Raw genomic sequence first — 127905 nt, 5'->3', positions numbered from 1 at the left:
TCCAGCATCCCGGCGCAGCGGCAACCGCCGCTGGTGAGCCGCAGGCTGGGCTCTGGGGGGAAATCACAGGCATTAGGGGTTTTCCTTCCCTTCACAGCACTTTTTCCACCCAGCACTGGAAAAGCCCTTGCCGGGTTTGTGGCTGCAGCCAAGCGTGCCGCTCGGCACCAGCGTGCCCCACCACAGTGGCTGGGGCTTCTGGCAAAGTGGGGCAGGAAGGAAATGGAGTGTTGAGGAGTGCATGGGCAGACAAGGGGCTCCAGAGCTGCAGGCACCAAGGGGCTGAGCTGAGGGACTGTGCAACAGAGCCGGCTTCCCGGCTGGGACAGCTCCGGCAGCTGCCACGCTAATGAAGACGTGGCTGAGGAGCTGCTAACGAAGCCACGGCGCAGTCCTCACATGCTCACCTCCGAGGTTCGCGATGGCTCCTCCGTGGCCAGGGACGGCTGCAAGAGAGAGGGGGACAGGGGGTCAGTTCTGCTTCTCACCCTGGGGCGGGCAGAGACCCCCAGCCTAGGGCAGCGGCTTCCAGTTTTTGGCCCATCGCTGGCTATTTTGGGGGGAGAAAAGTCGTTCTGGGGACTCGGCTCAGCCTTTTGCCGAGGCAAAGATGATGCCGCTGGAAAAGGAGCCGGCGGTGGTGGCTGGCAGCTCCCCGGCCATGCCATGCTCTGTGCCCACCCGGCTGTAATGCTGACGGGGGGACACACCTCTGTCCCCAAAGCTCAGACGTGGGGACAGGCCACGTGCTTCCCCTGTGCCGGGGGGACCAGAGGAGGAGGTTGGGTCGTGCTGGCATCTTCCTTGGCAATAGAAGAGCATTTTCTGGCTTTGTCAGTGAATTTGCCCTCACTCCTCCTCCTCCTCACACCTTTTCCTTTAATTAAAATAAATAAATACAAACGACTTCATGCCATAGCGCTGCCTGCCTGGCTGCTGCTGGATAATTATGGCTGAAAAAAGACAGGCAAGGGCACCTGCTAATTACTCCTAACTAGCTAACATCACCGCTGATGGGATGCTACAGCCGAGCAGCCGCGGACGGTGCCACCATCATGGTGGTGAGCCGGAGCGGCATGGTGCCTGTGGCTGCCTGCTGTGCCGTATGAATCAAGGGGCTGCCAGGATCGAGGACAGGGGGATGGCTGGCTGTCCCGCCAGCACCCATAGGCTCAGTCCCAGGGTGTGACGAGCACCCTGGGGACCCTTGGAGCTGGGGGGACCTGGCCTGCATGGCGTGTCTGCGTTCTTCTCGCTGCCCGCATTTCAGTGAGGGCTCGCAGCCCCATCGCCAGTCACCAGCCCCTCTCCTTCCATGCCTGGCCCAAGCCCCCGCGCTTGGGGCTTGCCTAGGGTGGGCTCGTGGGACCCTTGGCACGGTGCTATGGGAGAGCTGAGACGGGCACCCCACTGAGCTCATGGCCAAGGGCATGGGGCTGAGCCCCCCGAAACCTGCCCGGCTGCGGGTAAGTCGGGGGGTTTCACCGTGGGATTTCAGAGACCCCGGGCTGTGGCATGGCTGGGTCCCCATGGGCGTCCCTGGCACCGGAGCTTCACCCCGGCAGTGGCAAAGTACCCACAGCCCCAGCGCCCCCTCCCACTGGGCTGAGCCCCCCACCATACTCACCCCACGTCCCCAGCAAGAGCAGCAGAACCAGGGCGGGTGACCGGGCTGCCATCGGCACAGTCGGCCACCTCCACTCTGGCTCTGGCGGCTGAGCGGGAAGCTGCCGGGGGCACCGCCACCTCTGCTACCCGGCCCGGGGAAAGCAGGCGAGGGGGGGGACGGGCAGGAACAAGCTGTTTTTCTTCCCTCTGTGGTTTTCTGCGTCACGTCTACACTCGCTTGAAGTCTCAGCCGCTCTAGCTACTGCCAAGCGGGAGAGCGAGAGAAACCCAGGGGGCTCGGCATCCACCACATCCCCATCCCGGGGTCCCCCCTGGCAGCCCCCTGTCTCTGCAGAGAACGTGAGCCCCGAGGGACGGTGAACATAACCAGCACCAGGGGGTCAGGAGGGACCCCAGCTCTCTCTTGGGCCCTGTAAAGGTACCATGGCTGGACAGCAGCGTGGCCAAGCCAGCACCCAGAGCCGGCACCCAAAGGAGAGCTGGGGGGGCATGAGCTGGGGGCTACAGGGGGGTTTCTGGGTGGCAGGAGCCAGTGGCATTCACCAGGGCAAATCCCGGCTCTGGCGGCAGCTCCCGGGATCACTGGATGGCTGGATTGTGGCAGGCAAAACCAGTGATGGCCACTAAACCCGACAGCCCAAGGTCCACCCGGCACCAGATCCCACCCTCACTGCTGCGGCGAGACCTGTGGCCGCTTTCATGGAACACTGGCCGCTGCCAAAAATAGGCTGCCCTCACCAGCGGCTGCTTCCCTCTTCCTCCTCCTCTTCGCTGGCTTGCTTTGGCTCTGCCCCGGCTGCACCACCACCCTCACCGCTGCTTGCGGTCACCGGTTGAGGTGAGTGGCACCGGGGCAGGAAACGCATCATGCCGCGCTCTGCCCATGCCACCGGCTCCAACAATGGAGCCAATGCACACCATGCCGCACCGTACCATGCCGAGCTGCCACATGCCGCTCAGGCCACAGCAACACCCGAAGCGCCATGATGGCCCCAGAGGATGAGGACTGGGGAGGTTTCATCCAGGCACACCCCTGTTTCTCCCAGTTGCTGACATCCCAGGCACACTGTGTATCCCTGCAGGGCACATGGGGCACAGGCAGTGATGGAGTGGGAAAGGGAGAGGCATTAATTGATTGTGCCCTAATTAATTCCTCCCAATCCAGGTCATGCATGCTAACAAAGGCAGCTGTTTTCCGTTGACCCAGTGGCATTTCTGCTGAAAGGAAAAAGCCCGGCTGGTGCCTGGGGAGTGATGCTGGGGAAATAGAGCTTCCCAGGTGGCTCAGTGAAGTGAGGGAGAGCTCCTGGAGCCGTGAGGTGCTCTGGTCCCTGACCCTGGATATTTTCCTGCCTCAAAACTCTCTCCAGGTTGACAATTTTCCATGAGTTGAGGGGCAGGTTGTTGGGGCATGGTGGGCAGCTGGTGGCTGTGGGCTGCCGGGTGCAGGCAGGGGCAGGCAGGGGCAGGCAGAGATGCTGGGGGAGATGGAGTGGAGATGCCAAGGCGATGCTAGCAGCACCAGTGCACCGTCTCCAGCCAGGCTCTGGCACCCCTGGAGGTAACCCAGCTCCGCAATCCCATCCTGGCTCCTTTGGCTTCTCATAGCCTTTGCATTCCCCTGGCCAGGCAGAGCGGGGTCCCTGCCTGACCCTGCCTGCCCTGGGCAGTGCTGAGCCCCATGTTCCCATCCCTCTCAGACATCCTGGGGTCCCGCTGACCCTCCCCCCACAAAACCAGGCTGGGGCTGTGATGGGAGCAAGTGCTGCCAGGGTGTCCCATGGGGCACTGGGGGTCCTGGTGCTGCCCCCCACCTGCCACGGGCTCAGGGCTGGCCTGGCTTTGGCAACGCACTGAAAAAGGGGTGCAACAGCCAGAGCCACTCCTGGGCCGCCCGTTCCCATGGGACTCAGCCAGGGGCTACACTATGGGACTGCAGGCAGGAGCTGAGCCCCCCTCACCCCAAATTGACCTGAGGTGGGCGATTCACCCTGAGCATCCCAGGATGCTTCGCCTCTAAGAAAGGTCCACTTTCCCTCTGGTTATCCAAAGGTCTCTGACCCCCAAGGATGTAGGGTGCCTGGGGTCCAGACCAAGCTGCAGCTGGAGGCCCTGAGATGCCGAGGACGGGATTGAGATCTGCGGCGGATGCTCAATCGGAGCATCCTGCTTGCTGCTGGCTCCACAAGTCAGCTCAGCGTCATCTGCACACTGTGACAGATCAGGATGGTTATAACATCTTTCCGGAGGCATCAGGGGAGAGTGCTGGGATGTGCTGACATGCTGCCTCTCCGTGAGAAGCCTTTTAAGAGGCAGGAGCTGCCTTTGGTGGGAGCAGGACAGGGCTCATCGGCTGTTGGCATGCTGCTCTTACCCTAGCGGTGGAGGAAGTGGCGGTTCCTGGTGTCCGGCACAGCGTGTGGGAGCAACAGCGCTGATAAACGGGTGGTGTTGATGTATCTGTCCTGGGGCTGGAGGTGACATATGGACCCAGTGGGAACTGGGCCATCGGTTCCCCTCCTAGGGCATCAGTACCCCCCCAAGGACATCAGTACCCCCAGGGCACTGGTACCCATTGGAGCACCAGTACCCTCCTGGGCATCGGTACCCCCCAGAGCATCAGCACCCTCTGGGCATCAGTATCCTCCCAGGGCATTGGTACCCCTGGAGCATCTGTACACTCCCAGGGCATTGATACCACCCCAGCCACCAGCATCCCCCAGGTCACTGCCTGGCCGCGCCACGGTCCAAGCGTTCCCAACAGCCGCCCTCGCCAAGATGATCTCATCCCCAGCCTGGCCACCTCAGCCCAGGGAGGTGCAAGCATGGCTAGGAGCACCCCCTGCACCCCCGCTTCTGTCCCAGCTCCGCTGGCAGCAGCTCCACGCTCTCGCCTCGCTCCTCTCCCCTTTGTCTGGGGCTTTGTTGCTATTTTCGTGCTTCCTCCGTTGTTGCGGCGCGGCCCCTTTGTTCGGAGCCGCCGGAGCCTCTCGCCTCAGTAAACAGCTGAAGGATGTGGCGGGGGGGCAAATTTTCCACGGGGGTGGGTCTGAACCCCAACCTCCGCCCAAGCTCCACCTCAGTAAGATGGAAACACACCAGCAGGTGCCGGGGTGGGAGATGCACCATGGGGGTTTGGTTTGCCGGTGGAAAAAGCCATGCGAGATGTAGAGAAGCCTCCTCCCTGGGACAGGGGGGCAGAGAGGTCCCAGCCCTGGGGGTGCTGCCCCCAGCTGGGCTTGATCCAGTCCCCTGAGCCCACCAGTGTCCCTGTCCCCAAGGTGTGCCTGACATGGGGTGACGCTGCGTTGCTCGGGCGTCCCGCTGGGGCCCGGGGTGCTGCAGCTTTCGCCCCAGCACGGGGGATGCTGGAGGGGGGGATACCCCTCCATTGGGGTCGTACCCCACCCCCGAGCTCTAGGTGAGAGGGACAAACCTGCCCCGGGCTGGGAGATGGTCATGTCCCACCTCCCACCTGGGTATCTGGCGCATAGCCCCAGGGTGGGGTGGGAAGGGTCCAGGACCCCCTGGCGCTGCTGTACAGCACCATCCAGCAGAGCCTGGGACAGGAACTCAGCGCCTTCCCCACCAGCATCCCTCGAGCCTCCTGGCCAGGGTTTAGGGGCATGGTGGCCAGCATATCCCTGGGATGGGGACAACTGTGGCCTGGTGGGGTGCAGAGAAACTTGGTGTGGGGTGGGGGCTCTGTATCCATCACTGTGTTGCCACAGGGTGTCAGCAGCCGGGACCTTCGGCCAGTGCGAGTGATGCCACTCACAGTGACTGTGACCAGGGGACTGCAGGAAGGAACATCTTTGGGTCACTTATCCCTTGCTGGGATCGGGGAGCACTTGGTGACCCAACCTCACTGCAAGGACTGGTGACCAGCCACCCCCATGGCCGAGGGACACAGCGACCCTCTGGGAAAAGCTTTTAATGGCAGCACCAGCACAGTTTGCCTGTGCCGAGCACCCCCTGGGTGCCACTGGCACCAGCGCCTGGACCCCAGCACAGATGAGATGGATGGAGAAGTCCAGAGGAGATGCTGGTGAGGGAATGGCAAGTCCCCGGCTGCACGAAGCGCCGGGACCTCCCACCGTATCCATGGCGGGGGGTCTGGCAGCCTCCTTAGGCTGAGCCCTGGATGTCATCGTAGTCACTGCCCTCAGAGGAGTTGGGGTCCTGTGCGTGTCCCCTCGAGGGACAGTGTGGAGCTGACCAGCCTGTGAGGGAGAGATGCCGTCAGGCAGAGCTGGGCAGGGAGCGGGAGGAGGATGCTGTGGAGGCAAAGGAGCCCTGCACCCCTCCATGCCACCTCACTCCTGCCCTGCCAGCACAGGGAGGGGTCCTCACCAGGATTTGGGGACAGGTCCCCGAGCGGCTCTGTGCCCTGCACGTTCTCATACCACTCCCCCGAAGAGGTGCTGGAGCTGTCGGCGGGATTGGGGTCTGCCGGAGACCCAGGTGCCCAGGGGTGGGAGGGCACTGGGACAGTCACACTGGGCGCTGCTGGGAGGGCTGGGGGAAACAGGGTCTCTTACTGGCACCTTCCATCCCTGCTCCCATCCTTGGGGCTCCCCCACCCTCATTCCCTTCCCCGGGGGCTGTCCCCATCCCTGCTCCCATCCTTGGGGTCCCCTTACCCCCGTTCCCATCCACGGGGGCTGTCCCCATCCCTGCTCCCATCCTTTGGGGTTCCCCCACCCCCATTCCCATCCCTGGAGGCTGTCCCCATCTCTGGGCCCACACAACATGCTGGCGGTGCCCACCTGTGCCAGGGCAGTCAGTGTAGTCATGGGTGGTGGGTGCTGTTTGCCAATGGGTGTCATGGGTGGTGGACGGTGGGCAGACCCAGGCGTGCAGGGGGGCCATGCCGTCATTGCAATAGGGCTCAGTTGAGGAGGATGAAGAGGATGAGGATGAGGAGGAGCTGCTCGCCCTGCCAAGGGATGGGGGGCCCAGGCTGGCCGGCACTGCAGGGCACAGGGCTCATGTCAGCTGCTCGCCCACCCGCGGGCAAGACGGGCAGACAGACGGTGCCACAGGATGGAGGGACGTGGCATCATACCCTCCACAGGGAATGGCTCCATCCCCTCCTGGCTGGGCATCAACGGGAGCAGCTGCTCCCCGGGCTGCCGGCGCAGTGAGTCTGCGGAGAGGGGACATCAGTGGGGACACCTTGGGGCACCCCTGGGCAGGGTGGTGGGAGTCCCAGGGGTAGGGCAATGAGAGTCCTGGGGTAGGGTGATGAGGGTCCTGGGTAGGATGCTCACTGTAGAAGGTGGAGAGGGCCACGGGCGGCTTGCTGCTGAAGTCGTAGTGTTCGTAGTCAGAGTCAGAGTCGGAATCCTTGGCAGCGGGAAGGGCTGGGACTGGTGGGTCTAGGGGGTGAGATGGGGATGGGGCGGCCGTGGCCACCTGGGACCTTCTGCCCCACAGCCCCTGGGACAGGGCAGTGACCTACCAGACCTACCTGGTCCTTTGGGAAGGCTGAGGGGCATCTCCCTGTAATCGTTGAAAGTCCCAGAGGGCATGTTGGGGCTCTGGGTGCTGTGGGTCACCAGCACCGGCGTGGCTAGCCCGAGGGACGACACAGCGTGGGCTGCAGAGACAAGGGGGGATGTGCCCGCTCAGCTGCTCTGTGGCACAGTCGAGCCCAAGAAGTGGGGTGGCCCTGACTGGGCTGGCAGTGTCACCTCTCTCTGTGGCCGGAGCCTGCTGTGCCCCCCCCCACCCCATCACGGGGACTCCTTACCGCTCATCTTTCTCACCCTCAGCAGGGCGGTGGCGAAGGCCAGCACAGTGAGCAGAAGCAGCGCTGCCAGCACCAGGCAGAGGATGAAGAGGGCCATGTGCAGGGGTGACTGTGCCCCCGTGGCCAGGGACCCCTCTTCAGCTGAGACAGAGAACAGACACAGCTTGTGACAACTGGGACATCCTCTCTCCAGGTAACAGGGGGTGAGCTGGGTGCTCCCTGCAGCCCCTCACCCCACCCCCAGACCCAGGTCATGGCTGAGGCTCTGCAGGACACTCACTGCTCTGGAGTGTGACGTTGCTTGGTGTCACTGTGGCCATCGGGATGGGTGTCTGCAAGCCCTGGGAGCCTGGCAGGAGCGGGTACAGGGGCGGAGGGGGGGAGACAGAAGAATCTGTGCTACAGCTCATCTGCAGGGGACCCCGATGGCCACAAACAGACTGTCAGCCCTCCCAACACCCGCAGGGTCGCATACCATTGCAGATCACGCCGGCAGCCCGGGACTGGTGGCAAGGAGCTGATTTGTTGTAGGTCCACTGGCAGTGGGCCAGCGACGGCTGCTGGCTCCCACACTGATAGAGCATCCTACTGGGCAGTGTGTGACCGAAGGAGAGTTGCCGAAGGGGTTCCCCGCAGCCCAACGTGCGGCAGAGCACACTGGACTCCAGCTTGTACCACGAGCTGTCACACACCGTGCTCCATGTGCCGCGGAAGTAGACCTCCACCCGACCGGCACAGCCATCCCGGCCCCCAGAGAGCCGCCATTCCTGGTGTTCTGTGGGAAGAGAACAGAGCTGAGGATGCGCTGCCTGCACCCTGCCTGCTACCCCTGTCCTTGACAGGTGCCAGACGTGGCACGTGCTGGACCCACCTGAGCACACCACGCCAGCATCTTCTTTGTGGCTGCAGTCGTGCTCCAGTGCTGCTGGACAGTCCCAGAGATGCTCCTCATGCCCCTCGCAGCCCACCTCATCCCGGAGGATGGGTCCGCTGCCCCGGCCAAAGGCGGCACTGCCATGGATGCGCACGGCACGGCCGCATTGCAGCTGCCGGCACACGACGTCAGCGTCGGCCAGGTCCCAGGCATCATCACACACTGTGCCCCAGGAACCCGCCTGCTCCATCTCCACCCGGCCCTCGCACCGGCTCCGGCCACCGGCCAGCCGCAGCGCACCAGGGCCTGGGCGAGACGCAAGGGAAGGTGGTAGAGGTGGCCCTGGCACTGTCCTCCATGCCACCACCGGCTCTGTGTGGTGGCAGCAGCAGGACGGGATGCCGCCGCACCCGGGCTCCCACCGAAATGCAGGTGCAAGGAGGACCCTGACCCTCCCGCGCTCACCTGGTGCCACCGAGGCGTTCTCCGCCATGCTGCCTGCTGGGGTGCCAGGAGGTGCTGTCGGCTCCACGGGGGCTGCAAGGAGGAAGGGGCAGGGAGGATGAGGGGCTGAACCCACTGGGACCCTCTGTCTGCGATCCAACGGCCCCTCTGAGCACGGCAGGTGGCAACGCAGTCGGAGGACGATGCTGATGGCTGCAGGATAGACAGATGTGCCGCTGGCAGACATGCAGCCAGAGCCCAGTGAGAGCCGGTGGTGTCCGAGGCGAAAGCCGGAGCGAGGTCAGTGGGTATCGGGGAACCAACAACCCCTTTTTTGGCTCATCCCCGGCTCTCCTGGGGGGATGCAAGCGCTGGAGGCGAAGCAGGCACCTCCTCGTTCCCTTGCCGGCTGCCGGGTGCTCGGCAGCTCGCCAATGGCAAACCGGAGGGACTGGGCTCTGCCGCTGCCTCGGCACGCATCCGTGGGGAGGGTGGGGGGCAGACAGTGAGGCTGCACCCCAGAGGAACGTGCACCCCAGCTCCCCGGAAAGCACCGCCGCTCCGGGGAAGGACGGCCAAAATGGCATCCCCAGGCTGCCACAAAATGGGTGACACAGTGGGGACCCCCTGCCTCGAGCCCTGGCCGCCTGTGCGCGGCTCTCTCACACCCCTAAAAGCCAAACCCCGTGTCCTGGCATCAGCCCTCAGCAGGGACGTGGCCTGGGGCCAAATCTTGGCATGGGGTCTGCCAGTGGGATGGGGAAGGCAGAATCTGGCCCTAAATATGGCGACACAAGGTGCGACTCACCGGTGGGAGCGCCAAAACGTGGGGTGCCATCACGCGCCCGGCTTGCCGCTGTCACTGCCGCTGCCGCCTGCCGGCTCGCCACCTCTGCCAACAGAGAGGGTCTTGTCCGCTGCCTGTAGCCCCCTGCCCGCCCCCCCCCAAAATGGCACCTTTCCGTTTACCTCAACCGCACGCAGGAGGCCATAACTCAATAATCGCAATAATCCATTCCAAATAAAAAAAAAAAAGGGGGATGTTTTTGCAACCGCTCTGCCAGCCCACCGTGCTGGCAGAGCCCGCTCCCACCTCTGCCCATCCATGGCTGCGAGAGGCATCCATGGCCGTCTGGGGAGGGGGCTGGTGGGGTGCAGGGGGTGGGCTCCACAAGGAACCACCACCTTAGCTGGTGGTCTTTGGCTTGGCTTAATGTTTTTAAATATTGAAATTATTTGCTTAATATAGTTAAATATTTAAATTATTAGCCTAATATTTTTAAACATTGAAGGCAAAGGTGTGGGATGAGCTCCAGAGCGGCACATTGGCAAAGATGCGGGAAGGAGCAATTAGGGGAAATGAAAGCGATGGCAACTGTTCCCCTGTTGATCGGAGGCGTCGAGACTGCTTCTGGCAGCCATTTCGGGTGCGAAACCACCCTAAACCCTGCTGGGCTGGGGAGAGGGAGTGGGTGGCATCGTCCCCAAAAACCGTGCCGGGACGATGCTGGTGACCAAGCAGATAGGTTGGATTTTGGCTCGTGCCTGCCAAAACCAGGAGAGCATCATCCTGTCCCTGCAGGGCCAGGATTTAGCCCGGAAAGCCCTTTTAGGGTCCCCAGAGTCACCCCCCACCTCGATCACGGACCCCCTCAAGGGGTGTGGAGGAGGGGCGGTGGTCAGACTGGCCATGCTGAGCGCCATGGGAAGGAGAAGAGCTCGATGCCGCCAAGATGCAGAGCATCCTCTCCCAGCGCCAACCCACTGCTGGCAACGTCCATGACACCCCCCGCCCTACCAGGTTGCCCACCCCCAGGGTGGGGACAGCGGGGACCCAGCTTCCAGATCAGCAGAGCTGTCACCCCGGGGGTCCCAGCACCTAGAGAGGGATGAGAAGGGAGAAGCTGGGGACATCAACATACCTTGTCCCGGCACGGCGGCGGAGAGAGCCGCCAGGAGAAGGCAGAGCCCCTTCATCCTGCTCAGCGGCTGTGGGGCAGCCCCATGGCGGTGGGGGAGCTGGGGGGTAAGGGGGTGTCGAGTGGTCCCGTCTTCCCTCCTCCGCTCTCCGCGACTGAGGGCCACGGTTTGGATGCAGCCCTCCGTGCTTCTTGCCGCTTCTACCGCGCTCTCCGCTCCCAGCTTGCGGTTGAGGGCTGCAGGAAGCCAGCTCAGCACCGTGGGGCGGAGGAGCACGATGGGGTGGCCCCATCCTGTGCAGTGGCAAGGGGGGGATGACAAGCGAGGGGTCAGATGGAGGTGGGCTCCGCTCGGGGATCAAGCCACTAGCCTTAGGGGTCCCCTGGAGCTGCGGGGACCTGACGGTCCCACCTAGGGGTACGCCGATCTTGCTGGAGCCATGATTCTGCAGCTCCTCATGTGCCACCGTGTCGCAGGCTTGGGACAACGTCAGTGGGGGGACGCCGGGTCCCCCAAACTCTGCGACTTCCATGGGGGGATGGAGCTGAGAATGGGGGTCCCTCCTTCTCCCAGGGCTGGGACACTCGTCACTGTGTACAGTGGAGCTGCCTGATGCCCGGAGGAATGTGAGAGCCATCAGAGATGCCGGGAGCCATGGCTGCGGGCTGGTGAACGCTGCTTTGGGGGGGCTTTTCCCCTGCCTCTGGGGATCTGGAGGGGCTTGTTTGGGCAGGAGCGCTCAGAGGGGTGCTGGAGGGTGATGGGGGGGCTGGAAATTCAGGTGGTGCAGGTGCGAGTTTGGGGTGTGAAGGGCTGGGAAGGTGGCTGGCTTGTTCACTGGCTCCTCTGGGCTTCCTGTCTTTCTCAGCTACTGATTTTTTATTTTTTATTATTATTTTTTTATTTTTTAAACTCATGGAAACCCACGAGCTCTGCACTGGCCATCTCGCCACTGAGGCTGGTGGAAAATATCAGCATGCAGGAGGCAAACAGGCACACATAGCACGCCCGACACCCCACAGCCCCATTTCCTTAGGAAATCAGGCTGCAAAAATAAACCCCATTGCGCTTGGAGGTCAGAGATTTTGGCGGGGAGTGGGGGGGGATATGTGCATACCGGGGTTGAAGAGAAGCCAGCGTGTTGGCCCTGAGCTCGGCTCAGCCTGGCGTTGCACCCACCCTGGGCCGCTCCAGTGGGTGCTGGTGGGTGTGCGACACACCCCGGCACATGGGATCCCCCATGGCAGGGGGAGACCCCAGCCCCAGCTTTGGTGACCAGGACCTGGTGAAGCTGTGCTTTGGAGTGGGTGGCTGGGTGTGAGCGAAGCCCCCACCCGAGGGTGGGAGCATGGGGGAAGTCCCCAGGACCAAGCGAGGATGCACTGCTCCCGCATCCTGGGTGACAGGGCTGGATGGATGGAGGAAGAGGAGGGTGGCAGCTCCTTCCCCATGGCAGGACAGGGATGAAGCAGGTCCCTTGGCCCAAGGTCACCCAGTCTGGGCCATGGCCAGGACTGGCCCCCCCACCATGACCAGCTCCCACGTTTGTCCTCACGTAGAGCCAACATCAAGGGCACACACTCGTCCCCGGGAGCCCGGCAGGCTTGGTTGTGCCTGGCAGAGCCAGTTCCTGCTAGCAGCACCACGACTGTGCCCCCATCCCCACTGTCCCCTGCCCCAGGACGGTGGTAGGATGCGATTGGCCAGTATTTTTTTTTTTAATATTTTAATTTTTGTTAACAACGTCGGAATTAAAAATCTCCCATAAATAACCAGCCCCTCGTGGCGTGACGGGGACAAAACGTCAGTTGTACAAAATGGATGCGTGGCCGGGGTGAAGGTGGGGAAAGGCACGTGGTCCCCTCCTCCCCACGGTGTGGGTGGGGCGGGGGCTCCACACAGGACCCTCCCCGACATCAGACCACAGGACTCGTCATCATCATCACTATGAACACAATGTCACAATGAGACCCAAAGCAGTAAGGGCACCCCGGCTTCCTCCCTGATGCCACTGAGAGTGGGGGGGCTGCTGCGGACCCCAAGGACGCTCTGAGCTGGGTGGAGACCCCACACCACACCTGGAGCTGGTCCCCTGAGTGGCCCCACTGGGGGTCAGGCCACCGGGGAGGGACAAGCAGTGGTCCCCAGGAACAGGAAGGGGTGGTGTGGAGAGGAGGCGAGTCCCTTACTGGTTTGCCCGGGGCTGGGGGGGCTGGGGGCTGCCCTTCCCCGGGGTCAGGAGCTGCCCCGAATCCTCTCCATGTAGCTCCTGAGCTCCTCGGGGTCCCGCAGCCCCATGTCCTCGCACACCCAGCGAATGTCATCCTCGCTGGCCACCAGGATGGACTGGACATTGGGGGCAGGCTGGGGGGGCTCCTCGGGGACCTTGGGGGCCGCAAAGGTGACAAATTCCACCCGCTTCCTCCGGCCGCCCCCTGGCGTAACCCCTTCTTTGCGGGGCAGGGGAGTGCCAGGAGTTGGGGCGCCGGGGGGATCCACGGCTTCGGAGGAGGACACGGTGGCCGGGGACACCCCACAGCTGCAGCGCCCAGCCTCAGTGCCCGCCTGGAGGGCCGGGGGCTCAGGCTGCCGGCGGTCCAGCTGCCGGCTCAGCTCCTCCTGGTTGGTGCCCAGCCAGACCCAGTTGTGGGGTTGGGGGGCCGAGGGGGTCGTGGCGGCGTCTGGCAGCTCCTTCTGCTGGTACCGCAGGACAAAGAAGATGCAGTTGACGAGGAAGATGAAGATGGCCAGGCAGAAGACACCCAGCAGGACGTACATGCCGATCTCCAGGTCGGTCACGCGCTCGGGAGCCTTCACCATCTCATCCTCCTCCTCTTCCTCCCCACCAGCACGGCCACGGCCGTAGCCTTCCTCCTCTTCCTCCGAGGAAGACCCCAAACCCTGGAGCTTGGTGGAGGCAGGTCCCACGCCAGCAGGGTCCCTCCGCCGCGGCTCACTGGCCGCTGTCACCGCCTCGCCTGACATGGCCCCCTCAGCCCGTGGGAAGGGTGAGCTGGGCCGGGGGCGGCCGCCGCGGGGCCGGGGGCTGCCGGGAGTGGGGGCTCGCCGGCCGCTCCCCACCTCGAGCCAAGCAGTGCCAGTGGCTAATGCGGCTGCCCGGTGCCGGCCACGGCGACAGGCATCCGGGGGGTGCAGGTTGAGCTGTAGCAGAGCCCCCCGACCCGGTCCCTCCGCCAACACCCACGGGCGGGCAGCGGGGCCACTGGGTGAGCCACCGACGGTGGCCACAGAGGAGTCCAGCGAGGTGACGGTCAACACTGCGTCCTGCCAGCCGTACAGCTCCAGCGGGGCCAGCGTGCGGTCGGAGAAGGACAGCCAGACCGACAGCGTCGCCTCCTGTCAGGGACGCCGGGTGGGATGGCATCGGGGGGAACACACCAGGCACCCCGGCACCGAGCATCCAGGATCAGTTCCCCCCCTGTCCCTCTCACCTGCTTGGGGGCTCGCAGGGTGGCTGTCCCTTGGGCGGTGACAGTGACCACGCCGGGGTGTCCTGGCTCTGCCCGCGCCGTCACTGACAGCCCTGACACCACCTGGGCGTGCACCTCCGTCACCGTCACCTTCTCCTCCGACACCACCAGCGTCTGCTCCCCCAGGATGGAGTCTGAGAGTGGGGAGCGGACCTGGGGGTATGGGGGGTGGGGAGGGCACCAGGGAGGACCTCGTGAGTCCCTAGATTTCACAGCCCCCCTTTTCCTTCTCTCCAGCCCCCACATCCCTCAGCTCCCTGTGGGACCTCTTCCAGCACCACCTCCTCCTCACTCCCTCCAGCCCTTGCAACCCCCAGGTCCCGTGTTCCCCCAGGACCCTCTCCAGCTCCCCATCTCCCACCCACTTTCCCCAGTACCCCCTCCAGCCCTCCATCTCCATCCCACCACCCTCCTGCACTCCCCAGCTTCCCTCTGCCCCCAGGACCCCTCCCTCCAGCCCCTACATCCACCCCTCCCCAAAAGGCGAGTCCCCAAGCTTACCTCCACAGAGGTGACCCCAGGCTCTCGGCCAACCACCACGGTGTTCCCCTCCAGTGAGGCCACACGAGGGTCCTGCACCCGGGTGTGAGCGGCCACCAGGTGGGTGACATCCAGGAGCCAGTCCGGTCCGGGCAGGTAGGCGAGGTGACGGCCACCGTTGAGCGGGTGGGCCACGAAGTGTGCCAGGACCCTCATCGCTGTCCGCTGGTACTGGGGCCGGCACCCCCGCGCCCGCCGCTCAGCCTCCTCGCTGGGCTCCTCTGCCTCCGCCGGGACGCTGGGGGTGATGGGGACACCAGTGTCACCAGCCCTGCAGGTCTGCTGGGCTGTGTGCCACGACAGGACGTGCCACAAGTGCGCAGGGGCTCAGCGGGGCAGGCGTGAACAGTGCCATGGGGCTCAGCAGGCAGGGACATGTGTCATGAGTGCGTGGGGGCTCAGCAGGGCATGGGCTCATCTCCACAGGGTTCAGTGGGGCAAGGACACGTGTCACGAGTGTTGCAGAGCTCAGCAACGCAGTGACATATGTCACGAGTGCCACGGGGCTCAGTAGGGCAGGGGTACATGTCACAAGCGCAGCGCGGCTCAGCACCCCCTCCCGCTCCCGGCTCCCTCCCTGCCCACCACCGCAGTGGCGGGGTGCAGTGGCAGGATCCCCTCCCTGGTCACCGGGCTCACCTGTCAGGGCCCCCGGGCAGCCGCCAGCCCCGCACTTGCTCCAGCGCGGTGTCACCCAGCTGGACACGCAGGGGCAGCAGCGGTGCCCAGATGGTGAAGCGCAGCGAGGCGTGCAGGCGCCGGGACCAGAAGTCCACCCGCGCCCCCCGGGCACCCCGACTCTCCTTGCCCCTCACGAATACCGTGTCGCAGGCGTCCGAGACCTGGGAGGGGGGGCATGTAGAGGGGCAGGGAGAGCGAGGCAGCCCCCGGGCAGGGTGGGGGGACATTCGGGGGACGCTGCTCACCTGCAGCACCTGCTTGTCAGACGACTCGCAACCTGGTGGCTCGGTGAGCTCGGCCACGCCGCCCCCCGCCTCCACCGCCACCAGCTTCACCGGCACGGCACGGGGGACCCCCGTCAGTGGGGCTGTGTTCAGGATCTCTAGCTCCTATGCGGCAAAGCGGGGCTGAGCGTGCGGCACCACAGGGATGGGGTGGGGAAAGAGGGGGGGCACCCACCTGTACCAAGGGGACGAGGGCGCGGACGTCCCGCTCCGACACCTGGATCTCCCACACCAGTTTGTCCTTCTGGGCCTCGGGGTCCTGGCCGGGGTACTCCACCTGCCAGGTGAGGGGCCGTGCCGGCGCCAGCCCCCCTGTCCCATTCTCCACCGCCAGGTCCAGGTGCAGGAACGCGGCAGAATCGGCCACCCTGCATCACCGCACGTGGGTCGGGGCTGGCCCATGCCCCCCAGCCCCCGCACCGGGCCATAGTCGTGTGACCCACAGGTCCCCACGATCCCACCAGCTCCCACCAGGATGGGGGCAGTGCCATGCACAGGTCCCCTTTGTTCCGAATGGGCACTACTGGGCTCCACTGGTCCCCCACCTAGAATCCCCCTCCCACACTGGGGGTCCCCAAGGGCCGGGGTGCTGCGCTGCTCCCTACCTCCAGCCACTGTGGGCGTCCCCGCTGCGCCGGCATGTCACCACGGCCGTTGAGTGCTTGGGGCCCCGGCTGCGCTCCAGCTGGGCGGTCCACACGGTGGGGGTCCCGGTGCGGGCGGCCAGAACCTGCAGCCCCTTCTTTGCCTTGATCCTGCCAGCGGACACCCCATCCCATCACACAATGTCCCCCTCCCAGCACCTGCCACCTTCCATGGGGGTCCCGTGCCCACCCAGGGGGTCTCACCGGAGCGTCAGTTGGTCAGCGGTGAAGTTGTGCTGCAGGGCGAGGGTTGCGGTGAAGCGCTGGCCCGGGCGCAGCGTGGCATCAGGCACCCGCAGCAGCACCTTGTCGTCCAGCCGTACCTCCTGCCGCCCCGCAGGCTCAGCCGCCCGCAGCTCCAGAGAACCCAGGTACCGCAGCGTCTCCCCACTGCGGCTCCGCTCCCGGCCCCCGGCACGGCCACACTCCCCTGGCCCCACCACGCCGTAGCGCAGCTCGGCCGGTTCAGGGGGCTCGGGGTGCGCAGAGGGCTCAGCAGCACGGCGGCGGCTGTGCGGGGAGGGAGGTGCCAGGGAGAACCAGCGCGGGGGGATCTCCAGCTCCACCACACAGACTCCCAGGGGTGCCTGGAGGGGAGAGTGAGGCCTCGGTTAAGGGTGGGGGTGAGTGGGGTGAACCCCCCAGGCAGGGCTCCAGCCCCGGTGGGTGGCACTGACCTGCAAGCGGCATGTCCCGCGGGCCACCCGGCCCCGGTGGTGTGCATGGAGGGTGACGCAGGGCAGGTCCCGCTCCCCAAGGTGGTCTTGCTCCCCGGGGTGGTCCTGCTGCCCAGGCATCCAGTCGGGACCATGTAGGTGGAAGAGGACGCGGGCAAAGGGCTCAGCCGGGGACACAGTGCTCTCAAGGGAGACAGCGCGGATGGCCCATGCATCTCGCCCTGGGGGGCTCTCGGTGGGCACCTCCTGCAAAGAGGGATAGCAATGGGGGGGGCCCAGCTGCCCCGGGGTGGCGAGGGCAGCGGGGGCCATTTTACCTGCCGGGTGCTGAAGGGTGGGTAGGTGGCCTGGATGAGGGGCTGTGTGGCGGAGCTGTGCTGCAGCAGCAGGTAGGTCTCGGTGCGGGCGTGCAGGGAGGCGTTGGCAGGCAGGTCCTGGTCTGCCCGCTGCAGTCGGTAGTATTCAGGCACGCCAAGCACCTCCAGCTCAGCTGGCAGGTACACGGGGTCGGGGGGATCCCTGTCACCCCTCCCTGTGAGGACAATGGCCATGTCAACAGCCTCGAGGGCCACGGAGGGAAAGGGGTGGCAAGCGGGGGTCTCTGTGCCCACCTCCATGGCTGGTGGCACCATGCAGCCCTCCGGCCATGCCAGCGCCCTCGGGGACAGGGTCATCTCGTGTCCCCGAAGGCTGTCCCTCGTGTGACGCTGCACCGGCGCAGTCCCCTGTGTCCCCCGGGAGCAGGTGCTGGAGGGTGGTGTGGCACCCCACTGGTGCCAGGGTCAGCGTTTGGGGGGGCCAGCGCAGTTCCCCCCAGGCCTGGCCGTTCCCCATTCTCTCAGCACCGTGGCAACCCACTCTCCCGGCGAGGAGAGGGATGGTTCTGAGTCCCGCAGGGTGGGATCCACGGTCAGGGCACCCAGCTCACCGGGATCCTCGTGCGCACGGAACAGATCCCACCGAGATGGCCGGGTAGGGCTTAAAGGGACAGATCCCACCCGATCCACAGCTTCCCGCGGGGAATGGGAGGAGGTAGCTCCACGGGTAGATCACGAGGGATCCAGGGAGGGTGGAAGAGGATCGAGGCGGATCACGGGTTCCCGTGGGTCGGGGGAAGCGGATCCCCTCGGGCTGCAAGGATCTCGTGTGGATCGCCACCCTCCCCGAGATCGCAGTGGATCCCACGTTCCTTGGGGGATCCCCTCCGGATCTCAAGGGATCCCCCGCGGTGGAGGGGGAGCGGCTCCCCTCGGGCTTGGGGATCGAGGGAGAGGATCCCGGTGATCCCGAACGCGAGGGGCGGGGGGCAGGACGTCCCGGATCGTGGGATCCCGGCAGGAGCGGATCCACGCGGCATGGCGGGGATCCTCCGCGATCGGGTGCGGAGCCCGGCTCGGGGCTGCCGCCGGTGCCGGTGCCACCGCACTCACCTGAGGCGCAGAGCAGGGCGACGGCCAGCAGCGCCAGCCGAGTGCCCGGTGCCGGTGCGGGAGCCATGGCCGGGCGGGCTCCGCGGCGCGTCCGTGCGAGCGGCAGCCGCCGCTCCCGTCCCTCCGCCTCCGCGCCCAGACAATGGGGCCGGGGCGGGACCGGCACCGGCGCCGCCTCGTCCCGTCGGGTCCTAAACACCGACCTTGCCCACCCTGCGCAGCGCCGGGCACCGCTCCAGCCCCATCCCTGCTCCCCAGCCCCACATCCCATCCCCGCTCCCCATCCCCATCCTGCTTCCCAAACCTATTCCTGCTCCCTAACCCCATCCCCACATCCCATCCCTGCTCCCCATTCTCACTCCCCATCCCCATGCTATTCCCCAACCCCATCCCTGCTCCCCATCCTCACTCCCCATCCCCATGCTATTCCCCAACCCCATCCCTGCTCCCCATCCTCACTTCCCATCCCCATCCTGTTCCCCAACCCCACCCCTGCTCCCCAGCCCCACACCCCACCCCTGCTCCCATCTCCGCACCTCATCCCCATCCTGCTACCTAAATCCATGCTTACTCTCCATCCGCACTCCCCATTCCCCATTTCCGCTCCCCATCCCCATCCCAGCACCCCATCCCTGCACCCCATCCCTGCACCCCATCCCCACTCCCCATCCCTGATCCCCATCCCCACCCCCACTCCAGGGCACCACGCTAGGCACGACGGGCCATGTGGAGAGACCCCCTCCCCCGAGCAGGGGAGGGGGTTCTCACAGCAACTAGTGTCCGTCCCTCCTTCCCTGTCCCATCCCAATCAAGGCGACTGGGGGGATACTGGGAGGGACTGGGGACATGGGAGGGACTGGAGGCCAGACGTGGCCGGGGACACAGAGCCAGTGGGAGAGAGGCACAGCAGCCAGCCCAGGGCAGCGGGGACGGCTGAAGGGCGATGGGGACATGGAGAAGGCGCCGGATACTGGCATGGATAAACCCCCCCTCTCCTTCCTCCTCCTCCACGCTCAGCACCAGCCTCGGAAAACGGAGGGAAGGCCACCCCCGCACCCCAGAAACAAGCCACCCGTGCCCTCCACGTCTGCCCACCTCGGGGTGGGGGGGGGGGGGGGCTGGGCAGCCGCTGAGGGGAGCCCCCACACTCCTGGCTCGTCGCTTCCCGTGCCCCTTCCCCGCGGGGAGAGCAGCCGAGGCAGGCCGGGATGATAACCGCGTGTCCTGGGTTGGGCTGGGAAAGGGTTAACTTTTTTTTCGCGGGAAGCTGAATGGGACACGGATCAGGCAGCTGACCCAGCCTGGCCAATGGCTATTCAATACCGTGTGGCGTCATGCTCGGAGTGTATATTGGGGGAGCAGCCGGGGAGGGGGTTCGCTTGGGTGATCGGGAGCGGGCTGTGCGTCGCGTTTCGCGTGCCGTCGGTTCGTATTGTTTTCGCGTTTGTACTGATACCTGAAAAGGAAACTGAACTTTCCAAGACTCGTTTTGGAGTTTTAGAAACTAACAGTCATAATTATGAATCCATAAGCGACACCAACCTGTCATTCCTAGAAAAGTTCGAAGTTCCTTTACCGTAGATGGTTCTGGAGTCTTGCAGATGGCCTCCTTCCTTTCCTTTCCGAGCTGTTGTTGTCCTTTGGAAATCAGGTATCCCAAGTAGATCACTTCCTTCTGCAGGATTTGGGCTTTCTGTACTGACACTCGATAACCACTTAATCCAAGGAAGTTCAATAAACTCACAGTCCATTCTTTATACTCTTCTCTCTTTTCTGTAGCTATCGAAATATCATCCACATATTGTAAAAGAATGCCATTGCCTGGAGGCCTTTCCCAAAGTTCCAATTCCCTTGCTAATTGGTTTCCAAAAATTGTAGGGCTGTTTTTAAATCCTTGAGGTAACACTGTTCAAGCGGGAGTTACGGCTTTCAGGGGCCAAGGTGAGGCACGAGAATGCATCTTTTAAATCCAGAACTGTGAACCATTCATACGTTTCTTTCAGGCTAGTTAATAAGGTGTACGGGTTTGCTACTACTGGATACAGATCCTCCACAATTCTGTTTATTGCCCTTAAATCTTGTACTATTCTGTATTTCCCATCTGGTTTCTTTACTGGTAAAATTGGGTTATTATATTCTGATTCACATTCAATCAGTAACCCAAACTTTTGGAATTTTTCAATTGTTTCTTTTATGCCCCTTCAGTCTTCCAACCTTAAAGGATATTGTTTTATTCTAGCCGTACCAGAACCAGGTTTTACTTCCACCTTTATCAGTACAGCGTTCTTTGCTTTACCTGGAATCTCAGAAGCCCATACCCCTGGATACACTTGATCTGGGATTTCTTCAATCTTTGAGGTACCTTCAGTTTGTTTTTCAATTTGGATCATAGCCAAACTTAAGACTTCAATTAATTGATCATCTTTTACTTTGAATTCTACTTTACCCTTTTCAAAAATTATTTGTGCCTCCAATTGCTCTAATAGGTCCCATCCAAGTAAAGGTTTCAGAGATTCTGGTAAATAAAGGAATTGGTGAATCCCTATTTGTTTTCCAATCTAAAATTTAATTGGCTGTAGAAAGAAAGCCTTTTTCTTCTGGCCAGTGGCTCTTATTACAGTTACAAAATCATGATCTACAGGTGTTAGTTCTTGATTTAATACAGAATACGAGGCACCCGTAGCTATTAAAAATTCTACCTCCTCATTCTGGTTCCCTAGCTTTAATTTAACCAGGGTAGATTCCCCCATCATTTAGCTTCAGCAACCACCTCGGGCTTTAATTTAGGGCATTGCTTTCTCCAATACCCTCGTTTTCCACAGTAGGCACACTGAATGTTGTTTGGAAACCCCCTCGAGATCCCCGAGGAGGCCCTCCTCTGCCTCTGCCTCCAGGGGGTCCTTGGGGTCCTGCACTTCATTGTTCTAATGCCGAGATTGTTGCTGTGGCTATTGTTCTACCTAATTTTCTCCTTTCATTGCTTTCTCTGTTCCTGTACACCCTCTGTGCTTCTTCAATTAATTTTTCTAAATCCCGTACTTCAGGCTCTTTTAGTTTTTGGAGTTTTCTTCTAATATCTTCTGATGACTGGCCCAAAAACAACGATACCAATTGTTGCTACCCTACATCAGATGAGGGGTCTAAGGTGGTACATTTAGGCATCGCCAATCGTAATCTGTCTAAGAATTCCGTGGGGGTTTCGGTTTGCCCTTGCTTTACAGCATAGAGTGCTGACCAATTTACAGCCCTTGAGATCGTGTTCTCTAACCCAAATTTTATCCAATTTTGATATCGCTTTAACGTGCCATAGTCTGTCTTATCATTCGGATCCCAATGTGGGTCGGTCAGGGGAACACATTGATCGACTCCCCCTGCCAGCGTTCCGGCTGTAATTTGAGCCTGCACATGAGTTCGGACTGTTCTTAGAATTAACTGTTTCTCAGTTTCAGTCATTGCATTTAACATTATGTCTGTATCTTTCTAGTCCGGGTCTTAAGTATTAATTTAAACCAATGCCAAAACAAGAGGGGGGGGGGGGGGGAGGGCTGCAAATTTATAGCACATTCCTTTTGCCAGTCAGGATGATTTCTTAAAGTGAAAAAAATATCAGCATATACCACCTCATCCCATTTATAATTACTTCTGAGAAACAGCATCAATTGCAATAAAGTATTACAATTCCATTATAAGTATTATAAGCATTATAGTTATACTATAAGTATTATAATATATGTTATATATATTAGTAGTATATATTATAAATATTATTATTCAGCCATTTTTCCTCATCTTCCAATTTATGTAACAGCCACCACCAATTACAGTATTTGACTAAAGTTTTCTAATTTATGTTTCCTCCCGGGGGACCCCCAATATCTTTCCAAGACACATCCTAACGGACTCTTTTTTAAAATTTCCCCGCTCTGTTGGTTACCCATTATTTACTGGATTATTATTATCCCAATCCTGTTGTTACCAAACAAACAACTAAAATTAAAATCACGCCTCCTAGATATAACCAATTGTCATTAAAATAACTCATTCGCTCTTATTTTCAATCGCTTCGTCCATCTCCGGCTGTTTCCCTCACGGGAGGACAGAACCGTGGATCAAGACTCCACACTCGCTTCGTACTAAAAGTACATCTCAATCACACACACACAAACAGGACAAAAACAAGTTTTACAACTACAACCACAAAAACATCCAAACATGCAAACAATTAATACAATTCGTAGAATCACACAAACAATCACACAGGATTCAATCATTAATATTTCAGCTTCCAGATGGTTTCCGGTGGGACTGGAACCCACAATTGTAATCGCTTTCTTCCAGATGATTTCCAGTGGGACTGGAAGAACACCAAAACAGCCAACAGGTGAATCAGGCTGCTAGGATTAAAGTTGCTCAGGTGGATCTGGACTGGCAGCATAAAGGTGAAAAATTTTTAGCTCGGTGGGCCCATGATACCTCAGGCCATCAAGGAAGGGATGCCACATACAAATGGACTCGCGACCAAGAGGTGGATTTAACCATGGACACTATTGCGCAGGTTATCCACGAATGTGAGACATGCGCTGCGATCAAGCAGGCTAGGCAGTTAGAGCCTTTTTGGTACGGAGTCCGATGGTCAAAGTCCAAGTATGGGGAGGCCTGGCAGATTGATTATATCACACTCCCACAAACTTGCCAAGGTAAGCGCCATGCGCTCACAATGGTGGAAGCAACAACTGGCTGGCTGGAGACCTACGCTGTGCCCCATGCCACTGCCCGGAACACTATCCTGGGCCTCGAGAAACAAGTCCTGTGGCGACATGGCACCCCAGAAAGAATCGAGTCGGACAACGGGACTCACTTCCGTAATAATCTCATAGACACTTGGGCCAAGGAACATGGCATCGAGTGGGTATACCACATCCCCTATCACGCACCAGCCTCTGGGAAAATTGAGCGATACAATGGGCTGCTAAAAACAACACTAAAAGCAATGGGTGGTGGAACTTTCAAACACTGGGACACTCATTTAGCAAAGGCCACTCGGCTAGTTAACACTAGAGGTTCTGCCAGTCGACCCAGTCCTGCCCAGTCGAAACTCCCATGTGTTGTAGATGGGGACAAGGTCCCCGTAGTGCATGTAAGGAATATGTTGGGGAAGACGGTCTGGGTTAGGCCCGCCTCAGGCAAAGGCAAATCCATTCGTGGGGTTGCTTTTGCCCAACGACCTGGGTGCACTTGGTGGGTGATGCAGAAGGATGGGGAAGTCCAATGTGTATCCCAGGGGGATTTGATTCTGGGAGAAAATAGCCAATGAATTAAATTGTATTACATTAATGTCACACGCCGGTCATAGACCAGAGCGTGGTTCCTTTTTTGTTCATATTCCCAGGAACAGAATTCAGACTCGGAGTCAAGTGCCAAACAACTTTATTGGAAAGAGAGAAAAGAAAGATGCAGAGAAGAGAAGAGCTGGAGGAGAGCTGCCACCACGGAATTGCGGCGTCCCAACAGTCCGACTCCTCAAGTGGGTGGATGCAAAGTCCCCAGTCCTGCTTGGCTCCACCGACTACCTGGCGGTGGTGCGCATGCCCAGTGCTCTCCCTTGGGGCACCTCCAGGGGTCTTCGATGGTCTCCAGGCCCCTCTGTTTTCAGACCCCGGGGTCTGGGCGCATGCTGGGTTTCCTGGGTTCCACTCTCAGGTCCATGGGAGGGCAGGAGATCTTTGGCACAACCGGTGGTCTTCCTTCCTGACAATGTTCGGACGAACATCCGCAACTGGTGTTTCTTCAAAAACGGTTCTCCGTGGTGGCACAAGTGATGGAGGTAGAGAAAGAAAGAAGAAAGGAGATGGCGCGTAACAACAATTTTCAATGTGGAAACAGAGACTTAACAATTTTAACACCTGATTAACACTGAACCAATGAACAATGATAGCTAACAACAGTTTTCGACGTCGGAACAGAGACTTAACAACTTTAACATTGAATTAACAAGGACTAGTAACAACATTTGATGGCTCTGACGCCTCAGGAGCAGGCTGCAGGGATGGCCTACATGGACAGCGACAACAACAAAAATGCTCCCGGGGAAACAACCATGTCATCACAAACGCTACAATTAGAAGTAAGGTCAGGCAATAAATTGGGAAGAACATCGGCATAAATTTCATCATTTTTCTCATGGTTTTTGAAGATACGACACAACACAACTCTGCCCTCGCGATCCACACAGCCTGCTGCCCTGGTCTGTTGGATTCTGGGATAGCATGCACAGCAGAAAATTCATTTCCACATCCCCTGTCCAGAGCGCATGAGTGGTTTGGAGTTAGAACGAGTGTTCGGCAATTGACATCCAGTGACTTTTCCTGAGATGGACATCTCCGATTCACAGTCATGGATCGTGCCGGACACACCAGCCACGAGCTCCAGATGCAGTGTGCAACAACCTGACACTGCACACCACCTCACCTGACCTGAAGGACTGTTGGGATAAATGGGCCCAGAAATCGTGGACTAAATGAACTCAACGGACATGTTAGAGGGATGACCCACAAATTAAGGGGATTAATTGGAAGATGGATGTTCTGAGCATGATGCAGATGGTATAGAATAAGGGGTGGATAATGTCCTGGGTTGGGCTGGGAAACGGTTAACTTTTTTTTCGCGGGAAGCTGAATGGGACAGGTTCAGGCAGCTGACCCAGCCTGGCCAATGGCTATTCAATACCGTGTGGCGTCATGCTCGGAGTATATACTGGGGGAGCAGCCAGGGAGGGGGTTCGCTCGGGTGATCGGGAGCGGATGGTGCTTCGCATTTCGTGTGCGGTCGGTTCGTATTGTTTTCGCATTTGTACGTTCATAGTTGTTTACCCTGTTCTTTCCTTTTGCTGATACTGTTCTATTAAGTTATCCTTATCCCAACCTACTGGTCTCGCCCCTCTCGTTCTGATTTTTCTCCTCCCACCCCGCCTGAGGGAGGAGTTGAGCGAGCAGCAGCGTGGTAGCTCAGCCGTCCCACGACACCATGTTTATTCAGAACCACATATCGAAACCGTTTAAAGAGCAACTTAAAACCCAAGGACCGAGAGCACGGGGCCCGGCAGCTGGCCCCGAGGGGGAACTGCTGTCCCCCCCGTGCAAACAGACACCCCATTTTGGGCTGTGGAGATGCCCGGGGTGGGCAATGGGTTCCCTTCTGCTTGCCAAGCCGCTGCTGGAGCCGGCAGGATGGGCACAACAGCCACCCACGATGCTGGGTGTGCAGGGATCAGGATGCGATCCAGCCCACCATGGTGTGGCTGGATTTGGGGCTGGGGGGGGGCATAGGGGGTTGCCAGGGCTGCAGCAGGACCCCCTCCCCAGTGGAAGGCACTCTTGGCTCGTGCGAAGGCACTGCGGCATGTCCCCGGCTTTGGGGGTGCTGCACTGAGGGGGGACCCTCAGCAGGACAGGGGGAACTCCCAGGCTGGTGTCCACGCCAGGGCAGGGGGCTAACAGGACAGAGCCCCCCGGGAGAACCAGGGCAGAGGAAGGGGTGCGGGGTCTCAGCAGGGAGGACACATGCTTGGGAGTACAGAGCCAAGCCGACGGGGCGCACTGGTGATGGTGCAGCAGGGCGGGCTGTCCCCCCAGCAGGGGCTCAATCCTCCCAGTTACGGGGACCCCTCAACTCCTGCCGCAGCGCCTCCACCTTCCGCTCCAGGCTGCGGATGGTGGCATCCAGCTGGGTGTTGGATCTGGAGGACCCTACCAGGTGGCCCAGGAGGGTGTAGAGCACCCACAGCCCCAGCAGCATCCCCGCCTGCGCCGTAGGGCTCTGCTGGGAGGTCGCAACGTGGAAGAAGGCAGCCAGGAAGAGGCAGAGCTTCACCCAGCGGAGCATGGGCACCAGCAGCCCCCGTAACCGCGACAGCAGCCAGGAAACCAGCAGGGATGCCAGCCCCCACAGCAGCACCCGTTGCACCTCGCCAGGGCCCAGCGCCGCCGAACGCACCAGCCAGTCTCCTGGGAGGGAGGCGGGTGTCACCAGCTGTGGCACTGGGGCTGGCTGGGTGCCAAACCCATCCCGCAGCCGGGCTGCCGGTTCCCCCCGCTTAGGCTCACCGCTGATGCCAGACGCGGCCAGGAGATCTCCCAGAATCCTGCAGAGCATGGTTAATGCTGCCGAGATCCCCAAGGACATGATCCAGAGGGTGGCAGATAGGTTCTGCCAGGAGAGACAGGGCTAGGGGGAGTGGTGCCCGGGAAGCCTCGGGGAAAAAGGGGTGGTGGAGGGTGGGCAGGACGCAGCCCCCGCTCTGTGTCCCTGCCCGGGCTCCCTCGTGCACTGCGGGGCCAGGACCTCACCTCTGCCACCAGTCGCAGGGGCTGGGGGCCCACCCAGCTCTCCAGGGCCTCCCAGGTGGCTCGGCCCAGCCGCAACAGCAGGTCATCGGCAGCAGCGGCGCGGCCGGGAAAGCCGTCCTGGTCCCCCGGCACCTGGTCCCCTGCCGTCACCCCGAGGGAGAAGGCCCACAGCAGCACCACCAGCAGGGCCTGGCGCCCCATGCCGCCCTCCGTTTTGGGTCCTGCCTCCGACCTGGCGTCTCTGTGGGGAGAGGGAGAGTGGGATGGGAGGGGGGTGGGACCCCACTGCCCCCTAAACCACTGACGCCTTCCTCCCTCCATGCCGGGGCCACCTCTGCCACCTGTAAGCGGCAGCGCTGGCATCATCCCAGAACCGTCTCTAGGGGCTGGAGGCAGCGGGTTACCCCCTCCCCCAGCTTTTGGGCACCCCCGGGCGGGAGGCGAGAGTTGCGGCCCTGCATCCGCCCCCCTCGGGCTGAGCTCCCCGGCGCAGGCCCGGCCACCCCGGCTATCTTTAGGACATGCGTCAGCAGGACACGGCACCTGCCCTGCCCAAGGACACGGGCCTGGTCCAGGGCGGGGGGGACCCCGGCACCCCCTGCTCCGCAGGAGGGAGTGGGGTGCTCCAGGATGGGGTGCAGCCATCGCTGTCCTCCCCCCCGCCAAGAGACCCCGCGCTCCCCCGGCACCCCACTTCTCCTTGCCCCCGCCTTGCGCCCCATCCCACCCGGGTCACCGGGCGCCCTGTCCCTCTCCGGTCCCTGGCTGCCCCGTTCGTGCCCCCTATTCACCCCATCTCGCTATCCCCACCCCTCAGACCCTCGGGCAGGGGCGTACCCCTTCCCCCCCCAGATGAAGCGCCCCGAGTCCTCAGGACCCCCATCCCTCCTCGCGGCCCTGTGTGCCCCCACCTCGTCCTCCAGGATACCCCCGATCCCCCCGGGACCCCCGACTCCCGGGTCCCCCCAACCCGGGCTATTCCTCCCAGGCTCCCCCATCCCCGGGCCCACCGCCCTGCCCGTGACCTCCCGGGTCCCCCCACTCGGTCTCACCCCGGGGTATCCCCCCCGGGTCCCTCCCGCCCCATCCTCGGGGGGCAGCTCTCACCGCCGCCGCTCGGGGGCGCTGCGGAGGCCGCCCGCCACCGCGGGGCACGACGGGAGCTGTAGTCCGGAGCTGCCGCGCCCCGTTGCACGCCGGGACTCGGTCGCTATCACAACGGCCTCCTCCCAGCGGTGGGGGGGCAGCGGCCCCGTGGCGGCGCGCGGGGAATGCCGGGAGACGTCGGTCCCCGCGGGGAAAGGGGAGAAGTGTGTGTCGCGCGCTGGCGCGGTGTAGGCCGGGAGCGCTTCCGTTTCCGGCGGCGCCCGCGTGAGTCGTTGGGAACGTCGCGGCGGCCGCGCGCGCCGCCCGGAACCGGAACCAGAACCAGAACCGGAGCCGCGATCGGAACCGGAGCGGACCGCAGTCGGAGCTCCGCGGCTGCTCGGCGTCCGCCATGGCCCTCATCTGCTCCAGTGAGTGCGGAGGCTGCGGAGAAGGCCCCGCGGGGGGCGGGGACGCTTACCGGGCGGGAAGGGGTTCCGGACTGTGGGTTCACCGGTGCTCGGCGGGGAGGCGGCGGCCGGCCGGGCCGTAACTCCCGCTCCCCTCTCTCCGCGCCGCAGTTTCCAACGAGGTGCCCGAGCACCCCTGTGTTTCCCCGGTCTCCAACCATGTCTACGAGCGGCGGCTGATCGAGAAGTACATCGCGGAGAACGGCACCGACCCGGTCAACAACCAGCCCCTCTCCGAAGAGCAGCTCATCGACATCAAAGGTAGCTGAGGGGAAGGTGTAGACGATTGTGCCGCTTCTCCCGAGGAAAGCACCAGGGACGTCGCTGTGTGAGGAGTGGGGGTGCAGGCGGGAGGTGCACGAGTTGTTTTGGGTGCGGAAGCAGCGATGGTGGGGAGGGGAAGGCCTGGGCAGACGCCAAATTTATCCACTGTGTCTGGTGTAGGGAGAGCTGTGGGTCCCCAGGGGGTTGCTGGCACCCCAAGAGAGGATTTCCCGAGGGATTGGTCAGCAGTGCTCTACCTGATAGCTGGGGGGGAGGCAAACCGTCAGCCTGGCGTAGCTGGAAAGCTGAGCTGAAGGATTCAGGTTGCTGGGGGGGTGTAGAGACAGCGATGCGGTTGTATAAAGAGATTGACAGGAGCTTTAAGGACAAGGTTGATGTGTTCACACTGTCTCTTTAACAGTCGCCCACCCAATCCGGCCCAAGCCTCCGTCTGCCACGAGCATCCCAGCTATCCTGAAAGCCCTCCAGGATGAGTGGGTGAGTGCTGGGTCATGGCAGGGAACAGAGCTGAGCGTCGACAGCTGCCTGTGCTGGAGCTAATGCCTTTCCCTGCCTGCCTGACTGTCTTGTCCTGTTAGGATGCTGTCATGCTGCACAGCTTCACCCTCCGCCAGCAGCTCCAGACTACGCGCCAGGAACTGTCCCACGCGCTCTACCAGCATGATGCTGCCTGCCGTGTCATTGCTCGACTCACCAAGGAGGTCACTGCCGCCAGAGAAGGTGACGTGTGGAGTGACATGGGGTGGGGGCTGTGGGGTTCAGGGAGCGGGGAGGTGGGGAGGAGCGAGCAGCGTGTGGCCCAGCAGCAGGTAGTCTTGTTAGCGATTGCCGTGCCGGATGCTGTCTCCTTTCCCCTTCAAGCATGTGTTAAACTCACAGCCTTTCTCTGCCTCTGCAGCTTTGGCGACCCTGAAGCCACAGGCTGGCCTCATCATGCCCCAGGCAGTGCCGTCCTCCCAGCCAAACGTGGCGGTGAGTCCCCGCTGCCCATCTCAGCCCTTTTCCCCTCGGTCCCCTGTTGCCAATTTCCAATCGTTTCCCCTGTGTTCTCCCCTCGGAGTGTAATCAGCCCCCTTTTCTGTCATGTGCAGGGAGCTGGGGAGTCCATGGATCTGGGAGAGCTTGCAGGCATGACCCCCGAGATCATCCAGAAGGTAAAGGGTCTTCTACTGGCACCGCTGCAGCTTTTGGCGCTGGCTGTTCTCCAGCCTTCCACCGTGGGAGCCCCAGTCACTGACTGTCTGTGACCACCCTTTTCTTGTTCTGCAGCTTCAAGACAAGGCTACGGTACTGACCACGGAGCGCAAGAAGGTAAGCGGCCCTGTTTCACTCCGAAGATGCCACAGTAGCCAGAATGTGCCGTGCCCTGAGAGAGGCCGATGTTTATCTCCGTGCCATTTTCCTTTTGCAGAGAGGCAAGACGGTTCCAGAGGAGCTGGTGAAGCCGGAGGAGCTCAGCAAGTACCGGCAGGTTGCCTCGCATGTGGTGAGTGCCATGATGCGGGCAGGGGCTCAAAGACTCCCCTGTACAGCTGGGCATCTTCTTTGCTGCTTCTCATAGTCAATAAGTGACAGATCTCCTGCTGGGACTCTCTGTGCCGCAGCCAGCAGGGACCTGTGCTGGAGTAGGTTGTGGCACAGGTTCCCACTGTCAGAACGAAACACCCCTGAGCTCCCTCAGGGGCCTCTCAGTTCCCTTTGGGGGCGTTTTCTTGCTTGCGGCATTAATCTGGCATCCTCCTACCTCGCACAGGGGCTGCACAGCGCTAGCATCCCAGGGATCCTTGCCTTGGACCTTTGTCCTTCTGATACCAACAAGATCCTCACCGGTAAGGGAGCCAGCTCTGCTTGCTGGGAACTGCGTGGTGGTAGCTACGAGCCTGCGGCTGCCTGGGAGCAGGTCCCTTTCTCTGGGCTTTTAGGGGATAGAGGTGGGGCAAGGGACATGAGGGATTCTCTTGGGTCATGGCAAAGGTTCTCAGGATGATGGCCTCCAGGAAAGGCAGGTGGACTTGGACTTGGTTGGCCACAGACTCCGGTTTCTCACCGCTCCCTGCTTTGATTTCTAGGCGGGGCTGATAAAAACGTCATCGTCTTTGACAAGAGCTCGGAGCAGATCCTGGCGACACTCAAGGGGCACTCCAAGAAGGTTACCAGTGTTGTCTTCCACCCATCTCAGGTGCGCTCAGGCCAGCGTTTGGGCTTTTCCATCACAACCAGATGGCCCTGTATCAGGCTTTTTGGGCCCTCTTCTGGTGCTCTGTTCTGGTGGGGTCTCCCCCTCATGGAGACTGATGATGGTGGCCAGTTCTTGCCTGTGGAAAGCTCTCTCAGATATTGGAGAGGTGCAAGTCTTTTGGTGTTAACTTTCCTGCCGTGGCCCTGTCTAGGACTTGGTGTTCTCGGCTTCTCCTGATGCTACTATCCGTATCTGGTCTGTGCCCAACGCCTCGTGCGTGCAAGTCGTCCGTGCCCATGAGGCCTCTGTGACGGGGCTGAGCCTCCACGCGACAGGCGACTACCTCCTCAGCTCTTCTGATGACCAGGTGAGACCCAGCCCCAGGCCACAGATTCCCCCCTTGCTGCTTCTCATCTCTCTGTCCTCAATGCGCTGTTCCTCTCTTCCAGTACTGGGCTTTCTCAGATATCCAGACAGGCCGTGTCCTCACCAAGGTGACAGATGAGAGCTCTGGCTGTGGTAAGGCTTACGGCTGAGTATCCCCACCCCGGGGGGCTGTTGCGAGCCTGGAGAGAAGGGATTTTTCTTCCTGTGAGTCTCTGGGCTCCTGGAGCTCAGAAGATCTCTGGAGGGGACCCTCCTAACAAAGTCAGAGGGTCTCCTCAACTGTCTAAATCTGCCCCTGTGTCTCTGCAGCTCTCACCTGTGCCCAGTTCCACCCGGATGGGCTCATTTTTGGAACAGGGACGATGGACTCTCAGATCAAGATCTGGGATCTGAAGGTAGGGCTGGCCCTGGGTGTGCCGGGCGGGGATGCCAGGGAGGCAGCGTGGTGGGAGTGTGCTCGGTTTGGTGCCCAGCAGTGTGTTCAGTCCAAGCTGCGGCACTTTTATCTGCTGGAGTGGGACTTCAGGGAATCTCTTCTGAGGTTTTCCCCAAAAATGCAAAGTTTCAGCTCAGGAGTGGCCACTTCTGGTGCCATAGCTGGTGATCAGGGGGGTTGTCTTGTGACAGGGAGGTGTTGGTGTTTGCTGTGTCCCCAAGAGAATTGTGAGGAACAGGAGGGTTTGCAGGCAGACTGCCTCGCTCCGCTGCAGGACGAGCCTGCGCTGGGTGTGTGTGGGCTGTGAATTTGTCAGCGCAGCCCCACGTTAGTGATGGGCTGTAGCTCCAGCGCAGGAGCAGCTCCGGCGGTTGGCAGGTCAGCTTCATAGTCCCACGTCGGCCTGTCGAGCCATAGTTAGGCGACAAAGAGCTCACGGAAGCGGCACGGTCTCTGTTCACCTGCCTGTGTGTTTTGACTCTGAAGCAAAGCAATGACACCGAGCCGAGCTGCGGTTACAAGGATCTGCTCTCTTGATCCGGCCGTGAGGGAGGGTGCTGTGGTTCCCTGCCTGTCTCTAACTGCCTTATCCCCAGGAACGCACCAACGTGGCCAACTTCCCGGGCCACTCGGGCCCCATCACCAGCATCGCCTTCTCTGAGAATGGCTACTACCTGGCCACAGCAGCGGACGACTCCTCCGTCAAGCTCTGGGACTTACGTAAGCTCAAGAACTTCAAGACGTTGCAGCTGGACAATAACTTTGAGGTGTGTGACCATCCCCTTTTTTCCCTCCGATGGCTGGGCTGGCAAACTCCTCTCCCAGTATCCTCCATCCCAGGCCTGCTCCCAACTGTGCTTCTCTGCTTTGAGGGAGCCTGATGTCAAGTTGCTGTCCCACCCTGAACCCTGAGAGGGTGTTTGGAGCTTCCTGGGCCTGGTCTGAAGCCTCGTTCTCCTTCTCCTCTGCAGGTCAAGTCTCTCATCTTTGACCAGAGCGGCACCTACCTGGCCCTGGGCGGGACGGATGTCCAGATCTACATCTGCAAGCAATGGACGGAAATCCTCCACTTCACAGGTGAGGGGCTGGGGGCGGACAGAGGCGGGAGGGGAGACATGCAAGTTCCCTCCTGGGGAGAAGAAACACTCTCCTGCATCTGCAGAATGAGCTGTAGGGTGCAAAATGCTACCCACCCCGTCAGCACCTCTGCCTGCAGTGAGACTCTCCCGTGGCTGCGTGGAGGTGGCTTGGCGTCAGCAGGGAGCGGGCGGGGGGCTCACTCTGCTCGGTGCCGCTAACCACGGGCTGTCTTCCCTCCCCAGAGCACAGCGGCCTCACCACAGGGGTGGCTTTTGGCCACCATGCCAAGTTCATTGCCTCAACGGGCATGGACCGGAGCCTGAAGTTCTACAGCCTGTAGCCCCGGATGTGGGGCCGAGGTCTGGGGTTTGAGGCTGGGGGGGTGGGAGGGAGTACTGGGGTTGGGGGGGGGGGGGCGGGCAGCGGGGCAGGAGACAAGCGGTTCATTACTTCTCCGGGCTCCCCTGCTGTAGGTTTTGGCAGAGGGGAAGCTGGATGTTGCCTTCCCCGTGCTTCATGGATTTGTTGTTTTAGTTTTCTTCTTTTCCAGTTTCGTGTGTGTATTTTCTGGCTTTAGATTTTGTTCTGTGGTTGTAACTGATGCGACAAAAAAGGCTCCGACCCTGGCGCTGGTGGATGTTTGTGGCCAGGATCGTGGTGGGAACATGTGGAGGGAGGGAGGGAGGGGAGGACTGCGCAGGTTTTGTAAGCAGTTATCTAGTTTCATTATGGAAATAAAGAACTATTCACCATAGTGGTGCGTGCCAGCCTGCTGTCCCAGGGTAAGGAAGGCTCCTGTGAGGGGCCAGGTTGCAGCACAGAGGAGAGGATGCTCCGACAGAGCGGGCAGAAGTGTGAGGTGAGATGAGGGGCATTGCAGACACCTGCCAGCGGGGCTGAGGGGGCAGCTGGGAGGAGGTGTGGATGCTGCCAGCTCTGGGACGAGGACAAGGGACCGTCCTGTTCCCTCCTGTTCCCCAGGGACAAACCACCACCGCAGCCTCTGGCTTGAGCCCTACTATGCACTGGTTTTATTTTTCCAGCTTGCCTGGAGATGTCGGGTGATGTCTGGCTGGAAGCAGCAGCTGCACAGGAGGAAGAGAAGGAAGAGAGTGAGTTGGAGCTGGGATGAAGGAGCAGTTAGGGAGTGGAGGGGTGCTCACCCAGCGCCTTCAGCCTCAGCCTCTCCGCGGCTTGGGGACCTTCGAGAAAACAATGCATCCCTGGGAGGTGACCGTATCTATGGCTTCACCTGTCCTGTCCTCCAGAGACCTACGTGCTCCTGGCGAAGGGCAGGGGGTTGGTGTGGAAAGCCTGGGGCAGGGCAGCTGCTGAGGAAGCAGGTGGGAGCTGGTGGCACTCAGACTTACGTGAGGGCACTCCCAGGTGGCAGGAGGGCCGGCAGGGCTCGGGCTGCGCGAGGTGGCACACAGAAGCGCTGCATGAGATGTACACCTGGAAGCCACGGGTGGGCCAGCGTTAGTGGCTGATGGTGCTGGGAGCACCAGAGAAGGTGCTTCCAAAGCCCCAAGGAAACTGCCCCCCCCAACTCCCCCCCAAAAGCAGCATGGGCCCCCTGCTGACATTGCAGGACTGCGGCCAAGGAGCAGAGCAGCCACGCTGTGACGCACCCTCTGCACTGTGAGGTTTGCTCCAGAAAGGTGGTGGGGTGGGGTTTTGGGAGGTGCTGGGATGGGGGTGCCTCTGGAGGCCATGACCAGCCCCCTGGGGGCCTGCCCCCCCTCACCTCTCCCTCCAGCACTGCCATGGAGGGGGGCTCCACGAAGGTGAAGGTGGAGATGACGAAGCGCTGGTAGTGGCTGGGGAAGGGGAGCTGCGGCGAGGCCGGTCCCACGGGCACGAGCTGCGTCCTGTAGTTGTCCCCTGTGAAGGGGCACCTGGGCATGCAAGAGGGACCTTCCCTTAGTGCAGGTGAGCCCTCCACCTCCGCTCCATCCTCCTGTATCCCTCTCTCCTGCTCACCCATCCACCAGGATGGGCCACTGGGGCTCGGCTGTGCTGTCAGTGCTGGGGGATGCCCAGCAGTGGTGCAGGACCAGCACCAGGTTGGGATCCGTCTTCTGCAGGAGTCGAACCTCCACGTAGATGGGGTCCCGGAGGACCCTCACCAAGGGGTAGTCACCGTCGGGGTGGTAGGAGCTGTAGCTCTCGTCTGCAGGAAGGGTGAGAGGTTGAGCGGATGGTTGAGTTGGCCGGGGGGAGTGGTGCAGATGGGCTGCTCACCAGTGGCGATACGCAGCTGGAGCCTGAGCGGCCCTGGCATGGCCAAGGGGATGGCAGTGGGGGGCACGGCCACCTCCATGCGGAGCGGCAGGAGGTCGCTGGCGTTGTAGATGCAGCGAGCTTGGAGGCTGGGGGAAGTAAAGCAGATCTGGGTGTCCCCGAGCCCTCCAGCCCCCGTGGCACCAGCTCCCCCAGCAACCCACAGAGGAGGGGTGGGCACCGCTGAGGTCCCTGGTCCAGGCACCAAGTACCATCGGGGGCAAGGAGAGGGGGAGCTGGTCCAGGAGATGCTGTAGGCAGAGAGGGAGCTGGATGGGCTTTGCCGAGGTGGGGGTGGGGGGGGTCCTGGCTTTGCCCACCCTCCCCTTACATGTAAATGCTGTCTCGTGTGATGGAGCCGTGGGGGGACCCCTGGACATCGATGGTGGAGATCAGCTGATTCTCATAGATCAGCCGGTCCTCGATCACCTGGGGGGCAGACATGCACACGGGGTCAGGATCCTCACTCGTGCCCTGTGGGGGGGTCTCAGGGCTGGGGAGGGTATCACGTCCTACCTGGACAGTGGTACCGCACTGCGTAACGGGGAAGCGGAACATCACGAAGGTCTCTGTCACATGGAGGGGCTCACAGCCAGCCTGGGTGCCGGCAAGGCGCACGCTGTCCAGGTTGTAGGGCTGGGTGGCAAGGCCCCGTGGCACCACCACAACAAAGTGCCCGTCCAGCAGACACTGCACGGTGGCTGCAGCATGAGGGAGCGACTCCATCAGCCGGAACACACCTCCTTCCCCACCCCAGCAGGTACTGGCCAAGGCATTTGGCGATGGAGCGTCCCTGGGACCCCTCTGAGCGTCCTACCCGTGTTGCCGTAATAGCAGGGTGTGATGCGGTCCATGTCATCGTAGCAGCAGCCCGCCTGCAGACATGCCTCCCGGCCCTGGGGGGCCACACACGCCATCCTCCCCACCGCCACCTGGCACTGCTCCCGTGTCACCTGGGTCCCTGTAGTGCCAGAGGGGACGCCCTGAGCGTCTCCCTGACCTGCCCACCCAAGCATCCCCCTGCCCAAAGTGTCCTCCTGACTGTCCCAAGCATCCCCTCGGGGCTGCAACCTCCTGCCGCTCCAGGGACCGGGAGGACCCAGCCCCAGCTGAACCCCTCCATCCTGCCGCATTGCCTTACCTGCCCCTGGTGAGGGGTAGAAGAGAGCTGTGGATTGCAGCAGACTGGGCTGAGATTGAAGCCCAGGACGCAGCAAACCAGGCTGGGCTTGGGGCTGTAGTCCTGGACGTGCCAGACCTGGCTGGGGCTGAACCTGAAGTCCAGGACGTACCAAACCCGGTCGGGACTGGAGTCCTGGACGCGCCAGACCCGGTCGGGAATGGCCAGGATGTACCAGCCCAGCTTGGCTTTGGAGCCCAGGGCGGAGGAGACCAGCTTGGGAATGAGTCTGAAGGTTGGGGCGAACTAAGCCCGGCGGGCTTTGGGGCTGAGCTCCTGGGCGTACGAAGCCGGCTTGAGTTTGAGCACCAGCATGAATTAAGCCAGACTGGACACTGGAATGCACCAACCCAGGCTGGTTTCGGGGCACGAGCCCTGGACGAAGGAGACCTGGTTGGGTTTGAGCCCCAGGGTGCACCAACCCTGGCTGGTTTTGAGTCTGAATTCCTGGACGAAGGAGACCTGGTTGGGTTTGAGCTCCAGGGCGCACCAGCCCAGGCTGGTTTTGAGTCTGAACCCCTGGATGAAGAAGTCCTGGTTGGCTTTGAGCACCAGGGTGCACCAGCCCGGGCTGGTTTTGTGTCTGAAGCCCGGAGTGAAGAAGACCTGGTTGGGTTTGGGCTCCAGGGTGCACCAGCCCAGGCTGGTTTTGGGTCTGAAGCCCGGAGTGAAGAAGACCTGGTTGGGTTTGGGCTCCAGGGTGCACCAGCCCAGGCTGGTTTTGGGTCTGAAGCCCTGGGCGAAGGAGCCCTGGCTGGGCTGGGGGCTGCATGCCCGGGCGTGTTAAACCCCGCTGGGGTTGGGAGATGGGGCGAACCATGGCTGGCTGGGCCTGAAGCCCCGGGCGAGCCAGGCTGGGCTGGGGTTGGGGCTGCAGCCCGGGGTGCACCAGGACTGGCTGGGTCCGAGCCACAGGGTGAACCGGCTCCGAGTGGGCTTGGGGAGAGAGCTGGGGTCCCGAGAGGGTAAGGGAGGACTGGGACACGTGGTGCAGGAGGCCAGGCTGGGAAAGGGGGACGAGAACATCAGCCTGGGTCTGGTGGACATTGTTGCCCCGGCCGGCCCGTTGCTCGGTGCGCGTGTTGCCGTCGGTGTGGATCTCGTAGTCCTGCGGGCAGGTCATGTTGACTTCATAGGAGGCAGCCAGGACCCCACTGAGCAGCACCTCTTCCAGCTGCACCCTCAGGACGTAGCGGTCCTCCTGCGGTGGGGCAGGAGGGACAGTCACCTCCCAGTTTACCGATGCCAGCAGTGCCACAAGTGGGATAGGAGCCTCACCTTCACCAGGACATGACAGCCCTCATAGCCAGAGGAGAAGATGATGGCACCATCTGCCCCGGCATTGAGCCAGTGGAGGCAGATGGAGCAGTTGGCCACGTCAAAGCGGGTGCCGAACTCATCTGCGGGGACACCGTGGGCACAAGGTGGGGAGTGAGGCGGCACAACCGGATGCCATGATGCTCCCTGGGAACACGAGCACACAGAAACCCTCCCCAGCAGCATGACCCCTCATGGAAATCCATTGGGCTCATCCCATCAGGGCACCAGCACCCTGGGGCGCTCGGGTTTTGGGGTAACCCCGGTGCAATCCAACACACGCCACCCCAAGGAGAAGCCGGAGGGGGCTCGTGCCCACCTGCCCCCCGCACTCACCCATGACTTTGAAGCGGACGGTGCGGCCACGGGTGGGGTACACCAGCAGCTGCATGCTGTAGTCCCCGCAGTCGTAGCGGTATCGCAGGAGTGAGAAGGCGGCTCCCGGCATCAGGGACAAGAGGAGCAGCAGCAAGAGGAAGGAGCAGCTCTGTCCCATGGTGGCGAGCGAGGCTGGAGCACGGGTTTCTCCGTGGGTTGGCACTGGGGCCACAGATTTATACCCGGCTGGCTGGAACGCGGTGCGGATCAGATGACCGATGGGGCCGTGCCAGGACGGTGCCTCTTGCCGCGTGGCGAGGGGATGAGCTCTGCCCAGGGCTCCTCGCTCCCCTGCCACCAGCGACCTCGCTTGCCCCCAGCACCGCGGTCACCTCCTGTGGCCGTGCCAGGGTGACCGGGGAGGAGCCCAAAGCTAGTCAAAGAAACGCTTTGTCCTGTGGCGGGAGAGATTATCCGTGTAAATGGGGAATGGAGACGCACTAGCCGGATGCCCAACTGAACATGAAGGGGGCTACTGGGTGCCCACCTTCCTCCTTGGCACACAGCCTTGGGGTTTGCCACAAGCCAGTGGGGACAGTGGTGGCAACCGAATGTCCTTCAAAGAGCACGGAGCTGAGGAGTTGGGAGAAACTCTTCCTGCAAATGGGGAACCAAGACCACTGCCCTAAGCACGGCGCTGGGTCGGGGGTCCCCAGGCCACCCCTCAGCCTCGCCGTCACCTTCCTCTTGCTCTGAGGTGCTCCCCAGCACCCCACTCTTGTGTCTGGCTGTGTGCTGCACTCATCCTACAGCAAGGATGGTTGTGGTCCCGCCAGCTGTGCCAGGCACCCCCCAGCCCTGGGATGCTCGTCTCGCCGGGGTCCCCACAGGAAGGCGAACGGGGAACGATGGGCTGACAGCAAAGGGGTGCACAGTGCCAGGCAGTTTGCACCCCAGCCCCCCTCCCCCCCAAAAAAAAAACCTTAACAGCCTCATTAAAAGGTGATATCAGCTATGGTGATGCCTGCATGCACCCCCCCCAAAGCCATGGCCATACCTATATATGCATCGGAGGCCTCCCATGGGATGGTGACCGGGTGCCCCCATCCCATGAGCATAGGCAGGAGCAGGCAGCGCTGGCTGGCACAGTGCACTTTATTGTGGGTGGAGGAGCCCGGGGGCAGCCCCTTGCCCCCCCCACCCCACAGCCATCACAGCTTTGCAGTGGCAGCGAGACCCAGGTGGAGCTCCAGGAACTGAACAATCTCCTTCCATGAGTGCTCCTGGGCTTTGGCGTGGGCTTGGGCTTCACCACCCCACATCACCAGCCGGGGGCTGACGCGGATGCTGGAGATGCTGCAGAGGGGTGAGCTGGGGGGCTCAATCAAATGCCCGGCCCCAGGGTAGGAGAGGAGGCGGCAGCTCTTCGGTGGCATCCGTGCCATGGCCAGCTCGGCGAAGAGCTTGCTGTTGAAGTTGCGGTCAGCCTCCCCCACCACGAAGAGGACCTTCCCCCGGATCTTCTCGGCCGGGATGGCCGAGGTGCTGTACGCGGGGTCCCGGGGGTCGGTGAAGAGGGCCGAGTTGTCCATGGCCCCCAACTCTGTGAAGACCAAGCGCTCAGCGGAGTAAGGGATTGGGGGGATGTGGAGGTCCTTGTAGACCAATGCATTGCCGTAGATGGAAGCCGTGCCGTTGATCCACACCGTGGCCACCACTTGGGGCAGGAGGCTGGCCATGGCCAGGGCCACCTCTGCTCCTTTGGAGACACCGATGACGCCCAAGCCGGGGCCTCGCACCTGCAACGGGAGGAAACGGAGCCAGCTGGTGGCACCACTCGCCAGGACTTTGCCGGGATGTCCCCAGTTACTAAGACAACTTGCTCACTGGGACATCCCTGGTCGCCAGGACGTCCTGCTTACCAGCACGTCCCCAGTCACCAGGACATCTTGCTTATCAGGACGTCCCTGGTCCCCAGGACATTCCACTCCCCAGGATGTCCCCAGGACACCCCTGCTCAGCAGGACGTTCCCACTCAGGGGTGCCGCAGAGCTCACCTTGGGGTGCCGGAGGAGTAGCTCAGCCGCCTCCTCGAAATACTCCAGGTCGAGCTGGTCGAGGAAGTGGGGCAGGTCGTCGTAGGCGAAGAAGGCCAGAGCCAGCACCGCAAAGCCCCGGCTGGCCAACAGCCCTGCTCGAAACTCAATGAGGCCGCCCGCACCCCCAAACAGGTCTATCACCCCTGGGAAGGATCCCGGTCCTGCGGGCAGCCAGAGAAACTGTCACCGATGGAGAGAGAGGAGCCCCCCGGTGCCATTTCACGCCCCAAATGTCCCGGGGTGTCCCCGGTGGGGGCGAGGGGCAATGCCGGGCATCCCGGGGATTCCCACGCCCCGTTTCTCACCGGGCGGCAAGAAGAGGGCCCCACGGACCCTGCCCTCCCGGATGGGCACCCGCTGCACACCGGGACCCACGTACCACCGCTCGGCCTCGCAGGAGGCCAGTGGCTGGTCTTGGGGCTCGGTGGCCACGCAGAGGCCATCGAAGACTTCCAGGTGGATGAGGAAGGGGCTACCAGCCACATCCCGCTTGATCAGCCGTCGGAAGAGGGTGTCGGGCTGCAGGGACCAGAAGAGCCCCATGGGCCAGACGCCAGTGTAGTTGCCACCAAGGGCAGCGTGCCGCCCGGGGTCTACCTCGCCTGCCCCGTCAGCGTGGAAGAAGGCGCGAGCCTGGAAGCGCTCGCCCTGCTCGTCTGTCAGCCATGAGCGCAGAGTGACCAGCTGGGAGGGGGACAGCCCCCGCACCCGCACCTGCACCGGCCGGTCAGCCAGTGAGGACTGCGGCGTCACCGTCACCTCCACCATGGTGCACCTGGGGACGGAGATGAGCATCACCCCTGAGAACTCCGCTCAGTCCCCCCATCCAGGGAGGGGGCTGCTGGGACCGTCCCTGGGGACCCTAATGAGGGGCCGCAGGACTCGACCATTGCACGACAGGGTTTGCAGATCAACCGGTCCGCTGGCATTCCTCCTTCCCCAGTCCCTGTCCCCGCCCCTCCCCAGCACCTCCCACCCTCCTCTGGCAGCCCCCCAGACCTGCTCAGCCGCAGGGACCCCTCTCAGACACCCCTTTTTGCTTCTTTCTCCAGCTCCGGCGTCCCCAGCACCCACCATTCCCTCTGACCTTCCTCCTCTGCACCCCAGGGCCACACCAGGGTAGGGGGTTGGGAGGGTACAAGCTACAGGGCCCCCCCAATCCTATGGACACAGTTTTCCTTCTACACGACCGAGCAACCAGGCAGGCTGCGGCAGCAGGCAGGGAGCCCGGCAAGCCGCTGGCCCCAGCCCAACCCTGGGGAGAGACGCCATGTTCACCCACATATGCCCCACCAGGAAACCAGCTCCCCCCCACTCCCTGCCACCAACTCTGAAAGCCCTGGGTGCCTGCAAGGCCTGAAGCCACGAGGATGGGCTCCGTGGCCCCTTCTTACCCGGCTAGGGCGAAGGTTGGCTGGTGCTCAGGCTCTGGGAAGGGAGTGGGTGGGAGAAGCAGGGCTCTGCCTGCCCCACGCTTGCTCCTACTGGCCCGGCAATGATTAATCTGGAAAGCCACGAGGTCAAAGCCCTCCTGCCTGATGACCCGCACCAGTCTGGCAGCTGCCTGCATCGGGTTTGCGTGGCAAGGTTCTGGTAGCCAGGTTGGGGGGCGTGGGCTATTGGTAGGGGGCTTCTGTGAGACGCTGCTCAAAGCCTTCCCGATGTCGGATACAGGCAGGGAAGGGGTGGGGAGAAGGTGGTTTAAGATTTAGTTTCTATTTTTCATTATCCTACTCCAATTTGATCGGTGATTAGTTTAATTTATAAACTAATTTCCTCCAGTCAAGTGTTTTTCCCGTGACAGTAATGGGTAAGCGATCTCTCCCTGTCCTTATCTCAACCCACGAGCCTTTCCTTATATTTCCTCTCCCCTGTCCAGCTGAGGAGGGGAAGTGATAAGAGGGGCTTCGGTGAGCACCTGGTGTCCAGCCAGGATCAACCCACACCACCCCAGAGCTCCTGTCAAGCCCCTCACTCCTCAACTGGTGCTGTCCTGGGCATGGGTGGCAGGCCCCCCCCCTCCAATTCCTACTCAGTGGGGACAACAGGGCAGCTCTGCCTGCCCCATTGGGGTCCCTGTGATGTCCCCAGCCCAGTGATTAACCCACCCCCATGCTTTGCTTTGCCTCGGGGAGGGGGGCACAGGGCTGCTGGTCTGGCTTACAACAAGAAGACACAGCCCTCACCAGGCTGTGAGAAGAGGAGGCTCAGGGGGTACCTTACCAGTCTCTACAATTACCTGAAAGGAAGTTGTAGGGAGATGGGGGTCAGTCTCTTCTCCCATGTTATGAATGACAGGACAAGAGGGAATGGCCTCAAGTTACACCAGGGGAAATTTAGGTTAGATATCAGGAAAAATTCTTTACAGAGAGGGCTGTGAAGTATTGGAACAGGCTGCCCAGGGAAGTGGTAGAGTCCCCATCCCTGGAGGTGTTTAAAAACCGTGTGGATTTGGTGTTGAGGAACATGGTTTAGGGACCCTGACAGTGCAGGGTGAATGGCTGGACTCGATGATCTTGAGGGTCTCTTCCAACCAGATGATTCTGATTCTATGATTCACCAGGAATGCAGAAATGGGCATTTACATGGCAAGAAAAACCAGAAAGGTAAGAGATTTTTGCAGGTTTCCCACCCCAAGCCTCTTTTTTCCAGCACTACCCCCAGGCGTGCTGCCCCCGAGAAGGGTGACAAGAGGCTGTGCTGCACTCTGCTCCCACCTCTGCAGCGCAGCACATATGCCCTCTCCCTTCGTGACGGGCTCTAGGGCTCATTCTCAGGGGGACGAGACCCCCTCCTCAAGGAAGCAAAGCCTCAAGGGGTGAGAGGCCACTGTGCTCTAATCTGAGGCAGGCTGAAGGAGATCTGCCTCACCAGAGGGAAGGCTCTGAGCTGGAGCCACCAGCCCCCCACTCCAAGCCATTGGAGGCGAGTCTGGGTCAGTTCCAACTCATTTTTATAAAGAAATAGTAGATTTGGGAAAGTGAAGCAGCTCTCCTTCCAGCCCCCAGCAACGCCCCGACTTCACAGGGCAGGGGGAGGATCCAAAAGCTGGTTCCTGCAGGTCATGGTGCCACGTAACCCGCTCCAGCTCTGTCCTGTTGTCTGTCCAACACCGAGGGCCTGGGCAATGACTTCTGCCCACTGAACCGAGGAAGCGTCCCTGAAGAGGAGCAGAACCCGCAAAAACCCTGGCTGCCCAGGCCAGGCATCGCCGTGCCCTGTCTCCCATCTCACTCCGCGGCTGCTTTGTGCCGCACGGGTGTCTTCTGGAGCAGGGCCAGTGTGTCCCGCTTCTCCACCCGCCGCAGCTGCTTCTTCTTCGCCCGCTTGAGCTTCAGTGGGTTCCGGATCTGGGAGGAAGGAGAGTGGGGAGAGGGGGAAGAAGGGACTTTCAGGCACAGAGATCACACCGGAGGGGAGACAGGCAGGATGGGCACAGCGGAATTCACAGCCTCCCACCCCTGCGGCACAGCCCATCAGAGCCAGGCCCCTCCACACAGAGCTGCAGGACGGCATCTTCTTCCTCCAGCTGCCAAAACAGCAGATGTAGCAATGACGAAAGTCTGTACATGGAGCCATCTGGCTCTTGACCAGATTCATCCTAAAACTCTGCACTGGGAATGTCTCCAAGTTGCCCCAGCTTGTGTCAGGGAGAACAGGCAATAACCCCTCCCACACTCCCACCGCACAGCTATGCAGGTCTTCACCGCACCCACCTCAAGCTCCGAGGTCTCTTCCAGACAGAAAAGCTTTGACTTTGCCATATGAAAGTCCAATGTGCTTGGATCCAAATCAGTGCCAAGTTCCCTTGCTCTATCACCCCATGTGCCAGCAATCCCCCCTCCCTGGTTTTCTCAAGCTTGAAAGAGAAGTTGTCCCCCACACACACACCCACAGGACACCAGCTGCCTGTTTGGCAGGGGAGACACCTTCCTGGTACAGCTAGGTTCGTCTGGATTCCCCCAGTCCTCCCAGTGCTGCTCACAGCATCCTTCAAAGGAGGAGCCACGGAGAGGAACTGGAGTAAACTGGAGCCCAGGTCCTGGGGTCTGGAGGCTGCCAGCGCTGCCAGACCACCACGGTGCCCCCAGCCATGAGCAGGGCTGTGACTCACCACTTGGACAATCTCCGCCTTCCGCTCATTTTCCAGGCGTCGCTTCAGGTTCTCCTCCCGCCGCCGCTTCTTCTCCTGTAGAAGTAGCACCAAAACATTCCTTGCAGGTCCGTTCCTCCCTCTGAGCTTAAACCCAAACCAGCATCAACCCGTGGCTGATGCAGACGCTGGTCAGGGAGCTGCACAGCTACAACCAACACCTGCCCAAGAATGAAATCTGCTGCACAAAGCCGAGCCAGCTGCGCTCTTCCCCACCCCAAGGCTTGAACTGACTGAGCGAGTTTATTCCGAGTCAGGGACTTGCGGCATGTGACCGTCGCAGCCTGGATTTGGCAGGACGACAGGGAATTCATCATCCCAGCTGCCCTTCTCATGGAGTTCGTGCTCGTTGCGGGGCAGGTGCTCCGTAGGGCTCTGTCACAATAACGTGACGGCTCCGAATCCCGGGATGCGGGCAGCAACACAGGGCTGGGTAAGGGGAAAGGTGGAAAGCATCTGGTCGAGGCCTGGCTCTGCAATATGGCCCCAAGCTCGTCTTGGCAAAGAGAGCAGTGTGACAAGCAGTCACTGCACATGGAGACAGAAGGCATAGAGGGGCTGGGTGATGCTGCCTGCAGGGTCAGCTCCCCAGACCCATTACCTCTCGCTCTCTCTGCTTCTGCTCCTGAAGTTGCCGTGCCAGGTCCTGGACAAGCTTCCTCTCCTGCCGCTCCTTCATCTTCCGTGCCCAGGAGGTGCGAAGGGCCTTGTCCTGGATCATGTGTGAAAACCTGAGCAGGCAGATGGGCCGTGTCAGCAGCCAGAGGCGGCAGAGCTCACAGAAACCCTACGCAGCCTGGCCCCTCTGCGCCCTCTCCAGAAATCTGTGAAACTCCTCCAGCTCAGAACCTCCCACAGCAGACTCGGCCCCTGGACATCCCCCCCCCAAACCTTCTCCCAGCTCAGAACTCCCCCAAAACAGCCTTGTCCTCTCCATGTCCTCCCTAAAGTCTCTGGACAGTTCCGGAATCCCTCTAGGAACCACCCCAGCGGCCCTATCAAAGCAGCCCTGCCCGCCCCACATCCCTCCTGGGCCCACCCACGCCCAAAACGGCCCCGTCCTCCCCAGAGTCTCCCCCGAAGCTCCCGCAGAGCCTCTTCCCAACTCAAGAACCCCTGAACAGCCCTGTCTCCACCACAGCCTCCCCCCCACAAAGCGCAACCTCCCTGGCCCTGGAGACACCCCCCCCCCAAAGAGGCCTGACCCACCCCCCCCGCCCACCTCTTCTTGCCAGGGTCCTTCCACACCCGCCCCGACTTGGGCCTGCCCCGCGGAATCACCGCCACCGCCGCTTCCTTTCGCTTCTTGGCGGCTTTCCGACGCCGCCGGGCCGTGGTCGGGGCCGGGGCTGAGGCTGAGGCTGAGGCTGAAGCCGAAGCCGGGGCAGCGGTGGCCCCGCCGGGTTCCGCCGGGGCCGCCCCACCCTCCCCTTCCATTCTCCACACGGCCCCTGTCCCGGCGGCGCCGTGCAATGACGTCAAAGACGCGCCGCACCACCGCAGCCGCCGCGCATGCTCAGAGCAGAAGAGCGGCAGCTCCGCGCTCCCGACCGCCATTTTAATATCGGGCAACATCTCCTGCTTCCTCAACGGCGCCGGGTGGAGGGGAGGCCGCCATGTTTGTGCCGGGCAAACGCGAACCGGTGGCCATCATCCCGTCGTCGCGGCGGCCTGTGCCCTGTGCCCACCACCCCCCTATTTCCACCCGGTGCGAGAGCCTGGCGAGCCCCCCCTCTCCTACCCCCTTAGCGAGCCACGAAGAGACGCGTGTCCTGGGCTGGGGGAAAAGGCCTTTATTGGGGGCCGGACCCACCGAGGGGAGCGGCCTCCTTCCCGGGGCCAGGCCCAGGGCTGAGGCGGAGGCCCGGAGGGGTCTCGGGCTCCGGGCAGCTCCACCGTCAGGCACCAGGGAGGCTCCCCCGGCCGCCGGCAGCTCGGCTGCAGCGGGGCTGGGGTGTGCGGTGGTTCTTAGCAGGGGATGGCTGTACGCTTGGCCCTGGCTACAGGTCCTGGGAGAGAAAAAAGGGGGAAATTATGCTTTTGGTGTCGTGCAGAGAAACCCCTGTGGGCCATCGGACTGGAGCAGCTCCTCAGAAGGAAGAAGGGCGTGGGTGATGCTGCCCCGCTCCCACCGAAATGCCAGGGCTGGTGCCTCAGGTCTCCCCAGGGCCCTGCGATGGACCCAGCCCCGGCCCCCCTCACCATGGGTGTGTAGTTGTGCTGCTTGACGGCATTGTAGCCAAAGGACAGGGCTGCCACTGCCACGCAGAACTCGAGGAGGCAGAAGATGACGAATATGGAATCCAGCCCGTCGCTCAGGCTCTGTGAGGAGGAGAGCAGAAGGGTGCTGCAGGTCCTGCTCACTGGCAGCACCCCTTGTTTCCCTCCCCTGCATGGCGATCGCCCTGTTTGCTCATCCTGCACAGCAGCAGGAGGCTCAGACCCACAGCCTGAGCAGGACTGGAATTCTCTACCTTGTTCTCAGCATCAAAGCACCACTCGGCTTTCAGCTGGTACAGTGTGTTAGTCTCACAGCCAGGGATGTTGTGAGTGATGGCCGTGGTGTGGACAAGGGTGGCCACCAACGTGCTCAGGATGACCCCCATGTTGACGATGCAGCAGATCTTCACCTGTGTAGGTCACCTTGCATCACCCATCAGCAGCTCTATCCCTTCTGGTCCCACCAAGAGCACAGGAGCTGTGCGGGTGGCAGCATGATGCCCACCGGGCCAGAGATCCCTGCGAGGTGCCACAGAGCCAAGGAAGAGGCCTCTTGGGGCTTTCTGTTTGAGCTGTCTGAGCAGAGGCACCTCTAAGCTGGATTATTCAACTCAGGTCAAATATACTCCTGGAGAAGCCACCCATGTCAGCCAACCTCCATGACACCTTTTCTCCCCATCACCCGAGAGTGACTCCACAAGGCCCTAAGCATCTCATGGAGGCCCTGAAACGTGAAGGATTGCCCAGACTCTGCTCAACAGGGAGAGAGCTGGGCACCTCCCGTGGGTGAGACAGGCCTTAGGTGCCTCACTGTAGATCTTGCAGGGTGAAACCAAGCTGCTGGAAGGGACAGAAGTCACAAAAGCAATGGGGGAATGCTTTGTACCTCCCAGCCTGCCCACGGGGACTCTCTTACCAGCAAGATGTTATCTCTTTTTTCACTTTCCACCAGCAAAGAGCCTGAGACCAAGAGCTGCTCAGAAAACAGAGGAAGGAGGGCATCAGCAGCAAGGCACCCCTCTGTGTCACCCATCCCACATGTCCTGGGCGCCCCTCTGGCTGTGAATGGGTGTTCAGGGCTGCTCACACACCCTCTCCAGCCCCAGAGGGAGCAGCTAGAAGATGCCAGTGTAAGAGGAGGCCCTGATGACAAGAGGATCTGGCCCCTGATCCACTGAGATCCCCCTGTCATCGTCAGACAGCAAGGAGGTGAAGGCCAGGCGTGTCCCTGCTTACCAGAAGCCCGAGCCAGAAGAAGACCCCGCTAGCCACTGGGAGAGAAGGGCTCTCGTGCTCTGACACCATCAGGATGATCCCGAAGCAGATGTGGATGATCCCAGTGAAGATGTGGATGGTCTGGGGAGGGACGAGGGAGAGGGATCCCCCTGGTCACTCTTGGCCCAAAGTGCTGCCTGTCTGCCAGCACCAGCAAAGGATGGATATCACCATTGCTGTTAGTCATATCCCACCCTGATCCCGCTGTCACGCCACGTCCTGGCTGTGCCCTGTGGTGCCAAGAAGGGACTCAGGACAGCTGGGTGTGCTGGCACTTGGCACAGCGTCATGAGCCAGCAAAGGCAGCTGGTCCCAAACGTCACCTCCACCGCAGCCAAGGAGAACCTCAAGCAGAACAGTCTCTGGGGATACTCAGTCCCCGCTTTGCTCCTGAGGTGCCCCATCTCCCTGGGACTCCATGTCTCACCCCCAGGGCCTTGGGCTGAGCCCTTCTGAAGCCTCTGACTTGAAATGATGTCATGGTGGGTGCAGGCAGCCCGGAGCTGGAGGTCAGCTGGGCTGCTCGGGGGTCTGTGGCTGGGATGACCTCCGTGATGATCCTCACGCCTCCGGAGTCAGTCACCGTGGTGGCTGCCATCGCCTGTGGGCAGAGCAGGGCTGAAGAGCCGAGGCAGGTGAGGAAGATGAAGGATCAGGCTGGCTCCCACCCTGCCCGGGGACCAGCACATGGGACCTGTCCATGTGAGTGGTAACACAAGAAGCACTGACATCCTCTGACAAGGATGTCCCACACCCCATTTTGCACCCCACACCTCACACCCCACTCAGGTACCTCCTTCAACCTGGGCTTGTCCTCCTCTTCCTCGCCACCGCCACTGTTAGCGGTCCCTTCGCTGTCCGAACCTCCCTGGCAGGTGATGATGGGGCAGGGACGCGGTCCTGCTGCCCTTTGCTCCCTGCAGGAAGTTTGTTCATGGAAATCTCGTCAGGCCCCTCTTGCTCAACGAGGGGAGAGAGGCTGGCAAAAACCCCGCATGCATCCACCTACACACACGAGGTGGAAGGAGAGGGAGGCAGGGACGGAGCAGGGCTTTGCAATCCCGAGGTGGACACCCCCTCTGAGGGCTTCGCTGCAGCCTGGGGAAGGGGTTGGACGCTTGTCCCTTGGGATGCTCCAAGGAGGACCCCCCCCTGCCCAGTCATGGAGGAGTCCTGTCTGTCCCCAGTTGCAAGTGCTTTGCTCAGGCATCATCTCTGCAATTAGCCATGTGCCTGGCAAGGTCCTAACGAGGTGCTCGGAGATTCATTTGTCTGCCTTCATTACGGTCGCTACGAGACGGCCAGCCCTGGCAGTTTCCTTTACAGGAGAAAAAAAAGGAGTGAAACAGGACACGACACAAACGTTATAACCCCCGTTAATCTGTAAAGGTCCCGAGGAAGCGCCTTTATTGCCTTTTTATTTTCTTTGGGTTCTTCTTCCTTCACGAGCACCTCGACCCTGTGGGTCTGTCGCCGCTGGGGACAGCCCACCCACAGGAGCAAGCTGGGTAGGGGGGAGACGTGCAGCAGTGCCGGATGGCTCCGGCGGGAGCCAAAGGGAAAGGAGATGGGATTATTTCCGATAGGAAATGAGAGCTCAGCCTGGGAACGGAGCCACTGCACATGGCGAGGAGCTCCCGAGGGACAAGTTCGGAGGCCCCTTCTTCCCTCTGCCGGCCACCAGCCTCCAGGTCTGCCAGAAAACAGCAATATTTCCTTCATGGCCGCCATCCCCATCTGCTCGCCAGGAGGGCTGGGGTCCTCCACGCTGGCCTGCGAGGACGCTCTGTGTTTCCTGGACCTTCAACGGGTGTGGGGCAGGATGCTGGGTGCTGGTCCGTCCTCTTTTATCCTCATCCTCCCCTGTGCTGGGTAAAGTCCCCAGTGCTGGGTGCTGCAGAGATGCTCCAGCTCTGGGACCGCACAAGGGAATGGAGCCCCTCGTTCCTAAAGCAGCTCCTGTGCTGGAGAAAGGGACAAGGAACAAACGGGACGAGGTTTGACTCAAGCTCCATCCGTGAGACTGGACATGAGAGCTGATTCAGGGAGCGGAGGAGAGAGCGCGGGGCTGGCGAATGTGGCTCCGAGACCCCGCTTTGGGCTTTTTCCTGCATTGGAGGCTGCCAATGTCTGACCGCTGCCTGAGCTGTTTCTTGGTGAAACAGGAATATTTAGGTACAGAGCTCTGGTGTCTCTGAGCTTGGCCGCAGGCAGCTAGGCCTGGCATGGGCATCACCAGCGTTAGGGACCCCAACACCCCTGTCTCTGCTAGAAGAGACCACAGCCCGGTTCCAGCTGATTTTAGGAGCAGGTGGAGCAACTTGTGAAAGTGCCGTTTCCTTTCCTTTGGCCCTAGAGGGAGCTGAGACGCCTGGTTTAGAGGCACCTCGCTTCCAGAGCTCGGCAGAGGCTTCCAGCTCCAGGGCGTGATCCCCAGCCAGGGGTGAGCAGCAGCAGCCCCACCATCCTGGGCAGCCCTTGGGGAAACCAGGGGATCAGTAGTACCAAACCTGGGTGCAGGCTGGAGCTCATGGAAAGCGGCCACGCTTCGGTGTGTCCCGGGAAAGCGGAGGGACCAGCGGCACGGCCATGTCCTTGGCTCTTGAGTTTGCAGAGACACTGGAACGAAGCTGTCTGGCCACATCCCTGTGTTTCTCTAGGGACTTTTCCGAAGGCTGAAAACCAGGGAACTGACCAGTGGCTGACTGGGGTGATGGCCACTACCCCAGGAGCAGGACAGTGCTGCAGAGAACACCAGACAAGCCTCAGCAGCTGAGCTGGGGCTACAGGGGAGTCTCAGCTCTCCCCTGTCCTGTTTTGGGTCCTTAGAGCCAAACCATCTCCCAAGGTCCTTGTCCATTAGCTAACAAGAAGGAGCGCAGTCAGTCTGTGCCCTCCCCATGCTCCCACGCTCCAGGGAATGGGAAGATTTTGGAACAGCAGCAGGAATTGTTGAGCTGGTAAACCCAGAGCACGGCTGAGCACCAACCCCAAAAAGATTTGCCAGTCACTGGCTAGGGGACCGTGACGCCCACCAAACCAGCCTAAAGCAGGTCTCAGAAAAGAGCTGGTAGGACTCAAGACAGCTGGGTGTGCTGGCACTTGGCACAGTGGCATGAGCCAGCAAAGGGAGCTGGCTAGCAACCGGCAACGACCGACTTGCATCTCCACACCGGCACCTGGGAGAAGAAGAGAGGGCAGGGGGCTCGCCAGGCACCGCAGCCCACCTGCATCCCCATCCCAGGGGTAAAAAAGTGCCGGCCCGGGGAGGAGCCACCAATGGCATTTTCCCACATCCCGCTGATGGCATTCCTCCATCCTGCAGCCCCAGCGGGAGAGAGAGTACTTGGCCTCGTAAAGGGCTGCAACTGGCGGCACGGCTTTCCAGGAAAAACACGGAGATGGATGAGATTCAACCATGCCTGTTCGTCGCGCTCCCAATGCCTTTTAGCCTTTAATTCCTGCCGGTAACTCGTCAACGCGTCTCTCCAGGGGGAAAACCTCTCTCAACACCCTGATGCTAACAAGTTCGGCGCTGGCTGAGATCTTATTCCAGCTCCGGCAGCACCCGAGGGGTAAGGAACTCTTTAGCATCCGTGGAAATGCTCGGATCCCCTCTTTAGCCTTTACACAGGCAGGGTGTCCTCCAGCATAAGTGACGGCTTGTGTTCCCAGCCGAAACCGCCTGCTACGGTGGATTTCCTCCCAAATCTGCCTTTTCAGATTCCTAAAGCATTCCTGAAGTTTCAGCCTGTCAGCCAAAACCAGGCATGACTGCCCTCGGCCCCGGCAGCCGGGCTCAGCGAAGCGGCTGAGTGAAACTGCTTTCCAAGCAAGGTATCCGTGGAGAAAGTGCTTTTCCCTTTCTAAAATCAGGCCAAGTCCAGCTGGGGATGGCAGGAGCCCAAGGTAGGATGTTAGGATTTATTTTGGAAACAGATGCCAGAGGAGGTGAAACTTTTATACGTCTGGCTGAGCAGATGTGGGGAAGTGGCAAGCCCCATCGGTGGAGCCATCCAGCCCTTTATTTGCAGGAATTTCTGGCTTTGCTGATATATACAACACATTCCTTGAATTTTTTAAATTATTTTTTATTTTTTTAGGTAGAATTTTGCTCTCCCAACAGCTGGAATTCTTTTCTTCTGCTGCTTCGTCTTCCTTTTCAATATCCAGGAGCTGCTCATGCATGGGCTGAGTGCCGGTGCCAGGCAAGACGTCTGCCCCACGAGCGTGGCTTTCGGCACGACTGGAGGAGCGTGGATAAACCTGGTCTGGCAGCTGGCGAGTCCCACGGCAGTGCCTTTAGCACAACGCTCCGGTGGCCCTTAGCATGTCACAGGATGGATGGGAGGGAAGCCTGGCTGGGTGCTCAGGCTCAGGACGGGGTGGGGGGTTCAGCGAGAGCTCCCCCAGCACCCCCTCCCACCAGCGCAGGATAAGTTTACGAGCCTAGTGGAACTGAAAGTCCTTTTCCAACCTGAAAAGCCCTGCTTTTTTTTTCCCAAACAAAACAGATTGTGATGGAGAAATGCTTTTCACAGAAAGTTGCTGCTTCCTGTGAAAAACTTTATATCCCAATAAAAATACCAAAAAGTCAATGTTTTCTTCACCTCCAAATGTTTGTGGTTCTCACAGGGCTGTTATGATACTGGTTCCAGAATGAGAAAGCCACGTTTTCTGGGACAGGTTTCAGGGTTTGGTTTTTGGTGTTTTTTGGGGTTTTTTTAATTAAAAAAAGTCAAAAAGCAGCTGTTTTTTATCTGCGCCGTATTCCGTGGGAGGCACAGCCATTCCTGGGCGGTGATGGTGCCAACCCTTCTATTTTCACTGCAGACAAACGCTCTGCTCTGTAATCCCGTGGTCTGTGGTATCCCCACTCTGTGTCCCAAAAAACTGTGGGGCGAACCTCTTCCGAGGGTGTTAGACACCAGGAATCCATCCCAGCTTTGGGAAGTCTGGAGCCAGGAGCAGACAGGGAGGCTGGGGGAACTGGGGTGGTCCTTAGCCTTTTTCGTGGCACAGGGCTGATCAAGGTGGCTGCTCCAGCACTGGTGAGGCATTTCTTCTCTTTGACACCATCGGGAATTCTGCTGCCCTGAGGACATGCAATGGAAAGGGAAAGGCATTGTGAGAACGGGAGCTCAAACCCCAACTGGAGACAAACCTTTGGAGCAGGGACTGCAGTGCGGAAAACCTCTCAAACAAGGGGCTGTGCCACGTGGCACGCGCCAGCTCTCCGCGAAATCCCCACCCAGCCGCCCTGAAGGTTTTTGGGTTTTATTAATTACTGTAAAAGCCTGAGCACCCCCCAAAAAAAAGGGCAGTGCACCCTCCCAGGCAGCCAAAGGGCTGCGTGATGCCGTGTGCATTGGGTGGGGGTTGCGCTGTCGTTCGGGTGTCACTCCTAAAGCTTGTCCCAGACACGTCTGTCATCACCTTCCCACTTTGTTCCAGCCTTTGCTCTGTTCACTTCCCAGTAAAACTCCTGATGCTGCGGGAAAGCTTCAGCATGTCTCTGAGGCTTCACCGCCACGTCGCAGCGTTTCAGCGGGGCGAGGAACCTCTGCGCTGGGAAGGTCCCTCCTGTCCCATCTGTGATGCCGTGGGACAGAGGAGTTCCATCCCTGCCTGAGCCAGATGGGAACTGGGCCCAGGCATCCTCTGAGGCTCCCCATCGATGTCTGAGGCTGATTAACCGCAGCTGGTAACTGTATGAGCCTGAGCCCCCCCATCACCCATCCCAGCACTTTGCACAAACCAGAGCTCCCAAGGGTCTTACCAGACACCAGCGAATCCCCCAAAGCCACTGGGACACAGCCTCCCTCCCCATTTAGCCCATCACAGGACCAAGGGGGTGGTGACATGCCCGGGGCACGTGTCCGGAGCCCCTTCCCACCCTGATCGTTTCCCAGGGTGTGGAGCCCATGGACAAGGCAGAGCTGCATCTTCCATCCACCCCCTACTTTACTGGGGATGCTGCAAGGGGATGCGATACACAGGGTCCAGCCGGGAGTACCCCCACGCAGTTCAGCCCCAGGTGTGCAGTCAGGATGTGGCCAGGAGCCCACAAGACGATTGTGGGGTCCCTCTGGCTCCGCGCCAGCTCTCCACGGTGTCTGCAGAAGGTGAAAGGACGGCAGTGCTGGCATGGCAGGCGTCTCATCTCCGCTGCTGCCTGGCCGGGCTCCATGCCACATGGCATTGAGGAGCATAGCCATCCTTGCCGTAGGCTGGGGGAGTTACGGGCAGATCCACAGGGTCCCTGCCAATGGTGTAGGACATGGGAAAAGGAGCCTGCGAAGCAGAAAGGTCAGCCCCATCATCACACAGACCTGACGTGTCGCCCTCCTGTGTCACTCATCGGGAGCCAGGGCTGGGGTGTGGATGGGGACACACATGGGGACTTCATCATCTCAGGGACATTGCGGATGCCTCTGCTGATTTGTCCCAGCCTCATACCAAGCCCCACTCTGCCTGACCCTGGCTCGTGCCATCACACTCATGCATGGGAGAGGGTGGCTGGGCACTACTCATGGGCTGGGGCGGGCAGCCGGGCACCCTGGGCAGCAGAGCGGGGCAGAGATGGTGAGACACAAGAGAAGAGGTGAAGAGCACCATGCCCCAGAGCTGGGATCATCCCCCATACACCCCCCATCTCGCAGCTGCCATCCTCAGTTCCCCCATCCCGGGCATCGCCTGCGCCACGCTCAACACGCCACCCCTTGTCCCCACCACGGTGGCTGCACTGTGGGATGGGAGGCACCGAGTTATCACCCCCACCCAGTTGGATTTACTTCCCGGCAGACCTTGGCACTGCCCCCACCCCTCCCACCATCCTCCGCACGCTTATCCTGAGACACCTGCCAAAGTCCTCTCACACCGGTGCTTCCGCCTGCTGCGGCGGTGGCACCCAGAGAAGGGGGGACTCTCCACCAGCACCCCAGTCCCAGTGTCCGCCTGGGATTCCTGGGGCCACCAGCAATGGGACACATCCCTGAATGACCTGCTCAGAGCCAGGGTTGGCACAAAGACCCCCCAGGGCACTGCCAACCAGGACAGCACGGCGGTTTTCAGCTCTCCTTAAGCATCTCCCCTGCCTTAAGCCCAGCCTGGTCGTGGAGAGCTCATGAGACCAGTCTGCGAGCAGCTCTCAGCCTTTATTAGCACAGCCAGCCCCAGGGAGGGACGCGGGGCCACACCGGCTGGGGAACACCACACCACGTCTCCATGTCCGACATGAGGAAAGCCACAACGCAGCCAACGCGCTCAGCGGAGAGCGGGAGAAGCCAGGTCTGGTGATGGGCAGAGCCCCCAGAACCCCCTGCTCTCCGCAAAGCCGCTACAGAGCCCGTCTGTCCACAGCCACGAACACCTCGTGGTAGGGTGGTGGAGGTGGCAGTGTTGCTGGCGGCGGCACGAAGCTCGGCGTGAAGACTGCAGCCTGACCAGGGACAAAACCCTGCGGAGGCAAAGGCATCGAGGTTGTGCTTTCCCTCTATGGGGGTTTTGGGGTAGCTCATCCAGAGCAACGAAACCCCTGTGGGGCTGGAATCCCTGGCACCCCTCTTCCCAGCCCAGGACCCCTCTTCCCCCTCATTCCCGGAGGCAGAAAGACCCCTGCACACCCACCCCTGCAAGGATCCCTGGTGCGGATGCAACCAGCCTGGTTTTCCAGCCAAAGTAGATGGAGAAGAGGGTGATGCAGGTCTCCAGCACGACAAAGGTCAGCAGGACGCCCAGAAGTGCCTGCATCATGTGCTGTCAAGGAGAGAGGGGCTGAGACTGCATACCATCTCCCCCTGCGCTTTGGATTCCTGGCAGCATCGTGTCCCCCGCATGTGTCCCACAGCCGGTGGGATGTGGGACCCTCACCACCACCCTGCACCCTCACCAGCTCCGGCTGGGGCCTGAAGAAGCGATCATGCTGAAAGCTGAGATCCCAGAGCACCATGATGACGCCCACCGCCGAGGCCAGCAGGCTGGTGACGTTGAGAGCCAGGCAGCCATTCACCTGTGACAGGGACAGAGCCAGGCAGATGTCCACCTCTCATCCCAGGTGGGCCACCATGGGTGCCTTCTCCCCCTCAAAACTCATCCCCGAGCCCTCACAGGGGTCTGGCAGGTGAGCCCCCCCCAGCTCTGAAGACAGCCCAGCATCCCATGTGCCAGAGGGGGACAAGGGTCCTCTGCAGCAAGGTGCCAAAACCAGCCCCCATCCCCAGCAAGCACCCACACCTGGGACATTTTGGAACTCGGAGGAGCTGGGATGGCAGGAGCCAGCACTGCTGCACCCCAGCAAAACTCCGAGAGCAGGAGACATGTCCCCTTACCACCTGGACACGCCGTTTCTTCTCTGCCACCATGCAGCTGGAACCGGAGAGGAGCAACTGTTGGGAGAGGAGGAGGAGGAGGAGGAAGAAGTGAAGAAGCGAGTGCTGCCACAAAACCAAGAGGACCCCACCAGCTTGGGGAGGACCCCACCAGCTTGGGGAAGATCCCTTACCAGGATTCCTCCCCAGATGCCATAGTAGGACCTGGCGGTCAGCATCCGCAGGAACTCCGGGATGAAGGAAACAAGGAATGCCCCGCAGACTATGTGGAGGATGCCCAGGAGGACCTGGATGCCCTGGGGAGCAGAGGGCACAGGGTAGCCCCCATGGTGGCTGCCGCCCCAGGACGGGGGCACGGGCACACGGGCGCTTGTCCTTACCCCCTGCACACCCAGCTCCGCTTTCAGGGGGGGCACTGACACCCGCCTGCAGCAGATGGCCCCCCCCCCAGCCCCAGTATCCCTTGGTGGGGTGTAGGGGGGAATGGAGACAAAAGGGGGCACCCTCGCCAGCGCTGCTGCAGCATCCTGGGCACTGCAAGGGAGAGCACACACGGCCGGCCCATCTGCACCATCCCCAGGGTGATGCGTCAGTGCCCCCCAGCCCCATTTCAGCCCCATGTCTCCCCGTTTTGCTTGGCCTGGGGTCCAGAGACCCCTCCCACAGCCCCAGCTCAGCCCCCCCAACAGCCACCACATGCTCTCCCAACCCTCCTCTCCATCCCAAAGACCCCTTGCCCGCTCGGCCCCCCCAGGCATCCCCCTTCCCCTTTCCCAGACCCTCTGCAGGGTCTCCAGCATCTTTCTGGATGCAGGACCCAGACCTCGTGTTTGGAGTGCAGGTGCACCCCAGCTTCACCCAGGGGAGCAGCCCCACTCCAGCCCCAAATCATCGGCATTTCACATGCCCCCAAGGTCGCTGTCCAACATGGGGCTGCCCTGTCCTCCGCCACCCCACGCCTTGTCCCCTATGTCTCCCCTTTCCCTCTAAGAGAAGGGAGAGGCTGCCAAGAGAAGCCCCATGGTCCTTCAGCCCGTGCCCACCCCCCCAGAGCAGGCACAGGAACATCTTCAAGCATGATGGCACGCACACATGCCGGGCAGGGAGCAGGTACGCACGGGAGGTCAGTCCTCTGCCCAATGGCGGGCTCCAGCATGGGGGTCTCCCCAGGGAACATTCACAGCTCCCAAAAGCGGTTGAAGAGAGCCAAGAGCTTTCCAAGAGGCTCCAGTAATGCCGTGCAAGAGGGGATGGTTACAGCTGCGGCAGACACCATAAACAAGAGCTGCTCCAGGATGCTGAGCACCAAGCCCAGCAGGAGCCAGGACTAGGGGGTCCCCACATCTTTCCCACCCTGGACACGCCACCGGTGACCGCTGGGCATGGAAGTATCCTCACAGGGGTCCCCACCCCATCACCCCCCAGCCCTCTGCCACCCTCTCCATCGTGGCAGAGAGGTGGCACCAGGGCGCACAGCATCTGCCTCTGGCCGTGGGGCACTCACCGTGCCGTCCCTCACCATACCCGGCTCCCAGCAGGCCCCGTCCTCACCGGCACGGGACAGCGGCTGCTGCCGGCCTTTGCCCCGGTGTTTCTCCTACCTGCGTTGCCACCCTTTTTATGGCCCTTTGGTCGCCGCCACCTTCCTGGCTCGCCAGCACCATGTGTCACTGAGCGGGTCCCTCCCCATGGCCAGGTACTGAGACCCACTCTGGTCCCCACCACCCGCTGTCCCCAGCCCTGGCGGGGGACCAGCTCCTCCCCAGGATGTTTCAGGGCTGCAAATGTGTAGAAATACCCAAATAGAAAAGAAACACGTTTCTGCGGAGCCTTAAAACACTCATTCCTGAACTTCCAGAGAAAGCTGCACCTAATGCAGTGAAGCAGAGGAAAAACCTTGAAAGCCCATGGAAGGATAATCGGAGTTTAAAGATGGAAGAGAGGAGGTATGGGAGGCACCAGAGCCAGAGCCGTAATGGACCATAAAGACAGGGAGAGCAGAGACAGCCTGTTCATCCCGCTCCTTGAATCTCTGGGGCTTTTCCTACCGAACCGGCTCATTATTTTTTCAGAGCTGGGAACAGAAATAACTGACAGCGAGTGAATAATCCATGAGGCTTCAGCTGAGCAGCGTGAGCACAGTCAGGGCTGGGGAGGGGCTGTCAAAAGAAGAAAGAAAAACGTTGAAGTCAACCCAAAACTCCTTTTGGAATGGTCCGAACAGGCGTTCCCTGCTCCTGCTTTGGGGCTGGAGGCAAGGTTTGGGGACAGGCGCTGTCCCCAAACAGAGGGGGGAGTGCAGACAGGGATCCCCCTTGGAGGCACCAACAACCTACCTGGGTGCTCCCACCCCTCCAAAAATCAGTGCTTGGTACCCCCTCCTCACCTCCATCCCAAGCTCTCCATGAGCTGGGGCTGCTCCTTAAATAACCCCCCTCCAGGGGCAGCTCCTCGCTTGGTGTAAGAACCTAGACCTGCTGCCATTACCGTCATCGCCGCCGGCTGACCGGCTGCTCCAGCAGCGCTAAATATAGCCACGCTGCTACGTATATAAGGCCGGGGAGGAGCATTTAGGGCGGCGGATTTCCTTAGTGGGGGAGCAGGGACCGGGGGGGATCATCATGTCTCGCCATCTCCAGCAGAAACAGATGAGGGTGATAGGCACAGGAGACCCCTGAAGCCGGGTGGGATGAGCCCCTTGGCTGTCAGCTCTGGCAGGGATAGATATTCGCAGCTCCCACACTGAGAAATCCCCAAAACAAGGAGATATAGGCCCAACATGTTTATTTTTAAGATAAAATAAAGCCAACACAGTACAAGCCGAGGTAGATGGTCCAGCTACCCGCGCGGCTCCTGCCGTATGTCGGGGTCTCTATACGCTACCTGCTATGTGGCCATCAGACCTCAAGGAGGTTCTCAACCCTGACAGTCAACTGGGTATTTACGGGAAGAAACATCCTGTGAAGCCCCAAGATGCACCGCAACAGAGAAGCCCCTTCTCCAAAGCAAGCAAAGAGCCCCTCTTTGAGACCTAGTGCGGGAGGCAGGAGTGAACAAGGAGGGGGTAAATTCGGGGTGCTGGCTGGCTTTTGCGAAGGGGGACCAGTGCGTTGGGAAGAGGATGCTGTAAGCCCTGGCAGGGAGCCAACTGGGGATAGTTTCGGGAGCATGGAGGCAGGACCCTGTGCCGACATCCTCGGGGACAGCACCTTGCTAGACTTCGGGAGGCAGCCAACTGCACAGAAACCCAAGAGCTGCTGCTTCTGAGAGGGTGAACAGGACAAGGCTTGGGGTGTTCCCCCCCCAGCATCCATCGGCCCGTGGGTTCTCCGGCCTCTCCTCCACCCCCTGTGCCCACACATGCCTGGAGCAGCACCCGGTACAGCATGGCGGAAGTGCCAGGGTGCTCCCCAGGAATGAGGGTGGCGGTGGGGGTGGGCAGTCTGTCATGCGGGCAGGCGTCAGATGCTGCTCCTGGGAGCTGGCTCGGACCCGGCACCTCTTCTAGCTGGGCAGTTCTTCGGGGTTGTAGATCACCTCGGTGTAGCTGGGTGGCTGCGGCAGCTCAGCCGGTGGCACCGCCAGGTCCACTCGCGTGGCGCTGGGCACGATCAGCATGGCCTGGGGGAGAGCAGATGGGGGGGACACAGTGCTGGGGGTCCAGCCGGGGCTCAGCCCTGCTGCCCCTTTCTCCCCCCACAGCCCCTTGCCCTACCTCGTTTGAGCTGAGGCGGGTGGCCCGGCACCAGAAATTGGTGGTGGCCACAGCGATGCAGAACTCCAGGATGGTGAAGATGAGCAGCACGATGGAAATCCCGTTCCCTGCAAGCTCCAGGATGGGGAAAACCCCCATGAGCAGCACCCAGGAAGAGGAAAATCTGGGCTCAGCCCCACAGGGTGAACCCCACCCCACATTTTGGGACTCCCCTCCTTCATGTCCCACCAATCTTAAGCCTGGGGGTGCCCAGGTCTCGCACGGAGTCCTCCGCGTCGTCACTTTTCAGGAGAGAAACAGACACTTCTACAGCGTGAGTCATCTCCCAAGGTATCAGCCTAAAATAGGTCAGGCGCACGGCGCCACGCCGGCAGACAGTCCCGCGGTTGGGGTGCCACCGGCTGCAGGCTCCCCGTTCCCCAATGGCGACAGGGTTGAACCCCACAGAAGAGCCTGGCAAAGTCCCCCGGCACCCCCGGAAGGGCTCAGGCAGCACCCAGGGGGGACGGAGAAGGGGACAGGAGATGTCCCCAAATGGCTTAGCCCTGTCTGGAGATGCAGGAATCCCCAGGCACTGCTGCCCTGAAAGCAGAGGCTGGGGGAAGTGGCTATGCCCCTGCTTACCAGGACGAGATCGCTGTAGTAGCCGAAGCTGGAGCGATAGAGCCCATTCAGGTTGAGGTCTACAATGAAGGCGACAATGCCCAGCAGAGCGAAGATGGCACTGATGACGTTCATGGTCTGGCTGCCCTTCACCTGCAGGTGCGGAGAGGCTTTGGGGATGGCTTTGGGGCAGGTGTCAGACCTCAAAGCCCATGGGAACCCCCCCATCCTGTGAGACCATCTGTGGGTAACAGCTCAGGCTGCCCTTGGGGTTTTTTTTCTTCCCTCCTTCCCAGTGCTTGTTTACAGAAATAACCCTGGCACAAGCTTCAGACGTGGCTTTACCCCGGTGGGTTTCACCCAGGATTGAGCTGCTCCCATCCATGTTCCCCCCTCCTCCAGCAAACGGGGCAGCGGTAGGGATTCCCGGGGACACTCACCGCACACTCCGTGGGGCTCTTCTCCGCCCCGATGGAGAGGCAGCCCGAGATGATGAACTACATCGGGAGAGAAAGGGACAGTCAGCCACCACTGAGGTCACCCCAAGGCCCCCTCCAAACTCACGCAACCACAAGCCACTGAACACCCACCCGGCATTAACAAGCTGCCCACGGGCACGGCCCCCGCGGCTCGTGGGGGCATGGTGATCCTCCCTGGTGCGATGTCACTCCTTGAGTTTTATAGCTGCTGAACCAGCACCCCCTGTCCCCAGGACCCCCATGGGCATCCTTCCATGTGGACATCCCTAGTCCATGGGCGTCCCTTCCCTGCAGGCATCCCTTCTCCATGGGCATCCCTCCACTGTGGGCATCCCTCCACTGCGGGCATCCCCCCCGGCCCCACGCCACGCACAGACACGCCGCCCAGGAAGGGGATCTCTCCGATGACGAAGACAGAGGTGTAGACTTTAGTGAGCGTCGTCAGGACGATCCCGAAGCCGATGTGCATGAAGCCGGTCATGATCTGGATGGTCTGCGGCACGGGGGAGGGAACAGTGGGGCCAACTCCACACACACCACCATCGCCCCCCCCCGCCCCAGAGATGGCGGTACCCCCCTCCCCGAGCTGCAGCATCCCCAAGGATTCACCAGAAGGGGCAAAAACCTCCAGGGATGGGGCGGGTGAGGGGGGGGGCGGAATTTTCCAGGGATGTCAGCCCCCCCCCCCAAGCCCCCATCCCCCGGGACTCACCCCCATCACTCGGTTCTTGCCCTTGGGCAGGGTCTCGGCCGTGTACATGACGGCGCGGGTGCCCAGCCGCAGGCTCCCCATCCCCTGCATGGGGGCAGCGGGGGGGGGCAGCGGGACACCCCCCCCGCCCCTCTCCGCTCCCGGGAGCCTTCCCCGCCCCACCCCGCCCCGCCCCGCGCTCATTGGCGCCGCGCGGGTGACGTCAGAGGCTGCGGCATCCCCGGGCCACCGCCCGACCCACGCGCGGCCCTGGCCCCGCACGTGCGCGGGTGGCCGAGGGACACGGAGCAGATGGGAGACGGGGAAGCGGGGGGGAAGAAGGAGGCAGCTCCCCCAAAACCACCCCACTCATGGGTACAGCCCCAGTGGGGAAGAGGATAGTGGGGCATCCAAGCTGCGTGGGGCAGGGAGGGGAAGCTGCTCCATGTTGCCACCCCCCTCGCCCCGAATTCAGGGAAGGGGTCCAGGGCACCGCAGGGAAAAGATGCTCAGAGCCCCCCAACCCCGAGAAAGGGGAGATGAGGAAAGCTGGGTGCTGGGGGAAAGCAAAATTGCCCCAAAAAAGCCCCCCAGCTGTGCGTGTTCAAAAAAACTGAGCTAAAGCCCTGCTAAGAGCTGCCCCCGGCCCCAGTTGCAGCCCCACCATCCCCCCACCCCAGCACAGGGAGGTGGTTACAGGAGCTCAGAAATTTAAAAAAAAAAAAACAAAAACAAAACAACACAAAAAACAACAAACCACAAAAACAAACCACACACAACAATCTCTCCACAGCCAGTTCATGGAGGAAAGATCCATCAAGGGCCATTAGGCACAAAACGCCTCCTCCCTGCAGAGCTGGGGGTGCAGAAAGCGTCACGGGGACACAGGTATGGGCACTGCCCGGGCAGCATCCCCCCTCCCCAGGGTCACAGGGACCAGACCTCCTTGTCCCCCCCTTGCCCAGACAGGGATGGTCCCAGGCTGGAGCAGCCTCTGTCATCATCGTGTGTGTGTGTCCCCAGGCTCCCACCACAGCCAGCGACTCTTCACCATGGTGGCTTTGCACCAGGGCACTGGCCCACGGCTTCAGGGTGTCCAGTTGACGTAGGGAAACAGACTCCACAACTCGGAAAGTTGTAAAGTAGGTACGTTTATTGCAGCACTGGGTGCACGGGGGATCGCTCCACCACAAACGTGCACCCCCGCCGTAGCAGTTTTCTTGTATTTATACAGACATGCTCATAACCCCCTTCCCCAAAAGGGCAGCCTCTCCCAGGAGATCATTTCCGTAGCCCCCGCCTCAGGATCCGCCTCGACACACCTCCTGGTGGTCGTGGGCAGGGGTCTTCAGGATGAAGACCATAGGTCTTCCTCACTGTGTATTTTTCACTTCTTCCCTAGAATTCCTGTTTTGGCTGAGCTTGCAAAGCCAAACCGGTTCCCAGCCTGGCCTGTCCTTGAGTCGACATCTGCTTGTCTCCTACTTGTCATTGTTTGAAGACAAATGTTAGTTCTTGTCAGTCCTTATCTCTCCTCTTTGTCTTTTCTTTCTCCCTACGGGTCACGAGTTACAACCTTGCTAGCATTTATTTTGTCTCTCTTACTGGCCTTCTTTCCGGGTAGTTAGTGTTTCAAAGCAGGGATTAGTATTTGATAACTTTTCACAGAGCTAATATAGTCTTATGCCTATTCTTATACCTATCCATAGAAATAACAGCTAATATAGTTTTATATGGTCTTATGCCTACTCCTATATCTATCCCCCTATCAGTCCCCCCTTTTCTATTAAATCAAGTGAATTATTTTAATTGCCTAAGTTTCCCGATTGACATAACGCTTTCTGCATTGAAGAGACCCTTTTAAACATGCGCCAAACCCTTATGTACAGCAGTGTTAGTAACAACATCAAAGCAGCTGTAGCTATTAACAGTATATAACAGGATGTAGTAGAAGGTGACTATCCAAAAGTGCTTCTCACCATTTATGTTCTCCGTCCTTTTCTACTCTTTTTACAATTTTCTTATCTCATTTGCATCATAATGAACTGTCACCAGAGTTTTCTGTCCACTATTTCTAATTTCTCCAGTATTCACATTAAACCAGAATGCTGCAGCAATTTCTTTGTCAGAGTTAAATTTGTTTCTATAGGTGTGGGTAATACTTGAGAATTTGATGGGATGTGATGGGAGCAGAATAATGGAAGTCACATCCCATGATCTGAGTGAAATTACAGATGCAGAAGTTTGAAGGATTTTTAGTTTCTACTTCTGTCCCTTCTACAAACATGGAGCCACATTTTGTTCGTAGACATGCACAACCTTTCCCTGCATATATTATGATTGTCTTTGAGCCAACATCAGGGCGAATTTCAAAATTACACACCTCTTGATCAGTATCAAGAGAGATATCTTGTGCTCGTAGGGTAGTACCTTCACATAAAAATCCTTGTTCTCACACAATGCAGGATTCTAGATCTACTGTTTGCTATCTGTCTCTTACCTCTTGGGCCCATGTTCTATGTTCGAAAGGATAAAGCAGGGTTCTGTCATGGTATATCCCTAAAACTATGATGGGATGGATCACAGTTATTAGAGCATTAGGAATGGTTAGTACAAAGGCCGTAACTGTGTGCGTGGTGGAGTTAAGTAAAATTTAGCATATTCCACCAGGATTGAAGCTCTCTTTCTTTACTTGTGGCACCATCCCAGACTACCTCTTTTTAGTGGGAAATATCCCTTCTTCTCCTTCTCTTATAATAGAAGTGGTTACCAATTGCATCCATAGTTGGGCCTGAACATAACTCAGGGCTAGCAAGACATTGGCTTGTAGCCCATCAATCACATCTACAATTATGTTGTGATCTCTTATGTTTGTTTGTTCCCAGTCTGATAAGATTTGTGATGCTAACCACTGGTGAGCTCTTAAAGTCAATAACGAGGATTGTAAGGGCTGTTGCAGTTTTGACAGAACTGTAGTGACAGGGGCCAGCTTGTTCATTATTACTTTTGAGTTTATGGTATTCAGAACTCCCAACCCTGTTCCTAACAGCCCCGTCAGGTCTCTTGGTTTTTGTCTTTGAGAAATACCCTTCCTCTTTCTTTGCCAAGTAGTCCATCCTTCACAAGAGGTTCATAAGAAAGGAGAACACAACAGTTGGATTTCTGAAATGTTAATTTGCATTGATAACAACCCTTTTGAGAGACCATTCTGGGTTGAATAACACTCGCTGCTGTCCTGTGTTTCTTATTACATACAGACCAATTTCATAAATTTTGGGTTTGAGCTTAGGTGCTGGCACAGGTCATGTGATGGATATATCTTTTTTATGATGTGTAACTATTGCAGCGGGCATTGTTGTTTAAATTTGAATGAGAGTCCCATAGTACTATGGGCCCAGAGATAAACCGCTTCAGTGGTTTGTACTAGTGTGAAACTATGCCAACAATCTAATTCTTTAGAAGCACAGATCTTTGCGCTTTTATTTGTGGGAGTAATTGAAATAGTAATTTGGGATGCCTTTTTATGGGTGGGGCCATTAATCATTCAGCATCCTATTTTGATTCCCCCCCCCCCCCCCCAACATTTCCTTGAAGTTGGTAAATTCCCTTTGTATGCTTACTCCATTCTTGTTTTAAATATTCTTGATTTCCATACATAACCACAGTAGATAGATTTAAACCTTCTCAAGCAGAGTATTTCCCCATGAATCCAGTATACCTAATATAGGCTTGAGACCAAGGCCACTCAGTATCATTCTGGCTATAAGGGCTTTCCCACCCCTGAATTATAATTATGACTGTGAGAAAAGTAATTTCCCTGGTTGGACTTGTGTGACCTTCCATGGAGATCTATGGGCTTTCTTTACTCTGGTGTGATGAATCCAGGCATTCTGCTCCTTGATCTTGATTGCTGTGTAGGAGGTGAGAAGTACTTGGAATGGTCCTTCCCACTGTGGTTTCAAAGTTCTTTCTGCAAGAGACTTTACGTATACAAAATCTCCAAGTTGTATATTATGTATAGGTCCATCTAGACCTCTGCTTCAAGTTCCAGATACATGTTTTTCAATTTTTCTGAGTTATTTGCTCAATGCCACCATATAGGAAGTCATAATTTCTTCACCAATTTGTGAAAACACCCCCTTTTGTACTCCATAAGGCCGCTCATATAAAATCTCAAATGGGCTCAGCCCTTCTTTTGCTCTGGGTCTAGTTTGTATTTGTAAAATTGCCAGAGGCAGAGATTGGGGCCAAGCCAAACTAGTTTCCTGTCCCAATTTTACAATTTGTTGTTTAATCAAATGATTCATTTTTCTCTACTTGACTGCTCGATTGTGGCCGATATGGAGTATGTAATTGCCAATCTATTCCTACATGGTGACTAATTTGTTGCACTGCCTTAAAGATGAAGTGTGGTCCTCTGTCTGAGGATATTACTGCTGGGACTCCAAGCCTGGGTATTATTTCTTGGAGTAATGCTTTGGTTACTTCTCAAGCTTTAGCTGTTCTACACAGAAAGGTTTCTGGCCAGCCTGAAAAGGTATCAGTTAGTACAAGCAAATATTGATACCCCCTTTTCTAGGAAGTTCCGAGAAATCAATTTGCCAATGTTGTCCCGGACCATTCCCTTTCCCAATTTGGCGCATTTCTGGCTTGGCAATGTTCTTTGGATTAGTCTGGAGGCAGAGATCACACATCACATTGCTGAGTTATTTGTCTAACAGTGGTATACAGATTTCGAGCCACTATACTTTTGATAAGATATTTGTATAATGCTTTCACCCCCAATGGCCTTTCTTGTGTTCTTCTCAGACTAATGGCCAAACCATATAAGAAGGAACTATAAGTTTTCTGTGTGGTGTCATGGCCCACCCATCCTCATTATATGATCCTTCTAGATCTGTAATGAGTTTACAGTCCTCCTTTGTATGTTCTGGCTTACCTTCTAAAGATATGCATCCGTTGAGGATTAATGCCCCTTCTACCTTTATCTCTTTTCTAGCAGCCTGTTTTGCCTCTCTATCCGCCAGTTCATTTCCTCTTTCCAATTCTGTGCTCACCTTCTGGTGTGCCCTGATGTGCATAATTGCCACTCTTTCAGGAAGTTGTACTGCATTTAAAAGTTTTAAAATCTCTTCTGCATGCTTGATAGCTTTTCCTTGGGAATTTAGCAGTCCCCTCTCTTTCCATAATGCTCTGTGGGCGTGTACAACTCCAAAGGCATATTTAGAATCAGTCCAAATATTCACAGCTTTTCCTTGAGCTCTTTCTAGAGCTCAATTCAGGGCTATGATTTCAGCTCTCTGTGCTGAGGTGTCAGCTGGTAACAGTCCCGATTCTATTACCTTTTCAGAAGTGGCAATGGCGTATCCCGAATGTTGCTTTCCACTCATAACATAAGTGCTTCCGTCGGTGAACCAGTATTCTAGCCCCTCCATGGGGGCATCTTTGAAGTCAGCGTGGCTGGAGTACGTAGCCTCAATTGTTTCGAGACAGTCATGATTCACTGGTTCTCCAGTGTTCCCACTGAGAAATGAAGCTGGGTTAACAATGTTAGTAGTTATAATTTCAACATATCCTGTTCGGCCATGATGGCTTGATACCTCAAGAACCTCTGCGGGGAGAGCCAATGTCCCCCTTTTGCTTCAAGGACCGCAGACACTGTGTGGGACATGAAAACAGTCATTTTCTGGCCTAAGGTAAACTTCCAGGCCTCTTGGATATTCAGGATGACTGCTGCCACTGCTCTCAGGCAACTGGGCCATCCTTTTGTGGCAGTATCCAGTTGTTTGGAAAAGTACGCCACAGCTCGTCTGTATGGTCCCAGGTCCTGTGCCAGTATCCCTAATGCTATTCTCTGCTTCTCGTGGGAAAATAAGAAAAATGGTTTACTCACATCAGGGAGTCCCAATGCTGGCCCTGACATCAGGGCCTTTTTCAGCTGGTGGAATGCCCGGTTTGACTCCATATCCCACTGGAGGTATTTTTGGCTGGATGTTACTAAAGAATACAGCAGTTTAACAAGCAAGCCATAGTTGTATATCCAGAGCCAACACCACCCCATCATTCCTAAGAAAGTTCGTAGCTCTTTCACAGTCTGTGGTTGGGGGGTCTGGCATATGGCTTCTTTCCGGGCTTGTCCCAGGAAACGCAGACCAGCACTCATTTCATAACCAAGATATGTAACTTGTTGCAATGTTACTTGTGCCTTTCTCTGAGACACCCAGTACCCCTGGAGCCCAAGAAAATTTAGTAAACTCACAGTCCAGATGACACGGGATTCTCTGGTCTTGGTCCCGATAAGGAGGTCGTCTACATATTGTAATACTTCTCCTTCCTCTTGTGGTGGTTCCCATGACTCTAGGTCTTTTGCTGGTTGGTTCCTGAAGATCGTAGGGCTGTTCTTAAAACCTTGTGGCAACACCGTCCAGGTGAGCTGGGTCTTTCAACTACTCTTGGGATTTTCCCATTCAAAAGCAAAGATTTTCTGACTGTCTTCATGGAGAGGGAGGCAAAAGAAGGCATCTTTTAAATCTTAAACTGTAAACCAAGTCAAATCAGGAGTCAGGGTGGTTAACAGGGTATATGGATTAGCAACCACAGGGTATTGATCTTCCGTTATTTTGTTAATGGCTCCCAGATCTTGAACTATCCTATAGGTGCCATCTGGTTTTCGAACTGGGAGAACAGGAGTATTAAACTCTGATTCGCATTCTCTTAATAAACCAAACTCTAGGAATTGTTCTATGATTGGATGAATCCCTTCCCTATGTTTCTTTTTTAGTGGGTATTGTTTAATTCTTACCACTCTGTCCATTTTTCAAATTTATTACCACTGGCTGGGCATTTTTGGCACGTCCCAGAACATCAGTTGCCCAAATCCTAGGATATACCTGGTAGGTGATTTCTGCATCAATTTTTCCTTCTGTGGGAACATTAACTAAAAGCAAGCTCATTATTTGTACATACTGATGATCATTTACCTCCAGAGTAATTTCACCTTTTTTTTAAATTTTATCGTGGCTCCCAGTTGTTCTAATAGTTCTCTTCCCAAAAGGGCTTTTGGCAAGTTTGGCACATACAAGAATTTATGAATGCCCACTTGCTTACCCAGTTTATATTTTAAAGTAAGCCTTTTCACTCTGGCTAGTTGCTCCTTTTACTACAATGTAATCATTTCCTAAAGGCATCAAGGCCTGATTTAAAACTGAATACGTTGCCACCGTATCTAGTAAAAATTCCATTTCCTTTTGTTCCTCCCCTAGCCTCATAGTGATCTTTTGCAAGATCACCGACAGTTTTTATGACTAATTGTTTCTTTGTCTCAGTTAAACATTCTAACAATAATTGCATATCATTCCAATCACGGTTGTGCTGCTTTATTATGAATCTAAGATTTTGGGTGGTGCTTCCTGGATCGCTGCAATATTCCTGAGCAGCTGTCTTCCATTCCCTTAAATCATTATAGGAAAATGGTACCTTAATTCTTATTGTCCCACTGTCCGGTCCTACTGCTTCCCAGAGGGGTGCCTGCAGAATTGTTGCTGTTGGCTGCTCTGCTGCCGCCAGCTGGGAGGATATCAGGCTGTCTGGAGGAGTAGGGGTATCATTTGAACCCTCATTCCGCTCCTGAGACCGAGGGGGGAGGCTTGAAAATATCGGTTAGAACTTGTTCTGAGTCCTGGCATGTTTTACTTATTCTAGTACACCTCTGTTGAATGCTGCAGGCTGAGCAGCATCTTTTTGATTTATTTTTGTTCTCCCTCTTGTTTTCTTATTCTAATGAGAGGACTATAGGATCGCGTTGAGGCATTAGTCCACAATCTCCCTGTCATTCAGGGTTATTTCGGAGAACAAAGAACATATCTGCATATTTAATTTCATCCCATTTTTCTTCCCTTCTTAGGATCAACATTAATTGTAAAAGCGTGTCATAATTTAGTGTTACACCCTCACTGGGCCATTTAGCTTCATTTTCTAGCTTATAAAGTGGCCACCATTGGTTACAATATTTGATTAGTTTCTTTGTATTCTCCATACCTCCTTGTCCCACTAAATCTTTCCAGTGTGTTAATATACATCCCAAAGGGGATTTTTCATAAAGTTTACTTTTTCCTCCCCCCATTTCACTTACTTTCCCCTTTACTCCGTTTCTCCCTTTTAACTGCACCTAAACATTCTGCCTGATGCTCGTGTGCGTAATAATACAGTTTCTAAGTTTGTCACTCGCTTTGTCCGTCCCCGGCTGTTTCCCTCACGGGAGAACAGAACCGCGGATTCAGACTCCACACTTGCCTCATGTGCAATTGCACATCTCGCTCGCTCACACGTAGATTTTTACATTATCGTGCACTTCATTCGTTTCCAGCCGCTCTCCTCGCGGAGAACACGGAACCATGGATCAGAACTTCACACTCGCTCCGCAGCCAGGCTGCATCTCACTCACTTAGTGATTAATCACACAATCACACATTTCAGGGCTGGCCCAGCAAACTTAAACATTAAAAGGCCTTATTACATGCGCTGATGTTAGATGGTATAAACTTTGAATGGTATAAACTTTACGAAACACACGGTACCAGATTTTACAATAGATAGCAGTATATAGAGATTTCAGATCGTCCCCCTTGCTTTCTGACACCTCTCACCCTTTCCAGGGTGTAGGGCCAGGTCAGCTGGAATGAAATGTCCTCTCTTGTTACTTACACAAAACATGGAACAACAGGAACAACAGAATATTTACACAGCAGATAACAGACAATTACCAATCCAGCTATTACCCCTCCTGCAGCTGCTAATATTACATAAGTCATGACTGTGAGGTTGCACTACTTACCCACCCCCCTATGTCGGACTCAGTGTTTAGGCGCCCAAGTGAAACGGCAAAACGGCTCCTCACCCTTTAGGGAAGCAGCAACAGCCTCTGAGTTTGCTCGATCTGCTCGCAAGATCGCTAGCGGCCTGCCAGTCTCTGGTTCTCGCTGGCACAGATTCCAGCTCACCAGTCTCTGATCCTCTAAGGCAGCAAACTCCCCAGGGCCCTCCTTACCGCAGGGCACCCTGCCCTGCCTGGGGACAATGCTGCACGACGGACATCTCCGCGTGTTTTACCAGCAGCCCCACACGCAGACGTCTCCGTATGTTTCTTAACCGAACATACCGTTTGTCCGCAGCTCAGGAAGTCCTTGTCTGCCTCTGGGTAATCGGCTGAGGAGAGGAGGCTCCTCCGAGGAAAGTTCTCGGGGCGCACCGAGGGGCATCCGCTCCGCAGCCGGTTCCACAGTTGAGCAGAGAGACTCCTGCCTGGCTCACCAAAACTGACGTGTGGAAACAGACTCCACAACTCGGAAAGTTGTAAAGTAGGTACGTTTATTGCAGCACTGGGTGCACGGGGGATCGCTCCACCACAAATGTGCACCCCCGCCGTAGCAGTTTTCTTGTATTTATACAGACATGCTCATAACCCCCTTCCCCAAAAGGGCAGCCTCTCCCAGGAGATCATTTCCATAGGCCCCGCCTCAGGATCCACCTCGACACGCCTCCTGGTAGTCGTGGGCAGGGGTCTTCAGGATGAAGGCCATAGGTCTTCCTCACTGTGTATTTTTCACTTCTTCCCTAGAATTCCTGTTTTGGCTGAGCTTGCAAAGCCAAACCGGTTCCCAGCCTGGCCTGTCCTTGAGTCAACATTTGGTTGTCTCCTACTTGTTATTGTTTGAAGACAAATGTTAGTTCTTGTCAGTCCTTATCTCTCCTCTTTGTCTTTTCTTTCTCCCTACGGGTCACGAGTTACAACCTTGCTAGCATTTATTTTGTCTCTCTTACTGGCCTTCTTTCCGGGTAGTTAGTGTTTCAAAGCAGGGATTAGTATTTGATAACTTCTAACATTTCACAGAGCTAATACAGTCTTATGCCTATTGTTAAACCTATCCATAGAAATAACAGCTAATATAGTTTTATATGGTCTTATGCCTACTCCTATACCTATCCCCCTATCGCAGTCAAGGGCAGAAGCCAAGAACTCCAGGTAGGGGAGAAAAAAAAAAAATCAGTAAATAATTCAAATCCTGTGGATGAAGGGGAGGGAGCACGAGGGTCACCACAGCTCAGTGGTGTCCATGGCATAGCTCACCAGCAGCCGAGGACAGGCATGGCTTGCTTCCCCCCAGCCTCTCACCCTGCAGGAAAGAGGCACGAGGACCCTCTGAGCCGTGTTCCCCCCCACCCCAGGGACTTGGCCTCCACTCATGGGCAAGCAGCAAGACCCCTTCAGCCCATCTCCCTCTCTCCCCAGCAGCCTAAGGCCACACGGCCCCATGCCCACAAGCTCCCAGACGGGACACTAAAGTTTTCCCCCAAAGCAGCTCTGCTCTTGCTCCCCCTTCTCCGCATGCCACCCCAGCTCCCGGCACCCACAACACATCCCCAGGGTGGAGGGCTGCAGTCATGGTGCTAGGTAGGGGGCTGTAGGCTGGGGTGTAGAGTGGCCACCGGGGACATGTCACATCTCCCCCCACTCACTCACCTTGAGCACCAGCCCTGTCTCCACACCAACCCAGCACAGCCTTTCTGGCACAGGTTTATTTCTAAACCAAGGAGGCTCACACGACAGCAGGGTCTACAGGAGCAGGGGGGTTCCCAGGGGTGGCCTGGGCAATGCCGGCTGCCGTGGGGGCCATGGCCACAGCACAGGGCTCCTCTGGGGCTGCCTCGGGGTCCCCTGCCTGGTTCCCACTCCGGTGACGCTGCACTGAGCAGTAGCAGCCAGCCACACTCACAGCAGCGAGGATGGAGCCCATGGCCACCATGGCCAGCATGGCACCAGGGACAGGGAGAGCCGGCCCTGTGGGGAGAGGCAGCAGGGTGAGGGGGACAGCAGGATCACCCCAGCCACCCCCCAGCACCATGGGGCAGCTCGCACTCACCTGAGTCCCTCTTCTCCCCCCGCACTACAGGGACTGATGGGTGGCGAGGCGGTGCCGTGGTGGGCTCCAGTGCCACGGGGAGCGGGGACAAGCTGGGCAGAGCTGAGAGCAGCCTCAGGGGACCAAGGCGGACGCTGGCTTCACCCAGGAGCCCTGCAAAGAGAAGCCCATCAGGCACCACTGGGCAAAGACATCCCCCGTAAGGCTCATGGATCCCACTGAAGGGCTTCTCTTACCCCCGCTGTCAGCCATCCGGCGCTGCCGCCGGCCCCCACAGCCGGCTGGAGAGCCACAACATGAACAATCAGCCCCATCTGGGGAGCGCCAGGTGGCTGCCACATGGTCGTAGGAACAGGCTTTGGCGGAGGTGCCACCAGCCCCCTGTGCCACAGCCTTCAGGTGACAGCGGAGGTAGATCTGCAGGGACAAGCATCCTATTACCACACCACCTGAGCCACCCCATGGCTCTCCGTCCATCACCACCAGCACGGGTGGGTGGGTGTAACCACACACCCCCACACCCCGCTGGCACAGACCTGGCTGCCAGAGGTGTTCGGGAAGAGGAAAGTGTCCAGCTGGAAGCGGAGGAAGCCGTCTCCACGCTGGGGGAGGAAGCGAGAACGACCAAGCTGCCCATCCAGTAGGCACCTGTTGGGATGGGAGATGGGGTGAGACGGGCACTATCACCCCCTTGGGACCAGTCAGGCTCTGCCATTGCCCACAGGGTCCCAGCGAGGAGGGAAAAGCAGGAATTTGGGGCAGCAGCCACCAACTTGCACCCAGCTCCGGTGCTCACCCGTTGTCAGCAATGACCTCATATTTCAGCTGCGCCACCACGCTCGGGCTGGCCACACACTCGTCCACAAAGACCCTCAAAGGCAGGTGGGGGTCAGTGCTCACCGACGCCTCGATGTTGATCAGCTCCCCCAGGGAATAAGTGGGCTGGAGCAGGCGGGAGGACCAGGTACCTGGAAGGCACATGGCTGTGGCTGCCCCGAGCATTGCCCCAGGGCCCTGGCCAGGCGGGGGGGGGGGGTCTCATCCCTGCCACACACAAACACAGGGGGTCTGGAGTTCCCCCACTCACTGTCATATACATCCAGGGCGAAGCGCAAGCGTCTCCGGTGAGCGACGGTGGAGCTGAAAGGGACCCAGGTGGGCTGGATAGCTCCGGACGAAACACTACCCATCCTGCACCACAGAGCATCCCTGAGCTGGGTGACAGGCTGCCGGGAGCCGGCAGGGCACTCCTGCCTGCACACCGCACCCCTCCCATCCCCCCTGCACCCTCCCTGCCCAGGACCAGGGGGTCTCATCATGGATCACACCCTGGGAGTGTGGGCACACAGGGCTCCCTGCTTACCGGGGGTAGGAACAGCTCACAGGGAGGGAGAAGGGTCTGACACGAGCCACTGTCCCCCTGGTCGAGGGGCGGTAGCGGAGGACGTTGCTGTAGCGGATGCTGTCCGGGAGGAGCTGGGGGAATGAGCAGACACAGGGCTGAAGGTGTCACCCAGCTCAGAGCAGGTGTCCCCTCCCTGTCCCCAGCACCTCGGGAATGGTGCTGAACACCCAGGAGCTAAGAAAGCTCCTCGGTACACGGTGGGAGCCTGGTTTCAGGTCATTGGTAATGGCCCCACTTGCTTTAACTGGTGCTCCCACCCTCGCACAAAGGGTGGTTGTCCCAGTGGGTGCTGCCCTCTCCCTGGGGACCATGCCAGAGGAACAGCAGGACACAGGGGTCCAGCCCCGGAGCTGATCCAACACATAGGTGTGGTGACAACGATGGCACAAGCATCCCAGGGAGATGGGTGGTTGTGGAAGACCCACCTTGCCCATCCCGCATGGTTTCCTTCCCAACCACAGCCAAGGATGCCCTGATGTTATCCCTTCCCTGTGGGACATGGCCCCCTCCCTTCCACTCTACACCAGCCCCGAGGAGGACCATGCTGCCGCAGCACTTCCATCAGAAACGCACAGTCACCCCAGCTCCTCACCTCCAGGGTGGTCCTGCAGCCCACAAGTGGGTGCTTCAGCTGGTACACGTTCACATTGGCAGCAGTAACCCCACAGCCAGATCCCAGCATCAGCTCCCCATCAGCCACATGGCTTCCCAGGAGGCCAGCCGGCACCACCACAGAGAGCCACGTGTGGCCACATGTCACCAAGACTTCAGCAGGACAAGGAGAGGGAGGGATAAGCCAATTTGCTGAGGTCCCCAGGCTGCCCCCAGCATAGATGTCCCCTCGAGTTCTCCCATTTCAGCATTTACAGCCTTAGGGAGGACAGGGAAGGAGGCAGTCCCAGGGGCTGAGCAGTTTTGTGCTGTCACCCCAGGGTACCAATGTGGCTGTGATGCTCCTGGAGGGTCCCCACAGGGAGATGGGGGAGAAGCAGGACTCACCCCAGGTTTCCTTTGCTCTGGATCCAGCCTCTCAGCCCCAAGTCTGGAGCTGGGAGCAGCCTGGGGTGGAGAGGAGACTGTGGTCCCCCTCCCCTGGCAGCCAGCCATCACCCATGCTCACCACCCTGCAGCAAAGAGCCACCATGCCCAGGGCAGAGACATCCAACAGCCCAGCCCAGGGGGGGCACTGCCCTCTCCCCCTGCCCTGCCAGACCCAGCAGGACTCCCCCACAACAGTCCCTTACCCAGGGCATCCTGTGCCCAGGCTGCAGCTGCAAGAAAGAGTATGAACCACCTGAGAGCCTTCATCATAATGGAGAAGGAAAAGGAAGGACAGCCCCCACTGATGGCTTTTATACCTGGGCCAAGGCCACAGCTTTCCCAATGGGAGGCCGGGTGGTCCCCACAGACCGTCACACCCACCTGGGGCCTATCTCCACAGAAATCTCCTCCTCTTCCTAGGGAGCAAATCAAGGGCCTCCGGTCCTTTTCCTTTTCCTTTTTTTCTTTTCCTGGTCCTGGTCCTGGTATCCTGGTCTTTTTCCTTTTCCTGGTCCTGTCCTTCCCCTGGTCTAGTCACTGCGCCTACCTGGAGGGTGATGGAAAAGGTGGGGGTCAATCCTTGGCCATGTGCTGCCCTCATCACCCCAAAACCAGCTTGGTCCTCACATGCAAGGTGATGAGCATGTCCCTGGGGCAACCTCCCACTGCAGAGCCACAGGATGGAAAACCTTACTAAAATCCAGAAAAACAACATCCACCAGCTTTCTGTTGTCTGCAAGGTGGGCAACCTTATTGTAGCAGGCTGATCCTGTATTGGATCAGTTAGCCAGGACTTTCCCATCATCAAGCCATGCTGACCATGCCTGGTGATGGCACCACCCTTTAAATCCTTTTCAACAGCGCCCAGGATGACCATTTCCATCATTTTTCCAGGTCATGAGGGTAGACAAACAGGGCTGTAATTTCCTGGGAAGTACAAGCCTTCCTTGCAAATTGTCTTCGCCAGCCAGCAAGGACCTCCTCAGGTGCCCAGGACCTTGGGTAGATGATTGAGGTGAGGGTCCTGCTGTGACACCCACCAGCTCCTTCGGTGCCCTGGTGTCATGGGTTAGGTCGATCCGGCAACTAAACTCCACACAGTCGCTCTCTCACTCCAGTAAAGTGGAGAGGAGAAAAATATAATAAAAAGACTGAGGGTCGAGACAAGAACAGAGGGAGCACCCACCAACCATGGTCCTGGGCAAAACAGACTCGGCTTTCTTAAAGCAAAACAATTTATTAACAGTTACTTAAAAGAATAAAGACAGGCAAAACCAGTTACTTAAAAGGATAAAAAGAAAACAAGGCCAGATCTTAAAAACAATACCTCTCCGCCCACCTTTCCTTTTCTTCCCAGCTCTACCTCCTCCCCACAGCGGCGCAGGGGGACAGGGAATGGGGGAGTGCAGGTCAGTTTATCCCATGTTGTTACTGCCGCTCCTCTCTTAAAGGAGAAGGAGTCCTTACACCATTTTTCCCGTGCTCCAGTGGATCCCCTACTCACGAGGAAAATCCACAAACTTCTCCAGCGTGAGTCCTACCCACAGGATGCAATCCTTCCCCAGTGGATTGCTCTGGTGCGGGCTTTACTGCAGTCTCGGATTCTTAGGGAGTTGTTGCCACTCACTTAGGCATGGGTTGTCATATAGACTTTAAATGCGTCTCTACCTGTGCCAATGCTTCACAACTGTCCTCAGGCTCAGGCATCTCCTTTAAACAAAACACCTCCCCACCAACAGGGGGTCATCCCACAGACTCTAGATGCGTACTGTCCTCAGGCCCAGGTGTCTCTTTTCGACGTGGGTTTTCCACGGGCTGCGAGTGGGTCTCTGGTCCCCCGGGACCGCCATGGCTGCAAGGGGGCCACTTGCTGTCTCGCCACCGGTTGCAGGGGAAACTCAGCTCTGGGATACTTCGTCCCATTCCATCTTCACTGACCTGGTGTCTGTGTGGCCGTTTCTCTCAGATCTCAGTACTCTCTGGGTGAACTCGGCCCAGTGGGCGCCCCAGGAGCAGGGCTCTCCCCAAGCTCCCCAAGCGGCTCCGCCGTGGCCATGCTCAGCGGGTGGCACCAGCTTGGCGCTGGCCGCCGCCTGGCCAGAAGCGGGGGCAGCAACCCCCTCCCCTCTCCTCGCTCCTGGGCAAAGACACACCTTTCTGGTTCCTTTGTCTCCACGTAAATAGGGCAGTTCGCAGAGGCGCCGATTGGCTCAAGCCCCGAGGGGAATGGGAGTCCGGTCTGATGGGCAGCTTCTGCCACCAGAACCTCCCCCCCACATCAAACCATGACACCTGGGATGAATTCCATTCAGCCCCATGGACTCATGGGCATTCAACTGGTCCCTCACAATTTCCGTGTCCTCAAATGGAAAGTTACAACTCCCATAACCGTGACCCTCCAACTCTGTTTGACACGCCTTGGGCACACAGATAAGCCAGCAGCACTTGGCAGTGCCGGGACGGCTGTGGGAGGGCGGGTGACTGGAGAACAGCACTGGGAGCAGCTAAAAGCAGAGAGGACACCCAGAGAGACGAGTGCCCATGGGACTCTGCCAGCCCGAGTGGACCTGCTTGCCCTGAGGACAAAAGGATGCTCAGCGTGGCTTTCATCATCGCAGTCCTGCTGGCCCAGGCCGGCGGCACAGCTGCCCACAGCTGTGGTGAGTGTCAGCCCTCCCGCAGATGCACCGGAGAGAGACTGGTGACCCTACAAGGGACCATGTGGAGGGGACGTGGGGTCTTCAGTGACCTCATGCCATGAGTGTTAGCGGAGTGCCTGATCCTTCTCCTTCCAGTTGCCTCGCAACAACTGGTCTCCAAGATGCTGCAACAGCTGGAGGACTCTGTCAAGGAGGATGAGCTGCCAAATCCCAGCATCCTGCTGGCCATGAACCTGGCTGGGACCACCGACAGTTATACCCACAAGTTGCTGCTCCAGCAGATAAAGGAGGAGGCTGTGAAGAGAGCCCAGAAAGGTAGGGAAGGATAGGGGGATGCACCCCTGCCATTGCACCCAGTCCCAGCCTACCTAGTACTGCAGACTTGGCACTGCCAGGTCTCTCTGCTCCAGACAGGGACTGAGGTGCCAAGCCCCGGCCCCCTGCATGCCCTGGCTGCTCTCTTGTCCCCACAGACATGACCTCAGGAGAGGTGGCTCTGTATGTGCTCGCCCTCCTCTCCTCCTGCCAGAACCCCCAGGACATCCAGGCCCTGGGACAGTCCGTCGACCTGCTCCACGTCCTACAGCAGAAAACAGACGAGGAGATGGCCAGCCTGGGTATGGCGGGACGGGAGGGAAGGACTGGGGTGCCTGGGGTAGGGAGGGGTCTCCATCCTGCGCCCCAGCTCCTCCATCAGCTCGCTGTGCTTTGCTTTGCAGAGCTGGAGGGCATCCCGAAAACCACGCTGTACAGCGTGAGCCTGGACACCCTGGCCCTGTGCCTGGCAAGTGTGGGTGGCTACCAAGAGGCATCCGTGGTCCTGGCCAAGCAGCTGCTGAGCTCCGAGAGCCACCTCTCTGTGGGTAAGGAACCCCTCCGGCCCCACTGTTTCCATCACTCGCAAAGCCCCGCTCCCAACAGCTCTGCCCCGGTGGGCTTGGCAGTGACACCAGGACCTCACAGACACCCGCGCCATGGCGGCACTGGCACTGGCATGCACATACGGCCAGACGGACCTTGATGATGTGCAGGACCTTCTCTGGGAGGCACTGTCGGTGGTGACCAACGACTTCCTCGATGAGCAGGAGGAGAAGGATGGCATGATTGGGAACATTTACAGCATGGGGCTGGCCCTGCAGGTACAGGGAGGGCTGTGGCACCGTGGCTGCCCATTCCTGCTCCCGGGGCTGCTCACACCGCCTCCCACCTCCTCCGCAGGTGCTGGGAGCCACAGGCAAGTTTTATGCCCCGCGGAAGTGGGACTGCACCCAGGCCTTCGCAGTGGTGTACAGCCATGACTACCAGCTGCCCATGGCCATCGCCCAGGTCTTGCCTGCCCTCTTGGACAGATCCTACCTGAAAGCGGCTGAGGTGGACTGCACCAGCACTGATACGTCCTCAAGCCTACAATCGTCCCAGTCCCCAAAGCTGTCTACAACCAGGGTTCACAGAGGTATGGCTGCTCCCGTCCAGAGCCCCCAGACCCCGTGAGGACGACGCTCCCAGACCCTTCCCGCCCTGTGCCCCGTGGCACTGTGCCAGATGCCCAACCCGTCCCTCTCCCCTGCCAGCAGCCTCCATCACAGTGCACTACTCCATCATCAACAAGCTGCAGGGAAAACACTTCAGCTACACCATCTCAGTGCAGGTCTTGCAGGGCTCCACGCTGCTCAAGGTGCTGCAGGCAGCAGAGGAGAAGGAACCCCAAAACTTTAGGTGAGAGCTGGGGGGGAAGGGGGGCCAGGGAGGGCCGGTGGCATCCCCTCACCGAGCCCCGCGCCCACCCGCCTCCCCGGTAGCTTCCAGACGGAGCAGACGTCCTGGGGCCCCATGGTGGTCTCCATCCACGGGCTGGCCGCCAACTCAGATGACAGGACCTACTGGCAGTTCCTCAGTGGCGAAGACGCCCTCCAGCAAGGTGGGCAGCCCAGGGGGGGACACGAGAGGCTGTGCCGGGGGCTGCGGTACCCCGCAGGCCTCATGCCTGTGCCTCCACCGCAGGGGTCGGCACCTACAAGCCGTGGGACGGGGAGCACATCCAGGCTGTCTTCAGCACCTACTGAAGCCACCCAGGGACACGTGGCCCTGCACCACGAAGGCAATAAAGAGCCATTTTCAGCACAGCCGTGTGTCTGTGTGTGTGCGTGTGTGTCTGAAGTGGCGGCGCCCACAGCCCCTCTGACCTTCAGGGGGGACACAGGGCCCAGACCCCTCGATGGGGACGAGGCCCTGGGGAGAGCGGCAGGGCAGGCCCGGGACCGGCAGGAGAGCCGTGACGGGACACCGGGGCGGGGGAAGGTCCTGCCCGGCGGGGACCCCTGGCCGGCACGGCGGCGACGTCGTGGAGGGGCACGGGGCGCGGGTTCCGCCGCGCTGAGCCCCAACGCTCCCCCCGGAACTGACGTTCCCCTCCGCGTTTCTCGGGTGCGCCGAAGCGACGGACCGTCCTACCGGACGTGTCCCCCCGCCGGGCGGGTGCGCGCGCGGACCGCATGGCGGCGCTCTACCGGCACTTCCGGGCCGGGGGAGGCGCGGCGATGTGGCGATGGCGGCTCCCGCGGCCGCTCCTGGCCGGCGGAGGTCAGGGGCGCTCGGGCAGCACTTCGCGGGGCCGCCGGCTGCCCTGGGCGTGGTCGAGACCGGGGCGCCCGGCGGGGGGCGAGCCGGGCGGGAGGGGCTCCGGCATCGGGGCGCCCGGGCCTGCTCCCGCCTTATCTGAGGGAGCGTGGGGGTCCGGGACTGCTGGGTCGGCCGTGGCGGCTGTGCGGGGATTGCGGCACCCGGGGAGGGGGGCGGGGGGCGGGGGTTCCCTCCCGGCGCTGCTAGAGCTGCTCCCGGGAAGCAGAGCCGCCCCCGGGCTCCCCTCCCGCTGTATCAGCCCCCGCTCTGTCCCTCAGGTGCCGGCGGAGTCGCCGTCCCCCGGGCGGGCCTCAAGAAGTACGTGCTGCCCCCGGACTACACCGGTAAGAGGGATTCATGGCGTAAAAAAAATCCCATAGGGATGGCAGGGGCACCCCTGGATCTGCTGCTGCCCGCTCCCCCCTGCACTGGCGTATGCTGGGGCCGGTGACCCCCACACGTGTGTCGCCCGGCAGGTATTGTCTTCCCAGAGAAGCCAAAGCTGAAGTTCATGGACAAGGTCCCAGCAGTGCCCAAGGTCAGGCGGGAGCCCCGGCAGCTGCGTGACATCCGCGGCCCATCCCAGGAGGCCACCGACTTCACTCAGGGCCAGTACGGGATCCTGGTGAGCGGGATGGGGCCCTGCTCCCCCCAGCCAGAGCCAAGGGAGTGGCAAGGGGAAAGCCTGGAGGGGCCAGGGCCTGCATTTGGGCAGGCTGGGCAGGGGATGGGGAGGGTGCAGAAGTGGGCACCTCCAGGCTGGAGACCTCCGTCTGGCATCGAACCTGCCCGTGGGTCCTGAAAACTCCAAACAAACCAGTGACTGGAGGGAACTGGTCCCAAACTGGCTCCAAAAAGCTGGATCGACTGAGCTACCTCCATCAGGAAGGGCCTCAGTTTCCCCAGTGAGGGGATAAGGAACACAGTACCGATTTTAAATTTGAAAGGAAGCTTTGAAAAGTCCTCAGTGAGGCTGCTCGCCCCCAAAAAGTGTGCGTGAAGGTTGGAGGGATGGCCGCTAGTGCAGGGCGGGACAGAGGAACCTCTGCCCCCCGCACTCCGCCAGCGCTCAGTCCCTGAGATGCCCCGTCCTTTCCCCCACAGGCCTTGGGGGGTGGGTACCTCCACTGGGGCCACTTCGAGATGATCCGCCTGACCATCGGCCGCAATATGGACCCCAAGACCATGTTTGCCATCTGGCGCGTGCCGGCCCCCTCCAAGCCGGTGACGCGGAAGAGCCTGGGACACCGCATGGGGGGCGGCAAAGGCCCCATCGACCACTATGTGACAGCGGTGAAGAGCGGGCGTCTGGTGGTGGAGGTAGGCGGGCACTGTGAGTTTGGGGAGGTGAAACCCTTCCTCACGCAGGTGGCCAGAAAACTGCCCTTCCCCGCCATCCCCATCAGCCGTGACGGCCTCCAGCAGATGCGGCAAGAGGAGGAGGAGAAGAGGCTCAACAACCAAAATCCTTGGACCTTTGAGCGCGTCGTCACTGCCAACATGCTGGGGATGCGCAAGTACCTCAGCCCCTATGACCTGCGGCTAAAGGGACGCTACTGGGGCAAATTCTTCCTGAAACACAGGGTGTAACGAGCAGCCTTAATTAAACCTTCCCACAAGAACCTGCCTCAGCCGCTATGGTTTTTGGAGGCACAAACGGTGGGTCAGGAGCAACCTGGAGGCGATACGTGCATCAGGGCTTGTCTCCTGCTGCTGAGACCACCCCCACCTCCCTGACGCAGCACCTCGGAGCAGAGTGTGGGTGATCTCTTTATTCAGGAGGAGGGCTCCGACGCAGGTGGCTGCACATCCGAAGAGCCGGCGAGACAAGAGAAGTCACCGCAGACGAGCTCTGAGCGAGGGAAGAGGCTCTTCCTTCCACCCCGAGCAAGGCAGAGCCCACTACATCACCTGCGCACTGCCTCGGGGAGGAACATGGCTCCTTTGGCCGCTTTCTGCCACCAAGGAGGGGGCTGCTTTTCGCCGGGGCCACTGACTGTCAGCCAAACGGAGGATGGGGAGCGAGGGGGGACCTCGGGGCGTTTGCCTGGCAGTAGGAGGGAAGGGGAGAGCAGGGCAGGTGGTCTCCACTCCTCCGGGGATGCACGGGCTGTGGTGGTGAGATGTCCTCAGGGCTCTGGGGACAAAGGCTTGGCAGGCAGGTCCCGAGGCTGGCAGTTGGGGTCTCTCCGATGGCTGGAGCCACAGGCGGATGCGGGTGGGATCATCCGGGCAGTGGGGCAGGAAGGAGAAAGGCCACCTGCAATGGGGAGGAAGATGAGGCGCCGCTGAGGAAGGAGATGCGGCTCCCACCGCTGTGGCTGTCCCTGTCCCTCCCCACTGCAGCTGCCTGGCAAGTCCAAGGGGGGTGAATCCCACCCGGCTCAACCTGCCGAGGCCTGAACCCACTCCCTGGGTGCAGGGTGGTACCAACTGCCACCCTCTCGCCGTGCGCCCAGTCACCTGGAGGGCAGCGGGTGGGGGTCTCAGGCGAAGATGCTCCCAATGCTGGCAGCCAAGATGATGGCGAGGATGATGCAGCATATCATGATCATGATCTTCTTCTGCGCGGGGAGAGAGGAGCCGTCAGGTGGGGCCATGGATGGTGCGGGGCTGGGGAGGGGGCACAAGGGACAGGGACGGGCTGGGGAGGCAGCGGGGCAGGTGTGAGCTGGTCCTGTGTAGCACCAGGATGCAGCGGTGCCGGTGTCCCCTTGGGACAGGCGACCAAGTGCCAGCGTGCAGTGGGAACATGTCCCCATTGCCATAACTTATCCAAAACTGTGCGGGAGGACAGTCTGGCCCAGCCGAGCCCAAGAGGCTCAAGGTGTCCCCAGCCCTGTGCTCCCCTGTCACATCCCCACCCTGAGAGGCTGCTTCACTACAGCACCTGAAAACGGGTCGGTCGCAGACCCAGGGTCCTCGACCAAAGCCACCAGCCCGGCCATGGTGCCAGCACCGCATGTGTCCCCACAGCACCCCAGCATCGCGTTGCACACGGAGAGGAGAGGCGCAGGGTGGGCGTCAGCAGGGATCTTTATTGTAATGGGAATTCAACAACCGCGACCGCCGGGGCAGTCGGCATTGGGAGACATGCCAGGTGCAGACATCAAGGCCAAGAGGGGACGGGGTCCCTGGCAGCTCCATCTGCCGTGGCACAGGGGACAGCAAAGCGCGGTCAGACCCGCTGGCAGCTGCTGGTGCCACTGAAACCCCCTGTCCTGACCGTGTCCCTGTCCTGGGACACCTGTGTAGGTGAGGGTCCAGCCCTCGCCTGCCCTGAGTGAGGCACCTCGTCTTCTCTCACTGGGGCCATGGCACCGGCTGCCACATCCTCACGGTGCCAGTACGGCCCTCAGCCCCTCGCTGCCCCCAGCACAAGATGGGGGACAAAGGGAAAATAAATAATTGAGTCCTGTCCCCTTTCCATGGGGGATACGAGGACAAGAGGGGCAGACCCCAGGGACTGGCAGGACAGTGGGAGCCGCAGGGGATGGTCCAGTGGGGGAAAGTTCTCCAGTGGTGGGACCCCTCCATGAGGGCAGCAGGTCCGGGAGAAGCAGGGAGAGGAGGGGGCCGAGCCACGGTGCCGGGGAGGGTCCCGTAGGGAGACATCGCCGCTGGGACGGTCGGAAGCGTCTGGAGGAGGGAAAGAGGGAGACGTCAACCCCCAGCCAGAGAGGCTGGCGGGGAAGGGGACAAGGAGCTGCAGCAGGGTTCTGCGGGTCCGGAGGGAGCGAGGACAGCAGAGACTGGCATGGGGAACGCACAGCCGAGCACGGAGCCAAATCCAGACCCCAGAGCACCACAGAGCCCAAGCGCTGCAGACCACTGAGCAACCTGGACCCCCGAGCACCACGGACCCCCAAGCACCAGAGACCTCGAGCACCATGGAACCCTGAGCACCGCGGACCCCCAAGCGCCATGGAGCCCCGCACACCGCAGACCCAAGGCCACCGGCCAGCCAGCACCGAGAGCCCAGCAGCCCCAGCCCCAAAGGCAGCAGCAGAAACCGGAGCACCAGAGAGCCAGACCCCGGCATGGGGACACAGAGCCCCACGGCAGACAGAGCAGCCCGGGCAGGGCATGATGATGGGGCCGGCTCATCCATGCCTGCCCACTGTCCCTGAGCCCACTGGGGTGCTCTGGTCCCGTGGCGGGGCTCCCCTGCCCCCTGACACTTACAGACCACAGCCCCTGCCTTGGGGGCTATTTCTTGTTTAGCCCCACGGAAAGACCGATGATGAGGGCGACTATCGCCAGCAAGAGCACCACTACCACCGCCAAAATCAGCATCTTCTGGAGGGGGCAAAAGGGGAGACAGGGGCCGGTTATGCCTGCCCCGTGGGGGCCTGGTGGAGAGGGGACACTGAGAGCAGAGGTGGGCACGGAGAAGCCCTGAAGAGCCAGAGATGCTGCAGACCCGGGGGCAGGGCAGGAGGGGCTGAGACCTCACCAGCTCATCACACCTCAGGGTAGGTGGGGGCTCAGGGCTGGGTCTAGTGAGGGGACAGAGAGGGATGGAGGTCACAAGGGAGGAGCAGGGACCAGCTGGGGTGGCTGGGGGTCACTGGGGGCAGGTGGGAGCCATTGGGGTCATCTAGGGGACCACTGGAAGTAGCTGGGGACACGAGGAGTGGCTGGTGGACACAAGAGGTGGCTGGGGTCACAAGGGGTTCTCGGGGCCACTGGAGGATATAGGGAGATACTGGGGACACTGAAGGCACAGCGAGGGACAGGAAGACACCAGGGGTGCCTTTGGGATGCCGGGGGCTATGGAGGTGACACCGGGGCCGCCGGTCCGTCTCACCCTCCTGGCCTCACTTTGGTACTTCACAGCCTTTTGGTGTCGGCCACGGCCCGCTCCACGAAGCCGACGGACTGGTCCATGTTGTTCTCTATGCGGTCGATCATGGCCTCCCTATGGGGCATGGGGGCGGCAGGGGCGGAGGCAGAGACAGACAGAGAGAGAGAGAGAGAGAGGAAGGGGGGGATGCTGAGAGCACCCAGGGGTGCTGGCACCCACCCACCTTGCGCGCCTGGCCCTGGTACTGAACCGCCTTCTTTGTCTGCTGATTCGCCTGCTCCATGTGCTCAGCCGTACGCATCACGTGCTGCTCCACGTTATTCAGCAGCCCACCCTGCGGGGACAGGAGAGGAGACGCACTCAGCGGGGACCCCACAGCACGGCCCCGCGGCGCGTGGCACAGCCCCACAGCGCAGGTACTCACCCTTCCCCGGTGCACACGGTGGCTCCTCGCATTGCATAGGGGGGACAGAGAGGGGCTGAGAGGGGGGCCAGGACCACTGTGGTGTGGGCACACCCCTGCCACCCTTGCCTTCCTCCCCTAGCCCCCCACGGGCTCGGGTGCTGGCTGGCCCCGCGGGGGACCTCTGCACCAGGGTCGCCACCCGGCCATGCGTGGCTCCGTGCCTGGGTGCCCCCTACACGTCCCAGTACTGCCCTGCACCCATCCAGGTGCCCATGGCTCTGTGCCACCCTGTGTCCCCATGGAGAGGGGGTGCTGCGTGCTGGTCCCTGCACGGCTTCGTGTATGGAGCCCTGCTCATCACCCTGTAGCCCTGTGCACAGGTCCCTGCTCGTCCCCATGCACAGGTCCCTGCTCATCCTCCTGCAAGGGTCCCTGCTCGCCCTGTGCAGCCCGTACCTGGTTCTCCACCAGCATGGCAATGTCGACAACATGTCGTGGAGCTCCTTGATGCTGCTCTCCAGCCGCACAATGTCCTTGTGCCGCCCCTCGATCTCACTCAGCGCCTGCTTCGAGATCTGTGAAGTCCATGATCTACAAGGGAGCAGGACGGGGGGTGTGCGGTCAGCGGGTGGCGGGGTGGGAGGGGGTGGTCGTGGTCCTCCATCTCCCCCGGCCCCCCCCGATGTGGTGGGTGCTCACCCCCGAGGTGAAGATGGAGGGGTTCCCGCTCTCCAGCATCTCCTCCAGCTCCTCGTCCGTCGTGTTCTTGCCGGCTGTGGGCACGGGGGTCAGTGGTGGGAACAGGCCCCGCCCACTCCAGCAAAGGGGCGGGGTCTGTATGACCTGATACCACCCACTTTGCCGAAGGGGTGGGGGTCTGTAGGGGCTGGCTCCACCCACTTTTCCAAAGGAGTTGGGTCTTTAGTGCCCAGTCCCACTCACTTCACCAAAGGGGAAGAGCCTGTAGGGACTGACTCCACCCACTTTGCCAAATAGATGGATTAGTGAGAGCCTGGCTCCTCCCACTTCACAAAAGGGGCTGGGTCTGCAGGATCAGGCTCCGCCCATTTGGCCCAAGGGGCGGGGCCTGAGGGGGTGGGGCACGCACTGATCTCAAGCTGGCGCTGGATCCGGCCCTTGCTGCGCTCCCGGAAGTCGACCTGCGCCTCGTTGTACTTGGTCATGACGTCAACGAACTTGCGGGACAGGACCGAGTGCTGGGGACGGGGACAAGGACATGGGGCTGGGGACACCTCGGACATGGCACCTCCCCTGGGGGACAGGAGCCAGTGTTGGGGACAGGGACACGGGACACCCCAGGCATGGTGTGTCCCAATCCTGGGGGACAGGACCCAGTGCTGGGGACAGGGATGGGGACATGGGACACCCCGGGCATGGCATGTCCCCATGGGCTTTTCTCCTAGGGGAAGGGACCAAGGACAGGGGCATGAGGCTGGGGACACCCCCGGGATGGCACAGGCCCAGCCCAGGGGACAAGACTGAGGTGCTGGGGGATGGGGTGTCAGACCAGTGACGCTCGGGGCATGGCATGTCCCTAGGGCAGGATGAGGTGCTGAGGCTGGGGATAGGGCCATGAGACCCAGGGAACCCAGGATATGACACATCCCAGCCCATAGGGGACAGGACAAAGGGACATGAAGCTCAGGAGCACCCAGACATGGTGTGTCTGGGACAGGGTGCTGGCTGGCGACAGGGGACAGAGATGGGAGACCTGAGGACACCCTGGATATGCCATATGTCCAGCCCGTGGGGGACAGGGTGGGACGGGGCACTCAGGACCTGGGGACAGCCCCAGCAGCGGGTCCCAGGGACCGGAGCTCACCTGGGACTTGCGTATCCGGAGGTCAGCGGAGGACCGTGCCTCATCCTGCTCGATGTTCCTCTCCATGCCTGATGACAGCCGGACCCCAACCCGTCAGGGACCTTCCCCACCCACCAGACCCCACCGTCCCAGTGTCCCCAGCACCCCATGCCCTTCCCATGGGGACAGGCTGGGTGGTGTGGCAGTGGGGGTGTGGCCACCTACTCTTCAGCTTGTTGCGGACGCTGTTGGCCATTTTCTTGATCTCCGCCGTCAGCTGCTCCAGATCGTCTTTGGTCTCTGCAAAATGATGGTACGTGAGCCAGGGAAGTCACCGCGGGAACGTCCAACCCCAGGAAGGGGACCCTGGGGTTGAGGGGGGAGGCATGGGGGACATGACCACCACACTCACTCTGCTCAGGGACGGGGGCCGAGAGGATGATGCTGTAGAGCTTCTTGGCCTCCTCCACGTTCTCCGAGATCTTGTCAATGTTTTGCCGGGTCTCCTCGATCTAAACACAGTGGGGGTGGTGGGGGTGGTTAGGAGACAGCCCCACACCCCCCAGCCCCACACCCACCCCCCCCTCACCTCCGAGAAGAACTCGTCCATGAACGCCGTGTTGTCTACGGCGATCTCCAGCTCCTCAGTGTCATCGTCTGCATCCTGCTTCTGCGGGGTATACAGGGCAGCGCTCAGGGGTGACACCCCCTGCCTGCACCCACAGACACCCCCCCAGGGTGACAGCCACCCCGCAGGGCCAGGGCGGCCACCAGCCAGCCGAGGGACTGGCTCTGTGGGGTTGGGGAACATGAGGCGGGAGCATCCGTGGGGATGTGTGGGCCCACGGGGGGACATCTGCAGCGTGGGGGGGTGGGGGGTGGCCAAGCTTGTCTCACATCTGGCCAGGAATTAAGAGATTGCTGGGCTTGGCTGGAGGGAGGGGACAGGGACGGGGAGAGGGACAGGGATGGGCTCCGACCTTCATCCCGTGGTGGGTCTGAGCACCATTGGGGCTCAGCGTGGGGCTCAAAAGTGGCTGTTGCCCACCACCCTGGCATCACATCTGGCCCCCCACCCACAGGCTCCCAACTTTGTCCCACCCCAGGGTGCCAACCCCAGCCCCTCCACCTCCCCTCACCCTCCTCAGCTCCACCTGCACCCCTAGGGGTGCCCAGTGCCAGCTTCAGCATCCCAAGAGAGAGGGCCAGGGGACCCCCACTCCCCCCCACCTCCTCCTACTGGAGTAAAAATAAAATTAATCCCCTCTCTCCCTCCCGAGGGTTTTATCCGATGGCTTCGTAATCCTCACTAAATCCCTGCCAAGCCTCCCTGCCATGGATGTCCGCCCCATGCTGGGGGCCAGGCATAGGGTGGGGGGCTGCTAGGACACTCTTCCCGCCCACTGCCCGAGGGGAACCGGCACACGGGCCCCACGGCAGGGCAGGAGCCAGAGGAGGAAGCAGGGATGGTGGCGGGGAGCGCAGACGGGCGTGCGGCGCGGAACGGGGTGCTGGCCCCTGTGAGCACCCCACATCCACTCCCGGCCCCCCCAAGGGACAGATCCCCCTGGCCCACACATCACCCTGATGGCTCCCTATTGCGTGGGGGGTGCAACCCTTGTCTGGGGGGTTGATGTCCCCCAAAAATACCCTCCGCACCCCCAAACGACACACAAGGCTGACTCCCCCTTGGTCCCTTCTGCCTGACGCCCCCATTGCCGTGGGGCTCAGAGTCCCCCATCCACGTGGTGCCCCATCCACTGTGGGGTGGGGTCTCAGAGCCCTCCATCCCCATGACACCCCAACACCCTGTGGGGTGGGGGCTTGATGACATCCATCCCTGTGATGCCCCCATCCACCACGGACCTGGGTTTCACGCCCCCACCCGTCCCCATGAGGCTCTCCTCATGCACCACGGGGGTAGGGAGCTCAGGGACCCCCATCCCTGTGACACCCAGCTCCCCCCAGAGCAGGGTCGCAGCGAGCCCTGAGGACCCCCACCCCACCGAGTGCCCTCCCCATCCCCTGTCCCCCGCCCCCCGGAGGTCTCTCACCGCCTTGAGCTGCTCCAGTCGGTCCTTCATGGTGCCCCCGAGGGCTGGCGGGGTGCGGGGTCCGGGGTCCCCGTCCTCGCCCACCGCAGGGATGGGGGATGCCGCCCCTCGGTCCTCCCCGCTTGGCCGGGCCTCCTACATCCAGGCGAGGTGGCGGGTGGCCCCGTCCCCCGTCCCTGTCGCCAAGCCCGGGGCTGTCCCTGTGCTAATCCCCGGTGACAGGCACAAGGGAGGCAGGAAGGCGCCGAGGGGAGGGACGAGGTGGAGCCACCGCTTCACCTGGGACAGCCGGGGACACCAGTCCCGTTAAAGGCGACCGTTGTGGGTGCTCCCGGTCACCCCGGGAGGTGGTGGCGAGGCGGGGACGGATGTGGGGTGGCCCCGGAGAGGAGGAAGCTGGCCGTCGACGTGTCCTCCCCTGTCCTGGGTGGCTGCAGCTGGGGAACGGCTGGGGATGGGGGACATGACTAGGGAGAGGGGACAGGGATGGGAGACAGCTGGGGGCACATGGCTATAGATGGGGGACACTACCAGGGGTAACAGCTGGGGTAGGGAACAGCTGGGGGACATGGTTGGGGATGGGCACACAACTGGGCATGACTGGGGGTAGGGGACACGGCTGGGGGGACACAGCTGTGGATAGGGAACAGCTTGGGGATACGGTTGTGGATGGGGACACAACTGGGCATGACTGGGGGTATGGGACACGGCTGGAGGACATGGCTGGGGATAGGGAACACGGCTGGGAGACACAGCTGTGGATAGGGGATGGCTGGGAGACACAGCTGTGGATAGTGGACAGCTGGGGGACACGATTGCTGATGGGGACACAATTGAGAGGCATGACTGGGGATAGGGGACATGGCTGGGGGACATGACTGGGCATAGGGGGCCTGGCTGGATAACATGGCTATGGATAGGGGACACTGCCAGGGGGATACAGCTGGAGAGAGGGGACATGCTGGCAATAGTGGTCACAGCTGGGGGGTCACAGCTGGGGATAGGGGACAGCTGGGGGACATGGTTGCAGATGGGGACACAATTAGAGGGTATGACTGGGGATAGGGGACACAGCTGGAGTGACACAGCTGGACATAGGGGACATGGCTACGGATAGGGGACACTGCCGGGGGGACACAGCTGGGGATAAGGTACACAGCTGGGGGGCATGGCTGGGTGTAGGGGACATGGCTGGGGACATAGATATGAGTCACAGCTAGGGGCATGGGGCATGGCTGGAGATAAGGGTCACAGCTGAAGGGACATGGCTCTGGACAGGGAAAATGGCTGGGGACACAGCTGGGGATAGGGGACATGGGTGGGGGGACACATCTGAGGAGACATAGCTATGGATGTGGTGACAGGTGGGGGACACAGCTGGGGATAGGGGACACAGCTGGGATAGGGGACACAGCTGGAGGGCATGACTGGGGATAGGGGACATGGCCAGGGAACACAGCTGGGGATAGGGGACATGGCTGCGGGGACACGGCTATGAATGGGATGACAACTGGGGGACACGGCTTGGGGACAGAGCGAGGGATGCAGCTGCAGAGAGGGGATGTGGCTGGGACACCTTTAGGAAGGGGGCGACGCTGGGAACACGGCTTTGGGGACACAGCTGCAGGCAGGGGACATGGCGTGGCTTTCGGCTGTGTGTGCAACAGCGCGCGTGTGTCTGTGCCGACGTGTGAAAAGCCGCACACGCGTCCGCGAGGGATTACACCCGCGGGGAGAAAAGGGGCCGCTAGCCCTTTAAGAGTAGCCCGGGGGCGGTGCCTTTAAGGTCAGACGGAGGCGGGGCTAGATCAGGCCACGCCCCCTCGTCGCGCCCTGCCGGCGCGCGTGCGCCCCGCTGGCGGAGGGGCGCTGGTGACGTCATGCGCGTGCGCCCGCGACGGCGCATGCGCGGCGGGGCCCGGGGCCGGAGCGGGCCGCGCGGAGCCTGCGGGCGGTGGGCGCCGCCGCCGCCGCCGCCATGTTCCGGTACCAGGTGAACGGGGAAGGGGCCCGTCGGGTCGTGGGGGGTGGTTGGGGTCTACGAGGGTGTGCCGGGGCGGGAGGAGGCCGCGGGCCGGGGTGGGGAGGGGGTTGCGCCGGGCCGGGACCTTGGCCCGGCGCAACCCCCTCCCCACCCCGGCCGCGGCCACCCCTCACCCCGGCTCTGCGCGCCCTCGGGAGTCCTCAGGTGGTACGAGGCGCCGCGGGGGAGAGGGGGTTGTCTGCGGAGAGGGGCAGTGTGCCGCACCCTCGGTGCCGGGGGTCTGGAGGTCAGTGTGGCTCATGGAGCCGGGTCACCGGGCTGGGGAGCAGAGGGGGTCCCCGTGGAGGTGCGATGCTGCGAGGGGGGCGTCTGGGAGTGGGAAGCCGGTGCTGACACCCCCCTGCTTTGCTCTCCCCAGTCCCTGGAGGACTGTCCGCTGGATGAGGATGAAGACGCCTTCCAGGCACTGGGGGAGGAAGATGAAGATATCGACCAGTTCAATGATGACACGTTCGGTGCCGGGGCTGTCGGTGAGCGCTCACCTACCCCCCTGCAAAACCCCTACCATCTCCTCCACACCCTCCGCCCTCGACACTGTGCCCCCTGCCGCCCCCTGCTTCTCTGATGCCCTCGCTGCCACTGTGAGCTTGTCTCTCTCTGTGGGTCCCTCGCAGACGATGACTGGCAAGAGGCACACGAGCGGCTGGCAGAACTGGAGGACAAGCCAGTGGCAGCCAGGGAGCAAGATGGGCCCAACAGCGAGGAGGCGGATCTGCTGGGCGAGCCTGAGGACACTCTAGCGGAGCGGTTGACTAGGCTGTTATTGACAGCGAGCTGGAGGATCCCGCCATCATGCAGGCCGTGCAGACCAGGGTTCCTGCGCAGGTGGGAAATAGGCTGGGAGGCTGGGGTGGGCACAGGCCTGATGGGGCTGGGGCAGATGCAGGCCTGGCAGCACTGTGCTGACTCCCTGTCTGTTTTCCAGCAGCCTGGAGGGCTGAACTCCAGCATCTGGGATAGCTCGGCTGTCCTGCGGCGCATCCGGGGGCCTCTTCTCACTCAGGTAAGGTGCCAGCGTGCAGGTGGCAGTCATCGTGGCTTCTCTAACCAACCCCCCATCCCTCAAACCCCAACGGCAGTGAGCTGGGTGCTGAGAAGCGAGATGTGCTGTACTGATGCAGGCTCATCAGGGCTGGGGAGCCATTCCAGATCAGCCTGGGTTGGTGAGGTGTTCTGCTTGCTTCTGGCTGGGTCTGGGTGGCCACAGTTTAGGTCATTCATAGACCCTCCTAGACATCACCCCTTGTACCCCCTCAGAGGCTGGAGAGCTGGGTTGGGGGATTATCGCTGATCTGTGGTCCCTGGTGTTGTCTGAGAGGTGTTGGCGCTCCGTTCAGGGTTTGGGAATATCGGCGCCCCAAGGCAGAGGATTTTTCTTGTTGCGGTTTAATTAAGAGTCAGGCTTTTAAGTGCAAGTGGAGCGTGCTGCGCAGCCAGACCTCTCCCAGCTCTGCAGGGTTGAGAGGGCTGGGAACTGAGCATGTGCGTGCAGCCTGCGTGGCGGTGATGCAGAGTTCCCACCCTGCGCTCAGGCAGTGCTGTCATCACAAATGGGGGTATCTTAGCAGTGACGTGGACTCTGTGGGGCAGGCCCTGGGGGTCCCCAGGGACCCCCGGGTATTGCATGGGGCTCCTGGGGAAGTACAGTGGGATGCAGAGAAGACCTGTCAGGAGGAAGGAAGTGGCTTTCGCTTCCTGGGAAGGTCCATGGGACAGATAGTGACAGTCCCTGCCGTTACAGTCAGTGACTGTTATCCTGGGGGGAGGTTTCTCTCCCCTTCCACTTGCAGGAGATGCCGTCGGTGTCTGTGCTGGACTACGCTCTGCCTCAGAGACCCCCACAGGCTCGAGAGGAAGAGCGAGACCCCTCTGAGCGGGCGTTGCCCCGGCGTTCGTCGTCCCCAGTCATCGGGAGCCCCCCTGTCCGGGCTGTCCCCATCGGCACCCCTCCCAAGCAGGCTGCCATGCCCAACTTTAACCAGCAGGTACCTCTCTCTCAGCCTCCACTCGCTACCCGTGGATCAGAGGACACAGGCTTGTTCCTGGGGAGCTGACAGGGTGACTGTGCCACCTCCCTCTTCCTAGATCCTGTGTCCGAAGCCTGTCCACATCCGAGCTACCATGCAGCAGCGCTACCCTGCTCCCTACAGCGAAAGGATGTCCCCCAACCAGCTCTGCAATGTACCGGTACCCAGCCCCCTCTGCACCTCTCCTTGTGGGTGCTGACTTCAAGGCCCCATTTCTGGAAGGTCTTCCAGCCTCCCCAGAACCCCCCAACACCCCATTCCTTTCGTCTCACCTGCAAATCCAGGCCCTGATGGCACTGGACCTGTCACTGTCATGCACAGCCAGTCTCTACTTCCGTAGATCGGCCTATCTGCCTCATCCTGCTGGGTCAGCCCTGCTCCCTGGAGCCTGACCTGGCTCCCAGCCTGCCCAGTGCACCTTCCTGGGGCTTCATCTTACTCTGTCACCTTCTCCACATCTGCCCACCATGGGCTGTGACCGAGGTCCCTGTTCCCTTCTCTTTCCCCAGAATTCCTCCCTCCTGGGCCACCCGTTCCCTCACAGCGTCTCTCCCGTCCTCACCCACCTGCAGAGAGCGCAGCTGCTTGGAGGAGCCCAGGTAATACCCCCTCTGCTCCCTCCCTGCACTTTCCTGGCCCCGTGCAATGGGCAGGGTCCCACGTTTCTCTTCACGTGGCTGCAGGAGCTGACTCTGCGTGGCTCTTTCTGGCCGTCAGACACAGCCACCCTGGTTGGGCCTTTCCCTTTGCCCCTAAATCTCCTCCTGGCTCACTCCAGGCTCCTTCTCTGCCCTGCCAGGCCGGCCGAATGTCCCCCAGCCAGTTTGCCCGGGTCTCTGGCCTGGTTGGGAGCCCCCTCTCTTCCGTCAGTCCCAAGCTGCTCCAAGGCAGAGTCGGGCAGATGATGTCTCCGGCCAGTGGGTTTCGTGCCTTCTTCGGGGCTCCCCCCGCTCCACCTCCCTCACAGCCGCAGCACCCGCCGGGCCCTGCATCCCACCTGCAGAGCTTGAGGTATGTGCCATCCCTCTACCGACCACCTGCCCGCTCTCTGTGGCCACCTCTGTGACTTCCTGCTCTCTTCAGGCCGCAGCCCCAGATGTTCCGACCGGACACGACCCACCTGCACCCCCAGCATCGCCGGCTCCTACACCAGCGGCAGCAGCAGAACCGAAAGTGAGTGCTGGCCCTGCGCCGGTGCTGGGAGAAGGGGCTGCCTGGCGTGGGAGTGGGTTGCATTGCCCCTCCACTGCAGTGGGTTTGTGCTGTCGGGGCTAGCCTGTGCACCGCTCTCTGTCCCTTCCTGTAGCTCCTGTGTGCTCACGGGTGCCCTTCTTGCCTCCTGCCAGCCAGCACCGGAGCCTCAACGGCTCGGTGGGGGACCGAGGGGGCCACCGGAGCAGCCATCAGGAGCAGATGCGCAAAGACCCCTATGCCAACCTCATGCTGCAGCGGGAGAAGGACTGGGTGTCCAAGATCCAGATGATGCAACTGCAGAGCACTGATCCCTACCTGGATGACTATTACTACCAGGTACCAGGGAGGGGGAAGCACCCAGCCCACTCTGCTGTGTGTCCCATGCCTGTGGCTGCTGGCAGGGCAGCTCCTTGACGTTCCCACGGGACCGGTATCTTCCCAGCGCAGCCGCTGTGATGCGGGGTGGCGGGTGGGAAGGGGATGTCAGTGCCAAGAGCAATGTGGTGGAGGAAGTGTTTCTAGATGGGAGGAATGTGCTGGAAGAGGAAGGCAGAGGGATAGGGTCCCCAGCAAGGAAAGAGAAGTGGGGGCAGCAGCAAGGGAAGATCTGCCTTCCTCTTCTTGGGCGAGATCCCCAGGGGTGAGGAGATGTTGGAGGATGCTGGCAGCATGGATTCAGAGGGTGCAGCAGAAGGCCCAGGATAACAGGAGAGCAGTTCTTCTGCATCAGAAGCTGCATGTGACAGTAGCAGAATAAAACACACGGAAGGGGAGAGAGGGAGGCTGCAAAATGGAAAACGCAGGAGAGAGCCCTGGGCAGAGAATGGCTGCCTAAGGAGGACTCTAGTCTGACAGGGGAGGTGGTGAAGCCCACAGGGTGTAAAGAGCGAGATGGAGAAGGTGAATGGGGGAGAGGCAGATCCTGCTCTTTTCCATTTCCAAGAATAGGGAGCACCAGACGGGGCTGGGAGAAGCCAGGTTTGGAGCAGACAAAGCAAGGTGACGGCTGGGCTTTTGCTGAGGGTGGTAGATGCTTGAAGCTCCACTGGGTTTGAGGGTACACAGGGCAACTTCACGTGAGGGAAAGCTGCAGAGGGCTTTGAGCTACGTAGGACGGACGCCTGGCTTGAGAGATGGAATGGGGCTTGTGGGGTGGCTGGGACTGCATGTGGGGCCAGTCGTCAGCTGTGATAGAGCTTTGGCCTCTGTCTTTATGGAGGGGGTGCAGAGGAGCTAGCCACACACACAGAAGGGTCCTGGAGCAGCGGATGCAGCTGTGAGCACGGGGCAGAGCAGGGAGGGCAGTCAACAGCACGGCAAAATGGATCAGAGCACTCCAATCCCCACCATGGTGGGTCAGGGACCCAGCGGGAGTGGGGACAAGTGCTTGCTGCGGGTTGTCTGGGCTCCGGCGGAAGCTGGCAGGAGAACTGCGGACAGCGGGTCAGTCTGCTCTGAGGCTGTCAGGAGGCATCGCTGCTGACAGGGTTTTTCTGGGAGCTGTGGGTGAGCTCATCCCCAGTAGTGGAGGGGAACTGGTGCGGCTGCAGCCGGGATGTGAGTCAACAAAGCTCTGCCGTTGCGAAAGAGGCGAACGTTGGCCGGGGTGGATGGGTAGAGCGCGTGAGCATGGGTGTGGGAAGCCCCAGCCACGCGCTGCCCAGCCCAGGCATGGTGCTAACGGAGCAAGACAGGCTAACTGGAGTGTGCTGGGAAGGACTGGGAGCTGGGGACCTCACAGGGAGAGCAGCTTCGTTGTAGTTTGTTTTGAGAACGAGCAGGCTGAGGAGGAACCGCAACCTCTGTAATCTCAAGGGATGATAGAGAGGAGGACGCAATCATCCCCTTGTGTCCTGGGGGAAGAACTGTGGTTTAAAACGCTCCTGCTGATGTTGGGAAGACCAGTAAGCAATGGGTGAGGGATGGTGCACAGGCTGGGCAGAGGGATGTCTTGCATCAGTCCTTGCTGACTGTTTTTTGGAGGGTTGCAACTTCTCCTCTCCCTGCCTCAGAATTACTTCCAGAAGCTGGAGAAGTTGTCAGCAGCAGAGGAAGTCCATGGTGATGGTCCCAAAAAGGAACGCACTAAACTCATCACACCTCAGGTGGCTAAACTGGAGCACACCTACAAGCCAGGTAAGTGCTCCATTCTCCATGCAGCATGGACCTGGGCCAGCTATAAAGGGGGATGAGGTGAGGTCAAGCCCAGACTGACTCCCTTTGCTTCCCTTCTCCCTGTTTCCTGCAGTGCAGTTTGAGGGCTCGCTTGGGAAGCTCACGGTCTCCAGCGTGAACAACCCCCGGAAGATGATCGACGCGGGGTGGTGACCTCCCGCAGCGAGGATGACGTGAGTTCTCACCCTGCCTCCCCTCCGAGGCAGCTCTGCGGCTGGGCGCTCAGGCCAGTGCCGGGAGCCACCCGCAGCCCTGACTCGCTGTCCCTCCCTGGCAGGAGACGAAGGAGAAGCAGGTTCGAGACAAGAGGCGCCAGACCCTTGTCACGATTGAGAAGGTGAGTTCGAGGGGGAACCGCCACGACCCTTGGAGATCTGTGGAGGGGCCACGAGGTGGGTTGGGGCGAAGGAAGGGCCAGGGAGACCATTGCAGGACTGATGAACTCTTCTGGACAACCAGCACTCAACAGTGTCTGAAGCCTTCTTTGCAGTAGAGGAGGGGGTCCCTGGAGCAGAAAGGCTGGAGCAGGTACCAACCGTGCCTTCACCCTGCCCCAAAACAGCCTGGATGAGCTGTTATTGACTCACAGCTGCAGGGCAGTAGCGCCTCAGCCCCCTGCAGCCACTGTGTGAGGGGGTGGACACTTGTGGGTCACCAAGTCCCTGCTTGCTCTGCTCTCACACTGGATCTGAAGGAGACTTTGACATGATCTGGGCCAGGATATTCCACTCTTGTAGCAGCAAAGGAGATGGGAGGGCCCCACCTGGGGCCAGGCACATCCTGGATCTCTGTGGAGCAGGGCTAGCAGATCCTGTCACAGATCCCTGTGCCCTGCTGCCATCACTCTCTCCCCTGCAGACGTACAGCCTCCTCCTGGACGTGGAGGACTATGAGAGACGCTACCTCCTGAGCCTGGAAGGCGAGCGGCCGGCGCTGATGGGTGAGAGGAAGCAGAAGATCTGTGATATGTATGACAATCTGAGGGGGAAGACGCCTGGGCAGGAGAGGTGAGCCGAGGTGGTGTCTGCGACTCAATTGCTGTCAGGAGCTCGGAGAGTCTGTGGCCACTTGCGGCTGCTGAAACTGGCTTTCCAGGGACTTCTTTCCTAAGGAAGAGTTAGACTGACTCTTCCAGGGGTGTGTTGAGAACTGGGGGCTGAAGTAAGCTGCTTTTTTCTATTTATTTATTTTACTCTTTTTTTTTTTTTTTCCCCCCATGTGATTGTTCACTCCGGTTATGATCCTATAACTTTCATCCCTGCAGCTTGAGTGCTGCGAATAGGGCCTGTCCATGTGCTTGTTGGGTGTCTGTCCACCCTGAGCTCCATGCCCTGGCGCATCTCTGGGTCCCTGTTTTTAAGTCTACCTCCTCTTGCCTGACCTGTAGCCTCAGCAGCACAGATGGGCAAGGAAGGACACAGGGTCTTGGTGGCTTCTTCTCCGTTGCCCTGTGGGGAAACGGGCCTTGTCCTCCTGCCTGGCCTGTCAGACAGGCAGAGGTTAGGGTTAGGGGTGTCGTTTCTGCATTGTTTTTCCCTCCCCAGGAATGTTTTTTGAGCCGAGCTTGTTTTTTGCCTGGTACCAGTGCAGGGCCAGCTGGGGGGTGCCCACAGGAACGCCCCACATGCCCTGGGACGCTTTCAGCTGAGTGTTGGTACCTTTCTCCCCTCCTCAACAGGCCGAGCGATGACCACTTCATGCAGATCATGTGCATCCGGAAAGGGAAGCGCCTTGTGGCCCGGATCCTCCCCTTCTTGTCACCCGAGCAAGCGGCTGACATACTCATGGCAACGGCCAGGAACCTGCCCTTCCTCATCAAGAAGGATGCTCAGGATGAGGTGAGATTCCAGGAGCCGGGAGAGTTCCTCTCTCTCGCTGTGATATGGGGTCTGGAGCCGGATCATCTCTCCTCCATCAGGGAAGATGGCAAACGGCATCGTGTGTCTTAAGGGCGGTTGTTTCTGCCTCTCCTGGGAGGCTACCAGAGGTCCAGGGAGGCCGCAGGAGCCCTCCTGGCAGGGCCTGTCTCTCCTGTGCCTACCGGCTGGCACAGCCTGGCCCAGCTTCACTGGGAAGGAAGTGGGGAACATTTCTGATAAATGGTGCCTTTGTTTAACAAGCCCAGCTCTTGTCTAAAGGGCTGCGTCTCTGACTCATCGAGTGACAATGAGAGACCATTTTCTAGAGGCAGAGAGCAGAGGCCAGCATCTTCCGAGGGACGTGCTCTCGGCTGTTCCTTTGCAATGTTTTTTTTAGATAGGGAATTAAAATACACGCATCTGCAAAATAAATCTGAGCTTTTTTTGAGAAAAGAGCATGATTTAAGAAGAAAAAAGACTTGCCTGAATTTAAAGCGGGCCTGTGCTGTTGCGGGGATGTGGTGGGAGATTGTTAGCAAATCCCACCCTGAGCACGCGAGGGGGGCTGAAAGCGGAGGTGGTGCTGGTGTGTGTGTGCGTAGCAGCGACTTGTCGGGGTCCGTGTGGCCCTGGGGCGGCCAAACGGCCACAGGGAAGCATGTCTCATGCTGCTGCAGCTCCTGACTTCTCTGCTCTTCTCTCCACAGGTGCTGCCCTGCCTGTTGAGGCCCTTCTCGCACGTTCTCTACCACCTTCCCTTGGGGACGGTCACCAGCCTTGTGCAGCAGCTAACGAACCTACCTCAGAGCGCGACCGCGCCGGCGCCCACCAACCTGCACCTCGCTGCTGTGCTCCAAAACAAGGTGCTCCCCTCTCCCTCGCTCTGCTCCCTAGGACAGGCAGCACGGGGGCAAGTGGGGCCATCTCATCCCTCCCGCCCTGGCAGGTCCTGATGTCTCCCCATAATTGGGAAACTGAGTTCCCCGGCGCTGGATGGCAAAGCTGGATGCAGCCGTGGTGCAGGAACGGCATGGGAGCCACGGGCTGCCGGCCCCTGGCACCTCTCCCCTTCCCTTGCTGATTAACGAGGGTGTCTGGCAGATTAATCAGCCGTCTGAGCTAGCCTGGGACTCCGCTGCAGTCCAACAGCCGGCTCCCTTGTCTGTCCCGCTGGGCTGCAGACTCCTGCCCTGAAATCCGGGACAGGAGGGCTGCTCCTCTGCCTTGGGTTCGTGAAGATGTCCCTCCGAGCTGGGCCCGGAGTGGTCTGTCACTCACGTGGCCATCCACCATGCCTGCAGTGACTCAGGCCCATAAACAGCCACTTCCTCCTCATCCTCAGGGGGCTGCAAAGGCAGCTGGGGACCCTCCCCCTTGTGCCACCGTCCTCAGGAGAATTGGGAGGTGGAGGTGATTCTCAGACTCACCCAAAAAACACTTGGAGGGGAGAAGCGGTGGGAGAAAAGCTCGCCCAGCCTGTCTCCTGCCGCAGGGATTTCCTTGCGAGGCACGACAGCCCTCGGGAGGCCAGCAATGGCTTGTGACAGCACCAGCACATCTCCCTGGCCAGGCTCCCAGTGTCCTCCCTGACGCCCTTCCCTGTTCTTCCCCACAGTTCGGCCTGTCCCTGCTGTACTTGGTCTTGAGCCGCGGGGAGGAACTGCAGAGCTCAGACGCCAACACGGAGCTAATGCAGGACAACCAGTGGTGAGTGCCTGTCCTCGACTGCGCCTCAGGCCTGGCGGGAAGGTGGCCATGCTGTCGGGGCTTGGATATTGCACTGCGGCAGGGTCCAAAGGACTCAGAGGCAGAGTTGATGAAGAAGGAGGTTTAATTGCCATCTCTCGGCAGCAGCACTGGAAACAACCACAGTGCTGAACGGTCTGGCTTAGCCGCGGCACGAGTGTGTGATGTGGTGTCACCACTGTTTCCCCGGGGCTTGAGTGTCCCTGCAAGCTCCTGCATGGGACGTTGCCGCATTACAAGTGCCAGGGGAGGGGGGAGAAGGCGGCCCTCGCAGAGCAGCCAGGCCGTCTCAGTGCAGGGAACTTGAGGAAGATGCCAAGTGCAGGCAGGACCCTTCCCCGCAGAGAGGCCGGTGTCTAGGGACACGGCGCAGCAGTGTCTCCTGCTTGGTTCCAGCACCAAAACGCTGTGAGGCTGTGCGTAGCACAGGGCACTCTGGTCCTCTGAGGGGAGTTGGAGAGCACCTGGCTCTCCGATGGCTCTCACTCCTCCCTTCTCCTGTCCCCCCCTCCGGCAGGACGGAGCTAATGCTTATGGCAACCCGAGAGCTCCTGCGGATCCCTCAGGCAGCCTTGGCGAAGCCAGTGTCCACCCCCTCGAACCTGATCTCCCTCTTCTCTCGCTACGTCGACCAGCAGAAGCTGAACCTGCTGGAGACGAAATTGCAGTAAGTGTCAGCCCTCTTCTCCTACGAGGGGACAAGAAAAGGGCGAAACCAGAGGCAGGAGGGTGAAGGGAAGCAGCTAGGGAAGCTGTGGGGAGGGCCAGCGTGGGGCGGAGGGTGAAGCCTGCCCTAAGCAGAGCCCCAGCGGAGCAGCCTGGGAGTCACTGCCTCCCTGCCTGCGGCTCCTCTGACCCCTCCGCTGTTGTTCCCTGGTACCAGCTTAGTGCACGGGATCCGGTAGGAGGTCTCCACGGCTCCTCCCCACCGCTGTTGTCACCGGAGTGTTCCAGAGGATGGATGGAGGGCAGGTGGTGTCCCCCCCGCCCCAGCCCAACACCTGGCCTGGCGGGATGATGTCCCCTGGCATAGCTGCTGCAGGGAGGCACGGCCCCCGCCCTGCAATCCTGGCTGGGGACGGAGTGGTTTGGCTGCTCCCTGCTCTCCCCCCCAGAGTGCTGCGTCTCCCTGCGCACCCAAGTCCCCCCTAGCCCCCTCTGCTTCCCCCACAACAGCTGCTGCTTCTCCCGACACACACACACACACACACGCACACTACCGAGGAAGACGGGTGCCCTGGCAGTCCCAGGAAGGGGGGGTTGTAGGGCGGCAGGTTTGCCCTCTCCTCCCTCCCCAGTCCTTCCATAGCCCCCATCGGGCACTGAGGTCTGGTCCCTGCCCTTCCCCAGCTGCACACACACACACACACGTGCACACACCTCTTTTGCACACTTGCCTTGTCTTCCTGAGGTCGGCTTCTTCCCTCCCCCTTTGCTCGCCTGCACCCCAGGTTCAGACCCAGCAGCGCCGGGGGACGGCAGAGGTGGCACAGCCATGCCCTGGCCTCCATCTCCTCCCAGTCCGGGTGGATTCTGCTGGTTCTGCTCCTCAGGAACGTGTCGGGGGTGTGTGGTTAATTTTACTTTTTTTTTTTTTTTTTTTTTTTTGCTTTTAAAAAGAAAACAAAGAGATTTGCACATGTAGGTATTTTACAACCAGTAACTCCTCCCTGGCATTAACCAGCTCCCCTCCCCTCGGCTGCTTCCTGGGCACCCCAAGCCCCCTCTGTCCTCTCCCCCCTCACTTTCCTCCGACTGATCAAGTGGAAAGTTCTTTTTTTTTTTTTTTTTTTCCTTTGTGCTTTCCTCTCCCCTCCCTTCTTTGCCCGCCCCCGCCCCACCTCCCAGTTTTTTTGGTTCTGGTTAATGAGAAGAAAGTTTCTAAATTTACATTTTATAGGGTATTGTAAATAAAGATGAATTGTATACTGCCGGCAGCGTGGCTGTGCCTTCGTGGGGGGGGCAGACACGTACCCACACACCCACCGGGGCCCTCCCCAGGCTACACCCGGGGGTGCCCGGGCTGGAGCACAGCTCCGCCCCCACTCCCCTCCAGCTCTACGCCCCTCGCCACTGGCAGCTGGGTCCGCACCGGCTGTAACGCCCCCGGGGGAAGAAGCGGGGCAGCCGTCGCTGCCTGGGCTGGGCTTTCGCGGGAAGGGGGGACCCCGGCGGGCAGCCCCTGCGGTCACGTCGGTTCCCCGGGCGGAGGGGCGGGCAGGGCCCTGCCTGCCTGGGGGTGGTCCCGCGGCCCTCGACCCCACCGCGCTGCGCTGCCGCCGGGGGCCGGGCCGGGCCCGAAGCGCTGGGGCGGCGGAGCGGGGGGGGGGGGGGGTGTCCCCGGTCAGAGGCCACCGCCAACGCCGGTAGCGGGGCGATGTCTCTGCCAATGGCGGCGCGAGTAGCGGGAGGACCCGCCCCCGCGGTGAACCGGCCGCGGGATGAGTCACCGCTTCGCCGCGCGACCCCGCCCAGCTCGGTGCCTCTCTCTTCTCATTGGCGCGCCGCGGAGACAGATGGGCTACAGGACCAGTGAGAAGGCGGGGGGGGGGGGGGTGCAGCCTCGCGGCCTTCAGCGCAAGCGTGTGGGAAGCCAATGGGCGCGTAGGCACCGCCCCTCGCGGGCAGTGGCACCAATCCGCCCGTCGGGGCGGTGCGCGCGGGCCACTGTCGCCGCCAATGGGGCGCGGCCGGGGGCGGGGCGGGTGACGGCAGCTCGGAGTGGGCGGGGCGGCGGGGCGGCGGCGATGGCGGATCTTCGCGCGGCGGCCGCGGGTCCTGGCCCGGCGGCGGCGGCGCTGCCCGGCCCCATGGCGCTGCCCGCGGCGCCCGGTGCGGCCCCTGCCCTGCCCTCACCGGCAGCGGGAGGTGGGGCTGGTCCGGGCCCGGGGGCGGGCGCGGCGGTGGCGACGGCGGGGGGCGGCGGTTCCGGGACGGGCGGCGCCGGGTCCGGTGGCGCCGGGTCCGGTTCGGCGCGCGAGGGCTGGCTCTTCAAGTGGACCAACTACATCAAGGGCTACCAGCGCCGCTGGTTCGTGCTCAGCAACGGCCTCCTCAGCTACTACCGGTACGCTACCGGGGACCCGCCCCGCCCCGCCCCGCCGTCTCTCGCCCCCTCCGTGCGCCGCGGTGCTCCCCCGTGACCTTGGGCCCGGCCCGCTTTCCGCGCCGTGAAGCTACACGCGGGGGACGGGGTGTACGTGTTTTCCTCCACGCTTTAAAACCGGGGAGGCCCCAGTGTTGCCCGCGGATCCCCGGTGCCAGCCGGGGAGGGGCAGAGCTGTCACCTCCTTGCCTGAGCGGAGCGGGCAGCTGGCCCCGGGGCTGTTCGGGGGGGTGGTGTGCCTGCCCGGCCCCCCCGCCTCTCCCGGCCCCTGGGTCTCGGTGTCCCTCCGAGCAGCCCTTCCCCGGCGGCACCGAGGGCCCGTTCCTCCTCGGCTTCGGGTGGGAGCCGGCCCTGGTGCCTCTGTGGTCGGGAGTCAGTGGCGTTACCGGTCTCCTCGCTGCTGTACCACCGTTCGGTTCCTGAGGGGACGCCTGAGCCCGGCTGCTGGGGCCCTGTTGCTCCTCGACCCTCCATTATTCATGGAGGAACCGGAGCCTGCAGGCAGCTGCCAGCTCGAGTTACAGCCCAGCGGGCGGAGGGAGGCACCGGTTCCCGGGCCGGGCTGGGGTGTCCCAGGCAGCTCCCTCCTGTCCCTGCCTGGCAGGCTCAGGCCCGGTGACGTGGAAGGGGTGTGCCAGGCTGGCACGGCCTTACACCGTCCGGGGCACTTTATCCTTCTCCCAGGCCATGCCAGGATGTGGGAGGCACCAAGGGGAGCTTGGTGGCCCCTGAAGCCACTCCTGGGGGCTGCTGAGGCCTGCCTGGGGGCCGGGGGCTGCGGACCCCACCCCATGCTCTTCCCCTGGCATGGCATTGCCAGCCTTGGCCCCATTCCGGCGCTGGTGCTGTCCACCCAGCCGGCTTGGCAAAGCCACCATGGGCTGGAGCCGGCACCCTATTAATAACCCTGCCTGCAGGGTGGGGAATGCCAGGCCCCCTTCGTGGCTCCCCAGAGGCTCAGCTCTTTCCCAGGCCAGGCTGCTGAGGCACCTCCTTTCTCCAGCCCCCTCACCGTGTCCCCATCCTGCCTCCCCGCGCAGATCCAAAGCAGAGATGCGGCACACCTGCCGCGGCACCATCAACCTGGCCACAGCCAACATCACCGTGGAGGACTCCTGCAACTTCATCATCTCTAACGGCGGAGCCCAAACCTACCACCTGAAGGCCAGCTCGGAGGTGGAGCGGCAACGCTGGGTCACTGCCCTGGAGCTGGCCAAGGCCAAAGCTGTCAAGATGCTGGAGGAGTCAGGTACGGCCCTTGCGCTGGGGTGCCTCCGCAGCCCCCATGTAAGCCATTGTGTGTCCCCCTAGTCCTCCCAGAGCCAAGCAGCACGTGTCAGCCCCTGCTACACCCGTGTGGGTCCCGCTCCTTGGGTCCAGGGACTGTTTTACCCCTACATGCATAGCCCCACATTCCCTCCCTGTTCCCAAGGCCCCTTTGCTTGCTGCCAGCTAGAAAGGCAACCTGCTTTTCCCCATCCATCTCCCCTTCCCAGCTGGGGTGCTGTGCAGGGACAGTGTCACAGCATGTGGCTCAGGGTGCTGGCAGCTGCTCCCTGAGTGCGGTTTGGAAGGGGCAACTATGTCCATCCATGTGTGAGCCCAGCAGTGCTCTCCTGCCTGCTGCAGCCATTCCAGCATGGAGCTGGCTTCCCTGCTGCCTGGCTTTGGCTTGAGGAGCTGCCAGCAGCCTGGCACATGCTTCCTTGCTAGCGTGACCACTTGTGTGCCAGGAGATCAGCCATCTGCTCTGAGCTGCCACTCCCTGCCGCGCTCCCTGGCTGTGGCATCACTGTCCAGGATGCTGTGGCGGTAGCCGGGAGCACCCCATGTGCAGCTCTCAGCCCTCAGGGAGTTGGAGGGAGACTCCTGCTGTGTCCGTCCTGGCAGCCCCACGGTCAGACCCTGGTGCAGCTCAAGAGGGCAGGTGCTCCCACTGCTCCCAGCGTGCAGCTTCCCCTTCTTTCCCATCTCTTGGGAGGAGAGAGGCCACACAGGGCCACGCTAACATCCTTTGCCACTGGCAGATGACTCGGGCGACGAGTCGGTGTCACAGACGGACAAAACAGAGCTGCAGAACACGCTGCGCACCCTGTCCAGCAAGGTGGAGGATCTGAGCACCTGCAATGACCTCATTGCCAAGCATGGCACGGCCCTGCAGCGCTCCCTCAGCGAGCTGGAGACCCTCCGGCTGCCAGCCGAGAGCACCGAGAAGATCAAGCAGGTGAACGAGCGAGCCACGCTCTTCCGCATCACCTCCAACGCCATGATCAACGTGAGTCCGCACTGCACCCTACCCCATGGGGCAGGGCAGGGGAGGGTTCTGTGGCGGGAGTTGACGCTCACACGTGGACCATGCGCTGATGGGGCACCGTCTACCCTCAGGCCTGCCGGGATTTTCTGATGCTGGCCCAGACCCACGGCAAGAAATGGCAGAAATCGCTGCAGCATGAACGGGACCAGCGCATCCGGCTGGAGGAGACGTTGGAGCAGCTGGCCAAGCAGCACAACCACCTGGAGAGGGCCTTTCGCGGTGCCACCGTTCTGCCCGCCAGCGCATCCGGCACCGGCGGCCCTGCCAAAGGTATTGCCAGTCCACCCAGAGCCTCCGCGCCACATGCTGGGGGCCGGTTGAGTGGGAGCGAGGAGCAATGGTGTGAGATGGAGCCGATGGTGTGGGATAGGGGACAGCAGAAGCCCACGGCGCTGTGCCCACAGTGACCTGCAGCTGCTTTCAGTCCTTTTCCTGAGCCAGGCTCAACTTCCTTCATGTCACCAACCCCGAGCGATAGGTCTGTTGGTCTCTCTGGCACAGCCGAGCGGTTGTGACACTTACAACACGAGACCTGCTCGCTCTGCCCCTACTCCTCCTAAGCCTTGTCTGCCACCTCTCAGTGTGGCAGAGGTGGCATGTGGCCCCTCACCTGGCTGGTGGTGACAGGGAGAACCCTCCAGTGTCCCACTGCGGGGAAATTGGGAGGAACCTTGAACTCACTGCTTCAGCTACCCTCCCCCCTCCCCAGATCCATGCTGCCCTGCGAAAGGAGACATGAGTGACGAGGACGATGACAACGAGTTCTTCGATGCCCCAGAGATCATCACCATGCCGGAGAGCATGGGCCACAAGTGAGTGCTGGGGCGTGGGGCTACCCTCCTGCCCTCCCCACCCCACTCAGGACTGATTCTGCCCCCTCTCCTCCCCCCGCCCCAGGCGCACCGGCAGCAACATCAGTGGCACCAGCAGCGACATCAGCCTGGAGGAGCAGGTAGGACGCGGGCTTTCTGCTGGCGGTGTGTGCAGGGGGCTGGCTGGGGGTTGCCCTGGTTCCTGTGGAGGGGTGGGGGGTTCACAGCAGCCCTTGTCTCGCCCCCAGTACAAGCACCAGATAGAGGACACCAAGAAGGAGAAGAGAACCCGCATCCCCTACAAACCCAACTACAGCCTCAACCTCTGGAGCATCATGAAGAACTGCATCGGGAAGGAGTTGTCCAAGATCCCAATGCCAGTGAGCAGGGACACAGCCAGTGAGTGGGCGCAGGGCACCCCAGGACCCCCCTCGCTTACCTCTTGCTCCCTTCCAGGTGAACTTCAACGAGCCCCTATCCATGCTGCAGCGCCTGACCGAGGACCTGGAGTACCATGAGCTGCTTGACCGGGCGGCCAAATGTGAAAGTTCGCTGGAGCAGCTATGCTACGTGGCCGCCTTCACCGTCTCATCCTACTCCACCACTGTCTTCCGCACCAGCAAGCCCTTCAAACCCCCTCCTGGGGGAGACCTTTGAGCTGGATCGCCTGGAGGAGAACGGCTACCGTTCCCTCTGTGAGCAGGTACCGCCAGCCCCATTCCTCTGGGCCCGCTGACCCCCATGGGGCAGCTGGTGCTGACCCGTCCCCTCTCCTGGCCAGGTGAGCCACCACCCGCCAGCCGCTGCCCACCACGCTGACTCCAAGCACGGCTGGACACTTCGCCAGGAAATCAAAATCACCAGCAAGTTTCGGGGCAAATACCTCTCCATCATGCCTCTGGTGAGTGCTGCGGCTCTGGGCGGGAGATGCTTGGGGAGAGAGGGTGTTTATGCCTGCGCGTGGGAGCGGGGCAGGTTTGGGGACCACCTGAGTCTCCATGGACTGGGCAGACTCCAAGGAATTGTTCCTAGCGCAGCCTTCCCTCGTCAGGTACCATCCACTGCGTCTTCCACTCTTCTGGCAACCACTACACGTGGAAAAAGGTCACCACCACCGTGCACAACATTATCGTGGGCAAGCTCTGGATAGACCAGGTGGGACGAAACCCCGGCAACAGGGCTCCCCAGGACCCTTTTGTGCCAGTCCTGTACAGAGGCGCAGCCCCTTGTGCCTCAGTTTCCCCTGCCAGCAGGGGAAGGTGCTGTGGGCTCAATCTGACGTTCCTCCTCCTCTCCTTTCACCTTTGCAGTCGGGTGAAATCGAGATCGTCAATCACAAGACGGGTGACAAGTGCAATCCTCAAGTTCGTTCCTTACAGCTACTTCTCACGGGACGTGGCAAGGAAGGTAGGGGCGTGGGAGAAGTGCTGGGGTGCTTGTGGCTTCTCGGTTTTCCTGATTCTGGCTATCCCCCCTGTCCCGGCAGGTCACCGGGGAGGTGACAGACCCCACGGGGAGGGTACATTTTGTCCTACTGGGCACCTGGGATGAGAAGATGGACTGCTACAAGGTGATGCTGAGCACTGGGGACAATGGAGCAGAGGGACGGCAGAGAGCTCACGAGGCTGAGGACAGTCGGGTGCTGCTGTGGAAGAGGAACCCGCTCCCGTGAGTAGAGGGCACGGGACAAAGTGTCCCAAGAGCTGAGGGGCTGGTTCTGAGTGCCCAGGAAAGGGCAGGATAAGAGAGGGGCAGGGCATGAAGCCTGCCGGTGGAGGGACTGAGATCCTGTCCCCTTCCCCGGTGTAGGAAGTACGCAGAGAACATGTACTACTTTTCGGAACTGGCGCTGACTCTCAATGCCCCGGAGAATGGCACGGCGCCCACTGACAGCCGCCGACGCCCCGACCAGCGCCTGATGGAGAACGGCCGCTGGGATGAAGCCAACGCCGAGAAGCAGCGGCTGGAGGAGAAGCAGCGTATCTCCCGCAAGAGACGCGAGGCCGAGGCTGCCAGGGCCACCGAGGATGGTAAGGAAGGGGCTGGTGGGCCCCCCGGCCCTCACCTCACTCCCTGCCTGGCCCCACGACCCTCACCCCCATCTTGTGCCCCCTCGTCCAGGCACCCCGTACGACCCCTACAAGCCGCTGTGGTTTGAGCGCAAGAAGGACCCTGTCACGCAGGAGCTGGCACACGTCTACAAGGGCGGCTACTGGGAGAGCAAAGAGAAGCAGGACTGGACCTTGTGCCCGGACATTTTCTGAGCCGGCAGGGAGGAGTGGCGAGGGGGCCTCTGCGCTGGGGCCAGGCACCAAAGCCCCCCCCTCATCTGTCTGTCCGTCTGTCTTAACCGCCCGTCTGTCCCCATGCGTCACCACGAGCGCCTGCCGGGGTTGCCTTAGCCGATCCAAACTGACCTTGGTGCCGGGGATGGGGAGTGGGAGCCGGCACGGCACCCCCTTGCCCGCTTTTGGGGAGAGGGGGGTCCCCTTCATCCCACACACGCGCACTCGTTCGTGGCCCTGGCCCCCTCCCTGGTGCAGGAGGGATGGTGCCCTGAGGGGGTACCAGGGGTGCAGCCCTGCAGGGGTGGGGAGCACAGTGTGTCCCCCCCAGGCAGAGGGGCAGTGTGTGGCCCCCGGGGAGGGCAGGGGCCGGCTCTGTCCAGGCGGTGGGTGCAGTGGGGTGAGCCTGAGGCTGGCCTTGGTCTCTCCCCGCCCCCTCATTGTTTTTTTTTTTTCATTTCCCCCTCACCCCCAGGCATTGGGGAGGGGCAGACCACCCCCCAGCCTGTTCTATAGGTGTATATTATATATATGTAGAGAGCAACCGGAGTCCCCTTCTCCCTCTGCACACGTGGCTCTGTGGGCCCCCAGCCCCCCCCGGCCCCTGGGCTGGGGTGCCCTGTCCCCAGCCCCCCTGGGGTGTCCCCCAGCTGTGGGGTTCCCCCTCGAGGTGCCTTCCCTGTAGGTTGTTTAGGGCAGGGGAGAGGTCCTGGATTTTGGTGGGGCAGGGGCGTCTCTTCCATCTATCTCCAGGGAGCAGTAGGCCCCTGCACCCCCAAACACTACAGGGGCTGGGAGATGCCCTGGGAGGGAGGGTGTTGTGGGGGGTCTCTGCACCCCCAAACGTGAGAAGTGGAGGGGAGTGTATGATGCCTTTTTTTTTTTTTTTTTTTTTTCCCCTTCTTCAGGAAAAAAACTAAATTAAAATCTGTGAATGCCCCAGCCTGGCTGTGCCTGCTCTATGGGGGGTGGGTATGTGCTCATCCTGGGGACCCCCTGCTAGTGGGACACGGGGGAAAGCTGAGGGAACACCTCTTTTGCCCCAGAACTGCCTTGCACCCCCAAAAAAAACCACTACTGCCGCCCGAACAGGGACTTGAACCCTGGACCCTCAGATTAAAAGTCTGATGCTCTACCGACTGAGCTACCCGGGCAGCTCTTGTGGTAATCGTGTGGGAGGGGACCCACACGTTCTCCAGTCCTCCTCCTACTCTTCTTCTTCCTGGATGTGGCACTGTGCTTCCCCTCCCCCAGCCCCACACACTGCTGCCGTGGGTACCAGCTGCCCTCACGTGCCCACCCCCCACCCCCGTGTTCCCGGAGGTTCCCAGGTGCCACCTTATCCCTCGTGGATGTGGGGGGGGTGTGTCGGACCCCCAGGCCGGGCTCTGCCAGCCCTGGGCTAAGCATGTGTGGGGGCGTACGGCGAGGGGTGTCCTCCCAGGTCCGCTGCTGGTTTGAGGGGGCGGGGCCCCCTTGTTGGCGGGCTCCATGGTGTAGGGGTGATCACGTCTGCTTTACACGCAGAAGGTCCTGGGTTCGAGCCCCAGTGGAGCCACCTCCCTCCGCTGTGGCTTTTGGGGGGGCACCCTCGATCTCTTCCCCAGGGACCCTTTTTGCTAAGGGGGGGCCCCCAGCCGGGACACGCGGGTCACCCCGCCGAGGGGGCCGTGGGTGGGTGGGGGTGACACGTGAGGAAGGGAGGGAGCCGGGGGCGGCTGTGGCCACGCCCTCACCGCTCTCGCGCCCCGCCCCGTGTGCTGATTGGCCAGCTGGCACCGATGGGCCGTGTTTATTGCGGATTGGTTGAGCCTGTGCCCTCCCGCGCGCTGAATGGCCAGTTGTGTTTGGACAAACATCACAGAGGGCTGATATTTCCCCCTCCCCAATTTGTTAATTAGTGAGTGCTGATTGGCCAGCAGCTTTGGGATGCTGATTGGCCGGTTGGTTGCAGCAAGTCGGATCACCTAGCCAATGGCAAAGTGCCCCGCCCTGGCTGTGCCCCGCCCACCCCCTGCCCGGGCACTCCTCGGACCAGCTCCGTGGGTGCGGTGGGCGAGTACAGCCCGGGGTCCTGTCTCTCCCCCCCGTGGGATCCCCCTTGTCCCCCGGGCACTGACCTGGGGTCACTTGCCACCGGTGCCCCCCATGCCCTGCTCACACCGCGGGCAGAGCCGGCGGGGTGGGCAGGGGCTGGGGACAGTCTCACCCCGTGTCCCCTCCCAACGACCAGCACACACTCTTCTCCGGATCTCATCGAGGAGGTTTATTGGGTGCCCCCAGCGCCCCCCCCCCCCCCCCCGCCCCGCCATTCCGCCACCCCCGAGGGCTGCTGGGGTCAGGGGACTCGTGTCTGACCCACTCCCAGATGCAGGCTCCGCTCCAGCTGTTCACTCTGAACCCTAATGCTGGCAGAGAGGTTGGGCCAGCTGGCCGAGCGGTTGGGCCAGCTGGCCGAGCAGGGAGCACCTGAGGAACTTGGAGTTGGGGGGGTTCTCCCTCCTGCCCGGAAGCTTTGTTACCGGGTTGACAACATCATAACGAACTCTGCGGGGCGAGGGACAAGGGCGTGAGGGGACCCAGAGTCGAGCCACTCTTCGCAGCCCCCAGCCACATGCCATGGGGCAGGGGAGGGGGCCCTCACCATCGAAGTCCACTCGCCCATCCCCATTGAGGTCCACGTCCTGTAGGATCTCGTCTACCTCCTGCGCTTTCAGCTGCTCCCCCAGCAGCGCCGCAATGGCCTCCCGCATCTCCGCACTGCTGATCTCCCCGTCCCCATTCACGTCGAACTGCGGCACCCGCAGGATGGGGGTCACCCTCCCCACCCGCCCCACCACCCTCCCTCCAGGGCCATGGTCACCCCCTGGTCTTCTTGTGATCACCATCCCCTTCATGCCTGCGGTCACCCCCATGGTTACTGTTCCCCTGTGGTCATGGTCGCCCCATGGTCACTGTCCCCTCCATATGGTCACCACTTCTCCATGGTCACTGTCCCCCATGGTCATTGTCTCCCCATGGTCTTCCCAGGGATGTTGTCCCCTCCATGCCTGTGGTCACTCTCATGGCTGTGGTCCCCTCCCGTGGCTGTGGTCCCCCTGTGGCTGTGGTCCCCTGTGGTGGTGGCCATACCTCGCGGAAGGCAATCTTGAGCTCCCTCACGCCCACCATGTGGGCCGTCTCCTCCCGCAGCTTCGGCCCCATCATCTGCACAAAGTCCTCAAAGTCCACGCGGCCACCCACTGTGTGAGGGAAAGGGACAACCTCAGTGCCCCACGCCCCAGCCCCTCTGGCCCTCTCCTCAGCCCTATGGCAGCCGGTCCCACACTCACTCCTCATCTTGATGTGCTGGGAGATCTCGATGAGTTCCATCTCGGTGGGCATGTAGCCCAGGGTGCGCATGCAGGCGCCCAGGTCCTTGTAGCTGATGTACCCGTCCTGGTCCGTGTCAAACTCCTTGAAGGCGTCCAGCAGCTCTGCCCACACACACGGGCACATGTGGGCACACAGACCCCATCAGGTGTGGGGGTCTCCCAGGCACTGTGCCACGCTGGGGCAGGTCCCTCCCTGGGTGCAATGCCATGGCACGTGGCCTCGTGGCACTGGGCCTCATGGCAGACCCCTTCATGGCACGTGTCCCCGTGGCACTGCACCCCATGGCAGATCCCTCCATGACAACATGCCCCCATGGCGCTGCACACCATGGCAGATCCCTTCATGGCACGTGTCCCCATGGCACTTCACCCCATGGCAGATCCCTCCATGACAATGTGTCCCTGTGGCACTGCACCCCATGGCAGATCCCTTCCTGGCACGTGTCCTCATGGCACTTCACCCCATGGCAGATCCCTCCATGACAATGTGTCCCTGTGGCACTGCACCTCATGGCAGATCCCTCCATGACAACGTGCCCCCATGGCTTTGCAGCCCATGGCAGATCCCTCCATGAGAACATGCCCCCCATGCCCACAGCCCACCCCAGCCTCCTATGCCCCCCATCTCCACTCACCATCCAGCTCCTCTGGCGACAGCTCCCGCTCCTGGGCCGGATGCACGTGGGGTGGGAGCAGAATCAGCCCCAGCTCAGCCCCAACCCCCCTTCCCCCAGCAAACCGTGGTGTCACCTTCATTAAGCGTGGGCCAAAATTAACTCCAGTGGGAGGGATTAGAGGGATTGGAGGCAAAGCCCTGCCCTGCCCTGTGCTTGCACCCCTGGTCCCCATGTCCCACCTCCTGCTACCCACCCTGGGGCTGCCCCAGCCTGGGACCCCCGAGATCTGAATGGGATTTGCCCAGCACCCATGGGTGCTGCCGAGGGTGCTTCTTACTCAGGGAGGTGGGGGAACAGCACATGTCCCCCTGCAGAGGACTGCTGGCTCAGCTTCCCCTTCCCAGGTTGTCCCCCTGGGTGTTCCCTCCGTCCTCAGGGGTGTCCCCAGCACCATCCCCAGTGTACCCGTGTCCCCTCCATCCCCAGGGTCCAGAGTGTTCCTGACCATGTCTCCAATGCCCCATGTCCCCTCTGTCCCCAAGGTCCTGGAGCATCCCCAACCTCGTCCCTGTGTCTCCACGCCCCCTCCATCCCAAGGGTCCCAGATCATTCCCAACCTCATCTTCACTGTCCCATGTCTCCTCTGTCTTCAAGGTCCCAGAGTGTTCCTGACCATGTCCCCAGTGCCCCATGTCCCCTCTGTCCCCAAGGTCCCAGAGCATCCTCAACCCCATCTTCACTGCCTCCATGTCCCCTCCATCCCCAGGGTCCCGGACCGTCCCTTTTCCCCATCCCCACCACCCCCATGTTCCCTCCATCCCAAGGGTCCCAAAGCATCCCCGACCTTAGCTCTGTGTCCCCGTGTTCCCTCCGTCTCCAGGGTCCTGGAGCATCCCCAACTTTGTCCCCATGATGTCCCCTCCGTCCCCAGCACTCCCTCCCCACCCCGTGCCCTGCCTGGCTGCCCCCACCTTGCCGAAGACAGTGTTGAGGAAGGGGGAGTACGTCTTGGTGGCAGCAGCGTGTGGGTCCCCGGGGCCCTTCTTGCCATTCTTCTGCCCATGGCCGCTGTGCCGGGACTCAGAGCCAGGGCTTTTGGTGGCTGGGGGGCCACCATCCTCGGAGGGTTTGGGGGTTTTCTCACCCACGTCCCCCCCTGTCCCCTTGCCCGGGGTCTCCGTGTCCTTGGGGACCCTCTTGTCCCCACGGGTGCGCGGCATGGGGCTGGGGCCGGGTGCGCAGCGGGCGGGCAGGCAGTGGCACACTGGGGCGGCCGAGCCTTAAGAAGGCGGCAGGAAAATCCTCTTACGCCCCGACGTGCCCCCCCTGCCCACCCCCTTCCCCCACCATGGACTCCCTGGACCTGGCAGAGCAAAGCCAATTACCAGTGATTAGCGGCAGGAAATGGCCACTGGCCACCGCCACCCACCGCGGCCTCCCATCAGGGTAGAGCCATGGGGCCACGGCACCCCCAGCCACTGGCCAGGTGCCCGGGGCCACCCTCCGAGTCCCTGCACTGACACATGTCCGCAATGCTCTCACCCCATGGCCACCACCCATGTCCCCAGCACCAATGTCCCCAACACTCTCACCTCATGGCCACCATCCGTGTCCTCAGCACCAACCCGCATCCTCAACACTCTCACCTCATGGCCACCATCCGTGTCCTCAGCACCAACCCACATCCTCAACACTCTCAACCCATGGCCACCAGCTGTGACCCCAACACCAACTGATATCCCCAATGTTCTTACCCATGGCCAACACCCATGTCCCCAGCACCAACCAATGTCCTCAACACTCCCACCCCATGGCCACCATCTGTGTCCCCAGTACCAACCCACATCTCCAGTGCTTTCACTCCGTGGCCATCACCTGTGTTCCCAGCATGTACCTGACCCTCCCAACCCCATGGCCACCATCTATGTTCACAGCACCAGCCAATGTCCCCAGTGCTTTCACTCCATGGCCACCACCCATGTCCCCATCACCAACTGGTGTCCCCAGCACTCTCACCCTGTGGCCACCACCCGTGTCCCCAGCATATACCCACTGCTTTCTACCCTGCGGCCACCATCCGTGTCCTCAGCACCAACGGATGTCCCCAGTGCTCTCACTCCATGGCCACCACCCGTGCCCCCAGCCCAGACACCCATCCCCAGCATGGGGACCTGTCCTCTCAGCAGGGATGTGACAACCGTGGGTGCTGTGGTGGGCACAGGCCCCCACCCTGCCATGCCCCCATGATGTCATCGGCCCGGCTCAGCACCTGCAGGGCTGGTGGCAGCAGGAAGCCATCGTAGGGACGCCATCGCGGGGGCACCGCTGCACTGGCCATGGCACACACAGTGCTGGGGGTCTCCAGGACCCCCCGCCCAATGCCCTGCAGGGATCAGTACTGGGTGGCCATGGGTGAGAGGGGGTCCTGCCCCATGGCTGCCCCCCTGCCCCATGCCACCGTCCCAGTGCAATGATGGCAGGGCCGCTTCTGCTCAGCCTGCTCGGTACCAGGCTCCTGCACCCACCCCTACATCTGGTGGGGAAACTGAGGCAGGGCAGGGCCAGCCCCCTTGGCTCACCACAGGCACAGAGTCAGTGCCGAGGGGGGAGGTGAGAAAGATTTGGGGGGAGGGTGGCACTTCTGGGGAGGGGGAGTTGGCAGAGCTTCAAAACTGCAGCCCCTCCCACCTGCTCTCACATACAGGGTACCCTGCAGCTGGGTGTCCCCCACCCACCACCTCTGCCCGAGCTCTCCCCACCATTAAGGTAGGTCCTACACTATTTACTGCCCTGGACCTCCGGCACAGGGGCTGGTGAGGGACTCAGTGGGCATGGAGTGGCACAGCTGGTGGGGGACAAGGATGCCACAGGGGGGCCACTCTTCCTCGCCAGCTCGGTCCTGCAGATCTGGTCGGTGGCCCACTGCCACCACCCCCGTGCCACTCACCACTGTCACCCCTGTCCCACCCAGCCCCCTCACCGCTCCGCCGCCCAAGGCACCCACGGGGTCCCCACCCGGTGCCCACGGGGGACCCTATGCCCGGTCATCCCACTCGGAGACCGCGCCCCACGGGGTGACTCTGCCCCACAGGGTGTCCCCGGCTGTCCCCGGTGCCGTGGCGGCTCCCGCCGTCCGCCACGACCGCAGATGCCCGTTACCCCCACGGCTGCCCCCGCCCGCCGGTGCCCGCCCCGCTCTCCGCCAGGGCGCATGCGCGGGGCGGGGCGGGGCGGGGCTGCTGGTCACTTCCTGCCCCGCCCCCTCCCGCCTTCGCCGCCGGCCCCGAGCGCCGCCGCCCGCTCCCACCGGCCCCGGCTTCGGCCTCGGCCCCGGCCCGCCGGTGAGTGCGGGGACGGGACCCCCACCGCCCCCGCCCCGCTCCGCTTCGGCCCCCGGCGGCGCCCGGGGCTGCGGGGGTGGGGCAGCCCCGGTCTCGGCCTGGGAGGAAGGACCCAGATCCGGACCCGACCCTTACCCGGAGTGTCCCCATCCCCGTCCCCATCCCCGTCCCCCGAGGTCCCTCCTCATCTTCCTCTCCCGGGACCATCCCTGTCCCTGTTCCCGTCCCTGTCCCCTCACCCAGCGGGGCCATCCCTGTCCCCGTCCCTGTCCCATCGCTGTCCTCATCGTCCCCTGAGCCGACGAGGCTGTACCTGTCCTCCTTTTTGTCCCCATCCCTCTACCCGGGGGGACACCCTTGTCCCCATTCGAGCCCCCCGCTGTAGATGAGGGCAGGGAGAGGTTTGTTTGCTCGGCGGGCACAGGGCATCCCGGCTTCCCACTCCCGGGAGGGGCCGATCCGCCCTTTACCCGGGGTGGGGGACAGGGACAAGCTACCCACCGCCATCCATCACCCATAGCGGGAGGCACCCCCACTCCCTCATCCCGGGGCTGTGTGCCCCGTGCCACCTCCCCTGGCCCTGGCTGGGCCCTGGCCCTGCCCCACACTTTGGGATTCTCCCGGTGCTGATCCCGGCACGGGGTGCGCCCCCAGCCATGTCGTTTCGGAAGGTGGTGCGGCAGAGCAAGTTCCGGCACGTTTTTCGGGCAGCCGGTGAAGACGGAGCAGTGCTATGATGACATCCGCGTCTCCCGTGTCACTTGGGACAGCACCTTCTGCGCCGTCAACCTTCCTTCGTTGCCATCATCGTGGAGGCCAGCGGCGGCGGCGCCTTCCTTGTCCTGCCCCTGCACAAGGTGCTGGCGGCGATACCGGGGTGCCGGCGTGGAGAGGGGGTCTGCGCTGATGGGTGACCCCCTACTTTGTCCCTTTTGTCCCAGACTGGGCGCATCGACAAGTCATACCCCCACGGTGTGCGGGCACACGGGCCCTGTCCTCGACATCGACTGGTGTCCCCACAACGACCATGTCATCGCCAGCGGCTCGGAGGACTGCACCGTCATGGTGAGGGGTTGGCGGGGGGTCAGGGGAGGCAGGGGGTACGGCGAGGGGTCCCCCTGCTTTGCCCACTGCCCCCTCTGCCCCGGCAGGTCTGGCAGATCCCCGAGAATGGGCTCAGCCAGCCGCTGACAGAGCCAGTGGTGGTACTGGAGGGGCACTCGAAGCGCGTGGGCATCATCGCCTGGCACCCCACGGCCCGCAATGTCCTGCTCAGCGCAGGTACGGGGGGTGTGCCCATGGGGCAGGGAGTTCGGTGAGGGGGGGCACATGGACGAGGTGACCCTCCCCCGCCCCCTACTCTTGCCCAGGCTGTGACAACGTGGTGCTGATCTGGAACGTGGGCACGGCGGAGGAGCTGTACCGCCTGGAGGGGCTGCACCCTGACCTCATCTACAGCGTCAGCTGGAGCCGCGACGGTGCCCGCTTCTGCACCGCCTGCAAGGACAAGAGCGTCCGTGTCATCGACCCCCGCCGCGGAACCGTGGTGGCCGTGAGTACCCGAGGGCCCTGTCACTCTGCCCATGTCCCCAGGGTGCCATCCTGCCCTGGTCCTTGAGGGGGAGACCCCCCCAGCCCTGCCCTCATCCCCTGGAGCTCCTCACTGTCCTGTGTCCCTTGGGTGCCCCTGTCCCCTGCTCCTTCCCAGTGTGCTGGGATGGTGCTGCTGACCCCCCTTGTCCCCTCCCCAGGAAAAGGAGCGGGCGCATGAGGGGGCACGGCCCATGCGGGCCATCTTCTTGGCTGACGGCAAGATCTTCACCACTGGCTTCAGCCGCATGAGCGAGCGGCAGCTGGCGCTGTGGGACATGGTGAGGAGCACCCCGGGGGTCCCATGGAACCATTTTGGGGTGCTCCATGAGGCTGACCCGTTGCCCCACAGGAGAACCTGGAGGAGCCCATGGGGCTGCAGGAGCTGGACTCCAGCAACGGGGCTCTTCTGCCCTTCTACGACCCTGACACCAACGTGGTCTACGTCTGCGGCAAGGTAAGACCCCACGGTGCCCCCCACCTTGCCTGTGGCTCCCTGGCCCGTGGATCCTGCTAATATTGTGTCCCCAGGGTGACTCGAGCATCCGGTACTTTGAGATCACAGAGGAGCCACCTTACATCCACTTCCTCAACACCTTCACCAGCAAGGAGCCCCAGCGGGGCATGGGCTGGATGCCCAAGCGTGGGCTGGACGTCAGCAAGTGCGAGATTGCCAGGTGGGCAAGGGGACACAGCGGGGAGGAGGGACACAATGAGGGGGTCAGACCCCATTTCCTACCCAGCCCCATGACCCCCTCTGTCTCCCCGGCAGGTTCTACAAGCTGCATGAACGCAAGTGTGAGCCCATCATCATGACAGTGCCAAGGAAGGTCAGTGGGGACTAGGGGGGCGATGAGGAGGGGGACACCCTGCCTCGGGGCGTGGCAGCAGGGTGAGGGTCCCTAGGCAGGGGGAGGTGGCTTGGTGAGGTCCCCAGTCAGGCTGGTGAAGGGTCCCCATGGGGGCTGCATAGGGTCCCTGGGCAGGGCATGGTGGCTGGGTGGAGAGTCCCATCCAGATTGTGCAGGGTGCCTGGCAGGGTGGGGTCCCCAGTCAGGCTGGCTGGGGAGGTCCCCAAGTACAATGATGGGGAGTCCTGGGCAGGACATGGTGGCCGGGTGGGAGTCCTTGTGGGGGCTGTGTAGGGTCCCTGGTCAGGGCATGGTGGGCTGGATGGAAGGTTCCATCCAGATTGTGCAGGGTGTCTGGACAGGACAGAGTGGCTGGGTGGGGATCCCCAAGGATACTGATGGGGCCCCTGGGCAGGACATGGTGCCTGGGTGGAGGAGTCCCCATGGGGCCTGGGTGGGCGTCCCCAGTCATGCTGGTGGAGGTCCCTGGGCAGGACATGGTGGCTGAGCGGGGGTCCCTGGTCGTGCTCATGGGGTCCTTGGGCAGGACAGGGTGCCTGGGTGGGGGAGACCCCATGGAGGCTGGGTGGGGGTCCCTGGGCAGAACACAGTGCCTGGGTGGGGAGTCCTCCTGGGGGCTGGGTGGGCGTCCCATTGGCCCCTCTGACGGCGGGGGTGGGGGGCGCAGTCGGACCTGTTCCAGGATGACCTGTACCCCGACACGGCGGGCCCCGAGGCGGCGATGGAGGCAGAGGAGTGGGTGGCGGGGCGGACTGCGGGGCCGGTGCTGGTGTCCCTGCGCCAGGCCTACGTCCCCAGCAAGCAGCGGGACCTGAAGGTGAGCCGTCGCACCCTCCTCCATGAGAGCTGCCCTCCCACCGCCGGCCGCACCACGCCGCCCCCCACGCCCCCCGCCGCACCCGCCCCTGCCCGCCTCAGTGCCCCCCCGGCCCTGGGAACCCTCCCATCTGCACCCACGGTATGTATGGGGTGGGGCCTTGGAGGTGGTGGGGTCATGGAATGGGTGGGGTCTCAGGGGGTGGGGCTGAGGAATGTGTGGGGTCTCTGTGGGTGGGGCCGTGGAATGGGTGGGGTCTCTGTGGGTGGGGCTATGGAATGGGTGGGGTCTGCAGGGTGGGGCCAGGCTGGGGCAAGGGGTGGGCTCCTTGGAGTGGGTGGGGCCAGGCTGTAGAGGTGGGTGTGGCAACTGGCAATGGGTGTGGCCATGCTCGGGTGATGGGCGGGGTCTCAGTGGGTGGGTCTAGGGTTGGGTGGGGCAGTGGGGTAGGGTGCACAATAGGGGCAGGGCCAGGCTTAGAGTGGGGGGTGGGGTGTGTCATGGGTGTGGTCAGGCTGGGACATGGGTGGGGTCTGGGGATGGGGCCAGGGTGTGGGGCCAGGGCAGTGGGTGGGGTTGTCTGCCTGAGGGGGGCCAGGCTGGGGTGATGGGCTGGGCCAGGGGTGGGGCAGTGGGTGGGGCGGTGGTGGGCGGGGCCTGGGCGGGCGTGGCTGATGTGGGGGCGGTGCACAGGGGGGTGGGCGGCTGGAGGAGGTGCTGCAGGAAGTGGCGGTGCTGCGGGCACTGGTGGCGGAGCAGGGCCAGCGCATCACCCGCCTGGAGGAACAGCTCAGTCGCCTCGAGAATGGCCACGTCTAGGGACCTGCCACCCCCCCTCAGGGACCACTGCCCCCAGGGACCACGGCTGGGGACACCCCCTCCCCGCCTGCCAGGGACCATGTCTGCGCCCCAGGGTCCCCCGAGCCCTCCCACCCCCCTGGGGTCCCTTCCCTTCTGCCCTGGGTCCTTCTCCTGTTGGAGGGCTGGCCGCCCCCCTGGCAGCTCCCCTCTCACCCCCATTGCCTTACTGGGTGCTGCCCCCTCAAATCACGGACCATTTTCCCCCCTCCTCCATGTCCTTGGGCTGAGGGATGCCCCTGGGATCAAACACTACCCCCTGCACCCCCCCATCCCTGGGTGGGGTCTTCCCCTCTCTTCCTATGGGGCAGGGCACGTTCTGCCCCCCTCCCCCAACTGTGGAATATTGTCCCCCCTATATTTTGGGGGCTTCTTCCCCCTCCCTGTCATTGTGTGTGTCCCCCTCCCTTACAATGCAGGGTCAAAAACTATATTTTCACTCCAAATAAAGGACTTTATAAGAAAAGTGCAGGGTGAGGCTGGGGGCTGGGGCAGAGGTGCCATGGCGGGGGGGCGGGTTGCTATGGGGCTGCAGGGGCTGCCTCGGGGGGAGCAAGGAGGGGACAGAAATGTGCAGCGATCACAGGCACAAGTTGGTGTGCCTTGGGCAGGAAATGGGGGACGTGGCGGGGGCAGCTCATGCCTCAGGGGGAAGCACACCCCCCCCAAAGTAGCACTGTGCCATGGGGCAGGGGACCCCTGTATGTGTGCATCCCATCACCCTGCACAGGGGCTCTCAGCACTGGGGGAGGGGGGGGGTGTTGGTGGTCCCAGGATGACAGGATGATGCAGGGGCTCTGGTGACCCCAGGGCTGTGGTGGGGAGCAGCTGGGGGGAGTTTGGAGCAGAGTGAGTTCTCCCCAGCTGGCAGCCACCCCAGGTTTCCAGCACCCTGGGTGCATTTTGGGTAGGCGAGGGGGGAACACGCAGCAGCTCGCCTCCCCCCGCACTGATACATCCGCTGTGCGGGGGCAGGAAGCACCAGCGGGGGCTCCCCAGCACAGCTCGCACCCGTGGCACCAGGACCCGCTCCAGCAGCACCCGCTGATGGTGAGCACCCTGAAACTGAGCAGGATGGGAGATGGGGTGTCTGGGACCTGGGGAATTGGATTGGGGGACATGCCCCAGAATTGGAGTGAGCTCGGGGGGGGGGGGGGTGTGGGGGCCTTCTCCAGCCTCAGTTTCCCCTGCTAAATCGGAGGATGGGGGTGACTGTGCTTCATTCGAATTTGGCTCCCACCAGGCTGGTGCTGCCCCAGGGACTGAGATGGGGGGGACAGCAGTGGTGGGTCCTTGGGGCAGATCCCCCTCTCACAGTGGGGCTGGAGTAGGGAGGGGGGCAGTGGAGCCTGGCAGTGCTGGAACCGGGGAGCAGGGGGCGAGTTTGGGGGGGTGTAGGGGGAGAGAGCAGCACAGTGAGGCCAGTGGCCACGGGTTGGGGGTCAGGGTAGCATGGCAGGGCTGAGGGCAGGTTGGAGGCTGTGGGTGCAGGGCTCCAGGAACCTGGAGCCATGGGGGAGGGGTGCCATGGGGCTGCGGCACTGCGGGAAGGGGCAAGAGGTACCATGGGGCTGCACAACCGTGTGGGGCGGCCTGGCCCCGTGCAGGCACAGTGTGGGGGCGGCAGAACTCAATTCCTCTCCCCCAGCACCTGCAGGTGCTGCGGCACCCGCCAACCACAGCTTCCCGTCACGGGGCCGGCCCTGTGCCGGCCAGCCACCTGCCCCGCACGCATTGCCGGCGGCAGGGGGCACAGCCCCCTCCCAGTCCCCAGGGCCCGCTGCCCTTCGCCCCAGCCTTATCCCGCTTGCCGGGATGAGGCGGCCGCCCAAGGTCTGGGAAGGACCAGGCTGGGTGCCAGGCACATGGCGGTGACCCCACTGCCCTCACCCACAGGCTGGAGCGTGGTGGCACCCACCGGCACTGGTGCTGTTGGCGTTGGCTGGGCCGGCGGCAGCAGGGGAACCGGCAGGGAACCGGAATGACCAGGCAGTGGGGGCCCTGCTGGGGCTCCTGCTCTGCCTGGTGGTGGGGCTGGCCGTGGCTTGGCACCATCTTTGCCGGCTCTCGGCTGGTCGTTACCACCCCTGGCCCATGGGCCGCCGGGCACTGGCACTGCTGCGGGGACGCTGGCACTGGTTGCGGGGACAGGGTGACTCCGAGCCACAACCCTGCCAGGGGGATGGGGAGGTGGCAGAAGCCCCCCGGGACGAGGAGGAAGAGCTGATGCCGTGGAGCCAGGACCAGCGGCTGAAGGAGAAAGAAGAGGAGGAGGAGGAGAAGCAGAATGAGGTGGACGAGAATGAGCAGGAGGAAGATGATGATGAGGAGGCCAAGGGCGAGGCTGAAGCAGCCCCGGTGGCTGGGGAGAAGAGCCCCCCTGGGGCAGAGCAAGTGGCGGGGGGAAGCGCCGAGGCCCTGCTCAGCGACCTCCACGCCTTCTCGGGGACGGCGGCCTGGGGGGACGGGAGGCCCCACGTTACCGCCCTGTGACGTCGCCGCCCTGTGAGGTCACCGCCCTGTGACATCACGGCCCTGTGACACCCCCACGGAGGGACCCCTGCTCCTGCTCGCTGCCTGTTCGCCCCCAGCAGAGGCTCCTGATTGGCTGCACGGGCCCAGGTACCGATCAATAAAAGAGCGGCTCTGCCCAGCTACGGCTGCCAGGTTTAGGGGGTGGGAGAGGGCGTGGCTTGGGGAAAGTGGGTGGGGCCAAGGGAAAGGGTGTGGTGCAAGGAAAGGCCAAGGTCCCGATGGAAGGGGTGGAGCCTGCTAGGGGTGGGGATAAGAGAAGGGGCGGGGGCATAGTGCAGGGGGTGGAGCCTGCACCCCACCCTGGCCGGGCAGCCATTCTGCCCCAGGACACCCCCCCAGCACAGGACCACCACGGCCTCATCAAGTCCTTTAATTAGCACATGCCCAGCAGCCAGGCCCACGCCTGCCCCTCGGAGGGCCACGCCCCAGGAGGCCACGCCCTTGGGCAGGCCACACCCTGGAGGGACCCCCATCACCACACGGAGGTGCCCCTGACCCCCAAACCCAGCCCTGCCGGGCAGCAGCATGAGTGGGTGGGGGGGCCACGCCAGGGTGGGGAGGACACTGTGCTGGGGAGGGGGATGTTGCCATGGCAACCTAGAGCACAAGCAGCATCACGGCCCCCCCCATCTCCACGGGGGGCACTGGGCCCCTCTGCCATTGGCACCCTGCGTCCTCACCGAGGTTGTGCCTCCTCCCACCTCCCCCTGCCCCTACCTAGGCACCCGCCCCCGGCCCCCCTTCTGCTTCTTGGCACCCACGGAGGTCTTGATGGGCAGTGGGGCTGTGCCCTCGGGTGGGGGGGGCAGGCTGGCCCCCAGCTCCATTGGCTCTCCCACTGCCCCTGGCTTGAACACCTCGAACGGGGAGAACTTCACAGGGCTGGGGGAAGGAGGGGGTGGAATGGGGGGGGTGAGAGGAGCACCCCTCTGTCTGCTGCCCACCACAGATGGAGAGGAAGGGTGGAGGGGGGTGGCTGGTGCCCACAGAGCCCCTTCCCTAACCCCAGCGTGTGCCAGGGGCACCAAGCCCCCCCCATCCTCCCCACTCCTCCTTATGCTCAACACCCTGTGTGTCCCTCCCCCACCCCAATGCCCCCAGCCCAAAGCACCCCCCGCCTCCGTCCCACTACTGTGATCCCCCCCAGCCTCTCTGTGCCCACCTCGAGGTGGGAGGTGGGTACCTGACGGGGGTGCGGGGGCTGCTGTTGAGGCGGCGGGGGGAGCGCACCTTGGGCTGGAAGGAGAACCCCTCCTTGATGCTCTCCAGCACCGAGGGGGCCACGTAGGTGAAGCCCTGTGAGAAGGGTAGGGGATGTCAAGGGTCCCAAACCCCACTGCAGGGTGGGGGGTGCCCATCACCAGCCCCCACCCCGCCATACCAGGAAGGCCTGGTTGGCGCTTTCGCTGATGGCGGCATCATCGGGGCTGTCGACAGGCGTCTGGCGGGTGAAGCGGGTGTCGAACTGGCTGACGTCCTCCTCCGACTGCTGCAGGGGTGGGCGGTGGGTGCTCCCATGGGTGCCCTCAACACCCACCCTGCCCGTCCGTGTCACCCTCCCCAGACATACCAGGCAGGGTTTGAAGGGAGGGTCCAGCCTGCGCGCCAGCAGGTCCTCCCAGTTGATGTGGCGGAAGAAGGGCTGCTTCTGCGGGCAGCGGGGATGGGGAGGGGGGTGTCAGGCAGGGTTTGGGGTAGGGGGTCCACTTGGCACCTACCCTGCTGCCCGCCCCTCCCTGTACCTGCACATCGGCAGCGTCACCTGGGCCCCCCCCGACCCGCTGGTTGGGGTTTCTCTTGAGGAACTGGAAAAGAAAAGAGGATGGAGTGGTGCATGGTGGCAGTGGGTTTGGTAGGACCTACATAAACAAGATGAAGGGGAGGCGGGGGGTACCTTTTTGAGGAGGTCCCGGGCATCGGGCGTCAGGTATGGCGGCAGCACCAGCTTTCCCTTGAGGATCTTGTCGATGGTCTTCTTGCGGTTCTCGGCAGTGAAGGGGGGCTGCGAGAGGCACCGCATGGCAAGGAAGAGCCGGGCGGGCAAGGAAGACTCGGCATCACCTCGACAGCGGGACTCCCACCCACTCACCCACTCCTGGGACCCACCCACCCGCACTCCCACCCCAGGGAGGAAAGAGGAGTGGGACTTGCCGATCCTGTGAGCATGTCGTACATCAGGGCGCCCAGGCTCCACCAGTCCACTGCCCGGTTGTGCCCGCTGCGCACCAGGATCTCGGGGGCCCTGCAGACAGGGATTTAGGGAGGGGAGGGGGTGTCCTGAGTAGGGGGGGGTGGGCTAGGGAAGGGCCCCACCCCATTCCGCTCCCCCCGCCATGCCGCACCCGCCTCACATGTACTCGATGGTGCCGCAGAAGGTGTGGGTGACGGCCCCGTCGTGGATCGACTCCTTGCACAGCCCAAAGTCCGTCAGCTTGATGTGACCTGAGGGAGATCATGGGAGAGGGGGGGTAAACACCATCCCTGGAGACCTCCCCCACCCCACCCTGAGCCCCCCAAACCCTCCCACAACCCCCAAGCCCACCTTGGCTGTTGAGCATGATGTTCTCCGGCTTGAGGTCACGATAGATGATGCCGTGGGAGTGCAGGTGGCCCAGCGCCAGCGTGATCTCGCTCAGGTAGAAACTGGAGGTGGCGGGGGTGGTGCTGTGAGTGGCATCAGGGTCCCGGACATCTCCGTCCAGCTTCCCCCCCACCACGGCCCCCCTCCACCACCACATCCCTACCAGGCAGTGTCCTCCAGGAAGATGCCCTCCCGCTCCAGCTGCATGAAGAGCTCTCCACCTGCAGCGAGACAGCCCAAGTGGGACCCTCCTGAGCCATCCCTGGCTCCCTCTGACTCCTCCAACCCCAGTGTCTCCCTCCCCATTCCTACCGCTGAGGCACTCCAGGATGAGGTAGAGCTTGCCGCCCGTCTGGAAGGCGTAGATGAGGTCAACAATGAAAGGGTGCTTGACAGCCTCCAGGATGTTCCTCTCGGCCCGGGTGTGTGCCGTGTCCTTGGCGTTGCAGGCGATCTTGGCCTGGGGGGGAGGCGGTGAGCGGGGGCTCCCCAGGGGGGCCAGGGGGGCCGGGGCGGCGCTACCTTCTTCAGGACCTTCATGGCGAAGATCTTCCCCGTGTTGGTGCCCTGAACTTTGCGGACCTGGAACACCTGGAAGGACAACAGGAGTGGCTGGGGACGCTGTCGGGCAGCACCCACCTCTCCAAGCACCCCAGCACCCCACAGGTTCCCCCTCAGCGTGCTATGCCCCTCACCTTGCCGTAGCCGCCCTTGCCCAGGACACGGAGCAGCTCGAAGCAGTGGGGCCCGATGTGCTCAGGGCCATTGTTGACGCTGCTCTCTGAGATCTCAATCTCCTCATAGTGCCCCACCGGCCTGTCGGGACAGGGGGTGAGAGGGGCTGGACCCCCTGCCTGTCCTCTGCCTGCCCCTCCCCATCTGCCCCCCACTTACTCCAGGCCGTTCCCCCGGGGCTCCAGCTCCATCTCCTGTGGGAGGGAACCCACGGTCAATGGTGGGCAGGGGGCCAGCAGCACGCAGGACCCCAGGGCAGGCAGGGAACCCAGGGCAGGCAGGACGGCAGGCAGGGTGCCCACGGCAGGCAGGTTTCCCATGGCAAGCATGAGACCCACGGCAGGCAGGGTGCCCATGGCAGGCAGGGGACCCCTGGCAGGCAGAGTGGCCATGGCAGGCAGGGTGGCCATGGCAGGCAGGGGACCCCTGGCAGGCAGGGTGCCCATGGCAGGCAGGGTGGCCATGGCAGGAGGGGACCCAGGGCAGGCAGGGTGCACAGGGCAGGCAGAGTGGGGTGAGGCGCGATGCACTGGCCCAGCCGGATGTTTTTGGGCTGAGGTCGGGCCCTGCCCAGTGGGAGCCTCCCTCTGCCCGCCCGTGCCAGGGAAGCTGGGCCGGGACCCCCGGCTGCCCCCCGGCTGTCCCCGTGCCCCGTCCCCACGGCCAGCCTGGCTGCGCCCCGGCCCCGCCACCGGCAGGACCCTTGTCCTGTCCCTGTCCCCCCTCCCTCGCTGCCGAACCTCCCGCCTGCCCGCCCGTCCCGCCGTCCCCAGCACCGAGCGGGCCCCGGTGCCTCCCCACGCTGTCCCCGGTCCCTCCGTCCCTTCCGGGCCCCGCTGCCACTCACCTCCCTCCCGCCCCCATCCGCGTCCCCGTGCCAGTCCCCGTCCCCAGCCCGTTCCGGTGTCCTCGTCCCTGTCCCGGTCGCCCCGTCCCCGATCCCGGTCCGTACTCCTCCAGCCCCGCTGCCACCCGTCCCCAGCCGGTCCCCGTCCCCGATCCCGGCCCCAGCCGGTGCCGGTCCCCCGCCCCGCCCCGGTGGCGGCTCACGGCGCCCAGCTCGGGCTCATCCCCGTCGCTGCCCTCCTCGGTCTCCAGGTCGATGTCGAACACCCCCGCCATGACGGCGCCGCACCGGGACCCCGGCGGGACCCGCCCCGCTCGCCCCGCCCCTCTCCCAGTGGCCCCGCCCCGCCAGTGCGTCACCGGGGGCATCCCGGTATCCCCGCCGCGGGGCACGCCGGGAGCTGTAGTCCCGCGGGTGGCTGGAAGACGCGGCGGTCGCGCAGGGAGAAGGACAGAGCCAGACAGGCCGCTCACAGCCTTTACTGGGGACCCCCCCCCCACCGCTCAGCCCAATCTGCAGGGCTGCCCCGCCCCTTCCGCGTCGCTGTGACCTCATCGGCGCTGCCGTGACGACAGCCGACGGGGGAGGAGCGCCCCTGGAAGAGACGGGGACTCCTGGCCCCTTTCGGGGTCCACGCGGTCTGGTAGGACACTGGTGGTACTGCGAGGGGCGACACGGCTGCGTGTTGCTGTAGGGCCATTGGTGTTATTGTAGGGTCACAGGCACTATAGGGGCTGTGTGTTGCTATAGGGTCACCAGTGTTATTGTAGGGTCTCAGGCACTGTAGGGATTGTGCGTTATTGTAGGGTCACTAGTGTTATTGTAGGGTCATGAGCCCTATAGGGGCCATGTGTTATTGTAGGGTCTCAGGCGCTATATGGGCTTTGTGTTGCTTTAGAGTCACTGGTGTTATTGTAGGGTCATGGGTCCTATGGGGGATGTGTGTTATTGTAGGGTCTCAGGCACCATAGGGTCTGCGTGTTGCTATAGGGTCACTAGTGTGTGTTATTGTAGGGTCTCAGGCACTATAGGGGCTGTGTCTATAGGGCTCGGTGCTGTCCCAGGACTCGGGGCATTTGGGGTGGCAGCACTGCCCTCCACTCTTGGGAACACACAGGTTAGGTGTCACTGGGAGTCCCGGTT

General features: G+C 61.2%; 21 protein-coding genes and 2 non-coding genes across 24 annotated transcripts in view; 8 read left to right on the top strand and 15 right to left on the bottom strand.

Moving 5' to 3' along the window:
• The window catches only part of CD5 (CD5 molecule), a 5290-nt gene extending 3611 nt beyond the window's left edge, over positions 1-1679 (bottom strand). Inside the window, exons 1-3 of the mRNA XM_086613271.1 lie at positions 1628-1679; positions 408-446; positions 1-52 (exon numbers count right to left, since the gene is read on the bottom strand). The exon at positions 1-52 is cut by the window's left edge and continues 245 nt beyond it. Of these exons, the coding sequence (XP_086469397.1) occupies positions 1-52; positions 408-446; positions 1628-1679 (143 nt within the window). The remainder of the gene's footprint in view (positions 53-407; positions 447-1627) is intronic.
• Positions 1680-5757: 4078 nt separating this feature from the next.
• CD6 (CD6 molecule) lies at positions 5758-10679 on the bottom strand. Its single transcript, XM_086613267.1, has 13 exons — positions 10625-10679; positions 9511-9594; positions 8724-8795; positions 8256-8564; positions 7860-8159; positions 7668-7733; positions 7385-7525; positions 7103-7231; positions 6903-7010; positions 6698-6778; positions 6399-6602; positions 5983-6147; positions 5758-5852 (listed from the first exon to the last, which is right to left on the bottom strand). Exons 1-13 carry the CDS (start codon positions 10677-10679, stop codon positions 5758-5760), a joined length of 1809 nt encoding a protein of 602 aa, XP_086469393.1.
• Positions 10680-12857: 2178 nt separating this feature from the next.
• On the bottom strand, positions 12858-18436 carry TMEM132A (transmembrane protein 132A). Its single transcript, XM_086613511.1, has 11 exons — positions 18370-18436; positions 17257-17471; positions 16940-17185; positions 16467-16849; positions 16224-16373; positions 15794-15986; positions 15580-15723; positions 15293-15495; positions 14615-14891; positions 14075-14266; positions 12858-13979 (listed from the first exon to the last, which is right to left on the bottom strand). Exons 1-11 carry the CDS (start codon positions 18434-18436, stop codon positions 12858-12860), a joined length of 3192 nt encoding a protein of 1063 aa, XP_086469637.1.
• A 7571-nt stretch (positions 18437-26007) lies between these two features.
• On the bottom strand, positions 26008-26915 carry TMEM109 (transmembrane protein 109). Its single transcript, XM_086613982.1, has 3 exons — positions 26715-26915; positions 26472-26574; positions 26008-26372 (listed from the first exon to the last, which is right to left on the bottom strand). The coding sequence occupies exons 1-3, from the start codon at positions 26913-26915 to the stop codon at positions 26008-26010; spliced, it is 669 nt and encodes a 222-aa protein (XP_086470108.1).
• Positions 26916-28156: 1241 nt separating this feature from the next.
• PRPF19 (pre-mRNA processing factor 19) lies at positions 28157-33008 on the top strand. Its single transcript, XM_086613133.1, has 16 exons — positions 28157-28231; positions 28382-28531; positions 28956-29032; positions 29134-29275; positions 29454-29527; positions 29647-29709; positions 29825-29866; positions 29967-30041; positions 30309-30384; positions 30625-30734; positions 30946-31101; positions 31184-31253; positions 31431-31516; positions 32154-32324; positions 32529-32634; positions 32880-33008. Exons 1-16 carry the CDS (start codon positions 28213-28215, stop codon positions 32975-32977), a joined length of 1515 nt encoding a protein of 504 aa, XP_086469259.1. The 5' UTR covers positions 28157-28212; the 3' UTR covers positions 32978-33008.
• Positions 33009-33815: 807 nt separating this feature from the next.
• ZP1 (zona pellucida glycoprotein 1) lies at positions 33816-37913 on the bottom strand. The gene is made up of 11 exons (XM_086613351.1): positions 37754-37913; positions 37379-37500; positions 36062-37301; positions 35738-35881; positions 35437-35621; positions 35252-35349; positions 34882-35009; positions 34621-34810; positions 34385-34535; positions 34008-34092; positions 33816-33919 (listed from the first exon to the last, which is right to left on the bottom strand). Exons 1-11 carry the CDS (start codon positions 37911-37913, stop codon positions 33816-33818), a joined length of 2607 nt encoding a protein of 868 aa, XP_086469477.1.
• A 1033-nt stretch (positions 37914-38946) lies between these two features.
• LOC104377729 (acyl-coenzyme A amino acid N-acyltransferase 2-like) lies at positions 38947-40602 on the bottom strand. Its single transcript, XM_009984587.2, has 3 exons — positions 40140-40602; positions 39793-39995; positions 38947-39534 (listed from the first exon to the last, which is right to left on the bottom strand). The coding sequence occupies exons 1-3, from the start codon at positions 40600-40602 to the stop codon at positions 38947-38949; spliced, it is 1254 nt and encodes a 417-aa protein (XP_009982889.2).
• A 2177-nt stretch (positions 40603-42779) lies between these two features.
• CCDC86 (coiled-coil domain containing 86) lies at positions 42780-45424 on the bottom strand. The gene is made up of 4 exons (XM_086613826.1): positions 45210-45424; positions 44589-44718; positions 43949-44023; positions 42780-43184 (listed from the first exon to the last, which is right to left on the bottom strand). The coding sequence occupies exons 1-4, from the start codon at positions 45422-45424 to the stop codon at positions 43065-43067; spliced, it is 540 nt and encodes a 179-aa protein (XP_086469952.1). The 3' UTR covers positions 42780-43064.
• Positions 45425-45987: 563 nt separating this feature from the next.
• LOC104380797 (membrane-spanning 4-domains subfamily A member 15) lies at positions 45988-48080 on the bottom strand. The gene is made up of 6 exons (XM_086612955.1): positions 47910-48080; positions 47444-47563; positions 47124-47180; positions 46462-46617; positions 46190-46309; positions 45988-45996 (listed from the first exon to the last, which is right to left on the bottom strand). Exons 1-6 carry the CDS (start codon positions 48078-48080, stop codon positions 45988-45990), a joined length of 633 nt encoding a protein of 210 aa, XP_086469081.1.
• A 6741-nt stretch (positions 48081-54821) lies between these two features.
• On the bottom strand, positions 54822-58305 carry LOC147528570 (membrane-spanning 4-domains subfamily A member 8-like). Its single transcript, XM_086612954.1, has 6 exons — positions 58300-58305; positions 55986-56108; positions 55813-55869; positions 55374-55493; positions 55112-55240; positions 54822-54941 (listed from the first exon to the last, which is right to left on the bottom strand). The coding sequence occupies exons 1-6, from the start codon at positions 58303-58305 to the stop codon at positions 54822-54824; spliced, it is 555 nt and encodes a 184-aa protein (XP_086469080.1).
• Positions 58306-59316: 1011 nt separating this feature from the next.
• On the bottom strand, positions 59317-61411 carry LOC147528569 (membrane-spanning 4-domains subfamily A member 15-like). Its single transcript, XM_086614045.1, has 6 exons — positions 61322-61411; positions 60983-61102; positions 60571-60627; positions 60152-60283; positions 59528-59641; positions 59317-59433 (listed from the first exon to the last, which is right to left on the bottom strand). Exons 1-6 carry the CDS (start codon positions 61409-61411, stop codon positions 59317-59319), a joined length of 630 nt encoding a protein of 209 aa, XP_086470171.1.
• A 10484-nt stretch (positions 61412-71895) lies between these two features.
• LOC147528568 (zona pellucida sperm-binding protein 3-like) lies at positions 71896-74932 on the bottom strand. The gene is made up of 9 exons (XM_086614160.1): positions 74869-74932; positions 74217-74389; positions 73583-73695; positions 73307-73410; positions 73016-73187; positions 72756-72867; positions 72456-72636; positions 72220-72372; positions 71896-72137 (listed from the first exon to the last, which is right to left on the bottom strand). The coding sequence occupies exons 1-9, from the start codon at positions 74930-74932 to the stop codon at positions 71896-71898; spliced, it is 1314 nt and encodes a 437-aa protein (XP_086470286.1).
• A 2323-nt stretch (positions 74933-77255) lies between these two features.
• Positions 77256-79388, top strand: CBLIF (cobalamin binding intrinsic factor). The gene is made up of 9 exons (XM_086613972.1): positions 77256-77325; positions 77461-77640; positions 77799-77942; positions 78045-78188; positions 78289-78464; positions 78544-78778; positions 78897-79041; positions 79125-79243; positions 79327-79388. The coding sequence occupies exons 1-9, from the start codon at positions 77256-77258 to the stop codon at positions 79386-79388; spliced, it is 1275 nt and encodes a 424-aa protein (XP_086470098.1).
• Positions 79389-79862: 474 nt separating this feature from the next.
• MRPL16 (mitochondrial ribosomal protein L16) lies at positions 79863-81566 on the top strand. Its single transcript, XM_086613738.1, has 4 exons — positions 79863-79905; positions 80223-80288; positions 80421-80569; positions 81049-81566. The coding sequence occupies exons 1-4, from the start codon at positions 79863-79865 to the stop codon at positions 81532-81534; spliced, it is 744 nt and encodes a 247-aa protein (XP_086469864.1). The 3' UTR covers positions 81535-81566.
• A 2587-nt stretch (positions 81567-84153) lies between these two features.
• Positions 84154-89063, bottom strand: STX3 (syntaxin 3). The gene is given in 13 exon segments (XM_086613058.1): positions 84154-84243; positions 84755-84789; positions 84792-84861; positions 85614-85645; positions 85648-85738; positions 85740-85748; positions 85857-85930; positions 86266-86374; positions 87001-87068; positions 87205-87279; positions 87392-87491; positions 87569-87649; positions 89034-89063. Coding segments are annotated over 13 exon segments (864 nt in total).
• A 1921-nt stretch (positions 89064-90984) lies between these two features.
• On the top strand, positions 90985-101281 carry PATL1 (PAT1 homolog 1, processing body mRNA decay factor). Its single transcript, XM_086612992.1, is given in 21 exon segments — positions 90985-91026; positions 91436-91547; positions 91692-91832; positions 91835-91902; positions 92003-92080; positions 92868-93062; positions 93163-93264; positions 93614-93703; positions 93904-94115; positions 94188-94277; positions 94451-94634; positions 96311-96434; positions 96547-96617; positions 96620-96646; positions 96751-96810; positions 97332-97480; positions 98152-98311; positions 99040-99195; positions 99948-100039; positions 100596-100745; positions 100962-101281. Coding segments are annotated over 21 exon segments (2298 nt in total). The 5' UTR covers positions 90985-91011; the 3' UTR covers positions 100984-101281.
• Positions 101282-102825: 1544 nt separating this feature from the next.
• On the top strand, positions 102826-108854 carry OSBP (oxysterol binding protein). The gene is given in 17 exon segments (XM_086612990.1): positions 102826-103145; positions 104225-104433; positions 105212-105459; positions 105570-105768; positions 106208-106310; positions 106396-106450; positions 106559-106690; positions 106767-106940; positions 106942-107013; positions 107092-107211; position 107254; positions 107362-107465; positions 107621-107665; positions 107667-107717; positions 107797-107978; positions 108120-108426; positions 108428-108854. Coding segments are annotated over 17 exon segments (2469 nt in total). The 3' UTR covers positions 108575-108854.
• Positions 108855-109676: 822 nt separating this feature from the next.
• On the bottom strand, positions 109677-109749 carry TRNAK-UUU (transfer RNA lysine (anticodon UUU)). Its single transcript has one exon. It is a non-coding gene; the product is annotated as a tRNA-Lys (tRNA).
• Positions 109750-110080: 331 nt separating this feature from the next.
• Positions 110081-110153, top strand: TRNAV-UAC (transfer RNA valine (anticodon UAC)). The gene has a single exon. It is a non-coding gene; the product is annotated as a tRNA-Val (tRNA).
• Positions 110154-111113: 960 nt separating this feature from the next.
• CABP4 (calcium binding protein 4) lies at positions 111114-113806 on the bottom strand. Its single transcript, XM_086613746.1, has 6 exons — positions 113558-113806; positions 112605-112635; positions 111928-112071; positions 111728-111837; positions 111240-111387; positions 111114-111142 (listed from the first exon to the last, which is right to left on the bottom strand). The coding sequence occupies exons 1-6, from the start codon at positions 113804-113806 to the stop codon at positions 111114-111116; spliced, it is 711 nt and encodes a 236-aa protein (XP_086469872.1).
• A 2777-nt stretch (positions 113807-116583) lies between these two features.
• On the top strand, positions 116584-120025 carry CORO1B (coronin 1B). Its single transcript, XM_086612997.1, has 10 exons — positions 116584-116784; positions 116869-116992; positions 117079-117208; positions 117298-117479; positions 117679-117798; positions 117870-117974; positions 118049-118194; positions 118290-118347; positions 119057-119338; positions 119900-120025. Exons 2-10 carry the CDS (start codon positions 116990-116992, stop codon positions 120023-120025), a joined length of 1152 nt encoding a protein of 383 aa, XP_086469123.1. The 5' UTR covers positions 116584-116784; positions 116869-116989.
• Positions 120026-121088: 1063 nt separating this feature from the next.
• Positions 121089-122765, top strand: PTPRCAP (protein tyrosine phosphatase receptor type C associated protein). Its single transcript, XM_086612683.1, has 2 exons — positions 121089-121114; positions 122243-122765. Exons 1-2 carry the CDS (start codon positions 121112-121114, stop codon positions 122555-122557), a joined length of 318 nt encoding a protein of 105 aa, XP_086468809.1. The 5' UTR covers positions 121089-121111; the 3' UTR covers positions 122558-122765.
• Positions 122766-123312: 547 nt separating this feature from the next.
• RPS6KB2 (ribosomal protein S6 kinase B2) lies at positions 123313-127037 on the bottom strand. 2 transcript variants are annotated; one of them, XM_086612681.1, is made up of 15 exons: positions 126966-127037; positions 126075-126109; positions 125876-125996; positions 125703-125771; positions 125493-125640; positions 125344-125401; positions 125142-125242; positions 124951-125041; positions 124751-124841; positions 124494-124601; positions 124342-124404; positions 124170-124247; positions 123981-124088; positions 123783-123895; positions 123313-123481 (listed from the first exon to the last, which is right to left on the bottom strand). In XM_086612681.1, the coding sequence occupies exons 1-15, from the start codon at positions 127035-127037 to the stop codon at positions 123313-123315; spliced, it is 1425 nt and encodes a 474-aa protein (XP_086468807.1). The 2 variants fall into 2 exon arrangements, with proteins under 2 accessions (XP_086468807.1, XP_086468808.1); XM_086612682.1 differs by lacking the exon at positions 126075-126109 and having other exon boundaries at positions 125876-126021; positions 126971-127037.
• Between the last annotated feature and the right edge of the window lie 868 nt (positions 127038-127905).

The sequence above is a fragment of the Tauraco erythrolophus genome, chromosome 6, assembly GCF_009769465.1.
Source record: "Tauraco erythrolophus isolate bTauEry1 chromosome 6, bTauEry1.pri, whole genome shotgun sequence".
In the NCBI taxonomy this organism is placed as follows: Eukaryota; Metazoa; Chordata; class Aves; order Musophagiformes; family Musophagidae; genus Tauraco; species Tauraco erythrolophus.
This window is presented reverse-complemented; position numbering and strand designations above follow the sequence as displayed.

Excerpts from the sequence above, each read along its gene's own strand:
- LOC104377729 (XM_009984587.2), bottom strand. The coding sequence starts at position 40,602 with ATGGTGGAGGTGACGGTGACGCCGCAGTCCTCACTGGCTGACCGGCCG. Across the intron at positions 39,996-40,139 it reads GGCCCTCTTCTTGCCGCCCG|GACCGGGATCCTTCCCAGGG; the intron begins GTGAGAAACGGG and ends GGCTGCCCGCAG. Across the intron at positions 39,535-39,792 it reads TACTCCTCCGGCACCCCAAG|GTGCGAGGCCCCGGCTTGGG; the intron begins GTGAGCTCTGCG and ends CTCCCGTTGCAG.
- PRPF19 (XM_086613133.1), top strand. Across the intron at positions 29,710-29,824 it reads CCCCCGAGATCATCCAGAAG|CTTCAAGACAAGGCTACGGT; the intron begins GTAAAGGGTCTT and ends CTTGTTCTGCAG. Across the intron at positions 32,635-32,879 it reads GGAAATCCTCCACTTCACAG|AGCACAGCGGCCTCACCACA; the intron begins GTGAGGGGCTGG and ends TTCCCTCCCCAG.
- ZP1 (XM_086613351.1), bottom strand. The coding sequence starts at position 37,913 with ATGGGACAGAGCTGCTCCTTCCTCTTGCTGCTGCTCCTCTTGTCCCTG. Across the intron at positions 34,811-34,881 it reads CCAGCTGCGTATCGCCACTG|ACGAGAGCTACAGCTCCTAC; the intron begins GTGAGCAGCCCA and ends CCCTTCCTGCAG. Across the intron at positions 34,093-34,384 it reads TGGCAGTGCTGGAGGGAGAG|GTGTACATCTCATGCAGCGC; the intron begins GTGAGGGGGGGC and ends CGTGGCTTCCAG.
- CBLIF (XM_086613972.1), top strand. The coding sequence starts at position 77,256 with ATGCTCAGCGTGGCTTTCATCATCGCAGTCCTGCTGGCCCAGGCCGGC. Across the intron at positions 78,189-78,288 it reads CGAGAGCCACCTCTCTGTGG|ACACCCGCGCCATGGCGGCA; the intron begins GTAAGGAACCCC and ends AGGACCTCACAG. Across the intron at positions 78,465-78,543 it reads GCATGGGGCTGGCCCTGCAG|GTGCTGGGAGCCACAGGCAA; the intron begins GTACAGGGAGGG and ends CCTCCTCCGCAG.
- LOC147528569 (XM_086614045.1), bottom strand. The coding sequence starts at position 61,411 with ATGCAGGGGATGGGGAGCCTGCGGCTGGGCACCCGCGCCGTCATGTAC. Across the intron at positions 60,284-60,570 it reads AGAGCCCCACGGAGTGTGCG|GTGAAGGGCAGCCAGACCAT; the intron begins GTGAGTGTCCCC and ends CCGCACCTGCAG. Across the intron at positions 59,434-59,527 it reads CCCGCCTCAGCTCAAACGAG|GCCATGCTGATCGTGCCCAG; the intron begins GTAGGGCAAGGG and ends GCTCTCCCCCAG.
- CCDC86 (XM_086613826.1), bottom strand. The coding sequence starts at position 45,424 with ATGGAAGGGGAGGGTGGGGCGGCCCCGGCGGAACCCGGCGGGGCCACC. Across the intron at positions 44,719-45,209 it reads AAGGACCCTGGCAAGAAGAG|GTTTTCACACATGATCCAGG; the intron begins GTGGGCGGGGGG and ends CTGCCTGCTCAG. Across the intron at positions 44,024-44,588 it reads AGAAGCAGAGAGAGCGAGAG|GAGAAGAAGCGGCGGCGGGA; the intron begins GTAATGGGTCTG and ends CTACTTCTACAG.
- RPS6KB2 (XM_086612681.1), bottom strand. The coding sequence starts at position 127,037 with ATGGCGGGGGTGTTCGACATCGACCTGGAGACCGAGGAGGGCAGCGAC. Across the intron at positions 125,243-125,343 it reads TTCCTGGAGGACACTGCCTG|TTTCTACCTGAGCGAGATCA; the intron begins GTAGGGATGTGG and ends CGCCACCTCCAG. Across the intron at positions 124,089-124,169 it reads CTCCCTTCAAACCCTGCCTG|CAGTCGGAGGAGGACGTCAG; the intron begins GTATGTCTGGGG and ends CCACCCCTGCAG.
- LOC147528570 (XM_086612954.1), bottom strand. Across the intron at positions 55,870-55,985 it reads GCATCTGGGGAGGAATCCTG|TTGCTCCTCTCCGGTTCCAG; the intron begins GTAAGGGATCTT and ends CTCTCCCAACAG. Across the intron at positions 55,494-55,812 it reads AGAAACGGCGTGTCCAGGTG|GTGAATGGCTGCCTGGCTCT; the intron begins GTAAGGGGACAT and ends TCCCTGTCACAG.
- MRPL16 (XM_086613738.1), top strand. The coding sequence starts at position 79,863 with ATGTGGCGATGGCGGCTCCCGCGGCCGCTCCTGGCCGGCGGAG. Across the intron at positions 80,289-80,420 it reads GCTGCCCCCGGACTACACCG|GTATTGTCTTCCCAGAGAAG; the intron begins GTAAGAGGGATT and ends GTCGCCCGGCAG. Across the intron at positions 80,570-81,048 it reads AGGGCCAGTACGGGATCCTG|GCCTTGGGGGGTGGGTACCT; the intron begins GTGAGCGGGATG and ends TTTCCCCCACAG.
- LOC147528568 (XM_086614160.1), bottom strand. The coding sequence starts at position 74,932 with ATGAAGGCTCTCAGGTGGTTCATACTCTTTCTTGCAGCTGCAGCCTGG. Across the intron at positions 72,868-73,015 it reads GAGGTCATTGCTGACAACGG|GTGCCTACTGGATGGGCAGC; the intron begins GTGAGCACCGGA and ends CCATCCCAACAG. Across the intron at positions 72,138-72,219 it reads GGGGGAGAAGAGGGACTCAG|GGCCGGCTCTCCCTGTCCCT; the intron begins GTGAGTGCGAGC and ends CTCTCCCCACAG.
- CD6 (XM_086613267.1), bottom strand. The coding sequence starts at position 10,679 with ATGAAGGGGCTCTGCCTTCTCCTGGCGGCTCTCTCCGCCGCCGTGCCG. Across the intron at positions 8,565-8,723 it reads GAACGCCTCGGTGGCACCAG|GCCCTGGTGCGCTGCGGCTG; the intron begins GTGAGCGCGGGA and ends CGTCTCGCCCAG. Across the intron at positions 7,734-7,859 it reads TGCCGGCGTGATCTGCAATG|GCTCCCAGGGCTTGCAGACA; the intron begins GTATGCGACCCT and ends CGCTCCTGCCAG.
- CORO1B (XM_086612997.1), top strand. Across the intron at positions 117,209-117,297 it reads CAATGTCCTGCTCAGCGCAG|GCTGTGACAACGTGGTGCTG; the intron begins GTACGGGGGGTG and ends ACTCTTGCCCAG. Across the intron at positions 117,975-118,048 it reads TGGTCTACGTCTGCGGCAAG|GGTGACTCGAGCATCCGGTA; the intron begins GTAAGACCCCAC and ends TTGTGTCCCCAG.
- TMEM132A (XM_086613511.1), bottom strand. The coding sequence starts at position 18,436 with ATGGCTCCCGCACCGGCACCGGGCACTCGGCTGGCGCTGCTGGCCGTC. Across the intron at positions 16,850-16,939 it reads GCGGGACATGCCGCTTGCAG|GCACCCCTGGGAGTCTGTGT; the intron begins GTCAGTGCCACC and ends TCTCCCCTCCAG. Across the intron at positions 15,987-16,223 it reads GACGCCCACAGTGGCTGGAG|GGTGGCCGATTCTGCCGCGT; the intron begins GTAGGGAGCAGC and ends GCGGTGATGCAG.
- TMEM109 (XM_086613982.1), bottom strand. The coding sequence starts at position 26,915 with ATGGGGCGCCAGGCCCTGCTGGTGGTGCTGCTGTGGGCCTTCTCCCTC. Across the intron at positions 26,575-26,714 it reads CCCTGCGACTGGTGGCAGAG|AACCTATCTGCCACCCTCTG; the intron begins GTGAGGTCCTGG and ends CTCTCCTGGCAG. Across the intron at positions 26,373-26,471 it reads GGCCGCGTCTGGCATCAGCG|GAGACTGGCTGGTGCGTTCG; the intron begins GTGAGCCTAAGC and ends CCTCCCTCCCAG.
- LOC104380797 (XM_086612955.1), bottom strand. The coding sequence starts at position 48,080 with ATGGCAGCCACCACGGTGACTGACTCCGGAGGCGTGAGGATCATCACG. Across the intron at positions 47,181-47,443 it reads TCTTCTGGCTCGGGCTTCTG|CTCTTGGTCTCAGGCTCTTT; the intron begins GTAAGCAGGGAC and ends TTTTCTGAGCAG. Across the intron at positions 46,310-46,461 it reads GCTTTGATGCTGAGAACAAG|AGCCTGAGCGACGGGCTGGA; the intron begins GTAGAGAATTCC and ends TCCTCCTCACAG.
- CABP4 (XM_086613746.1), bottom strand. The coding sequence starts at position 113,806 with ATGCCGCGCACCCGTGGGGACAAGAGGGTCCCCAAGGACACGGAGACC. Across the intron at positions 111,838-111,927 it reads CCAGCACATCAAGATGAGGA|TGGGTGGCCGCGTGGACTTT; the intron begins GTGAGTGTGGGA and ends TCCCTCACACAG. Across the intron at positions 111,388-111,727 it reads TCAAGATTGCCTTCCGCGAG|TTCGACGTGAATGGGGACGG; the intron begins GTATGGCCACCA and ends CGGGTGCCGCAG.